At 40.0% G+C, this 144,179-nt stretch overlaps 1 protein-coding gene across 2 annotated transcripts; it reads right to left on the bottom strand.

The window, feature by feature from the left end:
• Nucleotides 1-2,309: 2,309 nt before the first annotated feature.
• Nucleotides 2,310-115,608, bottom strand: LOC129639184 (melanoma-associated antigen B16-like). Of its 2 annotated transcripts, XM_055564187.1 has the most exons (4): nt 115,307-115,608; nt 114,897-115,086; nt 12,642-12,870; nt 2,310-4,099 (listed from the first exon to the last, which is right to left on the bottom strand). In XM_055564187.1, exon 4 carries the CDS (start codon nt 4,066-4,068, stop codon nt 3,025-3,027), a length of 1,044 nt encoding a protein of 347 aa, XP_055420162.1. In that variant the 5' UTR covers nt 4,069-4,099; nt 12,642-12,870; nt 114,897-115,086; nt 115,307-115,608; the 3' UTR covers nt 2,310-3,024. The 2 variants fall into 2 exon arrangements, with proteins under 2 accessions (XP_055420162.1, XP_055420161.1); XM_055564186.1 differs by lacking the exon at nt 114,897-115,086 and having other exon boundaries at nt 115,307-115,607.
• Nucleotides 115,609-144,179: the final 28,571 nt, after the last annotated feature.

Raw genomic sequence — 144,179 nt, forward strand, 5'->3', positions numbered from 1 at the left:
TGTCTAGGTATAGGCTTTCTCAGAAAACATAAAGTGCTATGGGATATAGTATGTCAAATCAGACCAAATCAGACAGTGGGACTGTCTTCCCAGCTAGATGTAACTGAAATTTCCTAGAATTGTGTCAAGGATGAACCTCTTCCATCTCTCCCAGTCACCATTTGTAGGGCTTCATAATATATTAGTCCTTCTTCTCTGTGTGTTACTTACAGTAGATGACTGAAACCATATATATATATGTTTCTTCCCATTCATGCCCATACTAGAGTTCAACTCACAAACCAGCACAAACCCGCCAGCATCACTAATCTTATACTTTGGGCTACTAAATAAAATAAGGCTTATTTGAACACGAGCACTGTGAAACTTCAGTAGTCAATGTGATAACAGTCTAGGAGTCTACTAAGTGACTAAAAGGAGTAATATGCAGCACAAAGGGAATCCTGTCCCAGGAGGGATGGAGCAGGACAGAATGAGATTTAATCACAATACTCAGAACTGCAAGCAATTTAAATTTTGTGCATCATGTATTTCTGAAATTTTTAATTTATATTTTAATATTTAGGACCACAGTTGACTGTGGGTAAGTGAAATATTAAAAAGCACAACCAGAAGCCTTCCCTGGTGATCCAGTGGCTAAGACTCCGTGATCCCAGGGCATACAGAAGATCTGGGTCTGATCCCTGGTCAGGAAATTAAATTGTGCATGCTGCAGTTAAGAGTTCACATGTTGCAATTAAAGATCCCATATGCAACAATCAAAAGATCCCACATGCCACAACTAAGATCTGGCACAAATAAATAAAATTTAAAAAACCACCAGGATAAGGGGCATGACAATATCTCACCCTCAAAATTCCACTTTGGTATATTGGTTATTTTGAATTGAAGGTACTTGAGAAATAGTTGGCTCTTCTTTGTCCCCCTGAAAGCAGGAGATAAATCTCCAATATGAAATGTACTCTCCCTTACCAGGAGGAGAGAAGACATCTGTATCAGTAGAGACAGAGAACTGAGAGCCAAAAAGACAGTCTAAACAAACATTGTTACTACTTGGCCATTAACTACACTTAGTCCAAAGCCTTTGTCATGTCAATGCTTCACAAATTTGTCTAAAAGCTTCCTGCTCGAGTTACTTCTTTGAGTCTCATTTTTTGTGGTGCTCCCATATATACAAAATTAATTTGTTTTCCCCCTATTAATCTCTCCTTTTATTACAAGGAAGTTTCAGCCAAGAACTTAAAAGGGGACAGGGAAAATTATTTTTTTCTCCTCTATACCTCCCATGCAACCCTTCCCCCACTTTAACATTAATTTCAACCAGACCAAAACTTTAGCTCTCAAATCCCTTGCCAAATTACACTCAAGACAGCTTGATTAAATTACCCTTTGAATGGAGTGAGTGCTGGCTCTCCTAGGTGATGGCCAACTGTTAGCCCAGTGGCTTCTGTGTCTAATCTCAAGGGAGTATCTTCTATATTTCTCAGAAACTCCTTAGAGGCCACATATACAAAAGAAACAAACAAAAAAAAAAACTTAAGTTTGTGCATGAGTTCAGATGCACTGGGACAAGAATGAAGGTCACATTCCGTTCCTGCTCCAAGTGAGAATTTCTGTCTGGTTTACCTGAGATCAAAAAGTAACAGCTAAAAGCACTTTATCTCTTGACATTGTCGTTTTAACACTTGAAACACATCATCTGAGGGTTTTGTTCCTGCTCATGATGCCATCAGCCTCATCTGACCCACCATTCAGTTTCATGTAAAATTAATTACCACAGAAGGACTTAAAAGTTTTTTTTTTCCCCCGTCCTTCAATATTATTTTGTATATATTTTTTAGAATTATACTCTATTATTTTAAACTTTTTAGGAAGATTGTATTTCAATTGAAAAAATATTCTATACAATTTTAAAGGTTACTTTCCATTTTCAGTTATTACAAAGTATTGGCTGTATTCCCTATGTTGTACAATGCATCTTTGATCCTATCTTACAGCCAACACTTGGTGTCTCCTAATTCTCCACCCCTAATTGCTCCCCGCCCACACACAGGTAACTGGGCTTCCCCAGTGGCTCAGCAATATAAAAAATCCACCTTCCACACAGGAGAAGTAGGTTCAATCCTTGGGTCAGGAAGATTCCCTGGAGAAAGAAACTGCAACCCACTCCAGTATTCTTGCCTGGGAAATTCCATGGACAGAGTTAGCCTGGCGGGCTACTGTTCATAGGGTTGCAAAAGGGTCAGACACAAGTTAGCAACTAAATAAGAACATTTCATACATATTCTTGAAAGAATGAGGCAAATTCATTGTACTTATCATTTAACTTTATAAAATAAGCATTGAAAAGAGAACTAGGATTGCAGTAACATTTTTTCTTTGGAGTTCAACTATCTTAAAGTCGGTTTCTTTCACATTTGCAAGGAAATGTCTATAGCAGTGGGCTTCCCTGGTGGCTCAGCAGATGAAGAATCTTCCTGAAATACAGGAGATGCAGACTTGTGCTTGATCTCTGGTCTGGAAGATCCCCTGGAGGAGGGCACAGCAACCCATCCCAGTAATCTTATCTGGAGAATCCCATGGACAAAGGAGCCTAGTGGGCCACAGCCCATAGGGTCGCAAACAGTCAGACACAAATGAAGTGACTTAGCACATTTACATGCACACCTACAGCAGTATCATGTTATCTTGTTTCAGATGACAAAACAAAATGGATGGATTCACAATTTCTAAAACAAAAGAGCTCTTACAATTAAATCTTATCATAACATGAAATGCAACATCAATAATCACTCATAAAGTTTTGAAAGCAATTAAACCTATATGAAAAGAATCATTCGAATAATGTATATATGAAAAAGAATAAACTTTCATGTTACACATACAAAATAGGGACACACGGTCATATATACTGCTCTCCTTTCAGCCTCACCTCAAATCTAAATTCTATGAATACTAACTGCCTCTTTGAACAATGCACGAAGAAACTATCCCTAGTTGAGGAAGAAGCTGCTAGTCTCGACACTAGACCTTGGAGTGGCGGAGACCCTTGGCTGAAATGCTGGCCTGAGCTTTCTCTTTTTCCTCTTGCAAAGCCTCCTCATACTGAGATGGGAAAGAACTTGGGTCAGTCCCATGAACCTTGGCGATGAACTTCAAGACCTTCATCTTGGTGGTTTCGGCATGAGCTCTGGGGCCCCACAGGAACTCAGACTGCGCAGGATCAGCGCTGGCCACCTGTCGGAACTCTAGGTATCCTTCCCTCACGAAATGTTCGGTGATGAGCTGCTTGGGCTCCCCAAAGATGAAGTGCTTCTTCCCAGAATATAGCCCGGTCACATTCAGAACTTCCCAAACTTCTTCTTCGGTGGCACAGTTGCCCTTCATGAAGATCACACCCAGGATAAGTATCAGGATGCCGACCTTGGGCACGCCTGCTTCACCATGCATCATGCCATCATAGGTGAGACCTGATTTAATGAAAATGCCATAGCAGTGGTTGGTGGGATCCACTTCCTTCAGATCAAGGCCAAAGAGCATCTCTATGCGCTCAGAGGCTCTCAGGAGGATCTCAGGAAAATGGACTTCACAATCGTTATTGACAACCTGGAGCATATCTGCTTTTGTTACTGGCTCTTTCATTTGATACTTGAACAGCAGGAAATTCACCAACACAGCTATTTTACTATCTAGGGCATCCACAGGCACATTCATGAAATCTGGCACAGCCTCTGAAGTGCCTGGCACAGCCTCTGAGGTGCCTGGACTATTCTCCTCACCTTGATTCATGGAGACCTCACTTGATTTGCTGGATGCAGAGGCTGTGATGCCAATGGAAGATGCAGAGAAACTCTGAGGACCCTCAGGAGTACTGGGTTTATCACCACCAGGAGCCTCCTTCGAATTTCCAGGCATTTGAGGATGGGGGAGGAGATGGGTCTCCTCCAGAGCCCTGGAGAGCTGTGCCATCTCCAGGTTCTGGGACTGAGTGGAGGCTTGATGGGATTGATGCTGTGCACGTCGTGAACTCGTGTGACGCTTAGACAGTTTGATTCTTACGGGCGGCATTTGGCAGCAGTGGGCAGTGAGAAATCACCACCTAAGGGAAAGAAAGCAGATATGAGTGGCCTCAGCTGGTATACTCAACTGTGCTGGCTCAGATAAAAGTTGCCTTCAATGGACTTTTGCTAACAGTGCTTTAGGGTCTCACAGATCTCCTGGCTGCTGTGTCCCTCATGAAGGAGGAATCTTAATGTTCCTCAGGGACCAGGCAGTCAACCCAGGCTAAAAATTCTCAGGGATCACATAGGCAGGTGTATTGTGTCTCTGTAGCACCATTACCCTTCTGAAAAGGGTGGTTCCATTGGTTCTCACTCAGTTTCATTACCTTGGCCTGTGCCAGGATCTCTTCTCCCATGCTTAAATATGAGGCTTTTCTCCTAAGACCAACTAATGTCACATCCCCTAAAATGACTGAGGAGGATGTGCTGAGGTACCTTCTCCAGAATCTGTGATTTCCCAGGGATGACAACAAAGTTAAAATTGTAGATGCTATCTCTGTTGGTGTTGTGGTCCCCCTAGTTTCACTTGGTATGTTACTTTGAATCTACGTAAGTCTGGGGATCTCTGCTTGCTGCCATAACACTGCCACTCAGAACAAAGCCCTGACCTACTGAGATCTAATTGGGGTAATTAGAGGACACAGCCCCTTGACATCTTTGCCCATAGACTCTCAGCACTGACAACAGTGCAGGGCTGAACTCTTTGTTATCCCTCTTCTACTGGGGTCAGTGTTCCCTCAGTATTCAGTGTCTTTGTCCTGACTACTGGCAGGGCCTCAGACTTGATCACTCTGCAAACTGGTGCCAATCTGTCTGCATCCAAGAGTTCCCTATCTTTCAGAGTCAGCCCAGGATGAACTGAGGAAGTACACTTTCTAACTACCTCTACTAGGTCTTCCTTAGGCCAATAATAAGAACTAGACAATGTGGAGCTCCCTTTTTTCTTGGGTGGATTGACTCCTCAGACCTTATTCTTCATCCTTACTGTGACAGACCCTGGTCTCCTTCCTTTGCTGACCTCATATGATATAGGACATAGGCCAAGGACATCAGCTGTCTGTACCATCCAAGAAGGAAGAAAGCAGGGAAGTTGTCGTGAGATCTTTGACCAGGTTCCCTAAGCTGATAAAGTTCTGGGGCTCTTTGACAACCCTATGTTCTGGGCTGGATTCCATTGTGTCTTTCTCTATGTCTCCACACAGACTATTGTACTGCCTCCTGATTTGTGCCACCTCCTTCAGACCATGACTGCCACCTCCCTAGAAGTGAGCTGATGAGACTTCCGGCTAGCCTTGTCTAGGACATCCCAGGGAATGACTACAAAGTCACGACAGGTATATGAGAGTGTCCCATCTATGTTCAAGTAGGTAGTCAGCTCTTTGCTTAAAAAAATGTCTTTACTTTGAATTTTGACAGTGTATGAGAATCCTTCCCTCTGATGACCAGAAGTTGTTCCTCACACTAGAGAGTCATGACCCTGCAACCTCTGAGGAAGTATTAAGAGGATCTGACATGCAGAGTTCCCAAACATGAGACAAATACAGTTTTGTTGAGATCATAAGGTTCTAGAGTTGATATCCCCATAAGCCTCAATTAGGATACTTTCCTTGACTTATAACAAGTAGTGGGATCCCACATTATGTTCACAAACCAATCTTCATAACCCTGAATTCACTAAGCAGTAAATGTGGCGATGTTTCAGTCTGATAGCTTTGCATGGGGCCTCGCAAAGCTGACAGCAGATCTAAAATGACTTTGGCTCCTATCTTCTGGGACGGGAAATTCTCTCAGTCCTTTCTCGGGGGCTTTACTTTGGCAACTAGTAATGGCACCCCACTCCAGTACTCTTGCCTGGAAAATCCCATTGACGGAGGAGCCTGGAAAGCTGCAGTACACGGGGTCGCTGAGGGTTGGACACGACTGAGCAACTTCACTTCCACTTTTCACTTTTATGCATTGGAAAAGGAAATGGCAACCCACTCCAGTGTTCTTGCCTGGAGAATCCCAGGGATGGGGAAGCCTGGTGGGCTGCCGTCTATGGAGTCGCACAGAGTCGGACACGACTGAAGTGACTTAGCTTAGCAGCAGAGCCTTAGTCATCACCTTCTGATACCAAAGGCCATCCCTGCCCACCCCCTCAAAAAGCGAGATCTATTCACTGAGACAACTGAGAAATAAAGGATGGGGAATCCTACACAATCACCATAGCAGGCTTACCAGTGTTGACAGTATGGTTAAGATAATCTGGACCCCTCTGTTCTGGGGCTGGCAGGCCCCTCAAACCTCATTTAGGGACCTTACTTTGGTCTTAACAGGCCTTGGGACTCATCTTTTGCTCACTTCATGTGCTAAGCCCTGTATATCCCAACACTCTCCTCACTGAAAGCCCAAGAAGGAAGAGGAGCAGCATATCATCCTGTCTGCTTCCCTGGACTGATGGTTAAGAGTGTATCCTTGTTGCCACCCCCCTTCTACCCCGTCCTAGGGTAACTTAGGCTCTGGGTCCTAAATCTGTGTCTTAAGTTTCTGGAACTCCTTCTACTCTGTCCTTTGTAATCCCAAGGACCCCACTCAGATAAACACAAATCACTTCCCTGAGCCCTCAGAAGACTAAAGTAGAATGCAGGAATTCTGACCACTCTTTCCTCAGGCTTACAAGGGCTAAATGCAGAGGCAGAGTGAAGTTCATGGAGATCACACCTGCACTGGAATGGTGTGCCCCATTAGTCCTCATTCAATTCCTACATTGCTCTTGGCACTGTATAAGACTCCTCTTCTCTTCTGACCTGATGCCCATTCTTTCATGACTTCCAAAGAGGAAGCAAGGGAATATTTCCTCTGGATATCCCTGTCCACAACTTCCTAGGGTGACAATATCTGTGGACACTGTGGGATCACATGTATCTGGAAGTGAATGTTTCCTCACTGATAACTCTGGGCTCTTACTGTGTATACTTTAAGCACCTGGGAATCCTCCTTCTGATAACCAACTTCCTTTTTTAGACCAAGGCTCACAAATTCCTAAAACTAAAAATGATGAAATTATCTGATACATGGTCAACCTTTCTACCTCAACCTTTCTAGAGATCTCACATGCTTAGCCACAGGGGAATAGACGAGCTTGATGTTAATGGGCTGTTCTGGAATTGTTGCTGCTGTTCAGTCACTCAGTTGTGTCCAACTCTGTGACCCCATGAACTGCAGCATGCCAAGCTACCCTCTCCTTCACTATTTCCCGCAGTTTGCTCAAACTCGTGTCCCTTGAGTCAGTGATGCCATCCAACCATCTCATCCTCTGCATACCCCTTCTCCCCCTGCCCTCAATCTTTCCCAGTGTCACGGTCTTTCCCAAGGAGGTGGCTTTTCACATTAGGTGGTCAAAGTATTGCACTTCAGCTTCAGCATCAGTCCTTCCAACAGGGTTGATTTCCTTTAGGACTGGCTGGTTTGATCTCCTTGGGCAGTCCAAAGGACTCTCAAGAGTTTTCCCCAGCACCACAGTTCTAAAGCATCAATTCTTCAGCACTCAGCCTTCTTTATGGTACAACTCTCATATCTCTACATGACTACTGGGAAAACCATAGCTTTGATTATATGTGTGCTTCAAAATCACTGTGGACAGCGACTGCAGCCATGAAATTAAAAGATCTTGCTCCTTGGAAGGAAAGCTGTAACAAACCTAGATAGCATATTAAAAAGCAGAGACATCAGTTTGCTGACAAAGGTCCATATAGTAAAGAGTTATGCTTTTTCCAGTATTCATGTACAGACGTGAAAAATGGACCACAAAGAAGGCTGAGAGCTGAAGAATTGATGCTTTTGAAGTGCAGTGCTGGAGATGACTCTCGAGAGTCCCTTGGACTGCAAGGTGATCAAGCCAGTCAATCCTAAAAAAAAAGTCAACCCTGAATATTCATTGGAAGGACTGATGCTGAAGCTGAAGTGCAATACTTTGACCACCTGATGCAAAGAGCAGACTCCTTGGAAAAGACCCTGATGCTAGGAAAGATTGATGGAAGGTAGAGAATGGGGCTACAGGGGACAAAATGGTTGGACAGCATCACTGACTCAAGGGACATGAGTTTGAGCAAAGTGTAGGAGATAGTAAGAGGACCAGGAAGCCTAGCGTGCTGCAGTCCATGGTGTCACACAGAGTCAGACACAACTTAGAGACTGAACAGCAACATAAAATTTAGAATAAATCTTTACCTTCCTGAGACTCAGAGAAGGAAAGGAAGGATGGCCTCTGCCTGTTTCACTCCCTGGATCTCTCAGGGCTGTGGAGCCCCCTCTGCCATTACTTGGTTAGTCCCACAATCCTCCCATGCATTCCCCAAACTGAATCCAGGTAGGTAATGTGTCCAGTGCCATGTGCTGCCTAAGGTCCTGAAGTTCAAATAAGGCCCCATCTGTGTGAGACCCCAGAAATGCAAGTGAGAAAAACCTCATGACAGGACATGGAGAGCTGACAAGAAGGGTAGATGCTGTGTACACCCTCCCTCCTGGGGTCAGAGGATTCCTAAGAATTTATTTGGGGTCCTCATCGGGATTCCTGCAGGACATATTAGCTGCACAATGAGAGGTTTAATGGTATTGACCGGTGTTATGGACAAATATTATGAAGGGGAAATACATGTTATGGTAAATGTTGTGAAAATGGGAAATGTATACTTACAAAAAGGGGAATGTTTTGCACAATTATTACTTTTGCCATATGTTAAACCAATAAAGGCATCTGATAAAGTTCGGCAGGGAGGCTTTGGCAGTACCAACCTTACTGCTGCACTATCCACCTTATTAAAGGAACATCAGAAACCCATGCTTACTTTACGCATATGGGGAAAGAATTTCACAGGCATGTTAGATACCGGAGCTAACATTTCAATCATTAGAGCTGCAGAATGGCCCCTCGATTGGGGTAAGGTTATGGCTCCTTCTAGACTATTAGGAGTGGGTGAAACTGATGCCAAACAAACTTTTGTCAATGCATCCTATTTACAAGTGTATGGCCCTGATCAAATTGTAGCTTATCTTAAACCATATATTACTAATATCCCTATCAATTTATGGGGAAGAGATTTTCTTGAACAAACGAAAGCCACAATTTCTTTAAATGAACCCTTTTAATGGGGGCCACTGAGTTAACACTGCTGCCCCTTGATTGGGAATCTGATACCCCAGTATGGACACCTCAATGGCCCCTAACTAAAGAAAAATTGGCAACTCTTACGCAATTAGTTAATGAAGAATTACAAAAAGCTCATATAGAACCTTCATCTTCCCCATGGAATTCCCGTTTTTGTAATAAAAATGAAATCAGGAAAATGGCAAATGTTGATAGATTCAAGAAATGTTAATAATACCATGTTACCTATGGGGCCCTTACAACCCGGATTGCTCTCCCCCTCTATGGTACCAAAAGGATGGTCTAGAGTTATTATTGACTTACAAGACTGTTTTTTTTACTATACCTTTGCACCCTAAAGATAGAAAACATTTTGCCTTTGCAGTTCCTTCTATAAATCACATGGCTCCTGTTACAAGATTTCAATGGAAGGTGCTACCTCAGGGAATGATGAACTCCCCTACCATTTGCCAATATCTCATATCTGTTTTATTACAATCCATTATAGATAAACATCCTACTGCGTTTATAATTCATTACATGGATGATATACTTCTCTCTATGAAATCTGAACTCTGTTTACAACAGTTATATAATGAAGTTACTACTACTCTTCAAAATCATGGCCTGCTTGTAGCACCAGATAAAATTCAATGGAAAGCACCCTTTAATTATTTAGGACATATTCTGGAAGAATCTAAAATCAAACCTCAAAAAACTCAAACTTCTGTGCAATCTCTATGCACATTGAATGATTTTCAAAAATTGCTAGGAGATATTAATTGGCTATGGCCATCTGTTGGCATCCCCACCTATGCCTTACAAAATCTATTTAAAATTTTAGAGGGATCCTGTGACCCTAATAGCCCTAGGCTATTACACCCCTACACCCCTAGGGGTGGGGGTAGGGTGGTATTGGTGGGTGGGGTGTTGGGGGTCATGGTGGGCACGTGAGGGTGGGGTGGTACGAATGAGGTGTGCTGGTGGGGTGTTGGGGGTGGGGGGGAGGTGTCGGGGTGGGGGTGGGGTGTCGAGGTGGGGGTAGGGCGGGTGAGGTGTGGGGGTGGGGGTTGGGTGTCAGGATGGGGGTAGGGCGAGTAGGGTGTCGGGGTGGGGGTAGGGCAGGTGGGGTGTGGGATGTCGGGGTGGGGGTAGGGCGGGTGGGTTGTAGGGTGTGGCGGGGTGTCGGAGTGGGGGTAGGGCGGGAGGGGCATTGGGGTTGGGGGTGGGGTGTCAGGGTAGGGGTAGGCCGGGTGGGGTGTGGGGGTTGGGTGTCAGGGTGGGGGTAGGGCAGGTGGGGTGTGGGATGTCGGGGTGGGGATAGGGCGAGTGGGGTGTCGGGGTGGGGGAAGGGCAGATGGATTGTCGGGGTTGGGGATGGGGTGTTGAGGTGGAGGTAGGGCGGGTGGGGTGTTGGGTGTGGCAGGGTGTCGGGGTGGGGATAGGGCGGTGTGGGGTGTTGGGTGTGGCGGGGTGGGGGTAGGGCGGGTGGGTCATCGGGGGTGGGGGTGGGGTGTCGAGGTGGGGGCAGGGCGGGTGGGGTGTCAGGGGTGGCAGGGTGTCAGGGTGGGGGTAGGGCGGGTGGGGTGTGGGATGTCGGGGTGGGGGTAGGGCGAGTGGGGTGTCGGGGTAGGGGTAAGGCAGATGGGATGTTGGGGTTGGGGATGGGGTGTTGAGGTGGAGGTAGGGCGGGTAGGGTGTCGGGTGTGGCGGGGTGGGGGTAGGGCGGGTGGGTCATCGGGGTGGGGGTGGGGTATCGAGGTGGGGGTAGGGCGGGTGGGGTGTCAGGGGTGGCAGGGTGTCAGGGTGGGGGTAGGGCGGGTGGGGTGTCAGGGTGTGGCGTGGTGGGGGTAGGGCGGGTGGGTAGGGTTTTCGGGGGTGGGGGTGGGGTTCGAGGTGGGGTAGGGCGGGTGGGGTTCGAGGTGGGGTAGGGCGGGTGGGGTGGGGAGGTGTTGGGGTGGGGTCAGGGCAGGTGGGGCATTGGGGGTGGGGGTGGGGTGTCAAGGTGGGGGTAGGGCGGATGGAGTGTTGGGGGTGGTGGTGGGGTGTCGAGGTGGAGGTAGGGCGGGTGGGGTGTCAGGGTGTGGGTAAGGCGGCTGGGGCGTCAGGGGTGGGGGTGGGGTTCATGGTGGGGGTAGGGCAGGTGGGGTGTTTGGGGTGGCGGGGTGTCAGGGTGGGGGTGGGGGTAGTGCGGTTGAGGCATCGGGGGTGGGGGTGAGGGTGGGGGTAGGGCGGGTGGGGTGTGGGGGTGGGATGTCGGGTGGAGGTAGGGTGGGTGGGGTGTCAGGGTGGGGGTAGGGTGGGTGGGGCGTCAGGGTGGGGGTAGGGTGGGTGGGGCATCGGCAGTGGGGGTGGGGGTAGGGCGGGTGGGGTGTGGGGGTGGGGTGTCGGGTGGAGGTAGGGCGGGTGGGGTGTCAGGGTGGGGGTAGGGCGGCTGGGGGTGGGGTTCAGCAGGTGGGGTGTCAGGGTGTCAGGGTGGGGATGGGGGTAGTGCAGGTGGGGCGTCTGGGGTGGGGGTAGGGCGGGTGGGGTGTGGGGGTGGGGTGTCGGGTGGAGGTAGGGCAGGTTGGGTGTCAGGGTGGGGGTGGGGTTTGAGGTGGGCGTAGGGTGGATGGTGTTTTGGGGGTGGGGGTGGGGTTCGACGTGGGGTTGGGGGTCAGGGGTGGCGGGTGTGGTAGCGTGGCGGGGTGGGGGTGGGGTGGTGGGGTAGGGCAGGTGGGGGTGGGGGTATGGCAGATGGTGTGTGGGGGTGGGCTGCCGGGTGGAGGTAGGGTGGGTAGGGTTTCGGGGGTGGGCGTGGGGTTCGAGGTGGGGGTAGGGCAGGTGGGGTGTCGGGGGTGGCAGGGTGTGTGGGGGTAGGGCGGGTGGGGTGTCGGGTGTGGCGGGGTGGGGGTAGGGCGGGTGGGGCAACAGGGGTGGGGGTGGGGTGTCGGGTGGAGGTAGGGTGGGTAGGGTTTCGGGGGTGGGGGTGGGGTTCGAGGTGGGGGTAGGGCGGGTGGGGTGTCAGGGTGGGGGTAGGGCAGGTGTGGTGTCTGGGTGGGGATAGGGCAGGTGGGGTGTCGGGGTGGGGATAGGGCGGGTGGGGTGTCAGGGGTGGGGGTGGGGCGTTGGGGTGGGGGTAGGGCGGGTAAAGGGGTTAGAGGCTCCCTGGGCCGATTGCCCTGACGAGAATCATTGACTCACTGCTATTCTGTGGGGCCGGGTCACCTCTAAACTTAAACTTACTAAGGGGCGTTTGTTTTTGGACCTGTACGTCGGGGACTCTGAGCCCCGCACCTAAAAGACACCACCTCAGACGGCCAAACAGAAAGCACTGATAGGTCAGCCATGAACCTGCCTGCGCAGGAACCTTACCAGGGTTCTGTTGGTGTTCTCATTAGGTGGGCGCCCTCCGTTCTGGGACAGGGGGGTCCCCTTGGTACTCATTTAGAGGTTTACCTCATTTAGAGGCTTACCTGACAGTTAACGGCACCTGTGGCTCCACTGTGGGACTTCGCGCTTCTGATCCAAGCTCTCACAGCCTTGTGGTTCCAACGGAAAATCAGGGGGCATAACCTCCGCTGACGTCAGCCTATAGCTTCCGGGGTCACCCAGCAAGCTGGGTGGGCGTTGTGCGCATGCGCTCAGTTTCAGAGGACGTGGCTGCTGGTCTTGCTCGAAGTTTTTACAAAAGCTTTTGCCAGGCTGTGGGAACGTTGACATCTTTTAATATTGAGTAATCAAAAATGTCTATCATCATTTTATTCTTAAAGTGAACGTCACTCAGTGGTGTCGGACTGTTTGCGACCCCATGGAATATACAGTCCCTGAAATTCTCCAGACCAGAATACTAGAGTAGGTAGCCTTTTACTTCTCTAGGGGATCTTCCCAACCCAGGGATTGAACCCAGGTCTCCCACATTGCAGGCAGAGTCTTTACCAGCTGAGCCACAAGGGAAGCCCAAGAATACTAGAGTGGGTGAAGTGAAGTGAAGTCACTCAGTTGTGTCCGACTCTTTGCGACCCCATGGACTGTAGCCTACCAGGCTCCTCTGTCCATGGGATTTTTCAGGCAATAGTACTGGAGTGGATTGCCATTTCCTTCTCCAGGGGATCTTCCCGACCCAGGGATCGAACCTGGGTCTCCCGGATTGTAGACAGACGCTTAACTGTCTGAGCCACCAGCCTACTCTTTAACGAAGATTCTATATAGGAAAGTAATGTGAAACAGAGCTACCAAAGAGATAAGCATCAGAAAACAAAAACAATGCTAATATAATTAAACATCAATAGAGCATGTAGGAGGTAAATCTACTAATGAAAAACTGTTAAAGTAATAAAATGGTTTTAAACAAAATTTCTAGGTATAAGATAAATATATAAAAATGCACCTTTTTCTGTAGCAACAAACAGTATTAAGGTGAATTCAAATAAAAATAACTTTTAAACTATAATGATAAATACCTCATTCCTAAAAATAAGTATAAGAACTCCACAGAAAAATGATACAGATATTTCTTGAAATTGCTTACATCCTAACTAAATGGAGAAATATTATATGCATTTCTATGTAAGATTCAATATTATAAGCATGTTATTCAGTGTTAGTCACTCAGTTGTGTCCAACTCTTTGTGACCCCATGGACTGTAGCCCACCAGGCTCCTTTGTCCATGGAATTCTCTAGGCAAGAATACTAGAGTAGGTAGCCATTCCCTTCTCCAGGGGATTTTCCCAACCCAGGGATCAAACCCAGGTCTCCTGCGTTGCAGGCAGGTTCTTCACCATCTGAGCCACCAGGTAAGCATAAACATATTCATCTTCCCCAAATTTAATCTACTAGTAACTATAATGTCTCTTTCTCAATGAAGCCACATAATTTATGTGTGAATGTTTATGTATGTGTGTATGTGTGCAAACCTTGACAAAGTAATTCTAAAATTTAAATTGACTTGCAAAAGTCTATGAATAGCCAATATACTCTTAAAAAAAAGATATTATATTAAGAATTGTGAAAACATGACAGTAATGAGAGTTTGTGGTATAGATATGGGCATGTTCCAAAACAGACTCATTGTACATAACCTGGTTTATTGAAAGTTAGCTACTATTGAGAAGCGGGGGGAAAGAACAGTGTTTAATAAAAAATTACAACACAATAGTTTGATATCCACATTAAACACAAAATGTGATGTTTAGAAATAAAACTGTCCCTCACACAACACAGATTTCATTTGCAAATGGATTAACACAAATTCCAATTCCAAGTGGATTAGAAACTTAACTTTTTAACATTTTAGAGTTTATGGAATAAGCACTGCTGCTGCTAAGTCGTTTCAGTCGTGTCCGACTCTGTACGACCCCATAGATGGCAGCCCACCAGGCTCCCCCATCCCTGGGATTCTCCAGGCAAGAATACTGGAGTGGGTTGCCATTTCCTTCTCCAATGCATGAAAGTGAAAAGTGAAAGTGAGCACAGGCATAGGCAAATAGACCAAAGTAACCAAACAGAGTGTCTCCAAACAGACCACTTGTATATGTTGCTTGATTTAAAAAAAAAAAAAAGCCTTTGCAGAGAAGTGGGGAAAAAGCACTATTTTTATGAAGAAATGACAGCAGAACAGTTGGTTCTAGAAGAATTCAGATCACCTTTCTAGTCCCAGCTCTGTTATATTCTAGCCCTGTCAACATGGGCATATTACCAAACTCTATGAGCCTCAGGCTGTTCATCTGTTAAATGGGTTTGATAAGCCCTGTATTCTAGGACTGCTGGAATATAGGTAATATATATAAAGCATATATCATAGTGCCTGGAATATCTGAGATGATTAACAGTTTGTGAATGCATTTCTCAGAGCTCATGAAGGACATGGAATAGTAAATCAACCAAAATGCTGATTTGCAAGTAAAATGTCAACTTCCCCCATTTGAAGACATAATGTGGTAGGGAAGAACAAATCTGACTCCATATTAGATGTGTTCCTTTTACTTTACTTCACTTCACTTTTTACTTTAACCTTACTGTAACTTTTGTGCTCTGGTGCCTGTGCTTAGTCATGCTGGCTCTGCACCTTCTTTAAAAGAATATTGCCTATAGCTTGAAATATACAGGATAACCTGACCATGACCTGACAAGAAAACATTTGTGCTGTTGGAGTTTACAGGAAGATTGTGTGATCTGACAGACCATGACTTCTGGATTTTTAAGGCATGAGCCACCACACATTTCCTTGCAAGGCCCTGTAATAAGCCTTTCTCTGCTCCAGACTCCAGCCTTTTGGTGTTGTTTGGCCTCACTGTGTGTTGGGCACAAGGACTTTCATTTAGTAAAATATTATTTGAGTGGTGAAGAGTCTTCTCCATTTGGATACAATTCACAGCTCCTAAAATTTGTGTGAAGGGCCACCGTCTTCTACTCCTCCCAGCTGCCATTCCATCCAAACCACACCTATTTTCATTCATTCCACCACAAGCAGAAATCTAGCCATTTGTAGACTTACAAAAGATAACAATTCAAATGTCCTTTTTAATGCAGTAGGCTCTAGTTCTCAGTCCAAAGACAAAGACTGCAGGCCCAGCGTCTTTTTCACATCATACCTCAATCAAGTCACAGACTTTTTCCCACAGAAACTCTCTGTATCAGATCAGATCAGATCAGTCACTAAGTCATGTCCGACTCTTTGCAACCCCATGAATTGCAGCACGCCAGGCCACCCTGTCCATCACCAACTCCCGGAGTTCACTGAGACCCACGTCCATCAAGTCAGTGATGCCATCCAGCCATCTCATCCTCTGTCGTCCCCTTCTCCTCTTGCCCCCAATCCCTCCCACCATCAGAGTCTTTTCCAATGAGTCAACTCTTCGCATGAGGTGGCCAAAGTACTGGAGTTTCAGCTTCAGCATCAGTCCTTCCAAAGAACACCCAGGACTGATCTCCTTTAGGATGGACTGGCTGGATCTCCTTGCAGTCCAAGGGACTCTTAAGAGTCTTCTCCAACACCACAGTTCAAAAGCATCAATTCTTCGGCGCTCAGCCTTCTTCACAGTCCAACTCTCACATCCATACATGACCACAGGAAAAACCATAGCCTTGACTAGACGAACCTTTGTTGGCAAAGTAATGTCTCTGCTTTTCAATATGCTATCTAGGTTGGTCATAACTTTCCTTCCAAGGAGTAAGCGTCTTTTAATTTCATGGCTGCAGTCACCATCTGTAGTGATTTTGGAGCCCCCCAAAATAAAGTCTGACACTGTTTCCACTGTTTCCCCATCTATTTCCCATGAAGTGATGGGACCAGATGCCATGATCTTCATTTTCTGAATGTTGAGCTTTAAGCCAACTTTTTCACTCTCCACTTTCACTTTCATCAATAGGCTTTTCAGTTCCTCTTCACTTTCTGCCATAAGGGTGGTGTCATCTTCATATCTGAGATTATTGATATTTCTCCCGGCAATCTTGATTCCAGCTTGTGTTTCTTCCAGTCCAGCGTTTCTCATGATGTACTCTGCATACAAGTTAAATAAGCAGAGTGACAATATACAGCCTTGACGAACTCCTTTTCCTATTTGGAACCAGTCTGTTGTTCCATGTCCAGTTCTAACTGTCGCTTCCTGACCTGCATACAAATTTCTCAAGAGGCAGATCAGGTGGTCTGGTATTCCCATCTCTTTCAGAATTTTCCACAGTTTATTGTGATCCACACAGTCAAAGGCTTTGGCATAGTCAATAAAGCAGAAATAGATGCTTTTCTGGAACTCTCTTGCTTTTTCCATGATCCAGCAGATGTTGGCAATTTGATCGCTGGTTCCTCTGCCTTTTCTAAAACCAGCTTGAACATTTGGAAGTTCATGGTTCATGTATTGCTGAAGCCTGGCTTGGAGAATTTTGAGCATTACTTTACTAGCCTGTGAGATGAGTGCAACTGTGCGGTAGTTTGAACATTCTTTGGCATTGCCTTTCTTTGGGATTAGAATGAAAACTGACCTTTTCCAGTCCTGTGGTCACTGCTGAGTTTTCCAAATTTGCTGGCATTTTGAGTGCAGCACTTTCAAAGCATCATCCTTCAGGATTTAGAATAGCTCAACTGGAATTCCATCACCTCCACTAGCTTTGTTCGTAGTGATGCTTTCTAAGGCCCACTTGACTTCACATTCCAGGATGTCTGGCTCTAGGTCAGTGATCACACCATCATGATTATCTGGGTAGTGAAGATCTTTTTTTGTACAGTTCTTCTGTGTATTCTTGCCATCTCTTCTTAATATCTTCTGCTTCTGTTAGGTCCATACAATTTCTGTCCTTTATCAAGCCCATCTTTGCATGAAATGTTCCCTTGGTATCTCTGATTTTCTTGAAGAGATCCCTAGTCTTTCCCATTCTGTTGTTTTCCTCTATTTCTTTGCATTGATCGCTGAAGAAGGCGTTCTTATCTCTCCTTGCTATTCTTTGGAACTCTGCATTCAGATGCTTAAATCTTTCCTTTTCTCCTTTTTCACTTCTCTTCTTTTCACAGCTATTTGTAAGGCCTCCCCAGACAGCCATTTTGCTTTTTTGCATTTCTTTTCCATGGGGATGGTCTTGATCCCTGTCTCCTGAACAATGTCACGAACCTCATTCCATAGTTCATCAGGCACTCTATCTATCAGATCTAGGCCCTTAAATCTATTTCTCACTTTCACTGTATAATCATAAGGGATTTGATTTAGGTCATACCTGAATGGTCTAATGGTTTTTCCCTACTTTCTTCAATTTAAGTCTGAATTTTTGCAATAAGTAGTTCATGGTCTGAGCCACAGTCAGCTCCTGGTCTTGTTTTTGCTGACTGTATAGAGCTTCTTCATCTTTGGCTGCAAAGAATATAATCAATCTGATTTCCGTGTTGACCATCTGGTGATGTCCACGTGTAGAGTCTTCTCTTGTGTTGTTGGAAGAGGGTGTTTGTTATGACCAGTGCATTTTCTTGGCGAAACTCTATTAGTCTTTGCCCTGCTTCATTCTGTATTCCAAGGCCAAATTTGCCTGTTACTCCAGGTGTTTCTTGACTTCCTACTTTTGTATTCCAGTCCCCTATAATGAAAAGGACATCTTTTTTGGGTGCTAGTTCTAAAAGGTCTTGTAAGTCTTCATAGAACCGTTCAACTTCAGCTTATTCAGTGTTACTGGTTGGGGCATAGACTTGGATTACTGTGATATTGAATGGTTTGCCTTGGAAACGAACAGAGATCATTCTGTCGTTCTTGAGATTGCATCCAAGTACTGCATTTTGGACTCTTGTTGACCATGATGGCCACTCCATTTCTTCTGAGGGATTCCTGCCCGCAGTAGTAGATATAATGGTCATCTGAGTTAAATTGAAACCATACTGTAACCATACTCACAGAAAACTAGTCAATCTAATCACACTAGGACCACAGCCTTGTCTAACTCAATGAAACTAAGCCATGCCCGTGGGGCAACCCAAGATGGGAGGGTCATGGTGGAGAGATCTGACAGAATGTGGTCCACTGGAGAAGGGAATGGCAAACCACTTCAGTATTCTTTCCTTGAGAACCCCATGAACAGTATGAAAAGGCAAAATGATAGGATACTGAAAGAGTAACTCCCCAGGTCAGTAGGTGCCCAATATGCTACTGGAGATCAGTGGAGAAATAACTCCAGAAAGAATGAAGGGATGGAGCCAAAGCAAAAAGAATACCCAGCTGTGGATGTGACTGGTGATAGAAGCAAGGTCCGATGCTGTAGAGAGCAATATTGCATAGGAACCTGGAATGTCAGGTCCATGAATCAAGGCAAATTGGAAGTGGTCAAACAAGAGATGGCAAGAGTGAATGTCAACATTCTAGGAATCAGCGAACTGAAATGGACTGGAATGGGTGAATTTAACTCAGATGACCATTATATCTACTACTGCAGGCAGGAATCCCTCAGAAGAAATCGAGTGGCCATCATGCTCAACTCTCTCTATACAATATACATAAAACACCTAGCTTTTGTACTAGATTCAGCTGCACTGGGACAAAGTACAGGACACCTTCTGTTACTGTCACAGGTAGAAGTTCTCTCTGGCTTACCTAAAATATCAAAAGAACTGTTACGAACAGTTTTTCATTTCAGGCTTAGTCTCTCAACTCTAAGATACATATGAGTGTCTGGCTTCTGCTCACAACACTGACAGCCTCATCTAGCCCACTATCCAACTTAACTTAAAAAATACCTCCCACTGAAGAAACAGTCAGGTCCAAAACCTCAAACCTTCTTCCTTTCTGAGATTTATATTTGACTGTTCTCATCTACAGCTCATCCTGCTTAACTCCTTCCTTTTGTTCTATTTGATTTGTGCAGTGTTTCACCATCTTCATCATGTGAAAGCTGTTCCTAGACTCTAAAGTTCCATGGGCAAGGGTTGGACCATCTTTATTGTAGCATTCCTTGTACTAATAAGGAGGCTTCTAAAGAACAGATGCCTAATAATGTCTAAAGGATGAAAGGGCTTATGACCTAAAGGTTAATTAACTATGGTTTTATTTCTCCTATATTCTTGAATAAGCTAAGCACATCTGTGTCTTTACTTCTACTAAAAGAAATACTAAAATATAAAAAACCAATAATTAACTATTTTATTTCCCTTCTATTTTGTGATCCTAATTATTTCACTATGTGATTTTTTTTTATTATTTCCAAGAAAATACCAAGACTCTTAAGCCTGATAAACAGCAACAAACCTGTGATCCATGCCATTCATAAACTTAGATTCTGATGCTAAATAAACTTTCTGTAAAAACAAAGACAACATTAAAAAAAAAAAAGAAAGAAAGAAAGAAAAAAGGTAAATGACAAAGTTCTCCACACAGAACAGGAATGCAGAGACACCTACAGCCCCACTTTGGCCCTCCATTACTAAAAAGATTCATTCTTCATCCACAACATGAAGAATCTGCCTCAGACTTCACCAGAGGCAGGAAAAGCTACTGACATAGCCCTGGAATTTGAACTGGCCATGGCAGTAGTGCCAGTCCTGGCTGCAACTCTTGCTCAAGCTCTCTCTTTCTCTTCTCTCCTAGCCTCTTCATACCAGGACTGGAAGGCACTGGGACAGCAATGTTGACCTTGGCCAAAACTTCCAGGATTTTTATCTTGCAGGTTTCAACCAGGCTCTTGGACCCCAATGATCACAGCGTAAAGGATCACTGCTGGTCATCTGCCCCTACTCCAGGTATTTTCCCTGCATCAAATCTCTGGTGGGGAGTTTCTTGGGCTCCCCTCAAATTAAATGCCTCCTCCCAATATATTCCCCTACACTATTCAGGAATCCTAAGATCTCCTCCTCAGTGGCATAACTGCCATTCATGGAGACCGAACCCAGGAGAGGCATCAAGAGTCCAGTCTTTGCATTTCCCTGTCACTAGTCAAACTCCCTTTGTGGGTTATGTCCAACTTGCTGACAAAGGCATAGGAATGACTTCTGGGGGTGGTTTTTCTACATTCATGCCAAAAATCAGCTTGAAGTGCTCGTGAAGATTTCAGGGAAGTAGTGCTTGTGCTTTTTGTTGACAATCTTGAACACATCTGCTTTTGTAGTGGGTCTCTTATTTTATACTTGTGCAGCAGGAACTGTACTGTCAACTGTACTATGCTTCCTCATTAGAAGGTCTCTGGGTCAGCTCTTATATGAGAGGTGCTTATCCTTTTCTCATCTTGGCTCCTGGCACCTTCATCTGATCTCATGCTGAAGCACTTGCAGAAACAATGGTAGTGGGTGTGGCTCTCTGAAGTTCCTAAGAATGCCAGCAGCAGGGGGGCCCTGGAGAATATCCCCCCAAATAGGAGGGGAGGTGTCTGACTTTGGGATTTGTGGTGTTTCTCACCAAACTTCTTACTCCTCTGCTCCCAAGGTATGGTGACACTGGCCAGGGACATGAGGCAGAAGTGTGGGCAGGAGAACAGGTAATACCAGTCCACCAGGAAGAAGGTAGAGGGTGTGCTCATCTTCAACAGGGAGATACTTCCTTAGTTGTAATAAAGACAATCTTTGCAGGTTTCCTTGAGGGTGCTATTCTATGTACCCACAGGGCTGTTCTTCCTCCTGCCCCCTAAGGCCTCTGGTATAGTGGACTGAATTGTGTGTCCCCAAAAGATGTGTTCAAGTCTTATTCTCCACTAGCTGTGAATGTGACCATAACTGGAAACAGGATCCTTGCAAATGTGATCAAATTAAGGTGGGGTCATCCTGGAATAGGGTGAGCCTTAAATGCAATGACTGGTATCTTTGTAACAGAAAAGAGAAAAAGATTTGGATATAGAGACACAGAAGAGACACTAGAGACATAGAAGAGACACAGAGGGGAAAAAGGTCATCTGACATCAGAGGCAGGCAAAGATTTCTGGCAAACCACCAGAAGCCAGGAGAAAAGCATAGAGTAAGTTCTGCCTTAGAGCTTCCAGAAGGAACCAACACTGCTAACAACTTGATTTCAAACCTCTGGCCTCCAGAACTGTGATTGAATAAATTTATGGCTATTGTAGCCACCAAAGTTGTGGTACTTGTTATGGAAGTCCTAGAAGCTAATATACCTAGGGCAGAAGTCACAGGGAGTTTGGGGATGAGGCCTTTTATCCCTGCCTGAGGTATACTGGACTGACAGAAGAGGCTGGCATTCAGGCTCCCTGTTCCCTCGAGTGAGTCTTAGGACACATTCAAGATCATCATTTTAACTATTAACTAGGCTTTGGTCCCTTCCCTTGCTGTGAAGTTGCCACTTCAAACCAAGGCACTCGCTTCCCTGGAACACCAGGAAAAAAAAAAAGAAAGTGAAGGGGTGTGTCAGCCACAACCCCTACAATGGGATATCTAGTATTGACTAATCTGTTGGTCTGTCTTAGTCCTGGCATGCCTGGTTCCCAATTATTGAAGAAGTGTCCTCACCTTGGCTCCTCATAGGGCCTGCAGCTGCTCCCTTTAGTAACCAACGGCTACACCATCATCCCCTTAGACCTGATGTAAAGAAGTGACAGTCTGGTCCAGGGTATTCAAGGGCTTACCACAGAAATTATAAAGACACAACAATCCTAATATGCAGGCCCTCAAAGAAGAGTTTCAAAGACATAAAAACTCAGGGAACTGAACAGACTTGCAGACAAATTTACACGATAGTCAGGGTTTTAAACACCTTTCTCTAAGGAATCAACAGCAACCACAGAAAGGAACTCATCAAGGATTTAGAAGATATAAATCAGTATCCCCTTCATGGATCATAACCTTGTTGTGGCAAAGAGGCTTGCATAACTTAATGAAGCTATGAGCCATGACATGTAGAACCACCCAAGACAGATGGGTGATAGTGAAGAGTTTTGACAAAACGTGGTCCACTGGAGAAGGGAATGGCAAACCACTCCAGTATTCTTGACACAGGAACCCCATGAACAGTATGAAAGGCAGAAAAGTATGACACTGGAAGATGAGCCCTCCCAGGTCGGCAGGTGTCCAATATGCTAATGGGGAAGAGTTGATGGCAATTACTAATGGCTCCAGAAGGAATGAAGCTGATGGGCCAAAGCTGAAACAACACTCAGTTGTGGATGTGGCTAGTTGTGAAAGTAAGGCCCAAGCTGTAAAGAACATTATTGCTTAAGAACCTGGAATGTTAGGTCCATGAATCAAGGTAAACTGGACATGGTTAAGCAGGAGATGGCGAGAATGAACATCAACATCTTGAGCATTAGTGAACTAAAATGGATGGGAATGAGCGAATTTAATTCACATGACCAGTGTATCTACTACTGTGGGAAAGAAATCCTTTAGAGGAAATGGAGTAGCCCTCAGAGTCAACAAGAGTGTCTGAAATGCAGTACTTGGGTGCAATCTCAAAAACGAAGACTGATCTAGATTCGTTGCAGGGCAAACCATTCAAGATCACAGTAATTCAAGTCTATGCCCCAACCACTGATGCTGAAGAAGCTGAAGTTGACCAGTTCTATGAAGATCTACAAGACCTTCTAGAACTAACACCAAAAAAGATGTCCTTTTCATCATAGGGGATTGGAATGCAAATGTAGGAAGTCCAGAGATACCTGGAATAACTGGTAAGTTTGGCCTTGGAGCACAGAATGAAGCAGGGCAAAAGCTAACAGAGTTTTGTCAAGACAACAAATTGTTCAAAGCAAACACCCTTTTCCAACAACACAAAAGACAACTCTACACATGGACATCACCAGATGGTCAATATCGCAATCAGATTGATTATATTCTTTGCAGCCAAAGATGGAGAAGCTCTATAAGGTCAGCAATAACAAGACCTGGAGCTGACTGTAGCTCAGATCATGAACTCCTTATTGGAAAAATCAGGGTTAAATTGAAGAAAGTATGGAAAACCACTAGGCTATTCAGGTATGACTTAAATCAAATCCCTTATGATTATACAGTGAAGGTAATTAATAGATTCAAGGGATTAGATCTAGTAGACAGAGTGCCAGTAGAACTATGGATGGAGGTTCGTAACACTGCACAGGAGACAGTGACCGAAAAGATCCCAAAGAAAAAGAAATGCAAGAAGGCAAAGTGGTTATCTGAGGAGGCTTTACAAATAGCTGAGGAAAGAAAAGAAGTGGAAGGCAAAGGAGAAAGGGAAAGATATACCCGACTGAATGCAGAGTTCCAAAGAATAGCAAGGAGAGATAAGAAAGCCTTCTTAAATGAATAATGCAAAGAAACAGAGGAAAAGAATAGAATGGGAAAGACTAGAGATCTCTTCAAGAAAATTGGAGATACCAAGGTAACATTTCATGCAGGCATGGTACAATAAAGGACAGAAATGGTAAGGACCTAACAGAAACATTAGATATTAAGAAGAAGTGAGGTGGCAAGAATACACAGAATTATACAAGAAAAGTCTTAATGACCTGGGTAACCACGATGGTGTGATCACTCACCTAGAGCCAGACATCCTGGAGTGTGAAATCAAGCGGGCCTTAGGAAGCATTACTATAAAGAAAGCCGGTGGACATGATGGAATTCCAGCTGAGCTATTTCAAATCCTAAAAGATTATGCTGTTAAAGTGCTGCACTCAATATGCCAGCAAATTTGGAAACTCAGCAGTGGCCACAGGACTGGCAAAGGTCAGATATCATTCCAATCCCAAAGAAGGGCTATGCCAAAGAATGTTCAAACTACCATACACCTATTTCATATGCTAGTAGTTATGCTCTAAATCCTTCAAGCTATGCTTTAGCAGTATGTGAATTGAGAACTTCCATATGTATAAGCTGGGTTTAGAAAAGGCAGAGGAACCAGAGATCAAATTGCCAACATTCGCTGGATCATAGAGGAAAGCAAGGGAATTACAGAAAAATATCTACTTCTGCTTCATTGACTGCGCTAAAGCCTTTGACTGTGTGGATCAGAACACACTGTGGAAAATTCTTAAAGAGATGGGAATACCAGACTACCTAACCTGTCTCCCAAGAAACCTGTATGTGGGTCAAGAAGCAACAATTAGATGCAGACATGGAACAACTGACTGGGTCAAAATTGGGAAAGGAGTTACAAGGCTGTGTATTGTCACCCTGCTTTTTAAACTTATATGCAGAGTACATCACGTGAAATGCCAGGCTTGATGATTCACAAGCTGGAATCAAGATTGGCAAGAAAAATATCAATAACCTCAGATACATAGATGATACCACTGTAATGGTTTTGGGTTCCAAAATCACTGCAGATGGTGACTGCAGCCATGAAATTAAAAGATGCTTGCTCCTTGGAAGAAAAGCTATAACAAACCTAGACAGTATATTAAAAAGCAGAGACATCACTTTACCGACAAAGGTCTGTATAATCAAAGCTGTGGTTTTTCCAGTAGCCATGTACAGATGTGAGAGTTGGACCCTCGTGAAGGCTGAATGCCAAAGAATTGATGCTTTCGTACTGTGGTGCTGGAGAAGACTCTTGTGAGTCCCTCGTATAGCAAGGAGATCAAACCAGTCAGTCCTAAAGGAATTCAACCCTGAATATTCATTGGAAAGACTGATGCTGAAGCTGAAGCTCCAATTCTTTGGCCACCTATTGCAAAGAGTCAACTCAGTGGAAAAGACCCTGATGCTTAGAAAGATTGGAGGCAAAAGGAGAAGGGGTGAGGGGAGCACAGAAGATGAGAGGATTAGATAGCATCTCAGACTCAATGGACATGAATGAGTTTGCGCAAACTCCGGGAGATTGTGGAGGACAGAGGAGCCTGGCATGCTGCAGTCCATGGGGTTGCAAACAGTCAGACATGACTTAGTGACTGAACAATAACAACAAATATAGTATAAAGGATATAGAACTAAACAGCATTATAATCTAACGGGATCCAATTAATCTTTATAGAACATGATCCAACACAACAGAACACACCTTGCTTTCAAACACATAGAATATTGACAAGCTAAACCATACCCTGTGTAAAAAAAAAAAAAAAGGAAAGAAAAAAAAAGAAAGAAACATTAAAAAGGTAAAAGAATGAAATCACACAGAGTGTGTTCTCTGAATGTAATGGAATGAAACTATTATATAAATCAATAACAAACTCATCAGGAAAATCTTCAAATTATTGGAAATTAAACAACATACCCATAAAGAATATATGGGTCAAACAGGATTTCTTAAGGTTAATTTTTTAAGTATGTTCAAATGAATCAATGAAAACTAAAATGTAATGTATCAGAACCTATGGGATTCAGGTAAGGCAGTGATTAGAAGAATTTATAGCACTAATTGCTTATACTAGCATATTAGTTTGACTTTATTGCTTTAACAAATATCCACAAATGTAGCAGTTAAAACCAACGCAAGTGTATTATTTTATGATTCTGTAGTTCTAAAGTCTGACATACATCTTATGAGGCAAAAATCTATGTGTTGACAGGACCACATTACTTTCTGAAAGTTTTAGGGTCAATCTACCAATAAGCTACTACAATGCTCATTGTGGATTCACCAAAGTGCATAGCTAAAAAGTATGTGAAACAGAACCAACAGAATTGAAAACAAAAATAGATAAATCTATAATTATGTTTGGAGTTGTTAAAGGTTAGCTAAGCTACTCCATGGTATTATTGCCTCAGCATCCATTTTGTTCAGCCAAGCAGCCTGCAGAGACCTTAAACTGATTCTAGCCCCTCAGACAAGTGCATGTTCTAGACAGCATCCCACAGAGCCACAAGCAAATTAAGTTCGTGATATGACTTCTGCAATAGACTTTGTCATCAACAGTCTCCTCTGCCTCCCTGGGTCACCCGCTTCTATACGCCTTAGATGAGACTCCACATAACTTTTACTCTTTTGTTTTGAATTGACTAATCCAGCCTTAGCCTGAAAAACCCAAAGCATTCTACCCCCAGTCCCTAATAAAGGTATGTGCCCCAGGTTCTGACTCTGTCTGCACTCTGCCTTGATCTCCCCATGTGGTCTCTGAAGGCTTGGATGTTCTCTCCCCAGGACCTGTGAGTAATAAACTTCTCTGTTTCAATTTCTCTTGTGGTCTGCTGTTGCGCCACTGCTCACTATTTAGCACCTTTATCTTATGCTCCTTTTAATTAATTTAACAAAGACATACCAGGAGTATTGAACACTATTGTCTCTCAACAAATGATAGAACAACTAGATACAAAATCAGCAAGGATATAGAAGAGCCATCAACTAATATTAATAGAATCTAACTAACATTTATAGAACATTATACACAAAAACAAGAGAATGAATATTCTTTTCAGGACCTCATACGACATCAACCAAGATAGATCCTATTCTAGTTAATAAAGAAAATTAAAAAAAAAGAAAAAAAAGAAAACAAACCTTAACAAATTGAAAATAACTATAGTCATATACATTATACTCTCTAATGATCATGGAGTCAATACTGAAATCAATAACAAGGATAACAGAAAAACTCTAAATATTTGGAAACTAAAAACACACTTTTAAATCATTCATGGGTCAGAGAAGAAGTCTCAAAAGAAATTTAAAAATATGCTGAACCAAATAAAAATGAAAATGTAACACTTCAATATTTGTGGGGCACAGTTAAAGCAATGCAGAGACTAAAATATAGTACATAATAGTAAATTAAATAGACAGTAAAGTCTCAAATCAGTAATTTAAAGTCATACCACAAGAACCTAGATAAAGAAGACCAAAATAAACTCAAAGCAAAAAAAAAAGAAAAGAAAATGATGAAGATAAGAGCAGAACTTAATTAAATTATAAACAAAAAAACAAAAAATGCAGATAATTAATGAAACTAAAACCCACTGTTCTTTTTTGTTTTGTTTTGGTTTTTTTGGAAGTACCAAAAAAAAGTTGACACATCTCTAGTAAGAATGACAAAGAAAAACAGAGAACAGACAGAATTTACCAAAGTCTGAAATGAATAGTAGAATATCATACAGACAGAAAATAATGATGATGATAATTATTACTACTGACAAAATTCTGCACTTATTTATAATAGCACTCTTAAGATATAAAAAATTTTCTCAATTCTCTCAACTGGATAATGAGCATGTAAAAAATACTTAAATGTAACATTATATTTAATGGTGAAAAACTGAATGACTTTTCTGTAAGATCAGGAATAAGGCAAGAATGTTCACTCTCACCAGCACTAGGATGTCTAGCCAGCACAATAAGGTAATAAAAGAAATAAAAGTCATAAGGATCATATATGAATAGATAAAACTGTCTCTCTTAGAAGAAGTCATGACTGTGTATGTTAAAAAACCCAAGAAACCTACAAAACAACTCCTAGATCTAGCAAGTGACCACAGCAAGGTTGCAGACTTTGAGATCAATATGCAAAAATCAGTTGTATTTCTATATAGTAGTAATGAACACATGGAAACTATAAATGCAATATCACTGACACTCAGAAAAAAAAAAAAAAAAGCTATGCAATACCTAAGTATAAATCTAACAAAATATGCACAAGCATTGTATGCAGAAAAGTACTAAGCACTAATGAATAAAAGAATATCTAAATAAGTGGAGTGATATAAAATATGTTCATGGATTAAAAGACCTAATATAGTAATAATCTCAATTTTTGTTAAATTGACAAACTAGTTTAAGGTAATTCCTATAACTATTTCAGCAAGATTTTTTTCCATGTATAGTGAATTTGAACTAGAAGAGCTAAAACAATGTTTAAAAAGGGTAAAAATGGGAGGAATCTCTTTTATCAGATTTCAAGACATTAATTAGCTGTGGTAATCAAGACTCTGTGACATCGGTAGCTGGATGGACATATAGATAAAGAGATCAGAAAAGAGACCATAGAAATATACCCATATAAGTAGGGAAATTGATTTTCAATAAAGTTGCAAAAGCAATTAAATGCAGGAAGGATAGGTTTTTTAAAAGCTGGTGCTGGAACAATTGAATATCTACTAGGAAAAAAATGCATTTTGACCTAAACCTCAGACCTTATACAAAAATAAATTCAATGTTGTGTGTGAAATTTGCTCAGTCGTGTTGACTCTTTGCAAGCCCATGGACTGTAGCCCTCTAGGCTCCTCTGTTCATAGGATTACCCAGACAAAAGTACTGGAGTAGACTGCCATTCCCTTCTCCGGGGAATCTTCACCACCCAGGGATCTATCATGGGTCTTCTGCATTGCAGGCAGATTCTGGACTATCTGAGCCAATAGGGAATATAAAATGTAAAGCTATAAAACTTCTAGAAGAAAAAATAGGGGCAAGCTTTGGGGGTCTACCAAAGAATTTAGACATTATACCAAAAACACAATCCATAAAAGATTGATAAATTAGACTTCATCAAATTAAAAAAATATATATCCATACAAAATCTTCTCAAGAGAATGAAAATAGAAACCAAAGGAAATATTTGCCAAACCAAATATGTACAAAGGATTCATATAGAGAATATCTAAAGACATCTAAAACCATTTTTAAAAGGAAACAATTAGAAAATGGGCAAAAGGCATTATCAAGTAATATATATAAATACTGGCCTCTGCCCCCAGTTCCTGGCACAGAGTTCCTAAAACGGATATAATTTTCTAAGTGGTAAGTATATTAGGAACATTTCTTGTTATATTTGTCTTTGACTCCATCCCTAACACAGGACTGCTAAAACTCTTGTAAATTTCAAAGTAATAAGAAGAGTACTGGGAACATCCTTTGTTCTATTGGGGTGAGTCTAGGTGGGCTCCTGGATGGTGGCTGGTCACCAGAAAGACCAAACCATGATTAGAAGCTTGGAAGTTTCAGTCCCACCCCTTATCCTCCAGAGAGGGGAGGAGGGCTGTAAATAGAGTTAATAATCCTTATTCCATGAGTAAGAATTCATAAATTCCCAATAGTACAGTGTTCAGGGAACTTCCAGACTGGAGAGCACATCCACACTGGTCCCAACTCCATGGGAACAGAAGCACCTACACTCAGGACCCTTCCAGACCTTGCCCTATGTATCTTTTCATCTGGCTATTTATCTGCACCGTTTATATCCTTTAATACACCAGTAAGTGTAAATAAGTGGTTCCTTGAATTCTGTGAGCCCTTTTAGCAAATTAATCAAATGCAAGGAAGGGATCTTGGGAACCTCTGAACTACAGCCAGTTAGTCAGAAGCACGAGTGACAGCCTGGGCTTGCCACTGGCATCTGAAGTTGAGGGGCAGGCACTCTTGTGGGACTGAGACTTTAATCTGTGCGATATGATGCTCTATCCAGGTAGTGTCCTAGTTAAATTGTAGGACACCCAGCTGATGTCACAGAGAATTGTTTTTTGAGGGGGGTAAAAAAAAAAAAAAAACCCCTCCAAACATTTGGTGATCAAAGATGTCAGAAGTGTAAATGTTCTCTGTGATTAGTAAAGGACACAGTAAAGAAACACACAGTAGGGACAAACTGGGGTTTTCCTTACACAAGAATATGAAAAATTTTGAGTTTTTTCTTATATAGACCTAAAGAATGATTTCACTAAAAAATACATACAGATAGTAAATAAGCACATTAAAAGAAGTTCAACTCCACTAGGTTTCAGGTAAATGTGATTTAAGGATGATGATGAGATATCACTACATACTTATTAGAACAGCTATCAATAAAAAGAGAAGTAACAGTATCAAATGTTGGCAATAAGGCAGAGAAACTGGATCATTCAACACTGCTGGTGGGAATTGATGGAAGACATTTTCACATATTGAGGTATGGGGAACTTGTTCTAGTTTATACATGATTTTAACTTAAGCTAATTAGAATAGCCTGTTTTGAAGAATGCGTTTAAAAATCAAAATGGAGCAACTGTGGTTCAGGCACCCAAGATGGAGCTGAGTGGCCATTTGGAATGTGCTTTCAGACACATTCCTGCATCACTAAAAACTTGAATTTTCTGGATTGTATTAGACTCAAAGACACCACCAGCTAGTCTCAAAATACTGCCTGTTTGCAGCTGCTAGCTTCAACTTTATGGTCTCAAGGCTTCCTTGTGTAACTCTACAACCATGTTACCCTACAACCATTCCATACCCCAGACAATTCTTGCTTAACAAGCACTCTTACTGCTTGGCAGCTCCAACTATAACTCATGAGAAACTGTAATTTTGTGGGTTTTGCCTTTATAAACTCCCCCATTTTGTAGTCCACTGGAACACAATTTAAGTGCTTCTTGACTCTGTGTCTCCTGGGCTATTCAGGCTTCAGTTTGGCTCAGATAAAACTCTTTTTAATTCCATGATCGATTGGTTCATTGATTATTTCTGTCAACAGGTACAGTGACTTTGAAAAATAGTTGGAAAGTTTAAAGAAAATAACTAAACATACACTTACTATGTGACCCAGAAATAGCACAATTGGATATTTATCCTAGAAAGTGAAATCTTATGTTAACAAAGAAACCTGCACACAATGTTCACAGCAGCTTTGTTTGTAATAACTGAAAACGGGAAACAACCAAAATGTCCTGTAGCAGGTAAATGTTCTAAAATAAAAGTGTGTGTATGTGTGTGTGTGTGTGTGTGTGTGTGTGTGTGTGTGTGTGTATTAATTCATGTAATTCCCACCACATTCAAAATACAGAACTGGTCCACTGGTAAAAAAAAAACAAAGCTGCCTCATATTATCACTTTATAGTCGCACACTCCTTCCTACTTTACTAAAAATTTCCCTGGTATCCCACAGCTACTCATTTATAATGTGTTGGAGTAGAGATTCAGATTGGCACTGTTATTAGCCTGTTTGCCATATAATAGACATATAGCAACTATATAAATACACACATGTACAGATAGACACACAAAGAGATCAGAAAAACCTTGGCACTAATTAATTTAACAAATTGTTGATTTGACTATCTGTAGGAGGTCCTAAGGCTTTCCCTGGTGTCTCAGTGGTAAGGAATCTGCCTGCTAATGCAGGAGATGCGGGTTTGATCCTTAGGTCAGGAAGATCCCCTGAAGAAGGAAATGGTAACCCACTCCAGTATTCTTGCCTGGAAAATCTCATGGACAGAGGGAAGCTTGGTGGGCTACAGTCCTTGGGGGTCACAAAGAGTTGGACACGACTGAGTGAATAAACAACAAGGGAGTCCTAAAGGTCCATGGCCCCTGAGAAGTAATTTATGGAAACAAAACTTACATTCTTCGCAGAGCTGTTTTTTGAGAATAGATCACTTACATGAACCAAACAGGCTGACTCCCACCAAGTGTGTCATGGATGTAGAGGGAAAGGTATCCACAGCTGAGAATGAAGCCATGAGCTGGGGACATGCAACTGGGACTTGTAACAAAAGGAATCCATGAACATAACAAATGTTAGCCATGTCGAGTTATATGATAAATGTCATCCAAGTGGAAAATGTCTATATGAGCTTTTAAATTATACAGGGAATGGATTGCATTTTTCATTCATAATTGCAAAATAAATCATAAGCTATCTGCATCTTTTGGTTAACCTAATTGATTTTTCTTTGCATACTTCCAGTTTCCAAAGACTCTAAGTAATCCATCATATAATAAACATGACCAGTCAACTCAGGTACTTCATAAAAACATTTTTCTTTCTTAATGATCATTGGGATGGATTTGAGGACAGCATAATCATTGAAAACTACTCATTTAAACTCAATCTCAGTGTTTTAATAATCTTCAGGATATTGAGTGCTTGTCAACATTACTTATTACAGAATTAGCCAAGAAATTGAAAACTTGTTATTCCTGACCTTTGCTGTCATAACATCTGCATGCAACTGCATCACACAGTGTCTATTTGTTTTTTGTTTTTGTTTTTTATGTCTGACATCTATTTTTTTTGTTTTTAGTCAACAAAATTTATTTGCTCTTGCTTTACCTTTACTTCAGATTTCTTAAGGAAGCTACAATGTATGAGTACTTTATGAGATAATATGATTTGGTTAGAAAAATGTAACTAATAGAATGGTCACAGAAACAGAGACTTATTACAACAGATAAAATCAGTCATTTTTCTGGGACCTTCTTTTTAAACAACCAATTCTAAGTCTCTTCTATGGCTTTACTGACGTCTAACAGTTTTTCTTACATCCTGAAACCAAGCAGTCTAACAGTTTTTCTTACATCCTGAAACCAAGCAGGACACTGCACAGCTCTTTTGGGTAAGGAAACCTTTCTGTGTTTCTCCATTTGTTGTTTGTAGATATAGGCTTTAGTCTCCTAGACCTTCCCAGAGTTTCAAAGAGAAGATTCAAGCAGTTACTAATTAGGGGAAGTGAGGGAATGCAGACACAAAGGAAAAGCAATCCAGAAACAATAATTCAGAGATAAAACAGAATCCTAGTGCCTTCTCAAGGGATATACATAACAGATGGATGTGTATCTTTGGGTTTTGCAGGAACTAAGGCCCCCACCCAGGTGGAGAATGTTAACTACATGATGAGACCCTAGAACCAGAAGACTGATGATTGAGATTTCTGGACTATCACCCTGTTACCTCACCATCAACCAGTCAGAAAAAAGTCATATACCCTGTAGCAGCCACCCTGTAACTGAGCAGGACCCTATGGGGTCTTCCCTAAACAGACAGACTCTACCCACATCCTCTGCTGTAGCTCCTCACTGAAGTACCAAGATAGTATTTTATGCATATTTCCTGAGTTTTTCAGATGCTAAAAATCACCACCTATTTAACTACTTGATGATCATATGGACAAAGCTCCCCAGACCTTCTGGAGCCTAAGGACTAATAACTTTAACTCCTGTGACACCATCCTGTGAACTCACTATCAATTAATCAGAGAATTGTGCATGAGTTGATCACATACCTGGGGATGCCCCTCTCTCACATTGCATTTAAAAGCACTTTCCTGAAACCCTTGGGGGAGTTTGGGCTTGGGGGGGGGGGGGCATGAGTCACCCATTCTGCTTGCATGGCCCTGCAGTAAACGTTTATCTGCTCCAAACTCTTGACGTTTCAGTTTGTTTGGCTTCAACATGCATCAGGCACACAAAAACTTAAGTTTGGTGACAACTCCAAATACTGCCTTTAAAAACTCTTCCCTGAAAACCTTCAGGGAGTTTGGGCCTTTTGAGAACAAGCTGCCCATTCTACTTGCTTGGCCCCATGCAATAAACCTTTTGTTAGGTGAACCACTGACCAAAAGTGCCCATCCTAGCCAGATGTGATAATAATCACTTGCATGAATTATCTTACAACAGGAGGTCCTGGTAAGGAATGCAGAACAAACCAGCTACCACCAACCAGAAGAATTCAGGAAAGAGCAAAAACAGAGAGGTGACACCAGTCCATGTGTCCTACCAACCTCCCAGAATCCTTATGTCTGGAATCCATCTTGGCTGAGTGATACATGTGCCACCAGGAAGGACCCTGAGTCAGAATGATTGGTCAGAGACAACCCAGAAACTAATCCCATTACCATAAAACCCGCAACTGTGAGCCACATGGCAGAGTAGTTCTCCTGGGTTTTGTTACCCTCCTGCCCTCCTCCCAGAAGCCTCTTCCCAATAAAGTCTCTTACTTTGTTAGCATGTGTCTCCTCGAACAATTCATTTTCAAGTGTTAGACAAGAGCCTACTTCTGGGCCCTGGAAGGGATCTGTCTTCCTGCAACACTTCCTTTGCTCAAACCTCAGATGTTTATGTCTTTTTGGCCTTACAGTGTGTCAGGCACAGGGACCTGGATGCAAAAACAATCCTTGATTCACCATTGTCCTCCGATAGCCTCAAATCAGTCCACTGAACTTTACAGTAATTGGTCTATTAACTAATTTACATTAAGACCTAAGATACATTAGCCAGACTGAAACACTTTGAAACTGCAACCCAAATTCAAACTCTAACCCATGGTCTTTTAATTGAAAACACACATCTGGTCTCAGGACTTAATGAATCTCAGGTTCTTGATGTCTCAAAGAATTCAATGTATAAAGAATTCAGTTAGAGACAACGTGATAGGTAAGAAGTGGATTTATTTAGAGGGAAACATACTTCACAGAGTGTGGCCATCTCAGAAAGCAAGAGGCCACAGGGTTTGAGGGTTATCAGTTTGTATAGGGGTGAACAATTTCATAGGCTAATAAGTGAGGGAAGGGGTAGGGATTTCTAGGAATTGGGCCACTGCCCACTTTTTGATCTTTTATGTTCATCCATGAAACTGTAGTGTCACCTGTGGGTATGTTGATGTAAAACAATGAGGATATAATGAAACTCAAGGTCCATTAGATGTCGATTCTTCCACCATCTTGGATCTAAGTAAGTGTTAGTTACTCAGTTGTGCCCGACTCTTTGCGACCCCATGGACTGCAGCCCACCAGTCTCTTTTGTCCATGAGATTTCCCAGGCAAGGATACTAGAGTGGGTCACCATTCCCTTCTCCAGGGGATCTTCCCAATCCAGGGATTGAAGCCAGGTCTCCTGCACTTCAGGCGACTGAGCTGCAAGGGAAGCCCATCTTGGATCTAGTTGGTTCTAATCAGTTTTTGTTATGTCCTATGGCTATGTTATTCTTTTAACAGTTGTGCCCTGGCCCCTTCCCTCCTGTTTCAAAATCACCGAGATTTTAGTGGTTTCATTGCCCTCTTCCAATTAACCGATGGTTGCTTCCCCTGCCATTCTCTTGTCCTTAATTTGGAGCCAGACTTTATTCCAGTCCTCATAATCCTTGGACGATAATTAATAAGTTCTTTGCTGAATGAAGCATATGCTGAATCATTTTCTCCCTATCCTTCTGAATTCTTGGCTAAGACTCCCTGTAATAAAAAATGGATTAACAAGAGGAAAAAGTTTATTAATGTGTATACCTCTTGTATACCTAGAAGATATCAGGAAAACTGAGTTGCTACCTCAAATTGCCCAAGGTACCACCTTAAATCCCATTTTAAGCTAAAGACAAAGGAAAAATGTTGTTGGGGGTTGGGGATAGGCAATTCATGAAAAGGTAAAAGAAGAAAATGTGTGGTCAACAAAAGATGCCCAGCCCTGCAGGTAAGTCTCTCAGGTGAAAAAGTTATCTCTGATAAGAACTGTCTTTCCAGCAAGGCCTCCTTTTTAAAAATGCAAATTTTTTTTATAAATGTAGATTCCCATTACAGAGTAAATTCTACTCTGTTTTTAGGGTTTTTCCTGTGTCTGCAGTTTCTCAAAGCAATCAGCTCTAAACAATTCTTACTTCAAAGAGGTGTATTTTGCAGTGGCATATTCTGGTACCCTTCAGAAACTTAATTCAACTTTCAAATATTTCCAGTTTTGTTGCTGCCATGATAAAAATTTCAAATTCTGTTTACATTACTCGTTTAGAACAGTCCTTTGATTCCTATCATTCTTCTTTTTCCTCACAAGAGCATAATCTATTTTTTCAGTTGTGGATTAGCCCAGCCACTGAGTGACAAATTTTCTAACTGAGCAGAGAGTCAATTTATTTATTGGAATAGTTTACTGAATGACTGTGCAACTGGATGCCTTGTGATAGATGTATAATCAATGGACTAAGAAACTTCTTTTTGGGTTTGGAAGATCCCCTGGAGGAGGAAATGGCAACCCACTCCAGTATTCTTGCCTGGAGAATCCCATGGACAGATGAGCCCGGCGGGCTACAGTCCATAGGGTTTCAAAGAGTCAGACAAGACTAAGCATGCACTACACTACACTATACCAGTGAATGTGTATGTGTGTGCAGATGTATGCATCTGTCCATATTTGTGTGCACATGCACATATGATTGTTGTATGTGGGAAAGAAAAGAGAAAGTCAGTATACATATTGCAGAAACAGTGATGTAAACTTGTTTTATCAATTAATTTAAAAACTAAATTTATCTCACCAACTTCCTACCACTACTTTAACTCACTCCTCACAAAACTAAGATAAATATCTTATCTCTAATACAAGTGAAGGAGGAAACAGACAGAACCTAGGCTTAAGGCATATGAATCATGGGTTAACTTTGATTGTATCTTTCTTTTCCTTTGTTTAGACTGCTGCTGCTGCTGCTAAGTCGCTTCAGTCATGTCCTACTCTGTGCGACCCCATAGAGGGCAGCCCACCAGGCTCCCCCATCCCTGGGATTCTCCAGGCAAGAACACTGGAGTGGATTGCCATTTCCTTCTCCAATGCATGAAAGTAAAAAGTGAAAGTGAAGTCGCTCAGCCGTGTCCAACTCTTTGCAACCCCATGGACTGCAGCCTACCAGGCTCCTCTGTCCATGGGATTTTCCAGGCAAGAGTACTGGAGTGGAATGCCATTGCCTTCTCCTTGTTCAGACTAGTTTCAGGGAATTTGGGGAGGTGGATTTGGGCATGTACACTTAGGGTATATAAGGTTTTCAGAAAAACTGGTCAGGGTCCTTGGCTAAGAGGAGACTCTGCCTTGGGCCTGCCGGTGTAATAAACTGCACTCCACTATCTGCATTGTCCTTCTGAGTGACTTTGTTTCCCAGAATGCGTGGCTACAACACAAGGAGTTATCAGGGATATTAAACCTATACATTTGTTACATATAACTACACTGTTATTTCTTTAATATTCCTATATATGCTATTTCCTCCTTACAGAGTGCATTATCTATTTAACATTTAACATTCTTCAAAATTTTGTGCAAAATTCACTACACTGAAAAAAGTTTTTAAAACCCTTTATCAAACCAGTCATTCTATTCTCTGCATCCTAAGCACATACATCACATTTCCATGAGTATTAATTTGTATCTGTATACTGTGACAGGGAGTATTCTAAAGATGGTCCCCCAAGATTTCAGCCCCCTGGTTGTTCAATCAAACAGTAATTTATGTCCTCCTAGGGAAAGATTTTTACAGAAGTAATTGAAGTCACAAGTCAGTTTATCTTAAGATATGGAAACTGTCTATGTGGGCCTAACTCAATCAGGTGAGAAGCTAAACAGTAGAGTTTCTCTGGATGTGTGGCAGTCAGAAAAGAGGTACTCCTGCTAACCTGAAGGAAGAAGGTATAAAATGCCATCTTGTAAGATGGCTTGTGAGCAGGAGGCCTTTAACAACAGACAGCCACCCCTGCCTGACTGCCAACAAGAAAATAGGCCTAAGTTCCACAAACAAAATGTTATGTAGTTAGAATAGGAAACAGGAGTCCAGAATGGCAGTGGCTAAAAGACAAGGAAAGGAAAAGCCCACGAAAATAGAACAAAGAAAGGTCTGAGGACCAGAGTGAGGGCCTCAGGTGGGACAAACAGCACTCCTGGCTGGCCCAATTTATGTAGGGCAGCCCCAGGGGGAGGAAAAAACACATAAAAAGAGGAGCCAAAGGGCCAGGGGGTCTCTCTCTCTCCCCCACATGCACACACTCTCTCTCTCTCTTCTCTTTGTATCTTTTGGGTCAGCATGCCCTCACACCTCAAGGATGTATTTTCCTTTATTTTCGAAATAAAAATGATCTGTCCAAGAACTATAACATGGACTGTCCAAGAGCTGTGACGCACCAAGGGCTTTAATGTCCCTCGCTTCAAATCTTTGTTGTGATGAGACAGAACCAAGGAGATTACACTCCCCTGACAAAAAGAAAATAAATTCTAACAACAACCATTGTGTTTAGAAAAGGACCTACCCAAGCCTCAGATAAGCACTGTGCTGCTGCTGCTAAGTCACTTCAGTCATGTCTGACTCTGTGTGACCCCATAGACGGCAGCCCACCAGGCTCCCCCGTCCCTGGGATTCTCCAGGCAAGAACACTGGAGTGGGTTGCCATTTCCTTCTCCAATGCATGAAAGTGAAAAGTGAAAGTGAAGTCGCTCAGTCCTGTCCGACTCTTCGAGACTCCAGGGACTGCAGCCCACCAGGCTCCTCCGTCCATGGGAGTTTCCAGGCAAGAGTACTGGAGTGGGGTGCACTGTAGTTTTGGTTAATTCCTTGACTTCAGTTTGTGAGACCTGAGTAGAAAACCCAGTCATGCTATATTGGACTTCTGACATACATAACTGTGAGACAGTAAGTGGATATTTTAAGCCCTTGAGCTTATGCTTATTCGGTATGGCAGCAATAGAAAATAAATATGTGTGACTATTTTCTGTGTTGTTCTCCTTACAAATAAAGCTTAAAATTCCTTGACATCACAAATTAGTAGTATTGCTTACAGTATATTTATGCTAAACATAATATCCAAATATTCCACTACCTAAGCATCTGTTTTTAACCAATAATTATCTAGATCAAATAAAATATTTTATTTATGGTGTCATCACCAATGCTGTCACTGAATCAAAAAAAAAAATTTTTTTTTGTTCTAACAACTTCAGAAAGAAAAAAAGACCACTCTAGCAAATGTTATCAATATTCAGCCCAGATCACCTGTGAAATGCTCCTATCCTCCAGCTTCCACAATCTTACTTCCATGAAATAAAATTAATATTTTATGGCAAGACAAGAAAAATTTATTTATTTATGTTTTTTTTTAAGAAAAATTTAAACACAAAAAAAATTTCACTGCCCTCTGGCCCCTCTCTCCCCTCTACTGTGCATTGTGTTCTGCATTATGCATTGACCAAACCTCCCTCATTAGCAAAAATACCTGCTCAACCATAAAAAACAACATTCTCCTAGCATCAACAAGACAACTCCTCAAAAGAAAGCATTCCTTCTGAATCTTGAAAGGGGCCAGGATGATACATGATCCACTACTCCCTAGATTGTGTAAAAACTGTCAATAGTAAGTACTTTGATGTGCAGCTCCTGTCTCAAAAACTAATATTAAGAATGCTTTGACTTTTAACCAATGGAACAGTTCTTGGGGCTTTCTGAGAGGCTGTTCTTGGGTTATAATCCTCAATTTGGCTTGAATAAAATTCTCATTTCTTTCTCAGGTTGACTAGTTAATTTTTGTTGACAGTCCTAAGCTGATGCCTGTAAACTTCTTCAGAGAACCTCCCTTGTTCTCCTGTAGCTGTTCAAAGCCTGAAGTGCCTGGGAGTTTTTGTGCCCTTCAGTCAAAGCCGATGCTCATGTAGTATGGGAGTTTAAAAGTCCAGCTCCCTTGCCTCAGATAGTCTAAAAACTCAATTGTGCAATTTCAGTTCCTGAGAATCCACAGTATAATGGTGAGGCTTGAACTTTGAAATGTCACTTTTATTCAAGGTGACTGATTCTCTGTTTGTTTCCCCTACTCCGCTGTTTGTTGTTTTTTCCCTTAGGACAGTCGTGTCTGACTCTGTGACCCCATGGACTGCAGCCTGCTAGGCTTCTCTGTCCATGGGATTCTCGAGGCAAGAATACTGGAGTGGGTTGCTATTTCCTCCTCCAGGGGATCTTCCTGATCCAGGAATTGAACCCACAGCTCTTATATCTACTGTACTGGCAGGCAGGTTCTTTACCCTAGTGCCACCTGGGAAGCCCCCTTAATAAACCACATACCCAGAATCTGCCAACACTTAGGAACAATCCATAAGCAGCTACCCAAGACAACTACCAAATGAACGAATGGACGAAGCACTGCTGAATGGATGTAAAATGATAAAGGATTAAAGGAAAAAAAATGGAAATAAAAAATCAGTTTAAGATAGCATTTGATTTCAAATGTTCCTCAAAGTAGTAACAACTGATGCTGACTGAAAACTCAGCCTCTGTGAGCTAGTGCCAAATCAAATTTCAGAGACTGAATTTTGGGTGAAGCAGAAAACAATAGTTTTATTGCTTTGCCAGGCGAAGGAGGACACAACAGGCTCAGCCCTGAAAAAATGTGTCCCAATTGAGGGGGATTTGGTGAGGACTTTTATAGCAATGGTACAAGGATATGGTTGCTGATAAGGATCAGGGTGTGAGAAGGACCTGCACTCCTTTAATCTGGCCTCAGGGGGTCTCCTCCCTTGTCCCTGCATCACTTCCCTTCCCTGATTAGCTGTTATTCAAATCTGCCTTTTGAAACTCTGGGAAGGTCACAGGGGCTGGAGTCTGTTCCCTACAAACAAGGAATGGAGAACACAGAAAGGTTTCTGTGCCCAGGAGCCCCACACAGTCCTGCTTGGTTTCATAACCAACATAGACAAAACTGACTTGACACATTCTTCCACGAAGCACATGATACAGAAATCTAACAAGTTATATTGCATGGTCACATGGGCACTTTATACATGGTAAGTCAGTCAGTTCAGTCACTCAGTCGTGTCCAACTCTTTGCGACCCCATGAATCACAGCACACCAGGCCTCCCTGTCCATCTCCAACTCCCGGAGTTCACTCAGACTCACGTCCATCGAGTCAGTGATGCCATCCAGCCATCTCATCCTCTGTCGTCCCCTTCTCCTCCTGCCCCCAACCCCTCCCAGCATCAGAGTCTTTTCCAATGAGTCAACTCTTCGCATGAGGTGGCCAAAGTACTGGAGTTTCAGCTTTAGCATCAGTTCTTCCAAAGAAATCCCAGGGCTGATCTCCTTCAGAATGGACTGGTTGGATCTTCTTGCAGTCCAAGGGACTCTCAAGAGTCTTCTCCAACAACACAGTTCAAAAGCATAAATTCTTTGGTGCTCAGCTTTCTTCACAGTCCAACTCTCACATCTATACATGACCACTGGAAAAACCATAGCCTTGACTAGACGGACCTTTGTTGGCAAAGTAATGTCTCTGCTTTTGAATATGCTATCTAGGTTGGACATAACTTTTCTTCCAAGGAGCAAGCGTCTTTTAATTTCATGGCTGCAGTCACCATCATTGGTAAGATTATTATTAAAAAAATGTTATAAAAGAAAAGGGACATGCAGGTGGTAATACTAATACTCTTTGCCTTAATATTATATTTTAATTTTAAATGTGTTTTAGTTTATATTAAAACTAAAGACAAGGGAGAAAAGGAAAGATATACCCATCTGAATGCAGAGTTCCAAAGAATATCAAGGAGAGAAAAGAAAGTCTTCCTCAGTGATCAATGCAAAGAAATAGAAGAAAACAATAGAATGGAAAGACTAGATATCTTTTCAAGAAAATCAAAGATAATAAGGGAATGTTTCATGAAAATACGGGCACAATAAAGGTCATAAACAGTATGGATCTAATAAGCAGAAGATATTAAGAGGAGGTGGCAAGAATACACAGAACCAGACTGTCAGAAAGCATTTAACAGGAGGCTTCCTGTGTGCTGTTTTGGATCTCTCAGGAATCCTCTGTTCCTTATTCATTCCTGAATATTCAAGCCTCTCCTGGGGCTGAGGGATCCAGGCATTTCCTTCGTTAGTTTTTCTATACGGTGATAAGTACCCTCTTCCTTCTTGTGGACCATATGGTAAAAGTGATTATTTACAACTCTCTCTCTAATATGGATCGGCTATGTTTTTTAAGTCTGGAATTTTAATCTTTATCTTTGCTGAGAGTAACTATAGTATATATGCCCACACCATGTTGATTAAAACATCTTTGCTCCATCAGAGCTCTGGTCCCCCTGTCTTTCTTTCTCTTTCTCTCTCTGTCTCTCAGGCTATTTCTCAGAGGCCCTCTGAGTTCACTTTCCTGCCCAGGCTTCTAAGACCCTCTCGAGAAGGCACTCTGTGCCTTCACCCTATTGAGAGGGCACCTGAGGCCTCCGTGAACAGAGCAAGCCCCGTGCAAGGGCTTTATTGGCTTTCTGCATAAACCAAGGAATATCAGCCTCTTACTCTTTCCTTTACTTTCTTATTGGTTGACTCCAGACCACCAGGTTCCAGTCCATTAAAGGACCTCAACAAGTCGTGCCCGAACACAAGCCTGGTACACTTGGCAGATTGGACGTAGTGACCTCGAGGGCCTATTGAGGCTGGTAAGTACTAAGACATGGGTCAAACGGCTGGAAAGCCCCTTCACTTTTCTACTTTACTTCAGCATTTATTTAAAGTTCAGGGATTTTCAGTTTTGCCTCAGCAAATAGAGGCTTGCCTTCAGACAGTGATTGAATGCAACCCTTGGTTCCCTGAAGAAGGTAGTTTTGATTTAGAAATTTGGCGCTGGGCCACAGAGAATGTTGAACGTGCCGCCAGACAGGGAAAAAATATCCTCATAGATTTTTGGCCCCTGTGGGCTCGTATTGAAGCCATGATTTTGCAATTACAAGATAATTCTAGCCCTCCTAATACTCAGCAACAGGCAGAACACTTATTACATGAATATTAATTAGATGATGATACCTTATGAAAGGCCCAATTAGAACAACATAAAATATTTCAGAATTTTCCTACAAGCCCTGCCCTGGTTGCTCCAAGCACTCCTCCCCTGCCAGCGGACACAAATCCCAACATCTCTCCCATGCTAGAACCTAATGATTCTGGCAACTACTCTCCTAAGGCACCTTTTGATATTAAAACCAACAACACCTTTCTGAATAACAATAATTTACCTACTCAATATCCTTCACAACAGAGGCTCTCTGAATTGCTGGCTTTGAATCACAGGTCTCTGAAGCTGATGGTTTCTCTGCCTTTCCAATTTTAAGAAATCCTGATGCTCAAGGGCACATAATGCTTCAATATGAGGGTATTAACTTCTATCACATGCAACAAATTAAAAAAGCTATAACTATGTACGGGCCACATTCACCTTTTACGAAAGTACTTCTAAATTCTATAACATCCTCTACTGGAAATTTTATTCCCCATGATTGGCGAACTTTAATAAAAGCTCTCCTTAAATCAGGAGAATATCTTCAATGGATGATGTGGTTTCATGATATAGCCAGAGAACATGCTAACAGAAATGCTCGAGCTGGCGCTCCCCAAAATCAAATTACTTTTGAAATGCTAACTGGCACAGGACAATTTGACGCTATAGAAGCTCAAATACAGTGCCCTCCCTTGTTACATGAACAATTAAAAAAAGTGGCCCTTGAAGCTTGGGATCGAATTACTCCTCAAGGGGGGCCTACAGGTAGCTATACTAAAATATTACAGGGGCCCAATGAAACGTATGCTGATTTTTTAGGTAGATTACAAACTGCTATTTCCCATACTGTAATTGGAGAAGAAGCCAAAAGGCAACTAGAGAAATTACTTGCTTATGAAAATGCAAATCAGGAATGTCAAAAAGCCATAGCTCCAATTCGTGAGACAGGGACTATTATTGATTATTTGAAGGCTTGTGGCAATCTAGGATTAGAAACTCAAAAGATGCAAATGCTAGCTGAAACAATGGTTGCTGCCTTAAGAAAGGGAAATGAAGGATGCTTTACAAGTGGAAATAAGAACCTTTAAAAAGGGACTGCCCTAAGAAAGCTAAAAAAAATAAATAAATAAAGGAAAAAATAAAAATAAAAAACCTCCAAAAATCTGCCCTTGCTGCTGTAGAGGAATACATTGGGCCAAAGATTGTAAGTCTAAATTTGACATTGAAGGAAAACCTATTCCAGGAAACTCCAAGCAGGGGACCCCCCCAGGTCCCCTTCAACAAAAACCTGGGGCAAATTCCATCTTTTACCTGAAACACTCAACATCCGGCAGTGCTGCCATCGATATACCAGCTTTGTTTTTAGATAATATGAAGTTAATGAGCTCTATTTAAATCCAAATTCACGTGAACTAAAAAATATTTAATATTAAATATAATGTTTATTTAAATATAAATATAATTTAAATAAAATTGTTTGCTAATCTAATTAAGACATGTCTTAAGTCATCAACATTATATAATACTTTTATTATGCCTAGGTTTAAGGTAAACTAAATTTGTCAACAAAAAGGTAACTCTTTATGTAAGCTAAGCCATTTCAGTCGTGTCCGACTCTGTGCGACCCCATAGACGGCAGCCCACCAGGCTCCCCCGTCCCTGGGATTCTCCAGGCAAGAACACTGGAGTGGGTTGCCACTTCCTTCTCCAATGCATGAAAGTGAAAAGTGAAAGTGAAGTCCCTCAGTCGTGTCCGACTCTTAGCGACCCCATGGACTGCAGCCTACTAGGCTCCTCCATCCATGGGATTTTCCAGGCAAGAGTACTGGAGTGGGGTGCCACTGCCTTAGATAGAGTTTATCTAAAAGTTTTTATCTCATTTATATATTTACAAATATATAAATGAGATAAAAACTTTTAGATAAACTCTATCTAAAATAATCTCTTATGTTTGAGATAACTTAAATTTCTAGAGTCGTACTAAACTAAATAATAAAAGTTTATTAAATAGCTAGGTCATTTCCAAATAAAATAAGATTTTAAAACATTAATTACTAAACATTAATTTCCTCTTACAAAAGTTTTTCTTACAGAAAAACTAAAGAGATTTTAAACTATTAATAAATATATAATGTATAATATATTGATATATATAAATATATATATAATGAATATATATTATAATATAATATAATAAATATATTCACCAATCTATAAAATGCTAATATACAAGACACTTCATAGTTGCTAACAAAGATAAGATATATGCTTTTAATAAAAAGATATAAGATATGGCAAACTCAGATATACATTCCACATTTTTCCTAAGGGCCACTGCTCATTTAACAAACAATACAATTATTAAAATAACTTAAAAGAATGACGAGCCTATTTGGACAGAGCAGTGGCCCCTCACAAAAAAGAAATTACAGGTGGCTAAGAAACTTATAGATACACAACTAGAATTAAAGCATATTTAAGAATCTTGTTCTCCTTGGAACTCTATTTTTGTTATAAAAAAGAAATCTAACAAATGGCATCTCCTAACAGACCTTAGAAAAGTTAATGCATCTATGAAACCTATGGGTGTATTACAACCTGGAATCCCATCACCTACCACTATTCCTCAAAATTGGTATATCTGGAATATTTTGGAGAAATTTCATTTCATTATCCTTCTGGTAAGCTGTGGAATTTCTTCAAAAATACTGAATTTATTATTTCTTGCATTATCAGCTCACAGCCTATACCACAGGCCGAGGTTTTTTATATAGATGGGACTGAAAATGCCAAAGCTTCATTCTGGTCTCTTAAGGAATATAAAGACTTTTATACTAAATTTCATTCTGCTCAACAAAATGAATTACATGCTCTTATTTAAGTTATTTGCCTACATCCTTACCCCATTAATATATTCTCTGACTCTATATATTCTGTTTTTGTGTTAAAAAATATAGAAACCTCCACCATAAACTCCAATCAACCTGTTATTCAACAACTCTTTTTCGAACTACAATCTGTTGTTAGAAACCTCAATTCTCCCATTTATATTACACATATTAGAACAAGTTCTTGTCTTCCGGGCCCCATGACTTATGATAATGAACAAGCTGATAAACTGGTTTCCTTTGCTACTCCAGAGGAACAGCATGTTCTGTTGCATAACAATGCTGGCTCCCTACACCAGCTATGGAAAATCCCATACTGCCAGGCTAAAGAAATTATTAGTAATTGCTCTACTTGTAGACCCCTACATCTTTGACCCATTGCACAAGGTATTAATCCTCACAGTTTGCAACCTAATGAACCATGGCAAATGGATGTAACTCATTTCCCTGAACTCTCTCTATCTTCTTTCTTGCATGTCTGTATCGATACTAATTCTTCTTTTATTTGGGCCACACCTCTTCATGGTGAGGCTACACAACATGTTATAACTCACTTATTAGCTTGTTTTGTTGTAATGGGAACTCCTAGTTCTATAAAAACAGACAATGGCCCTGCCTATATTTCTAGACACTTTATACAATTTTTACCATCTTTTTCTATTAAACATATTACAGGTATTCCTTATAATCCACAGGCACAAGGCATAGTCGAACGAGCACATCACACGCTAAAGTTGCAAATAAAAAAAATTTTAAAAGGGGGAATACACAGGAACACTACTGTCTTCATTATCTAAAGCAGACTTTACTAGATTCCAACATATTTTCTAAACCTATAACTATTGTTAATACAGCTTTATTTGTTTTAAATTTTTTAAACTTACCACAGGGAGATATCTTAATGAGAGCAAAAAGGCATTTCGAGGAATTGAAGGACACTTCTCCTCTGCCCATTTGGTACCAAGACGGGTTAACGAAACAACAGAAATTTGGGAAACTAATCTTACAGGCAAAGGGGTATGCTTGTATTTCCCCAGATGGATCCAACGAACTCACAAGGCTTCCTCTTCAGAAGATTAGACCCAAGGGGGTCCCCGGCCTTCAAAATGGAGACGGGACAACAAGGACCCTGTTGTTGTCCCATCTCCATTCTTCCAAGGAGGAAGAAATTCCAATATGGGCCATGGCGGCTCTAAAGATCTCCAGGAAGCACCACCCTTGGCGGCATCACCCCTATGATCTCCCCACTTGGGGACAAATAAAAACCCTTACTAATTGAGCTGAAAATTTGGTCTCTCAACAGGGATTGTCTCAGAGTCCTGAATACATTCTCCTGGCAATGCTCAGTCTTTTGGCCTGTACCTCCCCCTGCTTGAGCTCAGACTAATACTCAACCCCCCTCTATTACAGGTGGTCGAATGGACAGAGAGAGGACCAATTGTTTCAACTAATGACTCTATACAAATGCCTTCTCCCTAGTACATTAAAGGGCCTTCACACCCTGGGAAGGAGGGAAAACTAATTAACATTTCTTTAGGATATGAAGTCCTTCCCTTGTGCAGGGGCCCAGGGAAACTACCCATAAACGTCAGCCAACAAACTTGGGTTTTCGTCCTGCCTCCAAAAGAAGACCTTCGGACTTCTTGGGTTATTTATAAATAACCCAAATAACTGCTTGGGTTATTTACTGTGAACCATGTTTACACTACTGAAACTTTAGGGAAAGAACAAAAAACATTATGTAAAAGGTTACTAATGAAACATTACCATGACAAAGGACTTCTTGGCTGGCTTCACAGTGGAATGGCAGCCCCTCCTCCTCCTCAAATCGTCCTCAATAAACAGAGTGGGCCTAAACAATGGGACATTTTGGCTATGAGCACGGAAAAACTTGGAACTTGGACTGGACATTTTACAGGGATCAGTCATGGTCATAGTAACTATGTCTATAATCAGTCATATTTTATACAGGCCTATGTCCCACTTCCTTTTGTTATAGCCATAGGAAATTTACAATAAGACTTTACATACTGTAACTTGTATTAATTTTAAACTATATACTTGTCTTAATTTCTCTATTTAAGAAATGATTCCCTTTTGATTCTTCAATCTCGATGTAATTTGTAGTTACCAGTAAATCTCCAACGACCCTGGGAAGAAGGTCCCATGGTTGGACTTGCTTCCAGATTACCTCAATTTTGTGTTACTCTTGATTCATTTTAATCATAGTGCCTACAACTGGATACAAATCAAATTTCATTTTACAAATATAAAATAGAGGAAATTGTCAGCAAGCATTTAACAGGAGGCTTCCTGTGTGCTGTTTTGGATCTGTCAGGAATCCTCTGTTCCTTATTAATTCCTGAATATTCAGAAATTAAGAGGAGAGGCAAGCCTCTCCCGGGGCTGAGGGATCCAGGCATTTCCTTCATTAGTTTTTCTATATGGTGATAAGTACCCTCTTCCTTCTTGTGGACCATATGGTAAAAGTGATTATTTACAACTCTCTCTCTCTTTAATATGGCTTGCCTATGCTTTGTAAGTCTGGAATTTTAATCTTTATCTTTGCTGAGAATAACTACAGTATATATGCCCACACCATGTTGATTAAAACACCTTTGCTGCATCAGAGCTCTGGTCCCCGTGTATTTCTTTCTCTTTCTCTCTCTCTCTCAGGCTATTTCTTTGGAGCACAGAGGCCCTCTGAGTTGACTTTCCTGCCCAGGCTTCTAAGACCCCCCTGAGAAGGTGCTCTGCACCTGCATCTCATCTAGAGGGCGTCTGAGGCCTCCGTGAACAGAGCAACCCCATGCCAAGGGCTTTATTGGCTTTCTGCGTAAACCAAGGAATATCAGCCTCTTACTCTTTCCTTTACATTCTTATCGGTCGGCTCCGGACCACCAGGTTCCGGTCCATTAAAGGACCTCAACGCTGGACAAAAAAAGATGTTCAGTTCAGTCACTCAGTCGTGTCTGACTCTTTGCAACCCCATGGACTGCAGCATGCCAAGATTCCCTATCCATCACCAACTCCCAGAACTTACTCAAACTCATGTCCATTGAGTCGGTGATGCCATCCAACCATCTTATCCTCTGTCGTCCCCTTCTCCTCCCACCTTCAAACTTTCCCAGCATCAGGGTCTTTTCCAATGAGTCAGCTCTTCACATCAGGTGGCCAAAGTATTGGAGTTTCAACTTCAGCATCAGTCCTTCAAATGAATATTCAGGACTGATTTCCTTTAGGATAGACTGGTTTGATCTCCTTGTAGTCCAAGGAACCCTCAAGAGTCTTCTCCAACACCACAGTTCAAAAGCATCAATTCCTCAGCGCACAGCTTTGGTGTGATCACTCACCTAGAGCCAGACATCCTGGAATGCCAAGTCAAGTGGGCCTTTGAAGCATCATTACAAACAAAGCTAGTGGAGGTGATGGAAATCTAGCTGACTATTTCAAATCCTAAAAGATGATGCTGTGAAAGTGCTACACTCAATATGCCAGCAAATTTGGGAAACTCAGCAGTGGCCACAGGACTGGAAAAGGTCAGTTTTCATTCCAACCGCAAAGAAAGTCAATACCAAAGAATGTTCAAAATTACCACACAATTGCACTCATCTCACATGCTAGCAAAGTAATGCTCAAAATTCGCCAAGCGAGGCTTCAACAGTCTGTGAACCAAAAACTTCCAGATGTTCAAGCTGGATTTAGAAAAGGTAGAAGAACCAAAGATCAAATTGCCAACATCATAGAAAAAGCAAGAGAGTTCCAGAAAAAAATCTATTTCTGCTTTATTCACTATGCTAAAGCCTTTGACTGCATGAATCATAACAGACTGGAAAATTCTTAAAGAGATGGGAATACCAGACCACATTACCTGCCTCCTGAGAAATCTGTATGAAGGTCAAGAAGCAACAGTTAGAACTGGACATGGAACAATGGACTGGTTCCAAATTGGGAAAGGAGTACATAAAGGCTGTATACTGTCACCCTTCTTATTGAACTTATATGCAGAGTACATCATGTGAAATGCCAGGCTAGACTAGATGGAGCACAAGCTGGAATCAAGACTGCAGGGAGAAATATCAAGAACCTCAGATATGCAGATGTCACCTTCCTTATGGCAGAAAGCAAAGAAGAATTAAAGAGCCTCTTGATGAAAGTGAAAGAATAGAGTGGAAAAAACTGGCTTAAAACTCAACACTCAAAAAACGAAGATCATGGCATCCAGTCCCATCACTTCATGGCAAATAGATGGGGAAACAATGGAAACAGTGACAGACTTTATTTTCTTGGGCTCCAAAATCACTGCAGATGGTGACTGCAGCCATGCAATTTTTAGACAATTGCCCCTTGGAAGAAAAGCTATCACAAACCTAGACAGCATATTAAAAAACAGAGACATTACTTTGCCAACAAAGGTCCATCTAGTCAAAACTCTGGTTTTTCCAGTAGTCATTTATGGATGTGAGAGTTGAACCATAAAGAAGGCTGAGCACGAAAAAATTGATGCTTTTGAACTGTCATGTTGGAGAAGACTCTTGAGTGTCCCTTGGACTGCAAGGAGATCCAACCAGTCCATCCTGAAGGAAATCAGTCCTGAACATTCATTGGAAGGACTGATGCTGAAGCTGAAACTCCAATACTTTGACCACCTGATGCGAATAACTGACTCATTGGAAAAGACCCTTATGCTGGGAAAGATTGAAGGCCAGAGGAGAAGGGGACAATAGAGGATGAGATGGTTGGATGGCATCACCATCTCAAGGACATAAGTTTGAGCAAGCCCTGGGAGTTGATGATGGACAGGGAAGCCTGGCATGCTGTAGTCCATGGGGTTGCCAAGAGTTAGACACGACTAAGTGACTGAACTGACTGAAAGAAAACTAAATTTATATTTTATTTATATTTACATATTATACCATAATAATGCCATCATTAAGTTATAATAAATATTATTAAATTAAAAACACTCTAAATTTAAGCAAAATATTTAAATAAAAATATTTTCTGCTATGTTGGACAATTTATGGTACCTCACCAGGAACAAATAGTACTATTTATGGATTCACTATGCCATGTAGAAGAAAAAACAATTAGTATGAAGAAATTTATTTAAAATTACTCAGTATTAGAGTGACAGTAAAACGAAAATGTACGTGACACCATGAATTTTAATGCCATTCTGGGATTTAAATAACACACTTCTAGCATGAATGATTTCGAATGTTTCCCCTGGGAATAAATCAGGAAAGACAATCCTGGTGACAATGAGGGGGCAAGCTGGTGTGGATGTAGTTAAAAGTGGTGATAATGGGCTTGTACTATTTGTGCCAGATATTGAGTACCTACTGTACATTATCTCATTTCTATCAATCCTTTTAACAGTCTTAGAGGGCAGATGTTAATATCTTCCATGGACTTTGTTTCTGATAATATGGCTTTGAAAAGGTCATTAACGGTTTAAAATTCCACAATTAGGAAAATAGTGGGGCCAGGTTTGAGCTGAACCTGCCTGAAACAAAGGTATGTTCTTAGTCACTGCAGGGGAATGGTTAGTTTTCAGACCTGTGGCTGCACAGATGTTTAAACTTAGGAAGTCTGAATAAAACCTTACAATGATGAATGTGAACATTTATAACCCTTTTTTGACTAATTTATTTTCTCAATTTTATCATTAACTAACATGCATTTTAGTTATTTGTTGATGTTTGGTCACTCAGTCATGTCTGACTCTTTGCAACCTCATGGACTGCAGCACGCCAGGCTTCCCTGTCTATCACCAACTCCCAGAGCTTGCTCAAACTCATGTCCATGGAGTCAGTGATGCCATCCAACCATCTCGTCCTCTGTCGTCCCCTTCTCCTCCTGCCCTCAATCTTCCCCGGCATGAGGATCTTTTCTAATGAGTCAGCTCTTTGAATCAGCTGGCCAAAGTATTGGAGCTTCAGCTTCAGCATCAGTCCTTCCAATGAATATTTGGGACCGATTTCCTTTAGGATGGACTGGTTGGATCTCCTTGCAGTCCAAGGGACTCTCAAGAGTCTTCTCCAACACCACAGTTCAAAAGCATCAATTCTTTGGTGCTCAGCCTGCTTTATGGTCCAACTCTCACATCCGTACATGACTACTGGAAAAATCAGAGCTTTGACTAGATGGACTTTTGTCGGCAAAGTAATGTCTCTGCTTTTTAATACGCTGTCTAGGTTTGTCTTAGCTTTTCTTCCAAGGGGCAATCACCTTTTAATTTCATGGGTGCAGTCTCCATCTGCAGTGATTTTGGAGCCCAAGCAAATAATTTCTAGCTATTCTAATACATGTGTGATTCTATATGTTCATAGTAAAAAGTAGTTTAAATAGCAGCCTTTTTGGAAGCTATAAATATTCCTTTGGTTCCCAGGAAGAAACACATTTTATTTAAATGTTCCCCAGAGGAAAGGAAAACTAATCCTTTCAAACCTGACTTGACCAAGTACTTCTACAGAGCACGTGATAAATTCTTACAAAGACAGAAAGTCTGAAGTTTTATATAGAAAAAAGGTACTCTTGAATCCTAACAAATGTTATACATAATATATGACAATAGAAAAGATACTCTGGCTAATTTATGTCTAATGCTGATTCACATATGATTCTCACATAAACTTGGTATTTCAGTCTAATAAATCAAATGACAAATATCAAAATACGTGGAAAGACATTTCTGTAATGTACTATATAGCTTTTATTGTTTTCATGTTCAGACCCATCCAATCTTATCAATGATTTCTTCTCCCTATCCCACCCCAACTTTGTACTTTAAAATATTCCATATTTGTGCAAGAGTTGAAGACTAGAACAGGAAACACATACACATCCTCCATTAGCTCACCAATTAACATGTTGGCATATCTGCTTTTCCCTTTCCTCTCTTTTGTCTTCTTTCATTTACAATTTATTTTATTAAGGTATTTGCCTGTGTGCATGTGCACATGCTCACATACATATAGGCATATACATCCCTAATTATTCAGCATGCATCTTGTAAGGAAAAAAAAAAGTCTTCTATATGATAGCAATTACAACATTTCAACCAACACATTTAACAATTACATAACAACATTATCTAAATTGCAGTTCATGTTCAAAAGTCCCAGTAATGTCAATGTTCCAGCTTGGACCATCCACTGATTTTAGGCTCCTTTAATCTAGGACAGTCCCCTAGCCTTGTTTGGTCCTTCATGACAATGACATTTTTAAAGAACTGATGCCAGTTGTCTGAAATCTCTGGTTGTCTCTTTATGATTCAGTTCAGTTCAGTTCAGTTGCTCAGTCGTGTCCGACTCTTTGCGACCCCATGAATCGCAGCACGCCAGGCCTCCCTGTCCATCACCAACTCCCGGAGTTCACTCAGACTCACGTCCATCAAGTCAGTGATGCCATCCAGCCATCTCATCCTCTGCTGTCCCCTTCTCCTCCTGCCCCCAATCCCTCCCAGCATCAGAGTCTTTTCCAATGAATCAACTCTTCGCATGAGGTGGCCAAAGTACTGGAGTTTCAGCTTTAGCATCATTCCTTCCAAAGAAATCCCAGGGCTGATCTCCTTCAGAATGGACTGGTTGGATCTCCTTGCAGTCCAAGGACTCTCAAGAGTCTTCTCCAACACCACAGTTCAAAAGCATCAATTCTTTGGCGCTCAGCCTTCTTCACAGTCCAACTCTCACATCCATACGTGACCACTGGAAAAACCATAGCCTTGACTAGACGAACCTTTGTAAATTTTTTTTCAAGAAAAGTGAATATGTACTATGGTATAGTTCTAGTGTGTACCAGCAGCACAGCAGATCAGAGTGCCAAATTATCTGTGATGCTAAATTTGGTCACCTGTTATGGTGGTGTCCACCAGATGTCTCCATGTTAAAGCTAGCTTTCTCCCTTGGTAGTTAATAACTAACCTGTAGATTAGACTTTGAGATTGTGTGAATACCCATTTCCTTATCAACCTTTCCCTTAATGGTCTGCATATGAAGTATACACTCTATGTTTGGGTTGCATAAAGCCCTTTGGAAGGGCTCCTCCAAACAGTTAGTTCAGTGGTTCTCAGGAGTAAAAACTATTGAACCATATCCTCAAAATGAAAAGTGCAGTGCAAGACAGTAGCATCAGAAGATGGAAAAGAACCCAGGTGCTTTTTATAGCAGTATGAGGAGTGGGTGTATAAATTTGCTACACATTCTATAAATATAAATTTATAGAACCAGTATATCTGATTTTAAGTAACACAGCCAGAAATTGCCTTTTTCTACATATTTCAGGTCATGTACATAATCCTCTGGTTGAGAACTACTGGAAATCAATTTCTCCAAGCGGCTTCCCAGGTGGCGCTAGTGGTTAAGAACCTGCTTGCCAATGCAGGAGACATAAGAGATGCAGGTACGATCCCTGGGTTGGGAAGATTCCCTGGAGGAGGGCATGGCAACCCATTCCAGTATTCTTGCCTAGAGAATTCCATGGACAGAGGAACCTGGTGGGCTAGTCCATAGGATTGCAAAGAGTTGGACACATCTGAAGTGACTTAGTACATACACACACAAGGGATTAAGAACAGCAGTCTTTCAGAGCCACATGAAACTGAGAATTATGAAGACACCTCATCTTTATTCAGTACAAATCAATTACTCTTATGTTAATATTTTTAATATGATGTATCCTTTTTGTATAACTTCATTTCTAAATAATTGTATTAATCTCTTGTTGGTTCTCATTTTATAGGAGTCAAGTTAGTTTATCCAACAAAATCATGAGGCTACTTCTGCTAAAGATTCTATGATAAAAATCATGTTTATAAATCAGTACACAATAGACGTCATTGATTTATAGTTGGAATGACAGTTCAAATATCATGATAGTAAAATATACACTTACAATGATTACGCTTTCACAGCATAGATGCTTTCAATCTCCTATTAAATACAGAAAACTAGGATTATGAGACACTGACTTTGTAATTCCCATGCCTTAGAGCAGCAGTTCCCAACCTTTTTAACACCAGGAACCAATTTCGTGGAGGATGATTTTTCCATGGACCAGGGGTAGGGGGGATGGTTTGGGGATGATTCATGTAAATTACATTCATTGTGCACTTTATTTCTAATCTAATGTCACTGCTGATCTGACAGGAGGTACTGGTCTGCAGCCTGGAGGTTAGTGACCCCTGCCTTAGAATGTTTTGTTGTTTTTTTATATAAATAATCAAGGAAGCAATTAAAGAATGATAATTCAGATCTGTTTCAGATCAGAACACTTTCATTAGAACAGTTTTTGAATGAAATTTAAGAGCTATAAAAATTAGTAAATATTTTAAAATGCTATTATGGAAATGATTACTTCAATTTTATTTGTAAAGACTTCAGTTATTATATTGTTCCAATGTCTGTATAATTTTTAAACAAAATATATAACGATATTAAAATTTTCTTTCAATGAGTTTATCAGTTTAATACCAAATAAGTAGTTTCTGATTGTTATAATATTTAAGCACATCTCAAACTCTTCATGATGGTATAACAATTCTTTTTAGTCAATAATAAAGTATCAGAGGTTTTGAAATATGTATTTCTTTTTATTGAACTAAAGCATACTCAAAAGTTTCCTGACAATAGTGTAACTCTCATTCACTTGTATTTTAATATCCTCATGATGTTATTTGGGGCTTCTATTTCCTCATATTAAAAAATGATACTTCTGGACTCTACAATTATGAAATATCCCTGAAGCTGTAGTGGCACTATTACATCAGTGCTAAGGTTGCTTGCATCAAATGAATGTTTAAATATTGGGTTGAAGCACATGAAATTGCCAATTACATAAATGGCAGTTTAATTTGATTCAACTAATACATTTGTTTTCCCATTATAATGCACACACACACAGACTTGCATGCATACATAAATATCACATCCCTCTCCCCAGGCCTAGGCACACATTACTCTCTTAATTCTACTTTCCATTTCTCCTCATTAACAAATTATAGGAAAGAAGGCCCTATCTTTTCTATGAAAACAAAGCAAACAAACAAAAACATCTTTTACAGGCGAAAAAAAAAAATCACACAAAAAAATTAAGTTCAAAGTAGAGAATAACCAATACAATGCAAATAATGATTTTAAGCATCATGATTTCAAAGCTGAATGATATGATGAGTATATGTAACACATTAGAGAAGGTATGTAAAGTCTCATCATTCATCATCTCAGTCATTAACTGGGAAATAACAACACTCAAATTTTACATCTGTAAGTCTTTCCCCATCATTAATGAAAAAAACCTACCTTTATCCTTGTCTTTCCAAATCATGTTCAGTAAAGTTCAGTCACTCAGTCGTGTCTGACTCTTTGCAACCCCTGAACTGCAGAATGCCAAGCTTCCCAGTTCATCACCAACTCCCAGAGCTCAAACTCATTGCCATCGAGTCAGTGATGCCATCCAATCATCTCATCCTTCGTCGTCCCCTTCTCCTCCCGCCTTCAATCTTTCCCAGCATCAGGGTCTTTTCACATGAGTCTGTTACTCGCATCAGGTGGCCAAAGTACTGGAGTTTCAGCTTCAGCATCAGTCCTTCCAATGAATATTCAGGACTGATTTCCCTCAGGATGGACTGGTTGGATCTCCTTGCAGTCCAAGGGACTCTCAAGAGTCTTCTCCAACACTATAGTTCAAAAGCATCAATTCTTTGACACTCAGCTTTCTTTATGGTCCAACTCTCACATCCATACATGACTACTAGAAAAGCTTTGACTAGATGGACATTTGTTGGCACAGTAATGTCTCTGCTTTTTAGTATGCTGTCTAGGTTGGTCATAGCTTTTCTTCCAAAGAGCAAGCGTCTTTTAATTTCATGGCTGCAGTCACCATCTGTAGTGATTTTGGAGCCCAAGAAAATAAAGTCTCTCACTTGTTTCCATTATTTATCCATCTATTTGCCATGAAGTGATGGGAACGAGATGCCATGATCTTAGTTTTCTGAATGTTGAGTTTTAGGCCAACTTTTTCACTCTCCTCTTTCACTTTCATCAAGAGACTCTTTAGTTTTTCTTTGCTTTCTGCCATAAGGGTGGTGTCATTTGCATATCTGAGGTTACTGATATTTCTCCCGGCAATCTTGATTCCAGCTTGTGCTTCATCCAGCCTGGCATTTCACATGATGTAACCTGCATATAAGTTAAAAGATGCAAGGTGACAATGTATAGCCTTGACGTACTCCTTTCCCGATTTGGAACCAGTCTGTTGTTCCATGTCCAGTTCTAACTGTTGCTTCTTGACCTGCATACAGATTTCTCAGGAGGCAGGTCGGCTGGTCTGGTATTCCCATCTCTTTCAGAATTTTCCACAGTTTATCGTGATCCACACAGTCAAAGGCTTTGGCATAGTCAATAAAGCAGAAATAGATGATTTTCTGGAACTCTTGTGCTTTTTTGATGATTCAACGGACATTGGCAATTTGATCTTTGGTTCCTCTGCCTTTTCTAAATCCAGCTTGAACATCTGAAAGTTCATGGTTCATGTACTGTTGAAGCCTGGCTTGGAGAATTTTGAGCATTACTTTACTAGCGTGTGAGATGAGTGCAATTATGTGTCAGTTTGAACATTCTTTGGCACTGCCTTTCTTGGGGATTGGAATGAAAACTGACCTTTTCCAGTCCTGGTGCCACTGCCCAGTTTTCCAAATTTGCTGGCATATTGAGTGAAGCACTTTCACAGCATCATCTTTTAGGATTTGAAATAGCTCAACTGGAATCCCATCACCTCCACTAGCTTTGTTCATAGTGACTTTGCATTCCAGCATGGTGACTGATCACACCATCGTGGTTATCTGGGACGTGAAGATCTTTTTTGTACAGGTCTTCTGTGTATTCTTTCCACCTCTTCTTAATATCTTCTGCTTCTGTTAGGTCCATACCATTTCTGTCATTTATTGTGCCCATCTTTGCATGAAATGTTCCCTTGGTATCTCTGATTTTCTTGAAGTGATCTGTAGTCTTTCCCATTCTATTGTTTTCCTATATTTCTTTGCACTGATCACTGAGGAAGTCTTTCTTATCTCTCCTTGGTATTCTTTGGAACTCTGCATTCAAATGGGCATATCTTTCGTTTTCTCCTTTGCCTTTAGCTTCTCTTCTTTTCTCAGCTATTTGAAAGGCCTCCTCAGACTACCATTTTGCATTTCGTTTTCTTGTGGATCTTGAACACTGCCTTCTGTGCTATGTCACAAACCTCTGTCCATAGTTCTCCAGGCACTCTGTCTATCAGATCTAATCCATTCAATCTTTTTGTCACTTCCACTGTATAATCATAAGGGATTTCATTTAGATCATATCTGAATGGTCTAGTGGTTTCCCCTACTTTCTTCAATTTCAGTCTGAATTTGGCAATAAGGAGTTCATGATCTGAGCCACAGTCAGCTCCTGGACTTGTTTTTGCTGACTGTATAGAGCTTCTCCATCTTTGGCTACAGAGAATATAATCAATCTGATTTTGGTATTGATCATCTGTGATGTCCATGTGTAGAGTCTTCTCTTGTGTTGTTGCAAGAGGGTGTTTGCTATGTTTGAAATTTTGAAGCTTTATAGTAAATATTTGTGTTAAAGTGTTTTGCAGTTACAGTATTTTATTGCTTTCTAATAGCATAGAAAGTCAGAGAAGGCAATGGCACCCCACTCCAGTACTCTTGCCTGGAAAATCCCATGGACGGAGGAGCCTGCTGGGCTGCAGTCCATGGGGTCGCTAAGAGTCGGATACGACTGAGCGACTTCACTTTCATTTTCACTTTTCACTTTCATGCATTGGAGAAGGAAATGGCAACCCACTCCAGTGTTCTTGCCCAGAGAACCCCAGGGACGGGGGAGCCTGGTGGGCTGCCATCTATGGGGTCGCACAGAGTCGGACACGACTGAAGCAACTTAGCAGCAGCAGCATAGAAAGTACTGTGATATCCTACCAAAAATATGTGTGTAAGATTGTGATATTCTTTGTATCTTTCTGCTCTTAACTAATGCTCTGTTCCCATATATATTAATGTGACAAAAAGGAGACATTCCCCATCCCTAAACATATTTATGTTTGTGTTCAAAATGAAATTCAACTGAACATGGCTTTAATTCATAGAAATATCATCAGAGTGAGAGGAAGGGGCAAGGCTCCAGGATGTGGTTTTGAGAAACATATCTCTAGTCTCAAAATGATTTTGTGTCTAAACTTTCTCTGCAATGCAAGTCAACCAAAATTACAGGGCCAAAATTCGGCAGTGGCAATGAATGGTTACCAGAACGTTCACTGCTAACACTGCTTCATTGATAGACAAATCATTTTATAGGGCTAAATAAAATATAAATAGGAAAAGGAAAAGAATATATGCTGGGTCAATCCTTTGAAAATGCTTTATATTATGAAATTTACTACCACCAGCATCACCATCCAAAACAAATGCTTATTACTATCTGTTTAGTACATAGGTAAAGAACATAAAATTAGTAGAATGATTTTGATTGACTGTTCATGTTTCAAAGAAAGTTATTACAGAAAACAAATTTCGTTCAGAAACCTTTTTTTTTTTTTTTGGCTGTCCTGGGTCTGCTGTGCGTAGGATTTCTCTAGTTGCAGTGAGCAAGAGCTACTCTTTTTTGCACTGCATGGGATTCTCATTGTGGTGGCTTCTGTTATTGTGGAGCAAGGTCTCAGTAGTTGTGGCACACAGGCTTAGTTGCCCCTCAGCATGTGGAATCTTCCTGGACGAGGGATGGAACCCATGTCCCCTGCATTGGCAGGTGGATTCTTATCCACTGCTCCACCAGGGAAGTTCCAGAAAGCTTTCTAAAGCAGATTGCACTATTCACATTTATGTAAAATATTTTTCAATTTAATAACTAGGGCTTCCCTGATAGCTCAGCTGGTAAAGAATCTTCCTGCAATGCGAGAGACCTTGGTTCAATCCCTGGGTTGAGAAGATCCCTGGAGAAGGGAAAGGCTACCCAGTCCAGTATTCTGGCCTGGAGAATTCCATGGACTGTACAGTCCATTGGGTCACAGAGAGTCGGACACAACTGAGCAACTTTCACTTCACAGCAAATACTCAATGCAAAATTACTTTCACACACAAGTGTTAATTAATCCTTATTTAAATGTATGTGTGTGTGTCACTCAGTCATGTCCATCTCTTTGTGACCCCCATGGACTGTAGCCCATTAGTCTCCTCTGTTCATGGGGATTTTCCAGGCAAGAGTACTGGAGGGGGTTGCTATGTCCTCCTCCAGGGAATCTTCCCAACCCAGGGATAGAATCCAGGTCTCTGCATTGCATGTGAATTATTTACCAACTGAGCCACCAGGGAAGCCAAAGAATACTGGAATGGGTAGCCTATCCCTTCTCCAGCGGATCTTCCCAACCCAGAAATTGAACCAGGGTCTCCTGTATTGCAGGTGGATTCTTTATCAGCTGAGGTACCAGGGAAGTCTGCTTATTTAAATACGTAATGCTTACTATAGATAGAATATTTAAGTTGGGATGAGTAAATTGTATTTCTGCTGCAATAATGTATATTTATAATGACATCCATCCACGGTGTTGTAAAACATAAGAATGTCTCAATCACAAGTCATGTTATTAATGAGGAATGAAGTTCCATAGTTTTAATTTCTTTCATTTATTTTCAATAATAAAAGCAAGCTCGAATATTCCTGATGAGAACGTGACTTTCACTTTATCTTTCAATATACCTACTTTGGTGGAGGGTAGCGGGGAAAGAGTATAGTTATTCTTCTAGGCACTGCAATAGCTCAGAATATATGTTATTAATATTTACAGGCCATAAAGTCACCATTATTTATGAAAAATACTACTTCTAGCTAACACATTAACTAACATAGTGCCCCAACACAGACTTTTTGGTTTACCCTAACATTTCCTAAATCCATGGAAGTATGTTGCATATGTGAAAGTCTTCCATTGATTTGTATCACAGCAGAATAAGGGTAAAGAATTATTTGTTTAGATCACGTAAGAGATCCATAGATATTCATCAAGTATAGAAATATATACCCATTTAGCAATAACTTAAATTTATATGCTATTTTTCACATGAATCAGGTAAGTTTCTGGTTACTCAATAATCTAGTAAAATAAACATAAACTGCAATTTTATAAAACATTTGAGAAACCTGGATATCTTAGAGCTTATTTTAAGTATTTAGAAACATTACCTTTGATTAATATCTACCACTACTTTTTTTTCAAGAGAGTGTTCCTGGAGAAAAATACTATATACATTATGTATTATATAATAGTATTATAAACACTATTATATATAGTGTAAGGTTCAAAATAGGGTTTCTAGGACAGAAATGTGACAAAAAGGAGAAATTGCCAATCTTTTGATCCCTGGGTCAAGAAGATCCCCTAGGAGGGCGTGACAATGCATTCCAGTATTCCTGCCTAGAGAATCCCACAGACGGAGGAGCCTGGCAAGCTACAGTCGACAGGGTTGGAAACAGTCAGACACAACTGAAGTGACACATGCACACAAACATGTTTAAGTTTGGCCAAAACCCCATATGCATGTGTATGTATTTTATGTAAGTTTATGTGTATACTTTAAATTTACAAACTTTTTTCTTTGTCTCTAAATAATTATCATTACAAAGAGATATAAAGGCAAAATTTAAACTTTAAGTATTCAGAAAGCTATACAGAGTACTTCAACACAGTACTAAATAGTATTGCCTTCATGCCCAAAGAATAGAAATGTGATATATGGTAGATTGCTCTGGTAACACGATCAGCCTTATGATACCTAATAAAGCTGTCTGAAAATTATTTGTAAATTATATGATCCAATAGCTTTTCTTCTGTTTGCATCCTTACATCTTTAATGGTTAATCCCAAAGAATTCTGAGCAGAGGTAAAAGCCATTAAATATATTATGTGAATCTATCAGTATCCTGCCGGTAACCAAAAGCTAAAACTCCCACTGTGATGACATAAACTCATGAACACAGTAAGCTCATTTTCATTATACCATTCCTTCATATATTTAAATGCATTTTATTTTAAGGCAGCTATGATCTAGCTAAAACACAGACTAGGTAATATTTATTGTGTGTGTGTGTGTGTGTGTGTGTGTGTTCAGTCATATCCAACTCTTTGTGACCCCATGGACGGTAGCCTGCCAGGCCTCCCTGTACACGGAATTTCCCAGGCAAGAATACTGGAGTGGGTTGCCGTTTCCTACTCCAGGGGATCTTCCCTACCCAGAGATCAAACCCATGTCTCTTGCATCTCCTACATTGGCAGGTGGATTCTTTACCACTATGACACCCGGGAAGCCCAATATTTATAGACTATCCCCATTATATCTGTTGGATTTTAGGACTTTTTTTAATGAACATAACAAAAGAAATCATAGTTACACTTAAAATACCTGGAATCAAGCTATTTTATTGAAGAAGCTTTTAGAAACAAATAGTGGCACAGGCTAAGGTCAGCACTGACCTTACAAGTTATTGTGTGTACTTAATCACTCGGTTGTGTCTGACTCTTTGTGACTCCATGAACTGTAGCCCACCAGGCTCCTCTGTCCATGGAGTTCTCCAGGCAAGAATACTGGAGTGGGTTGCTATGCCCTCTTCCAGGGGATCTTCCCAACCCAGGGATTGAACCCAGGTCTCCCACATTGCAGATGGATTCTTTACCATCTGAGCCACCAGGGAAGCCCACGAGTTATTAAAGGAGGTCACTGATCCTGTGTCATAATAGAGCTTCCACAGATAGAAACATTTATTGAAAATATATTTCCCATTCAGTCAAATGCCTCTGAAACGTGTGTTCTCATTGACTAGAGTGATGCTAAAGAAGATTTTTTATTATAAATTTGTAGCTTTGAAGTTAAATATTGATGTCTAACCAAGGAAAGGGTTATTAAAGATCAATTAAGTTGTAACAAATGACTCTAGCAGCTTGGGAAGCCAGGAGATGGTCTGGCATCAGTATCAGAGAGATTATGCTTGTAGATGGCATGATTACTCAGGGATTCCTGACCACATAGGAGTGACTTAGAAGGGACATTAAAAAAGAAATAAATAACAGGAACTATCATGTGCCAAGTAAAGAATAAGGCAAGCTTATCTCATTTAATTTTTTCAAGATAGATAATCTTTCCTAGACTATTCCCATTGGTTTTAAGTCCAATGATAGGAAAATAGACAAATTATGTTTGTATTGCACTGTTTTGTTGCTTTCCAATAAGAGGTCAGTGAAATGGATCCAAAATATCTCAGCTCAATATCAATTATAGACTTGCAGTGGCAAAATTATTAGCAGATTTCTAACATCTTTGAAAAGTTTCTGATCCCTGGGCTGCACAAACCTGAGTGGCAGCAGAATCACAGCAAACAGTTTTGCTTCTGTATTGCCTTATGTACAAACAGTCTGATAATTTGCCTAACACATGTTTTTAAATATGATCTTATACATGTGAATGTATACTTTCATAGTTATTAATAATCAAGTGGAATTTTTACTTTAAAGAGTTGCTGAATTTAGAGTAACTTGGGTTTTCCTTGTGGCTCAGCTGGTAAAGAATCCACCTGCACTGTGGGAGACCTGGGTTCCATCCCTGGGTTGGGAAGATCCCCTGGAGAAGGTAACAGCTACCCACTCCAGTATTCTGACCTGGAAAATTCCATGGACTATACAGTCCATGTCACAAGGAGTTGGACACAACTGAGTGACTTTCACTTGGGCATTATGTTTTTGCAAAAGAACCCGGTAAAATGCAAGCAATGTCACGTATGAAAGTGAAAGTGAAGTCACTCAGTCATGTCTGACTCTTTGTGACCGCATGGACTGTAGCCTACCAGGCTTCTCCATCCATGGGATTTTCCAGGCAAGAGTACTGGAGTGAGTTGCCATTCCCTTCTCCAGGGGATCTTCCTGACCCAGGGATCAAACCATGGTCTCTTGTATTGCAGGCAGACACTTGACCCTCTGAGCCACAAGGGAAGCCCATGTCATGTATAGAAAGTGAAAGTGAAAGTGAAGTCGCTCAGTCATGTCCAACTCTTTGCGACACCATGGACTGTAGCCTAGCAGGCTTCTCCCTCCATGGGATTCTCCAGGCAAGAGTACTGGAGTGGGTTGCCATTTCCTTTTCCAGGGGATCTTCCCGACCCAGGGATCGAACCCAGGTCTCCTGAATTCCAGGCAGACGCTTTAACCTCTGAGCCACCAGGGAAGCCCAATGGTTTGAGGTTAAAAGTGTCTGCAGTACTTGAAAAGCATGAAACCAGTGCTCTTTAGCTGGAATATAGTCTAGGATAGAACACACTAGGAACCCATTAGTTTATGCAAGACTGAGATAAGGATCATTTAAAGTGCATGGACGACAACTATACCTTCAAGCTCAAAATTGTAATTCTGAACTAACTTTTGCATTTCAGCAGGGGCAAAATGAATTTAATTCCTGTAATTGATGCCTTTTTTTTTTTTTATAAACTTTCGTGATGATTGCAAGATAGCACTAAGTCTAGTACTGAGACTGAAAAAGGTTGGATGTGAGTGTTTACAAACATCCAAGTGGTCAATGGCTACAAAATACAGTTGAAGACTGACTCTCACAGTTACAGGGAATAGGTTATTAAAACCATCGAGCTAAGATTTACTGCTGAACTTGAAAATTGGAAAATAATCCCTTAAATAAACACTGAGGTTAACAATTACCAAGAGAATAACAGAGCTATCAAAAAGAATATAAAGTCAAATCAATTTGTACACCTGTTTCAGTAAATTGAATGATAAGTTTTGAAGTTTTGCTAACCACTGCAAGGGTTTTAATTAGGAGTTTAGTTAGATTTATGGTATACTATTAACAAAAAATAAAAGAAATACTCCATTAATCACAACAAACCAACAAGAAAAAAATCCTGCCATTTTTGAAACCATGTACTGATTAGAAACAGAACATGATGCATTATCAAGACTTGAAGGTCTTTTTTTATGATTAAGTTTTTGAGATGTTTAGAGCCAGCTGCAGAGATTGGTCTATGAATGCCTAGGCACATGCATATATGATGCTTTTAGTTCTTTCCCTTCAAAGGATTTTAGATGTTCTACATTGCCATTAATCCTATTATTTATTCTATAAAACACACACACACACACACACACACACTCTTTTTTTCCCATCCATTCCATTTCTATTCATTTCACTTTTTAGATCTGTACCTCTTTATGGCCTCAATCTGATAGAGTTGTATTCTCTCCCTTCATAGTCACTTTGTTCATCAATATCATATTACTTTCATCTGGTTGGAAGTTCCTTAAAGGCAGAGAGCAGCACACAGCACATAAAAGTTACTTGGAAGTTTTGAATGCTACATGGAATTGGATGGAAGGATGCATGGAAGAATGGATGGCAGATGAGATCACGACACGCTTTTTTAAGGAAAATTTTAAACACCAGAAAAAACTGCATTGTAGTTATCAGCAAGGATACCCTCAAAGTGTACAATTCTGTGCTAATTGTCACAGGAGGCTGCATGAGTAGGATGTAACTTCAGGCCAGGCAGCTGAAATAGACTTTGTAGGAGGTGGAAAATAGAAGCAGTCAGTTGACAACATTCCACATAGTTGGACAACATACTCTACCTTGAAGAGGCACTAGGAGGTGCAGCTCATGACTTACAGACTAACTTCTTTTTAATTGTGGCCAAAGTATTAGAGCTTCAGCTTCTGCATCAGACCTCCCAATGAATAGTCAGGGTTGATTTCCTTTAGGATTGACTAGTTTGATCTCCTTGCAATCCAAGGGACTGTCAAGAGTCTTCTCCAACATCACAGTTCAAAAGCACTGATTCTTTGGTGCTCAGCCTTCTTTATGGTCCAGCTCTCACATCTGTACATGATTACTGGAAAAACCATACTTTGACTATATGGATCTTTGTTAGCAAAGTAATGTCTCTGCTTTATAATATGCTGTCTAGGTTTGTCATAGCATTCTTTCCAAGGAGCAAGTTTCTTTTAATTTCATGGCTGCAGTTACCATCCAGAGTGATTCTGGAGCCCAAGAAAATAAAATCTGTCATTGTTTCCACTTTTTCTCCATCTATTTGCCATAAAATAGATGGGACCAAATGCTATGATCTTGGTTTTCTGAATGTTGATTTGAAGCCATCCTTTTCACTCTCCTCTTTTACCCTCATCAAGAGGCTCTTTAGTTCCTCTTAGCTTTCTGCCATTAGAGTAGTATCATCTGCATATCTGAAGTTGTTGATATTTCTCCCGGCAATCTTGTTTCCAGCTTGTGATTTATCCAGCCCAGCATTGTGCATGATGTACTCTGCATATAAGTTAAATAAGCAGGGTGACAATATACAGCCTTGTAGGACTCCTTTCCCAATTTTGAACCAGTCCACTGTTCGATGTCCAGTTTTAACTGTTGCTTCTTGTCCTGCATACAGGTTTCTTAGGAGACAGGTATTTCTTAAGGTTAAATATAACCTTACCTTAGGAGACAGGTAAGGTGGTCTGGTATTCCCATCTTTTAAAGAATTTTCCACAGTTTGTTGTGACCCACACAAAGGCTTTAGTATAGTTAATGAAGCAGATTTGTCTTTTTTTTTTATTTCCTTGCTTTACCTACATTACAGTTACCCTGCTGTTGCAAACCTGCCATTCCAAGTAGATTAACTCTCGGTCAAATTCATTTTCTGCTGGTCTCCTCTATGTGATGCAGGCTCCTCCTCTTTCAAAAACTGTAAAATATCTAGAAGAGGAATGCTTAACACATTATTGACCAGACAATTTTTGCAGAAACTAATGCCTGTGGCCAGTGATTTATATGTAAGTGTATACTGAAACATTTCCAGTCAGTAACATTTGGGTAACAAAAGATGTATGAGTATGTCTCTGGTCAATAATGTGTTAAAATAATTTAATAAGTACTAGAATCCAACCCAATATGCCCAGATGCACCCATCACAAGTATCATAGTATGCATTGACAGTTTTTAAATAATATAATTACCATTTGAATGGCAAAGACTTAACATATTAATGAGACCAGCATAAGAAGGTTTATTATGCATCCAAAAGTTTTATGATTCTATAACAAGGTTGACAAAATGTGTCTGCCATATAAAAAAACACTAAATATAACTAACAGCTTTCCATTCTCAGATTTAACATCATAGTTACATATTTTAAAATACATTTCTCATCAATATAATATTCTACACTTTTATGATAAAGACTTTTAAGTACTTTAACTCTCAAGCCAGAATGGAATACTTAATTATCATATCAATAAATGAAGTCTAAATTACATTTTATTATTTAAGCTCCCTATTAAGTAACATATTAAAGTATATGTGCAAAATTCTATTTACATTTTTTTAAAATTTTGGTGACAGGATCACTTTATCTTTTACAGTTTTTTTTACTGTGGTAAAAGTCACATAATATAAAACATACTATTTTAACCATATTTAACTGTACAGTTCAGTTACACTAAGCAAATTTACATTGTTGTGCAACTCTTCTCAGCATTATCTATCTCCTGAATTTTTCACGTTCTTAAATTGAAACCTTCTCCCCATTAAACACTAACTCCCCATCCCCCCTAACCACCTTGAAACTCCCCAGCCCCTGGCATCTATCATTGTACTTTCTGACTCCATGAATTTGACTATTCTAGGTACCTCATATCGGAGAAGGCGATGGCACCCCACTCCAGTACTCTTGCCTGGGAAATCCCATGGATGGAGGAGCCTGGTGGGCTGCAGTCCATGGGGTCGCTAAGAGTTGGACACGACTGTGCGACTTCACTTTCACTTTTCACTTTCACGCACTGGAGAGGGTAATGGCAACCCACTCCAGTGTTATTGCCTGGAGAATCCCAGGGATGGGGGAGCCTGGTGGGCTGCTGTCTATGGGGTCGCACAGAGTCGGACACAACTGAAGTGACTTAGCAGCAGCAGATACCTCATATAGTTGGAATAAAACTGTATTTGTCTGCAGCTAATGTATATTGCAATGCATTTTTAAGGTTAACTTAATATATGTCCTACAAATAGACTATACCTTCCTTCCCCCAGCCCTGTGCTATATATAGCTTAATATCAAAAATACAAACAACCCAAACAAAAAAATGGGCAGAAGACCTAAACAGACTTTTCTCCTAAGAGAACACAGCTAAGAGTCATGAAAAGAAGCTCAACATCACTATTAGAGAAATGCAAATCAAACCTACAATGAGGTATCACCTCACACTGTCAGAATGGCCACCATTAAAAAAATATACAAACAATAAATGCTGGAGAGGGTGTGAGAAAAGGGAACCCTCTTATACTGTTGGTGGGGATGTAAATTGATACAATTACTATAGGGAACAGTATAGAGGTTTCTTACATGTGTTCTAAACAGAAAAAAAAAATTATATAATGTATTACGTTAACTTCAGAACTCCAAAATAAATAAGACTGAGTCAAATTATTTTTAAGAAAAATCCAATAATTCTGTTAAATCTCACTCGTTATTAGGAAAAGCAGTAATTGATATTAGTTTAGAGTGGGTAACCAAACCAGGCACAATGCAAGAGTTTGTGTGCCAATATATTCATAGAGGAGACATTAGAGTGACAGCTTTGCTGTGAATGACACTGAAGCTACTGCACACCAGCCATCTGCAAATGTGTAGGGCCACTCCTCCTTGGAGTATAACTTGGAATATAAGCATTAGAAATATAACTACTATGTCTTTGCAATCACGATCATGTTTTATATGGAAAAGGAGTGACAGTCAGTGTCAACTACAAATGGCACTTGTCATTTACCTCTACAAGAATTAAAACCTGTGCTGCTGCAGCTGCTGAATTTCAACACCCCCTGAAAGGAGTTCAGGGAGAAGAGCAGAAATGAGGCATTCTGTGCTTGGGGAAAAACTGGCAAGACAGGTCTTCAGACAGATACTTTCAGGAGCTGATTTTATGAGCCCAATTCTTATATCACCTTGTATCTAGAAAAGCACTAACATCCTTCACAGTGATGACTGTTTCTCATGACTAACAAAAGCTTTTCAAGACTAGTAGAAATCTTCAGGAAAAATATGTGCTCAATTGCATGTACTCCCCCTTCAGCAACTGAGCACATATTTTTCCTGAAGATTTCTACTAGTCTTGAGAAGCTTTTGCTAGTCATGAGGAACATGTACTCCCCCTTCAGCAGGAATTGCTTCCCTGGTGGCTCAGAGGTTAAAGCATCTGCCTGCAATGCAGGAGACCTGAGTTCGATCCCTGGGTTAGGAAGACCCCCTGGAGAAGGAAATGGCAACCCACTCCAGTATTCTTGCCTGGAGAATCCCATGGACAGAGGAGCCTGGTGGGCTACAGTCCATGGGGTCACAAAGAGCCGGACGCGACTGAGTGACTTCACTTTCACTTTCCCCCTTCAGCAAAATCTCATATATACTGACCTTACCCCCTGCCTCATTCGAGCAGTTTCTCAAAGCTATCTGAAGAGCTGTCTCCTGGGTTGCAGTCCTCATTTTGCCCCAAATGAAACAACTCACAACTCTCATATTGTGCAATCAAAATAGTTAGCTTTTAATGCTAATAAGTCCTACAAGGTAAAAGGGACACAGATAAATAGATAATAGCATAGGATCCTGAAGAATCCTGACTATGCCAGACATTAACCCTTCAGTTGCTAGGCCTTGAGTAGGTATGAAGTCTAGACGGAGTGGGTATGCAGCCCAGGTATCAGGTATGGGCACTGAGGACAGTGGTTAGTTACCACCTAACGAAGAAGTATGTCAAGATTTTAACCGGTGGCAAATATGTATTAATTTTGTGTCAGTTCAAAAGCATCCCTGAGTCTAGTTCACTTTAATCTACCAAACATTGCCTATATAATTCTTACTGTGTCTTTCTAATTGGTCCCTCATTTAGAACATAATCCATTAAAACCCCAAAGTCTTACTATGTAAGTAACAGATTTTCACAACTTAAAACAATTTTATACATTTCTTAGTAAACTGATCATGTAACAGCAGTAAAAACATTGGTTGATAAAGTTGGTTCTCATGGTGGTAGAGGTTACCAACATTGGAGATAACTATACATGTAAGCCAAATTTAACTATTAAATAGATAGAAAATGATAGATACAGGTCTCTTATTGTTGGATTGGGAGGCTACAGAAAAGCAATGGGGAAAAGTTAGAATAACTCATGTGGTACTAGGTTAGAATTGGAGATAGCAGAAAGAATTCATGTTTTAGCTTAAAATAGACATGTACAGATATAAATAGAAGTATTTATAAAGGTGTGTGTGTGGGGGGGGGTTAGTATATACACATATATTTCCTTGCTCTGTCAGCTGAGAGCGCCCAGAAGCACTGACACCCCAGTTGCAATAAGCCAACTTGGCACCCATTCTCTAATAAAGAAAAACATTCGCCTATAAAAGGAACCAGAATTCCCTGAAGAAATGGCTAACTCTAGGGTTGGGAAAAGAAATATACCTGATGACTGTGGACCATCTTGTAGTGACAGATATTATGGAAATTCTCAAAAATAAGCACAGATAAGGATGTGTCAAAGCAACAAAGGAGTTAAAAGAAAGAGCTGTCAATAAAGCTGGAACAATTTGAGCAACAAAATACAAAAGGTAGTATAAGATCATAATCCAATGTTTAAAATAAATATCCAAGAGTCTATAGTGATATAAATAAATAAAAGATCAGATAAATAAAAATAAGTAAACTGAAGAAAATAGACAAATCTCCTTTGCAGAACAATTTCAAATAATTTATGTGGATAGTCAGGCCCTTCAAAGAGGCAGCACATAAATCCTGTTCCTTAAGTGGAGGCAGAGTATTGAGAGTGCTAATAGCCTGAGTAGGGAGGCCAGAGGTCCCCAAGCAGCAGGAAGAAATAAAATGGCAAGTGACAGACTTTTTTTTCTTTTCTCTTCTAATCCTGTGTTGTCATGGTGACACCTGATTCTGCCCAAACTTAACTTTATCTCAAACCTTTAGCTAACCAATGCATTTTTCTCATGGAAATGTCTTCCTTAAGATATGCTAATGAACTCTGTATTTGCTTGGAAATCTGCCTTTCTTTGATTCTTGTCAATTGTTTTATGGCAGGGATGACTCACCTAGTGCCAATGTTATCTCAAAATGCATGTTGTGGGTGAGGGGCCTGGTGCAACTCTCTCAGTTTTGAGGTGCTTCCTTTCTCTAATTAGCAGCATGCAAATAGGTATATAATTCCTTGCTAAAAACTAACAAGGGGGCACTCTTTCTGTCTATGTCAGAAACTTTCTCTATCTCTTTTACACATTAATAAAACTTTATTACACAAAAAGCTCTGAGAGATCAAGCCTCGTCACTGGCCCTGGATCGAATTCCTCTCCTCCATAGGCCACAGATCCCAGCGTCATTCATAGGACATTCACAGGTAGCAGCAACCTTTCAGTATAATAACCTCATTCCAAAGAGCACAGCAACCTTTCAGTATAATAACCTCATTCCAAAGAGTACAGTCGGAGAAGGCAATGGCACCCCACTCCAGTACTCTTGGCCTGGAAAATCACATGGATGGAGGAGCCTGGTAGACTGCAGTCCATGGGGTCGCTAAGAGTTGGACACGACTGAGCAGCTTCCCTTTCACTTTTCACTTTCATGCATTGGAGAAGGAAATGGCAACCCACTCCAGTGTTCTTGCCTGGAGAATCCCAAGGACGGGGGAGCCTGGTGGGCTGCAGTCTATGGGATCGCACAGAGTCGGACACGACTGAAGCGACTTAGCAGCAGCAGAGTACAGTTCAGAAAGAGATGAGAGATTAACTTCAGTGGAGAAACCTGATAAACAATAACTCAGGTTAAGTGATATTAAGACCTACTGATAGCAAGTTCCCTTGATAGGACAGGATGATAATGGTATTTTATCTCAGTGGTCTTCTACCCCAAAATCTATAACTCAAGTCCAGTAATGAGAAACACAGTAGACAAAACCAAATTGAGGAACACCGTACAAAATACCTGACAAGTACTCCTCAATACTCTCAAAGTCAACTCAAATCTAAAATAAGTCAAGACTGAGAAACTGTCAAAATAAAGTGGAGTCAAAAGAGACATGATAACTAAAATATAATCTGGGATCCTAGTGAGGATCTTCAAGGAGTAAAACAACACTAGGGAAAATCTGAGGAAATCTGGAAAAAGTATAAAATTTAGTCAGCAATAATATATCCATATAGGTTCATTAGTTGTGACAAATGTGCCACACTAATGTCAGATAAGCTCCAGGAGATAGTGAAGGACAGGGAAGCCTGGAGTGCTACAGTCCATGGGGTCGTAAAGAGTCAGACATGACTGAGTGACTGAACAACAACAATAAAAATAGGAGAAACTGGATGTGAGTGGTATGGAAACTCTCCTTAACACTGTATTTCCAAAACTTTCCCATACATCTAAAGCTGTTATAAAATTTTATTAAGATAAAGTTAGAAAGATGCAAAATATTGGACTAGATAATAACACTTGATCTCAGATCTAGCTTCTTTCATCTAAGAGTTGGTTGAAAGAATAAAAGGTAAATAGCCTAATAATGTTTCTATTCTCTCTGTAATTTGCAGACTATATATTGCACAATGTGGAGTTATTTGAAGGGCAACGTTAACAATGCTTTTGTACTTATATATAAAGACAGAATCATGAGTAGGAGAAACAAAATCTACTCTAATGTCATAAACATATGTATTGAGTCTAAAGATTCCCACAGCAGCATCATTTCTAGTACTAATGTCATTTCCTGCTAAAATGTTTATTCGGATATCTCCTGATGGCATTGCTCCTTATTCGGTCTTTATAGGTCCCCATGCTTCACTAACTTTATTGAGAACCTGAATCATCCAGTGATATTTTTAAAATACAGATACTGTTGATTCCTTAGATCTAGAGTAGGACCTGAAATTCCATCTTGCAAACATGCTTAAAGTCTGTCCTCAAACTAGCAGCCTCAGCAGACAAATTTACAGGTCCCACCAAAGACTTGCTACACCAGGAACTCAGGACATGGGACTCAGAATCTGTTTTAACAAGCCCTGGCAACCCACTCCAGTATTCTTGCCTAGAGAATTCCATGGACAGAGGAGCCTGGTGGGCAATAGTCCATGGGGTCTCAAACACTGAGCGACTACACTTTCACTTTCTTTCTTTCCAGGTAAGTCATATGCATGATAAAGTTTGAGAACCAGTGTTCTAGAGCAAGGATTCTCAACTTTGGCTTGCCATTATAATCATTTGGGAAGCATTTAAAACTTCAGTGCTTTCGGTCACCCTTCAGATAATTAGTATCAGCATTTTGGGGTCACAAGAAGACATGTGTAGTTTTAAAATTCCCCAGGTGATTCCAATGCCCAGCCAAAGTTGAGACCCCCTTCTCTAGAATGGGAAAACAGTTATTCTCTGAAAAAAATCAGCCCATATATGTTTTATGTTATCTAGTCCAATAATTTAGAATTCTATCATTTAAATTTTATTTTCCAATAACCTGCTTTAGTTCTCTTAAAAACCAGCTTAATTTTTTCTTTTGGTCTAAATTTATTCACTTTAAACCTGAGTACTAAAATGTAGGGATTATATAATCTGCTTTCAATAGAATGACTATATCTTACAAGTTTGTGGGATGAAGAAAATAACTCGTGGTAAACCTTCAGGTTCTCTCCTCCCCTCTGCTGATTAATGAACAATCAATGAACCCTTGATTGTGTTGGTACTGGGTGGCCCACCCAGTATTTTAACAGAGATCATGTGCTTGTGCTCAGTCATGTCCGACTCTTTGCAACCCCACAGACTGTATAGCCCACCAGGCTCCTCTTACTGGAGTGGGTGCCATTTCTGACTCCAGGGGATCTTCCTGACCCAGGGATCAAACCTGTGTCTCTTTCATCTCCTGCATTGCAGGTGGATTCTTTACTGCTGAGCTTACCTGGGAAGCTCCACCATTTTTAACACAGAGGCACTCTGAAGTTAGGTTACTTTCATGGTACCAGAACCAAGCAGTTGAAATCAACTCTTGACTTTTCAAAAGTAAACACCCTAGGTTTGGGGTCAATTATCAGAAAAGATTAGGCTTCTTTGGCATTTTTAGAATTCTAGTAAAAATAATCACCCAGAGATATTACTTGAGTCCCTTGAGAGGTCTAGGCAAAGTGCCAGTCAGGCAGTAAACTTATCATAACATAGGAGGAGGCAGAAAGACTTCATTCTGATTACTATAAGCTCCTTCAGGATGTAATCTTTCCCTTCCTTGTCTACTGTGGAAACTACAGTGAGAAATTGGAGATTTCAACATTCTGGCATCTCTTAAGCCATGTGATCTCAGTGCATTCCCAAATCAGACACATTTTTCAATGTAAAAATAAACATTAAATGTAAAACACAATGTAAATTATTTAGAGGGTATCCAAGGCACTCCTCACTTCCCATGAATTGCATTTCTGCCTCTGCCCCTTCTTCCCTTCCTACCCAAACTCTGTCTCTATGATAGTATCTCTTATAACCCAGGGTAGACCCAACAAAACTATTCATAGTACAAGGGCCATATCTCTATAGTAGCCACTGACATCATTTTGGAAAGCTGAAATATTCAATTCTATTATTAATGACAGTATTAGAACTTTGACTCAGTTATTGTAACTAGCCAGGGACTGTTAATAGCACTTGGAATGAAATTCTCATTAAATTGCACAACAACCAACTGCTCAAATATATCTTCAGAATGCCTTATCTGCCCGCCACACAGAGCTATCCCTTACTCCTTGAACTCATTTAGTTTTCTTTTTAGATTGTGATATATTATTCATTTATTTGCTGTTTTCTGTGTTATCAGCACTGGAACAGAAGCTCTATGAGGGCAGGGGCTTCTTTATCTTGTTTATTACCCTGATTTCAGTGCCAACAAAAACAGCCACATCTATAGCAGTCAAGAATTAAAAATAGAAGATGAAAGAAGAGTATGAAACTAGACCAAGAGAAACTGAAACTGAATAGGGAGTTACAAGGCTGCACGGACTCTACATTGTTTACTTTGAGCCACAGAAATTCAAACCAAGAAAAAGAAATGTAAAAATAAGATGAATAAAGTGTTTATTTAAAAGATGGGTATCTAATTCAAATAGGCTCAATCAACAGCTTGAGAATACAGTAAACATTTTTGTCAAGAACATGAAGATCTACCCCTAGACATAAAGATCCAAGACTCAGTAACATCTTATGAGGCAATAAAAATTAGATTTTTCATAAGCAACTGGTTGAACCTTCAGACACTCAAATTCTTAAGCATCCTCCCTTCCCCCCAAAAAAACCCATAAAGATACTCATCAGCACTAAAAGATGACCCTGTGAGAATACTCAGAGATAAAAGCATGTGTGGCTTACAAAAGCAGAAGACTTTCTGAAAGCTTAATGACAAAGAGAGAAAGATGCAAGTGGCCATGTGAAAGACTGACTTCATGGAACAGGAAATCTCTGAATCCAAGATGCTCAGGAAAGAGATGGAAGCTCAGCTTGAGGATACTTTTGCCAAGGCTTCACAGAAGCACAGGTGTCATGAAAAGCAGACAGAACTTTTGAACCAAATAGAAAGTGAGGTTGAGGTCTCCGTAACAAAGACGGTTAAGTTCCAGGTTCCACTTTGGAATACCAGCAACAGACTTCTAAAATAAAATATGAACTTGAGAACAAAGTCTTGTCTTATGAAAAGGGATGCATTGGACATGAAACATCCCATGTTTTAGAAGCCACAAAAACAAAATTCAAAAAACAAGATGTGTGATTCAGAGAGCTATCAGCGTATCCTATAGGAAAAAACAAACAAGCTACAGTTAAAAGAGAAATAATGAAAGTCAGAAAACGAATTTTATTTCTGCCTCCTCCAATGAAATGGAGGAGGCAGAAGGCACGGTAAAAGGTGTATTTTTTTTTTTAAAGGTGTATTTTTGAAAAAGAAAGTGCAATGAGGTGCAAAGAAAATAAGAAATTAGTGAAAATTCAAGGCTTTGACCCATTGTGGATAACTTAACAGAGCTTCTCTGGTGGCTCAGTGGTAAAGAATCCACCTGCCAATGCAGGAGATGCAGGTTTGACACCTGGGTTGGGAAGATCCCCTGAGGAAGAAAATGGCAACGCACTCCAGTATTCTTGTCTGGAAAATCCCATGGACAGAGAAGCCTTCAGTCCATGAGGTAGCAAAGAGTCAGACATGACTGAGCACACATATGCATGGATAACCTAACAGCTCAAAATACACATTAAGTTGAGGTTAAGGATTTGGTAGCTAAGGGTAGGCTGCCTGCTGGAAAGCTTAGATTGCAGAAACCATGAATTGGATCAGCAATGAGAAAAATGTCCAGGAGTATTTTGAAGCTGTTATTTCTAAAATGACCAAAGAGTTTGAAACTGAAAAGGTCTCATTTGGGATCAAGAATGTTGAATCAACTTTGGAAAAGTCATCATAGTGAGAAGCTGAGCATACCTGCAGGGCTTTCAGTCTGCTTTGGAGGTGAGCAACCAGACCAGGCAACTTGTTCAAAACTGACTGACAGAAGTCAAAATACAAACTTCTTTTTTGGAAGTAAGCTAAAGGAGTCTGAAGCAATGAAGGGAGAATGGAAATTCTGAAAACAGTAATGGATACTCAGAATTCTAGGGTTTTGTGATTCTATTTGTAAGTATTTCAACTCGGCACCTCCTGCACATGATCTGAAACTTAGAACCAGCTGAGCTAGTAAGAAACACCAACTGCAAACCCAGAACTGTCCCCATCAACTTTCACACCCATAAGCCCAGAACAGTAAGATGTGTCTCAGCTGCAGCAAAGACCAGCCGCTGTGCCACTGTCACCACACAGACCCTCTTAGTGGCTGAAGCAAAGCCAAAAGTTCATTGATTTAGCATAAAGTTTTGTTTCCAGTCTTACTCGATGTAGCCATTGTACCCCACTTACAGTTGGACTAATTTAACAAACCTATGACCTGGAGGTGTGCTCATTCACATGCCATGTATCCTGCAAAGACAGTGTTCCCAAGGTCTGTACAACCTCTAGGCAGTCCCAGAGGCTTCTTGAAGTGGATAGGCAGAAAGGCCTAGGAACATCCTACAAAGTTTACTTTAGGGTGCAAAAATACACCAGTGTGGAGAAAGGATGACAGGTTTGAAAGAAGTGTTAGTTGCTCAGTCGTGTCCAACTCTTTGCGACCCCATGGATGGTAGCTTCCCAGGCTCCTCTTTCCATGGAATTATCCAAGCAAGAATACTGGAGTGGGTAGCCATTTCCTAATCCAGGGGATCTTCTCAATCCAGGGATTGAACCCAGGTCTCCTGCACTGCAGGCAGATTCTTTACCATCTGAGCCACCAGGGATGACTGTATATACCTGTATACTCTTTTTGTATGATTTGCCTGAAGGAAAATCTACCCAGCCTGGAGTTATTGTGAGTCAATCTTGTATCTTAGAGATGAGGATTTTTTGATGAGCTTTATCCTAGCTTTAGCTATTATATGTGATCTGAGCTGAGATATCCCTTGCAAATTCAGGGTGACAGCTTCTCGCTTAGATATAACTTGAAGACTAGTTCTTTACTAATTCCTACAGAAAATGAGAAAGAAATGAGGAAACTGAGTAGGTTTCTAGACGGACTCTAATCTATCCAATATAAAACCAGAGTGAATAATCAAGTTCTACGTATTCCACTAGAAGTTTACAATAGGATATTGCCTCTTATTAAAGCAGTTCTGACACCTGTTATGGAAGATCATCTAAGACTGCAGCTGGTTTAAAGGAAGATGTGTACATAATAGAGATTATGTGTGATATGATCATTCAAGCTACAGTTGGTAAGAAAGTATATAATACTGAACTTACTCTTCCCCAAAAGGGAATTGTAGCTCTTTTCTGTTACTGGAATAGCTGTGTTGCTGGGACCATGCGCTGCTGTATCCATACTCTTCCTTTGAGGCAGTGAATGGAAGGGAGATTTCACATCAAGCTTCCAGAAATAAAGGGCTGCCTGCTCGTCCTAAGTTCAACTCATAGGGAGAGTTCTTTGACCTATCTTGTTTGTAGCAGTGAAATGCCTGATCTTTTGCTATGAAATCCACAGAACTAAACCTTCTCACAGACAGTTCAATGAGACTGTGGCTCCAGGAAGCATGTGGTGCATGACAATGTTCAAAGAAAAGCTCTGTGTTGGCTACCCTTCTGGGTTCTCTCTGTTGACCATCCATAAAGATGAGCAATCTCTAAGCCTGGTAAATTCCAAAGGCCCTCAGTTAGTTACAGCCCCTCACTGTAATCTTTTGATGCTATTTGTTCTGTGGAGCTCTACGATGAGAAATACCAGCTTTGTTTCAGTCAGATAAGGTTGCACATAAGACTCACATCAAAGGTCATGCATGCAGGAGCTAATATATCCCTCAAATAACTGGCCTGAGAAGGATAAAACCACTAAACTTTTAACAGACTGTCAAACCTCCTCAAATGTGAGTGTCCATGCTTATTCTAAGAACAAGTCCTCTGGAGAAGTTCTAAGGGTGTCAGACACTTGCGAAGTTTCCAGAGTGAGAGATTACAATGTGGGTGAGCGATGCCTAGAGACCCAAAATGAGCTCCAAAACCATATCAACCTAACCAGGTTCAACTATGTGACTCACATGGGGCCTGGGTAAGGAATGCAAGTCCTCATGGCTCTCATTGCAAATGTTTTGCTTCCCTCACTAGAGGAAAGGCTAGTTCTTGCTCCAGCCAATTTTTCTCAGTAGGCTCAGTCCAGAAAAAGGTGTATAATTCAAGGCTCTCATTGAATGGATCAGAGACAAAGAGCCAGATTCCACTAGAAGATGTGGAGCAACTGTCCTGTGAAATCTGAAGCTGCTTGTTCTATGGCTCCTCATGGTCAGGTCAGTGCCAAAGTTGAGACTGAACCTTTACTGTTGTTTAAGGAAATGTAGAACTAATTAGCAAATATGAACAGGAAGAAAATATTTATTATTATAATGAATTTTAGGTCACATCATTCCATAGTGGAAGATAAGAGCCACTCTTCTGCACCGATATGAAGCAACACTGGCACGTTTGCCCTTGAAAGGCCGCCTTGCTGCATATCTTCTATTCAGAACAAATTGAGTGGCCTATTAGGGCTTGTGTTCAACTCTGCCTCTAGATGACTGCATGTCTCATTTGGAATGAGACATGTGGACATTCTATGCCTCAGACAATAGACTTTTTTCCTATTTTCTGAAGCTGTTTTCCTGAAGTCTTGGAATAAGAAGGTGTTTATTGTTCTCATCCACACTAGAATTTTGAAGACAGAACAAAATACAGATTAGTTTGTGGTCTTTTCATTCACTTAGCTATTGCATATTAAGCTCTAGAAGTCTTTCTAACAACTCTTTTGTTATGGGTAGAGGACCACCAACAGTAGGCTTCAGAGTCATCCCTACCTCCTAACCCACTATTCTGGGTCCCTTGCATGTTTCTGTCCATCCTTCATCACCATCAGGAAGTTTCACTACTACTTGGTATTGGAAAGTCTGGCTGTATTCTGTTTCTCAGTCACTCCCATAGCTTCTGATTTCTTTCATAAAAATTAGCCAATGAGTATCCCAGGGTTCCTAGAAGACTCCTGGGGCTAGGAGGCGGCCAGAGCCCAAGAGGGCCATAGAGCAGATGATGGGACATTTCACTGCCCACACGGCTGTGAGTGAAGATGCCATGATTGATAACCCAACACTGATCATGTAAAATTATCCAACATACTCGTCTATACTGCCCCACAGCCCTCCTTCAGCAGTGATATTTTCTGTACATACATTAATATCATCCCTCCATGTATTATATGTTTAGTAATCAGTTTTTGGCTTTTTTGTTTTTTTTTTTTTTTTTTTTTTACTATATCTCATTAAAAGCTGGTAATTTATTGTGGCCAGGAGACACAGCTTTTTATCTTTGGCCTCAGGAGGATCCTTGAGCAAGTATGAGGACAGTGGGGTCTAACTTTCTTAAATTTGGTTTTCTTAGGATTTTCCCTTCTCTCCAAATGGTTGACACATTTCTGGCAACACTGTAGAGAATGAGCACTTTAATACCTTGACTGGGCACTGACTGATGTGGGCACCAGCAATTCTGTGCCAGAGAGTGCTCCACATCTGGCACCTGCCTGTCCCATCCTGCTCTACTTGATCTTCAGTCAGTTTGGAATGTGTTTAGGATTACAGTGTTTATTTTTTAAATGTTAATTGTGTTTCTTCAATCATTATATCATGAAATAAGTTTTAAACAACTTAATCACGTATATTTTGTTGTATAGTTGCTAGGTTGTGCCCAACTCTTTTGCGACCCCATGGACTGTAGCCCTCCAGGCTCCTCTGTCTATGGGATTTCCCAGGCAAGAATACTAGAGCGGGCTGCCATTTCCTACTCTAGGGGATCTTCCTGACCCAGGGACTGAACCCACATCTCCTGCATTGTCAGGGCTGGTTCTTTACCACTGAGCCACCAGGGAAGCCCATATAGATAGACAGATAGATAGATAGAGCCCATCCGGGCTGGATAAGTTACAAGCTGGAATCAAGATAGGCAGAAGAAACATCAACAACCTCAGATATGCAGATGAGACCACTCTTATGGCAAAAAGCGAAGAGGAACTAAAGAGCCTCTTGATGAGGGTGAAGGAGGAAAGTGAAAGAGCCAGCTTAAAATTAAATATTAAAAAAACTAAGATCATGGCATCCGGCCCCATTACTTCATGGCAAATAGAGGATGAAAGGTGAAAGTAGTGACAGTTTCTCTTCTTGGGCTCTAAAATCACTGCAGATGGTGACTGCAGTCATGAAATTAGAAGACCCAATGCTTGGTTATTTTTCTCACCATTTCGCTTACTTTCCTCCCTCTTTGTTCACTCCACTGATGCCACACTGGCCTCCTTATAACATTCTCTTTGATAATCTCACAACTGTTCCCTCTTTCTAGAAGATTCTATCAACAGATATCTAACTCCCTCCTTTTTTTCATATACCTCATTCTCATCTTCTTAAAGGATTACTCCTTACCAGTCTACATCATATTGCCAACTATACTCACTCCCTGACACTCCCCATTACCTTACCCTGCTCCTTTTTTTTTTTCCACCTGGCCTCTATCACTTACCACATACAAGAAAATTTACCTTTTATTATGCATACTGTTTATTGTCTGTATCCCCCTTAGTAAAGACTCTAAGCTCTACAGGGCACAGATTTTTGTTTTGATCTCTGATGTAATCTGAGTGCTAATAACACAGTCTGGCACACAGTAGAGAATATTTGCTGAATGAATGAATCACTCAAATATTCACAACTTCTGTAACCAAGTTCACTGTCAGATCAAGAGCTCATCTCTCTATGGTCTTTATCAGATAACTATTCTTTAAGATAAATCTGCAAATTTTAGTACCAGAATTGAGCACTTAAATTCAGTATATAATTTAGGTTAATGTGATGTCATGTGTTGCTTTTTTATAATGTAAAGTATCATTCAATAACTGGCATTCAGGTAGTAGAACCCCTCCTCAATTATATTACAAACCCCTTGTTTAAAAGATAATCTGTTTTCTTTGAAGTTTACCTCCTTGATATTTAGTCAATGTGGCTTGAATTTCCAAAATATGAGGGATGTAGATTTTCTGGAGATACTGATATATCCTAGAAGGCTCACCTCTATCACATATAAAATAAACTTAGGCTTCCTCAACTTTGAGATATTCAAAAGAATTTTTGTTGTTCAGTCACTAAGTCATGTCTGACTCTTTGCAACCCAAAGGACTACAGCATACTAGGCCTCCTTGTCCTTCACCATCTCCTGAAATTTGCTCAAACTTATGTCCACTGAGTCAGTGATGCCATCCAACCATCTCATCCTCTGTCACCCTCTTCTCCTCCTGCCCTCATCTTTCCCAGCACCAGGCTCTTTTCCAATGGGTCAGCTCATTGAAAATAAAGAGATAAAGGACCACAAATAAATAGAGTAAAATCAGAATGGAATTATCTTAATTATCTTCTACTTCCCTCACAAAAAGCATTATATATTCAGGCCTTAATATTTAGGGAAGAGATCCACCAAGAGACTGAATCGATTCATTTCTTAAGCCAACATTTTATTTAATTACTGGAAAGTAACACAAACACATTTCACAGAACTAATGGAGTCACTCTTACCAAGAGGTGTGGAATGTTCCTTGCTCTAATGTTTTCAGTGTGGAGGAATCCAATGACTTGGAAGGAAACTGTTTTACTGATGAATGGCATTGATAAAGTGCTTTCTTTCCTGAGTTTAAACTTGTGCTCCTTAACATCTACCCAACAGATATATTCTTATTAGCAGTATAGAGTGAGACTCCTCTTTCACTAATAGCAATTTTATAAATATATAAAAGCAACTAATTCCCACCCTTTCACAGCTCTCCAAAATTCTTCATATCTAGATCAGACATTTTTACTTCCATTCACCATTACTCACATAATGCCCCCATGCATAATACTTCATTAGACATAATCTATTTCAACAAAGTTCTGTCTAAAATGGGACACTGTAGATAAATTCAGCCCAAAGAGTGTGAGTCAACTAGGTTAAAAAAGTCATTTTTTATTCAGGCATATGTTCAATTCAGTTAAAAAATGACAGAGCAGATATCATGCACAAAACATTGTGAGAGAGACAAAATGTACATAAAAAAAACCTCTTTAGATTTCTAGGAATTCATAACCTGGTGGGAAGTACAGGTAAGTGTAAAAGTAAATCAATATAAAACATAATTTGATCAATGCAATAACAAAGTAATTAATACAGTAAGTATACTTCTCTCATAGCTCAGTTGATAAAGAATCTGTCTGGAATACAGGAGACCCTGGGTTGATTCCTGGGTCGAGAAGATCTGCTGGAGAAGGGATAGGCTACCCACTCCAGTATTCTTGGGCTTCCCTTATGACTCAGCTAGTAAAGAATCCACCTGCAATGTGGGAGACCTGGGTTCGATCCCTGGGTTGGGAAGATCCCCTGGAGAAGAGAAAGGCTACCCACTCCAGTGTTCTGGCCTGGAGAATTCCATGGACTGTATAGTCCATGGAGTTGCAAAGAGTTGGACATGACTGAGCGACTTTCACTTCACATCACTTCACTGCATATTGGGTTCCAGGGAGAGGGTCAAAGAGAGAGGGAGAAAATTCACAGTGTAAGTACATTCATCATAGAAAGTTGGTCCTTGTACAAAATCATCTCCTTCAACCATTTTCTAGTTCAATAAAATCTCTTGAAAAGAGATAAGAATGAAGAAAATGAATTTAAAAGGAGAGTGAGAGAGCACTCTTAAGATAGGCTTAAAGTTTTAAATGGCCACTCATTGAACATTTTTACTGCAAAAGTTCACCAAAAGTTGAACATAAACCTTCCCAAATGCACTGTTCTATGACAGAAGTAGTCTTTTAGATATGAGCTGAAGAGAGCCATCGGCTTCTCAGTAGCACAGAATGGATGAATCAATTAAGTGGGCGTCAGAACCCGAGGCCTTGATGTTTTGGGACATTCTTAAAAAGCCATCATTAATGGCTGAGAAGCTTTTATTCTCTCCTGTATTTATTCTAGAATTCTCACAAATGCAAAAGAAACTATCCCCACAATGCCAAGGGTTTTGTTGTAACTTATCTAAATTAAAGCTAACATTAAATTAGCAGGATTTTTAGAATTACTACTTATTTTATCTGTAAACAAAGATTTATTGTCTATCTTTGGCACAGTGTACATTTTTCTCAGTGCTGGTAATATGAGAGTTGACTAAACACATTATCTTCTCACCAATTCCCTTGCTGCAGATAAAGAGTAAATATATAAATATACTACTCTCAGATGGTAAATGCTAACTTATAGAGAAAACTGAGAGAAGTTTAGGGTTTGGAGGGTGGCTGGTAGAAGCAGGGTTGTTTTAAAAAAAAATGTAAGTTGGTGCTGAAATTGAAACTGGGATTTAAAAACTTCCAACAAACAAATTTCAGGACCAGATGGCTTCACAGGCAAATTCTATCAGACCCATAGAGAAGACTTAACACCTATTCTTCTGAAACTATTCCAAAAAATTTCAGAGGAAAGAACATTCCTGAATTCATTCTATGAGGCCACCATCACCATGATATCAAAACTAGACAAAGATACCACAAAAAAAAAGAAAATTACAGGCTAGTATCACTGATGAACATAGACACAAAATTCCTCAACAAAATACTAGCAAGCCAAATCCAATAATACTTCAAAAGGATCATACACCATGATAAAGTGGGATTTATCCCAGGGATGCAAGGATTATTCAATTGCCACAAGTCAATCAACGTGATATATCACATTAACAAACTGAAGAATAAAAACCATATGATAATCTCAACAGGTGCAGAAAAAGCTTTTGACAAAATCCAACTCCTATTTATGATAACAACTCTTCAAACTCTCCAGAAAGTGGGCATAGAGGGCATCTACCTCAACAAAATAAAATCTGCATATGGCAAACCTGCAGCCAACATCGTACTCAACAGTGAAAAACTGAAAGCATTTCCCCTAAGATCAGGAATAAGACAAGAATTTCCACTCTTATCACTTTTATTCAATATAGTTTTGGAAGTCCTAGCTATAGCAATCAGAAAATAAAAAGAAATAAAAGGAACCCAAATTATAAAAGAAGAACTAAAATGGTCACTGTTCACAGACAACATGATACTATACATAGAAAATCTCTAAAAATGCTATCAGAAAAGTGCTGCTGCTGCTGCTAAGTCACTTCAGTCGTGTCCGACTCTGTGCGACCCCATAGACAGCAGCCCATCAGGCTCCCCCGTCCCTGGGATTCTCCAGGCAAGAACACTGGAGTGGGTTGCCATTTCTTTCTCCAATGCATGAAAGTGAAAAGTGAAAGTGAAGTCGCTCATTCGTGTCTGACTCTTAGTGACCCCATGGACTGCAGCCTACTAGGCTCCTACATCCATGGGATTTTCCAGGCAAGAGTACTGGAGTGGGGTGTCATTGCCTTCTCCAGAAAAGTGCTAGAGTTCATCAACGAATTCAGTAAAGTTGCAAGATACAAAATTAATACACAGAACTCTCTTGCATTTCTAGACACTAACAATGAAATATCAGAAAGAAAGATTAAAGAAACAATCCCATTTATCATTGTATCAAAAAGAATAAAATACCTAGGAATAAACCCACCTAAGGAGGCAAAAGACCTGTACTCCAAAAACTGCAAGACACTGATGAAACAAAGTGAAGACAATACAAACAGATGGAAAGATAGACAACATTCTTGGATTAGAAGAATCAGTATTGTTAAAATGATCACACTGCCCAAGGAAATCTACAGATTCAATGCAATTCCTGCTAAATTACCAATGGCATTTTTCACAGAACTGGAACAAAAAAATTTTAAATTTGTATGGAGACACAAAAGAGCAAAAGCAATACTGAGAAAGAAAAACAGAGCTAGAGGAATCAGGTTCCCTGACTTCAGACTATACTACAAAGCTACAGTCATCAAAACAGCATGGTGCTGGCACAAAACCAGAAATATAGATCAATGGAACAGGTTAGAAAGTCCAGAAACAAACCCACACACTATCATCAGTTAATCTATGATAAACATAGGCAGAACACTAAGACATAAATTGCAGCAATATCTTTTTGGGTCCACCTCCTCAAGTAATGAAAATAAAAGCAAAAATAAACAAATGGGACCTAGTTAAACTTAAAAGCTTTTACACACCAAAGGAAACCATAAGCAAAATGAAAAGACAACCCACAGGATGGGAGAAAATATTTGCAAATGATGTGACAGACAAGGGCTTAATCTTCAAAATATACTAACAGCTCATGTAGCTCAATTCCAAAACCCCTGGTGGTCCAGTGGTTAAAAATATGCCTGACAATGCAGGGGACACAGGTTTAATCTTTGGTCCAGGAAGGTTCCACATGCTTCGGGGAAACTAAGCCCATGTACCACAACTACTGAGCCCATGCACCACAATTACTGAAGCTCATACACCCTAGAGTCCATGCTCTGCAACAAGAGAAACCATAGTAATAAGAAGCCCACACACAACTAGAGTAGTCCTTGCTCACTGCAACTAAAGAAAGTCCATGTGCAGTGATGAAGACCCAGCACAGCCAAAGATAAATAAATTAATTAACTTTAAAAAAATGAGAGAAGATCTAAATAGACATTTCTCCCAAAAAGACATACAGATGACCAAGAGGCACATGAAAAGATGCCCAACATCAATAGTTATTAAAGAAATGCAAATCAAAACTCCATGAGGTATCACCTCACATCTGTCATAGTGGTTATCACCAAAAAGTCTACAAACAATAAATGCTAGAGAGGATGTGGAGAAAAGGGAACCCTCTTACACTGTTGGTGGGAATGTAAATTGGTAAAACCACTATGGAGAACAGTATGGAAGTTCCTTGAAAAACTAAAAAATAGGACTACCATCATTCAGAAATTCCACTCCTAGGCAGGCATATATCCAGAGAAAACGATAATTCAAAAAAATACACAGACCCCAGTGTTCATTGAAGCACTATTTAAAATAGCTGAGACATGGAAGCAACCTAAAGGTCCATTGACAGAGGAATGGATAAAGAAGATGTGCCATGTATACACAATGGAGTATTACTCAAACATAAAAAAGAATTAAATAATGTCATCTGCAGCAACATAGATGGACTAGGAGATTATCATACTAAGTCAGAAAGACATAAACCATATGATATCACTTATATGCAGAATCTAAAAAGATGATACAAATGAATTTATTTAGAAAACAGAGACAGACTCACAGAATTTGAAAATAAACTTATGGTTACCAAAGGGGAAAAGTGGGGAAGGGGGGATAAATTAGGAGATTGGAATTGACAAATACACACTACTATACATAAAACAGATAACTAACAAAGACCTATGGTATAGCACAGGGAACTCTACTCAATACTCTGTAATAACCTATGCAGGAAAAAAATCTGAAATAGAATGGATACTTGTACAACTGAAACTAATACAACATTGTAAATCAATTATACTCCAATACGTCAGTAAAGCAGAACCTCAGGGTAGCATTCCAGGAGACCTTAAGTAACTGAGGGACACAGCCTCTCATATCCAGGGAAAAGGAGCAAAGGACAGACACACACAGACCACAGGGAGCAGGCCTTCCTTGGGCACATGAAGAACAGCAGGGAGGCCTGTGCACAGGGAGGGATGGGAGTAAATGCGCTCCAGTGGAGATGCTAAGGTCAGGGAAGGGGATGAGATTGACCAGGAGGGTCATAAAGACTATCTAAGGATGCTGGTTTTCATTCTGACACAAGTTGGAAAATTCAGGGAAGAAAAGAAGCAAAGTGCAGAGGTTTACATTTCAGAAGAATTGCTTTGGTGGCTCTATGGAGATTCAACTGTACCTTATTTCAGTTATGAGACAGAGATCAAGCTATAATAATAGAGTCTACAATAACAGTAATAACAACAAAGTCATACATCTAGAGAGTACTTAATACATGCCAGGTACTATGCTAAACATTTTACATAATTATCTCACTTAGTTTTCATTAATGATCATTAATTCCTTATTATAAATATAAAAATCAAGGTTGGAGGAGTTTTAAGTTATCAGCTCATAGTCACACAGCTGAACAGTGTTAGAGTCTGGATTCTCAGCCTGGTAATCTGACCCCAAAATTGATCCTCTCTGGATAACAGAATATCCTAGGCAACTTTTAGAACATGTCCCCACTCACCCCTTTCCAGAGATTATACTGAATTTTTCTGGTAACTGAACTGGTATTAGTTCTCTAGGGCACCCTAATACACAGCCAGAATTGAGAACTATTGTGAAATAAGAACCATACTCTATCATACCATAATGTCTAATTCCCAGCTGGCTCAGAAGGTAAAGAATCTGCCTGCAAGGCAGGAGACCTGGGTTCGATCCCTAGGTTGGGAAGATGCCCTGGAGAAGGGCATGGCAACCCACTCCAGTATTCTTGCCTGGAGAATCCCCTGGACAGAGGAGACTGATGGGCTACAGTCCATGAGATCACAAACAGTCAAATACGACTGAGCGACCTAGTAAAACAATTTGTTTCAACCATACTAATTAGTGAGGTTAAAAAAAAAGAGCTTTCTGGAGAAAAAAGCCTTCAGTGTAAACTCAAAATTTTCTATCAAAAATATTGGTATTGATGAAGTGGTAACAGCTGTGTATACATTTTTGATGAGTGAGTAATTTAAGTGCATCATTCATTCTTCAGCCCATCAGGACCTGGGTCAACCTCAGAAGGGCAATGACCACTTGGATACTGTCACTCTCCACAGTGCCTATCATTAACCTTTGCTCATACTTCATATCTGACATCTGTTGCTGTGCTGCAAAAGCCAAAACCTTTCCCTTGGCTTTATTAGTCAGCAGCAATTTGAGCTCCACATCCAAGATTTGAAGGAATTCACATCCCAAATACAGCAACAGGTCTTCCTTATTAAATGTTGCTGCTGCTGCTGCTACTGCTAAGTTGCTTCAGTAGTGTCCAACTCTGTGGGACCCCATAGACGGCAGCCCACCAGGCTCCGCCATCCCTGGGACTCTCCAGGCAAGAACACTGGAGTGGGTTGCCATATCCTTCTCCAATGCATGAAAGTAAAAAGTGAAAGTGAAGTCCCTTCAGTCGTGTCCGACTCTTTGCAACCCCATGGACTGCAGCCTACCAGGCTCCTCCATCCGTAGGATTTTCCAGGCTAAAGGACTGGAGTGGGGTGCCATTGCCTTCTCCGTATTAAACACTAGGGGAAGCAAAAACATTGGTGACTGCAGTGAACATTTATATCCTCGTTATTATTATCCAGGATGGACTTGGGAGATATAAAACATAAAAGTACAGTCATGAACTTCACTAACAGGGATAAATGGATAACCCTTTTCCAGTAGTTCTAATTTAGTGATTCAAGAAGAATTAGGGAAGAGGCATTTTATTGACAATATCAAATATGCATTCTAGTCAAACGGTTCTCTCAAAGAAACATCAATGTACTCAAAATTTAGTGACTATTATGCTTTTATTAGGCATTTAGAAGGCAGGGAGAGTAGAAATAAATGTATGGAAATATAACAAGTTGTAGATGCTAATAATTGTCAAATAAAAATAAATCTGGGCTTCCCTGCTGGCTCAGACAGTAAAGCGTCTGCCTACAATGCAGGAGACCTGGGTTCGATCCCTGGGTCAGGAAGATCCTCTGGAGAAGCAAATGGCAACCCGCTCCAGTACTCTTGCCTGGAAAATCCCATGGATAGAGGAGAGTGGTAAGCTACAGTCCGTCCATGGGGTCGCAGAGTTGGACACAACTGAGCAACTTTACTTTCACTTTCTTTTCTTTCTTTACTCAAAAACAGTTTTGCAATAGGGAGAATGCTCCAATTTAGGATCTGAACATGACTCAAAATCAAATTTAAAAATGCTTTTCTCTTAACAAGAGGAGGGTAAGCAGGGCTAGCTGGAACTTTTGAAGGGAGAATGGGGGAATAAGTGGGAGTTACCAGGGCTGTCTTTTTCAATGTGCTCAGTTAGTTCTCACAATGAGATGTTAAGGGGAAATGTTTTGCATTTTAATGATTAATTAAATTTGAGGGCAAGCCAAAGTTCAGGGGCTTTTAGGGTGGAGAAAACTTTGACTAAATGTTAATTAAGGTAAGGTAGAGGGTATGAAATGGGCAATATTATACATCTGGTCACAACTTTACCATTTAATACTTCTTTATTGGTTAATAATTAAGCAAATAAAACACAGAATAGAATTCAAATCTTGGAACACATAAATTTTGAGAATATAGTGGTTTCCTAATCATTTGAGAAATGGAAAAGTTTTGCTGATTAAATAATTTATATACCAAATTTTGATGTCAATCTTAAGAACAAAAATTAAAGTTTTACAAGAGCACTGTAATTAATACTTTTTAAAACTGGTGAAATGTTGTTCTATTACATACATGCTGGTATAATAAAGTCAAAAGGATGCCTTCCAAAAAAACCAATCACATACTGGAAACATTTGCTATGAAGCTGGTTTGGTGACTATATGAAGACTACTCCCTTCCCTCAGCATTATAAATGAAATATAATGTATATGTACTCTAACTTACTCTGCTACAGTGATGTAGTTAAGTAGACTAAAACATTTATTGGAAGGAAGGTAGAAGGCAAGGGGATCATACTTGTTCCTTGCACAATATATATGAATTCTGCAATATATAACACAACTAGATGATCTTTTTTTAAAGATCAGAAAAATTATGGTAAGTCATAAAACTATGTTTCCATATTAAAGGCAGAACTAAGTAGTTGCTGAGAATGACTCAGCCTATGACAGTAACATATACATTATGTATATACCCTAAATAGGTGGAGAAAAGGTAAGACATAAATATAGCCATAGTGTGGAGGAAACTCTGCATGCAACCAGAACATGGGAATGGATTTAAAAGGTCCCAGGATGGCACCAACAATAACTGAATCTTTACCGATACATATAATCTTTGAAAGAATGCAAGCTTAAAACTAATGAACAATCAAGAAAGCAAGTAAAACACACACACATATACACGTACACAACCCCTTTCCCTCATTCGGTAACATTTGGTTGGAGGGTACTGACATCATTCCAGGGTATGTCTGATTTCCCAGGAAACTAGACTTTAAACTCCTGGTTCCCTAAATGGACATGTGGAGATATGAAAAATCCACACAAAAATCTGTGGATGAACAAAAGAAAGAACAAAACTTAAGAAAAAGGCAAGAAGTCAGAGAGCTAAATGAGAGTGAAATACAACTGGGGACAATGTAAGGGCAGTAACATGATGTAGAGAAGATTTAATGGCAGTGGACAGGCTCGAATTCAATTCTGGCATTGCCATTTACCAGCTACTTAATCTCAGGCAATGTACTTCATTTCTGAGTTCTAGATTTGTCCTTTGTAAATTGGAATAAAAAATACCTTCATTTGCAGTAACCTAGAGATCAAATGGGCTTTAAGGAGTTTTTAGATTCCACACACCCAATTCTAATGTGTGGAGCAGGTGTCCTCCCCAACATCACCAAGCAAATACTGGGGCACCAGTTGGGTATCCTAAAATTTAACTCAATTCTGACACTATCTTCTGGGAGACAGTGTCAGATTCCACAGGCTAAGGGTCCCACAAGATTCTCCCCAACACACACATACTGCAGATGCTAGTCAAAAGCCCAAGTTGTCAGCTATGCTTCTGTCACCTGGGACTATAGATCAAAGGTTCCACCAACTCCCTCCTAGGGTTGGATTAATTTGCGAGAGTGACTCACAGAACTCTGAGAAACATTTTACTTGCTAGATTACCAGTTTATTATAAAAAGATACAACTCAGGAACAGCCAATGAAAGAGATGTCTAGAGGACAGAGTATGGGAAAATTGCTTGGATCTTCCAAGCTCTCTCCAGGAACTTCCCTTGCCTCAAATCACCACGTGTTCACCAACCCAGAAGCTCATCAACCTCTGTCCTTTGGAGGTTTTGTGGAGGCTTCATTACACTGGCATGACTAATTAAGTTACTAACCACTGGCAACAAATTCAACCTCCAGCCTCTCTCCGCACTCAGGAGTTAGGACTGAAAGTTTCATCCCTCTATTCATGACTGATTCTCCTGGGAACCAGCCCCCAACGTTAGGTGCTTTTCAAAAGTCACCTCATTAACATTAACCTGGCTGTGGTGAAGGGGTGTGTTATTGATAGAGCTCACATCAGGCCATCCCCAAATATGCCAATTTGGTATATTGATTATTTTGAATTAAAGTTACTCAAGAAACACCCAGTGTAAGAAGGGCACTCTGACCCTCCTTAGTCCCACCCACTGAAAGCAGGAAATATAGACAGTGCCCCATAAAAGGACATGACTGAGCACAAGTGCACACGTAGACACACAAATGAAAGATACTTTCTCTGCACCTAGAGGTAAAAGGCATCCTTATCCAGAGATAGGGAATTAAAGGCCCTTGAAGACTATACAAACACTTTTTTCATTAATTTGCTAAGGAAAGCCCAAATCCCTTTGCCAGTTCTTCACACACATACAAAAAAACAAAAACAAAAAAAAAAAAACACAAAAACCAAAAACTGTTTCTTTGTTTAAAAGGTATAAAAGCCACTTGCTTTAGTCACTATTTTAGCTCATATTTCTATGAGCTCCTGTACATACCGAATTAAACTTTGTTTTTCCTGTTACTCTGTCTTATGTCAATTTAATTATTAGATCAGCCAAAGAACCCAGAAGGGGAAAAGGGAAAAAGTTTTCCTTCCCTATATTACAAACAACAAGATGTCCACTTCACCTTTATGACTCTGAAGCATTTTGAGAAATTGAGAACGAAACTAAATATTTTAACAAAAGATGTCCCCTTCTGTCTTATCTTTCAGGAAATTATAAGGGTTTGGGGAGCTTTTAGCCAGGAACTGTCGATGAGAAATAGATTTTGATCATCTGAACGACCAAATGTATATTGCAGACAGAGACAGTCAAAAGACAAAACATACAATCACTATGTATGAACTTTATTTAGATGCTAATTGAAACAGTTACTTAAAAATAAATGGCAACAATAACACAAACATAATTATGAGACAATTATGAAAATATGAACAATGCCTGGATGTTTGAGAATACTAAGGAATAACTTAAATATTTTTTAGTAGTAATGGCATAATGGTGGCATCAAAACTAGTGTTTTAGAAACAGCACTATTTAAGGATAAAATGATGTGATGACTAGGAAGTGCTTCAACATAATCATAAAAAATGCTTGGCCATGCACTGGAATCTGGGTAAAGGCTATGAGAGGTTTGTTGCTATTTTATCTCTGCAACAATTATATATATATATATATATTTAAATTTTTTTTTTAAATCCTTACATCTTTAGAAGTGGAATGATAGAAAGGATATGGTGAGGACTACCTGAAGCAACACATATTAGAAACCTAACCGTTTTCCAGGCATGCACTAAGTACTTAAGGGATCCATTTAAATAGAATGGAACCATTTATTGAGAGCAGTGCTTCATAAACTTTCATGAGCATACACATCACCAGGGGATCTTGTGCAATACAGATTCTGACACAAAAGGTCTAGACGGACCAAGACTAGAAAGGATCAATGAAAACAAAGGCTAGAAAAATTTAGGTTTGGGCCTACAGTGAAGAATCTTGCAACTACATGGGCTTGTGACAGGCATACAAATAACTACTAGAGAATCAACAGAGTATCAAATCCAGCTCTGAAGAGGGCTTGAAACTCACCTGAAGTACATCATAGTCTTCCATGGATATCTTTATGCAATCTATTTTTAAATATCCCAAAATAGTGTATCTTAGATAAGAAGTGAAACAGTGGAAATTGAAAATCAGGTAGGAAGAAAATGTAGAGATAAATAATTTTTAAGTTCACATTCCTAGCTTCCTTAGGCTCTTCCCAAATTGGTATCTGTTTATAATTCATTTAGTGGTCTACATCCATAGGATAATTTCATTAAGTTCAGTTACTTCAAGAAATCTATAGTATAGTTTATAAAATCTGTATATAGAATATTTCCTAAGCAGCCATGTATTTTGCAGGGAACAAAAAAACATTTTTTTTTAAAGTATAAATACAGCTGAGTAATCAATGCTAATGATGGAAGACTTTCAACAGTAATTACAATAGAGGACAAAATCATCAGCTCAAAAAAGCAGAGGCTTGAGAAAACAAGAAACTGTTCTATTAGTTTTATTTGAATTGTCATAGCATCCTTATTTTAATTTAAAATTCATTTTTTTTCCAAAATATAGTATTATTAAGCAATTAGACTCAGTGATTAAAATATTATCATAATTTTCAGCGGTTTTGTGTATGGCTGAATAAAACCTGAGCTGAAATTTCTCAACCTCATGCAAATGAGTATCAGACCATGACTGTCTATATAAAGGGAGCAAATTGGTATTTCCACAATTTCTCTAATACAACTGTTTCCCAGTCATTGATTAGTCAATTTTTATTAAGATATCAATAAACTAGTCTGCATTCAATTCCATTTCTTACACAGATGGTGTGTTACCATTTCTCTAAAAATTATTTTATCTAACTTGTTCATTTTCAATATGCTCTCTTATTTTATAAAAACAACACAAATACAAATAATTCTTGTTCTGCTTATGTCACAGAAGAGAAGTTATTCAGGTAACTATAACCTGTAGCATGATATAATTATTTTTCTCCACTTTTCTGAAAGAGAATGCAGATGTAATAAAAGTATTATAAGTCATAAGATTAATAAGTTCTGAAGATGTAATTACAATATGGTGACTATAGTTAAAAATACTGTGCTATATTAAAAAATGGTCAGAAGACCTAAATAACGTTTCTCTTAAGAAGACATACAGATGCCCATAAAGAAGAATAAAATAATGCCATTTAAAGCAACATAGACAGACCTAGGGCTTCCAAGGTGTGCCAATACAGGAGACATAAGAGATGCGAGTTCAATCTCTCATTCAGGAAGATCCCCTGGAGGAGGGCATGGCAACCCGCTTCAGAATTCTTGCCTGGAGAACCCCACGGACAAGAGGAGCCTGGCTAGCTACAGTCCATAGGGTCGCAAAGAGTCAGACACGACTGAAATGACTTAACACAGCAGCTAGTCCTAGAGATTATCATACTAGGTAAAATAAGTCATACAGAGGAAGACAAACACATGATATCATTTACATATGGAATCTAAAAATATATATACAAATTGATTTATTTACAAAACATAAACAGATTCACACAGAAAACAAACTTATGGTTACCAATGGGGGAAGAGGAAGGGGAGGTATAAATTAGGAGTTTGGGATCAACAGATATGCATTATTGTATATAAAATAGATAAACAAGGATTTACTGTATAGCACAGAGAACTACATTCAATAGTTTGTAATAACTTACAATAGAAAATAATCTGAAGCTGTACACCTGAAACTAACACAATATTGTAAATCAACTATAGTTCAATATCTTAAAAGCTTTCAACACACACACACAATTATAACTATGTGAGGTGACAGATGTGTAAACTAATCTTACTGTAATAATCATTTTGAAATATTTAAATTTATCAAATCACCACACCATACACCTTAAATGAACTCAATGTTATATGTCAATTATATCTCAATAATGCTGAGGAAAAAAGTTTCTTAAATTCTAAGTCTAGAGGTCATGGCCAGAGAAATGAAATTCTCTAAAATATAACAGACACTTGTCATGTGAGCTATTTTTAGAGTCATCTGTGCAAGTTCCTTCCTGCTCTTAATTTCATATTCTTATTGTACATGATTATTTTAATTATATTATCCTGGGAAAAACTAAGAAACACTCAGGAAACATTTTGTTCATTCTATGTATCTAGGTAATTCTCAGATAGCACAGCTGCATGTAATTTTGCAAGACGACCAACTATTAATGACCCAGAAAGGAAGGACACAAAACAGAATGGGCAGGAAAGGTCTAATCCCAGGTCTATAACTAATTATCTGGGTAACCTTGGACATGTCATGGATGTCCTCTAGACACAAATAACTTCAATCCTATAAAAAGATACTGTCCTAGACAGATACCCATATTGTCTTACAGATCTGAAATTCTACTTATTCTTTTACTTTGAGCCTAGATCATGCCAGGTTTTGTAATTTGTTTGAATTATGTAGGCAAATTATATGAGTTTGAAAGCTAGATAGGCAAATGAGAGCACTAAACTGAAATTATAAAATGGTAAACTGCATACCCTAGAAAGAAGACATTACTCATTCAAGATGACTATTTGACTTTAAAAAATTATACAATAACATGACCAGGGCAGAATAATTGCTGTTATTTTGAAAAGAATAATTTAAATTGAATAATTAATAATAATTAACTCAGAGGAATGTGTCAGAAAACTCAGTGAGGGTAAAAAAATTTCTAAGAGTGCAGTGAGAAATTCAGCCATTTGAACATAACACAATCTTAACTGCATGTCTCAGAGATCATTCCACAGACATTTCGTGAAGGTAATATATACTTAAATGAAAAAACATACAGATGGATTTCTTAATAAAAATGTAGTGTGCTATATGACATTATCTCAACAAATATCAGGAAACTGTGCTTAGACTCCAGAAGTCACTGTGGAGATAAAATTAGTACTTCTGCTCCTCACTATTGCCACATTTCTTGGGGAAAAAAAAATTTTTTTTCTACTTTTAAAATGCCAACAATTTGCTCTGCAAGTAAATTAAAATTTTCTTTCCTTTAAGTGTGAATATCAACCAAATCATCATTAGAATTCATCTTTATATCCAGATTCATCTTTACAGTTGTTCCTGTTTCTCTGTCCTTCCTATTCCTATTGTCACTTCTTTTTTCACTGTTGCTTCTCACATCCTTGTTTCTGCTGCTAGTAATCAAATTATGGCCCTTGCCAGAATCGCAGAAGGAAAACCAAAGGGCAACAGAGATAGATTGCCAGAGCTTCTTAGCCAGTATGCCTGACTGTGATTTCTGTCTCCAAACTTTTAATGTACTTTCACCACTGGCTCCAGAGACCCTTTCCAAAACACAGATGTAATCAGAATTTCCCTGTGATCAATATCTTTCACTGAGTTCCTACTTTAAGTAAAACAAAACTTATTTGCCTTATAATTTACTGGTCTCTGCACCTCATGCGAAGAGTTGACTCATTGGAAAAGACCCTGATGCTGGGAGGGATTGGGGGCAGGAGGAGAAGGGGACAACAGTGGATGAGATGGCTGGATGGCATCACTGACTCGATGGACGTGAGTCTGAGTGAACTCCGGGAGTTGGTGATGGACAGGGAGGCCTGGCGTGCTGCGATTCATGGGGTCGCAAAGAGTGGGACATGACTGAGCGACTGATCTGATCTGATCTCAATTTCATTTTGTCTTATCTATGCAGACAATTTATTGACACTGCTTACAGATGACTCTTGGAATTATCCACTCAAGTGTCCATGAGATTTCAGGCTTAGCTGCTCTTTTTACAATCTTCTTCCAAGCACATCTGTCCCTTACCATCACATTATTTTATTGGCAAATTTCTATTCATCTTCCTTGATCAAATTCCTTTATTCATCAATTATCCCTATTTCTACCATTATATATAAATGAATTTTTATCTCTATTCCAGAAACTGTCAGTCTGGCTGACTGTATTACAGAAATTAGTAACCATGTTCTGGGATACCATGTACACTAGCAAAGATCATACCTGAGAAGGGGCATCTTGTGGACGGCAAAGTTGTCCCAGCACAAGGCTCCATCCACCGAAACAAGAGAGGCATTTTTCTTATTCTTGTGAATGTGATACATGCTCAGCAAGCTTTTCTCATCCATGTGGAAGGGGCATCTACCCCATGGGGAATCACTAGACAAGCTTGCTTTCTTCACTTGATTGTGACAACCTTCAGAGTAGGGTTCATGCTCTTTCTCTTTCACTTATTTTCCCAATTTAATTTATTAAATTGTGTTGGGAGTAGTGAACACAATAATAAATTAAACTTACTGAGAATTCGATTTGAAATGGCAAAATTTAAAAATTGCAACAGTCTTTCCCCATATTCTATAGTTTCATTCAAGAGTACATGGGTCTATAAAACTAGTATTTGGGGAAAATATGAACTACTGTTCTTTCATCAAGTATAAGGTATTATGGAAAGCAGGAAAAGGAAATGGCAACCTACTCCAGTGTTCTTGCCTGGAGAATCCCATGGACAGGGGAGCCTGCTGGGCTGCTGTCCATAGGGTCTCACAGAGTTGGACAGAACAGAAGCAACTTAGCAGCAGCAGCAGCATTATGAAAAGCAGTTTGGAGGTTTCTCAAAAAAAATTGAAAATAGAACTTCCACTGATTCTACAATCCCACTTCTAGGTGGGATATATCTAAAAGAATTGAAACCAAGATCTCAAAGAGGTATTTACACTCCGATGTTTACTGGAATATTCACGATAGCCAAGAAGTGAAAACAAGCTTAATGTCCACTGATGGATAAATGGATAATGAACATGGTGTATATTCACACAATGAAATATTGTTCCTTAAATAAGAACAAAACCATAAAAGTAAATATTAAACCTTAAAAAGTAAGGAAATGCTGGGATATAAGACAACATGGATAAACCTTGAGGACATTATGATAAGTGAAAGAAGCCAGTCACAAAGAGATAAATCTTATATAGTTCCACTAATATGAAGTATTTAAAAGAGTCAAATTCACAGAAGCAAAGAACATAATGGAGTTGTTCCTGATCAACATATGTAGACAGAAAAGATTTGGTAGAGAAATCTATGGGGGAAAGAGGAATCTAGTTTTACCTCAAACAGGCCCAAAGATTGGTGGGAAAGAGCTGGTTAGGCCACAGCAAACAGCTCAAACAGGAACCCTCTCTTAACCTAGACAAAGCTCAAGAATCCCTTGCCTCTCCTGCAAGGGATTATTATTAGAGATAATAACTGATGCCCATACTTGAAGATAGATACCTTTCCCATAGAGATAAGCCCAGCAAGGCTGGCTGATTTCCTACTTTAGAACTCAGGACTACACAGATGTTCACACCGGCACCACAAGTGAGGACAGAATACCAGTGTTTTGTCAATACATGGCTTTGTGCTGTGCAGTGTTTTTATGCTTTGTGTGGGGGGCATGTGTCAATCCCTCCTCCCAGAGAATACAGTTTCTCAGGGACTGGGTCATGGTTCTGCTCCAGGTTCCTTCATTCAATCTGTCCCTGGGATTAAAGCATGAGCGGAAATTTCTTTGAATTTCTAGCATTTGAGAGCATGGATTTTCAGGGCTTTTGTATGTTTTCCCCTAATTTTAGAGTTTCTATGAATCTCAGTCAGAGTTTTGTAGAACAATTTCTATTTTCAAAGAGCTTTTAAATAAATTATTTGATTATTACTTGAAAGTTCAAAGAGCTAAAATGAACCCAATGGCCTTTCCTTGTTAAGTAGAAATGTTTCTGCTGTACATATGTAAAACCATCAAATAGAAGCCTAATTACTTTACAGGTTTCAATATGTAGTTCTTATGAGCAAAGAAGTTACTGCACATTTAATTAGAATAAGAACTGACTAAGCAGGCTTAGACATTGATTTGATTATATATTTAAGTGCATTATTGCTTTTTAAAATATGCTTACCAATATAATTCAGTACATAAATTAGTACATATATTTCCTACAACAGTTCAGTTCAGTTCAGTCACTCAGTTGTGTCCAACTCTTTGTGACCCCATGAATCGCAGCACGCCAGGCCTCCCTGTCCATCACCAACTCCTGGAGTTCAGTCAGACTCACGTCCATCGAGTCAGTGATGCCATCCAGCCATCTCATCCTCTGTTGTCCCCTTCTCCACCTGCCCCCAATCCCTCCCAGCATCAGAGTCTTTTCCAATGAATCAACTCTTCGCATGAGGTGGCCAAAGTACTGGAGTTTCAGCTTTAGTATCATTCCTTCCAGAGAAATCCCAGGGCTGATCTCCTTCAGAATGGACTGGTTGGACCTCCTTGCAGTCCAAGGGACTCTCAAGAGTCTTCTCCAACACCACAGTTCAAAAGCATCAATTCTTCGGTGCTCAGCCTTCTTCACAGTCCAACTCTCACATCCATACATGACCACAGGAAAAACCATAGCCTTGACTAGACGGACCTTTGTTGGCAAAGTAATGTCTCTGTTTTTGAATATGTTATATAGGTTGGTCATAACTTTCCTTCCAAGGAGTAAGCGTCTTTTCATTTCATGGCTGCAGTCACCATCTGCAGTGATTTTGGAGCCCAAAAAAATAAAGTCTGCCACTGCTTCCCCATCTATTTCCCATGAAGTGGTGGGACCGGATGCCATGATCTTCGTTTTCTGAATGTTGTGCTTTAAGCCAACTTTTTCACTCTCCACTTTCACTTTCATCAAGAGGCTTTTTAGTTCCTCTTCACTTTCTGCCATAAGGGTGGATATTTCCTACATAAGTATTTATAATTCAATATAATCCGTTAGATTGACAGCAGTATTTCTTGACATTAATATAATTTTATAATTCTCACTTTTTCCTAATTTTTCTACCAAAACAAAGTATATGTGATCAAGATATGTTTAAATACATTTAGATGTCAAAATAAGTGTAATTGTATTTTGACTGATGCAAAATTAGGGAGTAAAATATTAATATTCCAATTGTCTAGTTCAAAGAATAAAACTGACTTCATTACTATGCTACTATAAATTAACATTAGTATTTTTCTAAGGCTATATTATGAATTAACACAAGAGGATTCAGAACCATCTGATTAAACCACTGATCACACTGCAGTTTGGATAAAGATCAGTTGTCTCACGCATGAACTGCAACCAAGAATGGAAAAACACATAATTTAAGAAACTGTCTCCAACCTGGATGGAAGGACCTTTCTACCAGGTACTCTTAACTAGCTCATGCCCAGTGAAATTGAAGGGATATTGACTCTTGGATTAACTCCCACTTCCAAAGTCCCCTAAGCTGGATTGGTCTATAAAGAGGCCTGCCGACCTCAAACTCACCTTAAAACAATGCTCAAACAGAGGAAACCACTACATTAGGACAAGACGATGACATCAGAAGTAGACAGCTTGTCCAAGATGCTGATCTGACTTGTATGATCATTTATAATGTTTTCTTGATTCCTTGGACCTATGCCAATCAAGCAAATATTTTCTATCATAGACACAACTCTATGCTAGTTTAAAACTCAATCCAATTGTTGGGTTGTGGCCAATTATCTGTGTCTAGTAGTTTTGGGTTACCTCGGTGGATTTCTGTTCTCCAGGGCTCTGATTGGATACCCCATAGGCAATTTATTTTAGATGAGAGTTCAGTCTTATTCTATCTATTCAGATATTAATAGATGGGATCCTCTCACCTGGCCAATTAATAATAGCTGCTCTTATGCTGGCCATAAATTTTCTCTTAGGGTCATTCAAACTCATTCAGAGTGACAAGCTAAATTTCAATAAAAAATACTAAATTTTCATCCATTAAAAGGAAAACTCCCACAATTATGGGATGGATCTATATGGCTGGACTTCCCTTGTGGCTCAGTTGTTAAAGAATCCATCTGCAATGCATCTGGGTTTGATCTCTGGGTTGGGAAGATCCCCTGGAGAAGGGAAAGGGTACCCATTCCAGTATTCTGGCCTGGAGAATTCCATGCACTGTATAGTCCATGGGGTTGCAAAGAGCTGGACACGACTGAGCAACTTTCACTTTCACACTGCAGTTTATTTTTTTCACAAAGTTCTATACAGGAAAATTCAGTTAAGTCAAATGTTACTAAAGACAAGATAAACAAGATTTACTAATACTGCTGCTGCTGCTAAGTTGCTTCAGTCGTGTCTGACTCCGTGTGACCCTATGGATAGCAGCCCACCAGGCTCTTCCATCCACTGGATTCTCCAGGCAAGAAGACTGGAGTGGGTTGCCATTTCCTAATACTATACAATATATGTGCAACTGTATGTGTAAAATTAAACTTTATTTTACATATTTAATATTCTATATTATTTTTCAGGTTTAAATGATCCTCTATATATTAGGTAAATTTGGCTGATGCTTTGACTGAAAATGTGTGAGACTGTAAGCAGATGACTCTTAATCCAAGAAGGAAACTGTAAGATAATAAAGGGTATTGCTAAATCTCTGTTAATCTGTTACATACCTATAAATAACATAGATAAAATCAAAGCTCAGGAATGCTGCCACTCTGCTCCCACAGGACTTTGCATGTAGTCAGTCATTTAGAATTTACACACAACTAGTATTAACTCTTCCGGAGAAGGCGATGGCACCCCACTCCAGTACTCTTGCCTGGAAAATCCCATGGACAGAGGAGCCTGGTAGGCTGCAGTCCATAGGGTCGCTAAGAGTTGGACACGACTGAGCAACTTCACTTTCACTTTTCACTTTCATGCATTGGAGAAGGAAGTGGCAACCCACTCCAGTGTTCTTGCCTGGAGAATCCCAGGGATGGGGGAGCCTGATGGGCTGCTGTCTATGGGGTCACACAGAGTTGGACACGACTGAAGCGACTTAGCAGCAGCAGCAGTATAACTCTTTGCTTATCTGCCTTCCTTATTAGTCTATTGGCAACCTGATGACAGAGATTGTTACCTATAATTCTAGAGCCTCAAAGAGTGCCTGATACATAGTAGACACTCAAAGAATATTTGTTTTCAGATAAACTAGGATTCATAATGAGGCCATCATGACAGTGAAGTGATGCAAAAGTGCTTGGAAAAACTGTTTACAAAAAGGATAGGATTTGGTTCTTATAAGAATGGTTAAACCACTATATGCTATCTTTGAATTTTTAGCTCCTCAGGCCAAAAAAAAAAAATCATTAATACACTATATATGACTTCAAAGCAATAAGAATAATCATATAAACCACAAATGAAAATTAGCTTCATTGATCTATAGCCAAGTTTTCAACTCATACAACTGAATAACAAAAAACCCAAATAATCCAACTGAAAAATGGGCAGAAGATCTAAATAGACAATTCTCCAAAGAGGACATATAAATGCCCAACAGGTTCATGTAAAGATGCTCATCATCACTAATTATTAGAGAAATGCAAATCAAAACTACAATAAGGTACCACCTCACACTAGTCAGAATGTCCATCATTAAAATGTCTACAAATGATAAATGCTGGAGAGGGTGTAGAGAAAATGGAACCCTCCTACACTGTTGGTGGGAATATGAATTGGTGCAGCCACTATGGAAAACAGTATGGATGTTTCTTAGAAAACTAAAAATAGAGTTTCCATATGATCCAGGAATCCCACTCCTGGGTGTGGATGTATGTGTATGTATGTAGGTGTGTGTGTATAAAATTCAAAGGATGCTCACATCCCTATGTTTACAGCAGCACTATTCACAATCGTCAAGACATGGAAACAACCTAAATGTCCACTGACAGATGAATGGATAAAAAAAGATATGGTACATATATACAATGGAATACTACTTAGCCATAAAAAATGGAATGCCATTTGCAGCAATATGGATGGACCTAGAGATTATCACACTAAATGGAGTAAGTCAGAAAGAGAAAGATATACCATATGATATCACTTATTGTAGAATCTAAAATAGGACACAAATCAACTTTTCTCTGAAACAGAAGGTCTCACAGACACAATAGAATAGACCAAGGGTGGTGGGGGGTGGGAAGAACTGGGAGTTTGAGATTAGCAGAGGAAAACTGTTATATATACAATGGATAAATTATAAGATCCTACTGTATAGCACAGGGGACTATATTCAATATTCTGTGGTAAGCCATAATAAAAGCCACATAAAAAATGTGTGTATATATATATAACTGAATCACTTTGCCATATAGCAGAAATTAACACATTGTAAATCAATTACACTTGGATAAAATAAATTAGAAAAATTAAAAAGTTAGAACAAAAAAAGATCAATGAAACTAAGAGGTGATTATTGGAAAAGATATAAATTTCACTTTTTTTTTCACTTTCAGAAAAAACAGACCAACTCCTAGAAATGCACAGTCTCCCAAGACTGAACCAGAAAGAAACAGTAAATACAAACAGACCTATTACCAGTAATGAAAAGTAATCAGTAATTTAAAAAAACCCAACAAAAAAAGTGCAGGCCCAGATGGCTTCACAGGTGAATTCTACCCAACTCTTAGAGAATTAATACCCATTCTTCTCAAACTGTGCTATGGATGCTTTAATTTATTCTTGCATTTTGCATTTAATGTAAATGGCCTAAGTGTTAACCTTCAAATACCTTGAACTACAAAGAAAGCTAATGAAGTGGCAACTTGCTTCTGTTACTAAAAGATGGAATATTGTGTTTCCCAGACCCTCATTTGGTAAATATAGGCAGAGATAGAATAGTCCTAAACAGTATCTGCCCAATTGCTTGATCATTGTGTGGGGAGCAGAATTTATCCCAAAATATGCCTCTTTGGTGCAAGGATTATTTTAAGTTGATTATTTTTTTAAAAAAAAGCAGAAATGGGACAGGCTCTGAAAACCAAACAGAAGTTACTCTTTAGTAAGAGACATTCATAAAGGAAATCTCCTTCCCCAGTGGCCATGAAGCAGAGTTTCCCTTGCCTCTCTCATTGTCCAGAATTGTGTACTACATCTGTGGAAAAACCAGTCTTTGACAAAGGAAATGATACACGCACAAGAAGTGGGATTAGTGAAGCAGAAAGGAGGAATGGCCATTAAGGCAATCAACAGAGTCCTCTCTAGAATTACAGCATATCAATGGGTACTGCTAGTTACAGTTCAAATAGAGTGTGAAAGCTGGTGATATCATTATGAAATCACAGCATATTAAATCCACCACGAAGCTCATGATCATCCTTCTCTTCTAGTTATCAATGAGGAAACTGAAGCCTAGGAAATCCAATTCAAGGTCATGGTACTGTGTAGTAATAGAACTTACATCTAGTTTATCAGATTTTTGACTCCAGGATCTTTTCTATTATGAGGTTCCCCCCTCCCCCATCATGTGTTGTTGTAATTCTGTCTTTCATGAGGCCAATAGCAAAACACTATCTTTAGGAGAAAAAAAATAAAGATCTAAACAACTACATTTTTTCTGGATAAAGAGAGACTGGGAATTTTATGTTCTGAAAGATATTTCACATGTGAATAATGTTTAGGAGAAACTTGATCTAACATTTTTTAAATGTGGGAGTGACAAAAATGTCAATTTTTTTGCTTTTGTCATTGAAAAAAGAAAATTTATGAACGTTCTTTCACTTAAAGAGTTTAACAAGGTTACTCACTTTATTGTCTTAATTATCAAGTATATTTTCTCTTTGAGATAAACTTTTTTCATTTATCAAATAACTGCATATTCATATATTTTTAAAGATTGGTTTTTGAAATAATTTTTATATTGTTATCTATTTTAAGTCATGTATACTAAGACAGGTTTCAAAAGAATTTTATTAGCCCCAGGCTTGAGCCCAGAGTGTTTTGCTACTAGTTTTCCCATTTCCCCAATAAACACATTTCCTATCATCCCAAACAGCACTCTTTAGATCAGACCTATAGGCTGGTCCATCACAAAGGGCTAAGCAGGGACATAGATTTTAATTTTGAAATTAACATTCTTAGGCTACAAAAGTGTAGCCTAAAGAATCAAATTCTTTTATTCTGTTCATCTCTGAAATCTTTTACCTATCTATGTCTGTTGCCTAACAGTGTCTCTAATGAAAACTATGGAATCACAGAATACTAATGAGAAACTGTGGGGTCCTGGTATATTTCTTAGTTTTCCTTAAACTATAATCATAAGCAGCTTTCTACTCTGTTGAAGCAGGTGAGCTACCTTATTCATTTATTTTTGACCAACAATCCCTTCTCCAGGCACTTAAAAATGCCTTGGTAAACCTTACTGCTTATTGACCACTGCCCCCCCAAAAAAATAAATAAAAGAAAAGAACAAGCCCTTCTCTTCTTTACAAGGAGAGGAGCTTATAAGGATGTGTGAAATACTGGATTATCAGAGGGAATAGTGTTATTCTCCAATAACTACTACCAAACATCATCATCAAGTGCATTCCTTCCACAAGACCCTTTAGGTCTCCTCTAACATTTTACTATTTGCATTCCCAGGCCAGATCCAGATCATTTTCAGTTGCTAATTTGAATGTCTGTTTTTGTTCAGTTACTAAGTCATGTCTGACTCTTTGTGACTCCATGAACGGCAGCATGCCCGGCTTCCTTGTCCTTCACTATCTCCTGGAGTTTGCTCAAATTTATGTCCATTGAGTCAGTGATGCTATCCAACCATCTTATCCTCTGTTGCCCCCTTCTTCTGCCTTCAATCTTTCTCAGCATCAGGTCTTTTCCAATGAGTGAGCTCTTCGCATCAGGTGGCCAAAGTATTGGAGATTTCCTTTACGATCGACTGGTGTGATCTCCTTGCAGTCCAAGGGACTCTTAAGAGTCTTCTCCAACACCACAGTTCAAAAGCATCAATTCTTGGCACTCAGCCTTCTTTATGGTCCAACTCTCACATCCATACATGACTACTGTAAAAACCATAGCTTTGACTATATGTGTGCTTTTAATTTATAGAAAATCTTCATTTCGTGGAAGTGCAGAGAGATGATGGTTCATTCAGTGTCTATGTGTGTCTTAATCCTTACTTCACAGCAACCTCAATATTTTTTTTTTTTTTTGCTCTGAATAAGCCTCCCCCAGTCCCTCTACCCTTTTCCAGGAGATTTTAGTCACTACATAGACTGATAGAAAGAACCTTTCCTTTTCCTGACCCTCATTATATTTTTGGCTCCAACTTACATGTGGCTATATTTATGTGTGGTCCTACTGTTTGGTATTCCTATACACTTTTGGATTTTTTTCTCAAATTTATTCCTACTCAAATTTGTTTTTAACATAATTATCATGTCTACCTTGTTACAGTGTGTCTTTTCTGGGAAAGTACTTTCTTTCCCCAGTGGCTTCCTTTGATCTGCCTGAACTGTTACTCATGTTGTTATTCTTGTTCACATATCAAGTCCTTTCCTCTGCCATCCAGCCCTCCATAATAAGGTCCTGCTACACTTTTGTGTACACTTTTTCCATGAAATTAAAAGATGCTTACTCCTTGGAAGGAAAGTTATGACCAATCTAAACAGCATATTAAAAAGCAAAGACTTTACCTTGCCAACAAAGGTCTGTCTAGTCAAGGCTATGGTTTTTCCAGTGGTCATATTTGGATGTGAGAGTTGGACTATAAAGAAAGCTGAGCGCCGAAGAATTGGAGTTTTTGAACTGTGGTGTTAGAGAAGACTCTTGAGAGTCCCTCAGACTGCAAGGAGATCCAACCAGTCCATTCTAAAGGAGATCAGTCCTGGGTGTTCATTGGAGAGACTGATGCTGAAGCTGAAACTCCAATACTTTGGCCACCTGATGTGAAGAACTGACTCAATGGAAAAGACCCTGATGCTGGGAAAGACTGAGGGCAGGAGGAGAAGGGGACGACAGAGGATGAGATGGTTAGATGGCATCATCAACTCGATGGACATGGGTTTGGGTGAACTCCAGGAGTTGGTGATGGACAGGGAGGCCTGGCGTGCTGTGGTTCATGGGGTCACAAAGAGTCAGACACGACTGAGCGACTGAACTGCTGACATTTTGTTTTTTCACCCATGACTTGTCCCCTCTTATCTTATGCATGATTCAAATTATACTTTTTCTTTCCTAAACAAACATCATGCTTACCTATTTCCCTGTCTTAAAGTGCTTTATACAGCTTACACAATCTTTACATCTTTATGTATTATATTACACAGCCTTTCCTTTCTGTTAGAATTCACAATTTTCCTTGCTCCAAACTTAACCTATTCAATATCCGAGCATTCTTCAAGGCACATCTCAAACACAGCCTCCTCAGAGGGGCTTTTCCTTGAAAATCTCTTGCCATCCTTTCTTCACTGCACAACAGTTTATCTACTTGCCATTCGTACTTTATTGCATTATATGATTCTATAAGGCAGGGATACTGTCTTTGTCACTTTAGCTGTTTCTGGAGTCTATAATAGTATTCTGCCTTCTGACTAGCTATAGAGTCCTTGAGGCTGTCAGATCAGTGTTCTCCTTAGAATACAAATAATTTATCTTTTAGTGATTCTAATCTTTCAATATATACTGCAACATCTTCTGATTTACTTCAATTTGCAGTTTGCTGTTTCTATAGGCCAGCACTATTGACCATAACTGACTTAAAAATAGTGCAATATTTGGTATACTATTTTTTAAATATAAATTTATTTATTTTAATTGGAGGCTAATTACTTTACAATATTGTATTGGTTTTGCCATACATCAACATGAATCCACCACGGGTGTACACATGTTCCCCATCCTGAACACCCCTCCCACCTCCCTCCCCTTACCATCCCTCTGGGTCGTCTCAGTGCACCAGCCCTGAGCATCCAGTATCATGCATCAAACCTGGACTGGCGATTCGTTTCATATAAGATATTATACAAGTTTCAGTGCCATGTTTTAACTCATTTTTATACATTTAACTAATTTGTATACCCTCTAAATTTATATTTTTCTTTTATAAAAGTGGGGCACTGACATTTGTGACCTGAATCCAATCCCAATGCTCATGCTTTCTGCCTACATGTGTGAACTGTTACTAATATTGGGTTGGCCAAAAAGTTTGTTTGGATTTTTTGTAAGATGCTAAGGAAAACCCGAATGAACTTTTTGCCCTACCCAATACATCTGCCAAAGAAGGTGACATTCTTTAACTGTACTCTACACAACAGTGTGATGGGACAGGCATGGGTACCTTTGGGAACAAAATACATGTTACTTAAGCATATAAGTTGTGTTTTAGATATTTCCTTCATATGACCAAAGTAACAACAATTATTAATACAAAACAGTTTTATTCAAGTTGAATGACTTAGCAAATATGCTTCTTCTACACACAGGATTTATAAGAGTAAAAGAAACATTTACACTTAAATTCAATAACCACTAACAATGAATCATGGTCCATTGTTATTCATAAAATTAAAGGAGTCTGGTGACATAGGAAATGACAGTTTAGTACTTTTGAAGGTCCAATCCCTCCGGGCTTGTTGAGATCTATTTCATGTTTGAAAGGACTGACACTTAAAGGGGAATCTAGTGATCTGAGTGTGTTCAGCTTTTCTTTAGACATTCACACACTAGAAGAAATTGTTTTTCAAATGAAGATTTTAAAAAGGGATGTATCCTGACCAGGGCCACCTAATTTCTAAAGGTTTTTGTATACATTGGAACTACTAAAAGGGTAGTATACATTTGTCAACTTGCAGAAGAAATTGAAAATGAAATTTCTGAGTCTGGTGTACTGGTAACATTTCTAAATAACTATGTTAATGCTTCCAAGTGTCATCCATGATGGGACAATATCTTGTACATTGAACTCATTTTTTCCCAAATTATTTGTTCCATATTAGGACTTAAGAAATATTTTCTAGCACACGGTTTTAAATTGCTTATATTTATCTAACACTTTCCCACTACTAGTTTTTATAATATCTTCAACCATATTTTTTTTCCTCAGCATATTATGGGAAAATATAATCTTATTTTGTATTATAAATATTTTACCATTTTGATCGATTCATGTTCATTACTTCAGGCTGTTCTGTGTATTCTTATTCATATTTTTATTAGGATAACATAATTTTATTCTCATGTTGAAGACTTGTTCATACTGGCCTTTGGAAGTATGTTCTGGTGAACTTTAAGTTGTAACTGTAATGTCCTTGAGAAAAATAAAAAATGTGTACGCTGCAAGAGGGTGCGAGCAATGCCTGAAAAGGATTCAGTTATAAATTGGAAAAAAAAAAAAAAAAATTCTTGTCTCAAAAAGTAAAGGGCTCAGATTAGAGAGGAAAAGCATCTCCCTCCCCATTTTCTGCTAAGAAATATTAAAATGTGTTCTCTTGTACTTGATTTTAGTTTTCTGTTTTTGTCAGAAGAAGACATATAAAGCTTATAAGAAAATTTCTTTAGCACTATTTACTAATACCCTAACTGCAATCACATTCAAGGTCTGAGGATGCTAATAGCCTTAGTGCTGTAATTACATTCCAGTGACTTTTGACTTCAAGATAAGTTTCATAAGCACAAGAGTTTACGCTAGTTAACATTTAAACACAAATTTTAATTATGATATAAAAATCAAATGAAAGTGTATTTGACTAGATTAATAATTTATTTAGCCTTTTACTAGAAATAATGTTTAGACCTAAAGAATATAGATGTATTATAGAGACAATAATCTTTATGAAGACATAAATGTAAGGTAAGATTCTTTAAAGGAAGAAAATTAGAAATGAATGAAAATGGCAAACATGAATTATTTTGTTACTACATTTGTTATTAAATTTCACTTAAGAAAATCACTAATTTGAAATTGCAGAGATTCTTTGGCACAATTTACCCTTGTGAACCAATACCATGAGGTGGTAGTGTCTAAGTTGCAGAATGTCATTCTTACCAACACTTTCAAACTCCTTACACAGATTAAAAAGAACTATCAAGAAATTGCTATTATAATTGACAGAACAGTTTGAAATCAGATGAGCACAACATCTTTGTGTCACAGACACAATGAGACAGTGGCTTCCCTAAGGTTTTAGGAGTGGTTATGGACTATCAAACAGTAGTAGTGAACTGCTGTTGGGTCTAGTATGGTTATCATAACTTCCTGAAAATAGAAATAGCAGCCTAAATAATGCTGCAAATAAATGTCTGAGGTTTAAAATACCTGCTCTCTTAATGAACACCAGAGAAAAATAACTAGCTAATTAATTGAAAGAAAAAAAAAAACCTGCTGGGGTAGCCTTGTCCTCTTTTAAACTGATGTGTACAAGTAAGTGAGCAGAAAAAAATGCCCAAATACTCAAGAAAAAGAAGGTAGGAATTTTAGTAACACATTTTTTTTTTCAGAAGTTGCCAGAGTTCCTGTGAAACTGTCAAAGTAGTTAATTTCCTTTTTCTACACATGCTGATCCCATTGTCTATGTTTCACAATCGGCATATAATCAGTGTTTTTTGAGTGAAGGAATCTATCAATCAATTAAAGTACTAAAGCTCAAATTCCCTAATTCAAAATGTAGAGACTCACCTCTGCCTCCACTGAAGAAACACGAAGTACTACAGATGAGGCAGGAGGGAAAGGGACAGGACACAAACGCTGGATAAGTGAGGAAGGGACACAGCTATTGGGATGCAATAAAAACCTGGAACCAGCTGAAACGAAGGTGGCTTTGAGAGGAGTCCAGTCATTGACTTTTATCTCATTATACCTTCATTACAATACTAAAAGATCACTCCTCCTTATGCCATGACAATTCCAAGATGAACCATAAAAGGCAAAAAAAGTGGGCAGTGACCCAATTCCTGGGAAATCCTTGCCCTTCCCTGAAATAGCAAGAATATTCCTTCTACTCATTAGCATATAAAATTATTCAGCCCATAAAAACCAGTGACCCCATGCCCTAGGGCCCCTCTCATTTTCTGAGATGACCCCCATGCCCTGGGGTTGCTCTCACCTTCCAAGGTCTGTATTCTGCCTATGAAATGTGTATCCCTCTATTTTATCAAGTAAACTCTTTTTTGCCTTTCTTTGGCTCCCTCTTGAATTCTTTCCTGTGCAAAGCCACTTGGCAGTCTGTCCTAAGGACTCCTGCGGGTCCCAGGATGTGACATTTCCCTCTCCTGCAACAAAGCTGCTCATCTAACTTGAAAATTCCTATGTGAAACTACCACCCTGAATGTCATAATGAACATCTCATTCTCAGGCCCTAAGCTCTTCATTTTAGAGGTGAGAGTGTGTACAACAGGACAATGTATTATGCTTTTTACGTTGCACTACACACATCCTTATTATCCCAGTCAATTTAAGAACATGTGCCATCTTCATGGGTTCAGCATCCAATCTGCAAACAGTTATACCTTGAGCCAACTTCCTACTCCAGGACAGAACACCTACTCTCTAGTGTGCCAAAGGCTCAGAAACCACGGAAAGAAGTCTGAGTTGAAGACACCATCTGGATTGATTCAGAAGACACATCATCCACACTCACCCTCACATCTGTTGAATTACTGAGGTACTTAGCATCCATGTATCCCTCTAATTTCCAAGTGGAAAAAACAAGACATAATTGAAGCTGCACACCTACATTCACTACCCGTGGGACTCCTGGCCTGTCTTCCCTGTTGCTTATCAATATCAATTATTACATAGACCTAGCGTCAAGGAAGAAGGGCCACTGTTCACAGAGAAAGAAATACTCATCTCTAGCAAGCAATAAGACAACACCCAGCAACAACAGAAACATCCATGGGTGGATGAATGAAGAGAGACTATGTCACCAGTAATGCCCACTGGGTCCCTGGAAAAATAAGATGGAATCTAGGTGATAAGATAAAGTTTAACTTCTTTTGTAGTTAGTCTAGTTTCACTTGCCTACAGGAAGCCCTGTGCAGAGGCCTTGATCCTAATCTATCACATTAGAGCTGCTAGTCCAGAACCTCTGTGCCTGATACCCCAATTGGCATGCTTTGCGCAGAAGTACCTCATAGGACACCTCAATTCAAGACGGCAATGGCATACCATGTGCAGAGATGCAGCACCCAGCACTTCAGTTTGAAATGTCCTGAGGAAAATAGCTGTGCCTGACCCTCAAGGACTCGGCCTTTCCTCCGCAGGTGAGAACCCTATGGAGCAGCCCTTTTCAGGAGAGCATTCACTTTGGAGCAAGAGCTCACATCTCCATTCTTTAATCAAAGAATAAAGCTTTCTTTTGCTTCTGAACCAAACTTGGTCTCCTTCTGTTGGAGCAAGTAACACAGGGCAGGAGGATTCTTATTGAAACCTAACTTGAAAGGTTAACAAATTTTGGTGACCCAGGTGTGATGGACCATGGCCTTTTTGCCTGCAGCTATCCGCTAGGCTCTGGGCTCACCCAGGTTCCAGAAGGAGGATGGCAGAGGTTTTGGGAGGTTTGAGTGAGGATGACTGACTGTGACCTCTGACTACACTCTGATGGGGTAAAATGGTGGCAGAATTCAGAGCAACTCTGCTCAACAACTCAACAGTCAGGTGTGGTGTGCATGCAGCATAGCTCCCAGAATAATCTGGACTGTAACCCCTTGAGGGAATCATACTGTGTCATTACTGGGGATTAGAGATGGAAACTCATGTGTATCTTCCCAGTCCACTGCCCCTGACTGGCCTTCCCACAGTGCCAGACAACCAGGAAAAGTGAGGATCTGTGGACTAAAGGGAATTGTGGCCATTTTGCCCACTGTCTCACCAGTAGTATTGCCCTCTTAATCCAAGTACAAAAGGCAGTGGCAACCAAACCAAGGCTTTTTGCTCTCCTTGCCAACCTCCAGGGGTCAACAGTAGCATTCTCCATAGTCACTTTTGGTTTGGTAAAGGAAAGTGGCTAGCCCTGTGAGCTAAGAGGTGAGACCAGGACAAGGACCAGGTAATAAGGACCACATGACAAAATGGAATGAAAATGCTCCATTTGAGTTTAGGAAAAAAGCATTGGGGACACCAGAGTGTGAAAGGTTCCCAAGGAAGGTGACCAGTGACTTGACCTCTTCTGGTCAGTGCTAGTTTCTCTGAAGTGGGCTGGGGAGCCCTGCGAGCTGCTGCCAAAACCAGGAACCCCGTTACTGGGAAGCCCAGTAAGCTGCTGGCAAGAACAGGAAACACCCACTGCCCAACCTCTCCTCCCCCTGCCCTTAGCTTGTGAGACAAGGTGATTCTTTATTGACCCCTAAGGTTCCATAGGCTATCCTCAAAATATCTGCACAAAATACCAGCTGCTCCAGTGATCTGGTGAGTGTCCCATGGGAATCCTTCATGCTTTTAGTGGTCCTTCTCACTGAGTGAGAAGTCTGAAAATTCGTTCTCTTCGGCCAAAAGGAGGAAAGAGAAGAGCCCTGTCTCAGACAGCTGTGCCACTCCCTAAAAGACCAAGGTGGTCTGAAACGAACATCACTAAGCTACTCTGGCCTGGAAGCAGTCACGTCTATCCTCCTGTGGGACATTCTGACTGAGGAAGAACAGACTATTTCAAGCACAGGCCACCATGAATTCAAAGAGGACCCCCAACTCTATCACATTTCATGTCTATTTCAGTCTCTTGAGGAATCCATTAATAGTTTGCTTGCTGGTTCCAAATTTCCTGAATTCGAAATCTTATCTGGGTTAAATCTCATGGCATTTGTGTGCCAACAAATCACTCCAGCTGCCCCCTTGGTAACTGGTAACGAATTCAAAACAGAACATCTAAGGTATGGGGAACCAAACGTCCATCATACCTAAGCACATCCAATTAAGGTGCATCCTACAGAACTGGAAGTTTTTCATGTATGAAAATGTTTAATTTTCCTATGTAATACAGCCTGCCTACAATGCTTGCTAGGAGATGTGAGAAGTTGGCCTGTCACTGGGTCTTCTAATTACCAGCCAGGGCCCAACAACCCACAAGGAAAAGGACTTCTTTTGAGGCAGTTTCCTGATGGAGAAGGACTCATCCAGGTATACACATCCATTTACCACTTCTGATCTCTATAACCACACAAGTCATAGTAAGGGTGGAGGTAAGATCCAGAAGGGTTTCTGAATTTGATTAGGGGAATCTTTCGGATCCATGACCCCACCTGGCCTCCTCAATGTACTCCTAACAGGAAAGAAAAGGCCATGGTCTTTTTAAAAGTCCCAGAGGAAGAGACAAAGGGAATAGAAACAATGTAGTTTGTGTCATTTTCAGACCTTGGAATTAAGTGCCCCCAGATAATGAACTCAACTGGGACCACCAATGAAAAAGAGGGTGGAAGAAAGATGGACTCATTTTAAAAACATGATCCTAAAGGGAATCTAGGCAACAGGAAAGAAACCTGTCAACTGGAATAGATAAAAGAAATCAGCAACTAACAGAAAACCCTTTGGCATTGCTAGAGCCTTAGGGAATGCCTCCAAATCCACGTAACAGCTGACTCGGAGTCTTTGGAAGGGGACACAATCCTGAGGTCATATTTCATTTCTCAAAGTGTCCCTGACATCAGGCATAAACTTCAGAAACTGGAAATAGAACCAGATATCTCTACCTCTTGCCCAGTTAAGGTTGCCCACAGAGTGTTTAATAACTGAGACACAGAGGAGGAAAAGTCAGCATAAAATGGCCTGGGCACAAGCCCATCTACTGGCTGTTGCCCTCCAATGTCAACTGGTCAGCCAGGGAATCTGGACAAACCACACATGGAGACTCTGTCCTACATAAAACTCCTTTCCCAAAAAACAGCGAATGATAAGTAACCTTATATGCTGCACCCAGCAGTAGAGATTTTAGGATGTTAGCTGCCAAGGGAGGGGTCTGTGCACTGACCAATACGCCATGTTGCTTTTACTTCAATGTGAGTGGCCTGACTGAAGAAAGTGTGCAGGAGCCACTGGTAACAGCAACTTGGCAAACAGAAGGCAGCTAGCCTTACCTGAAGGGTCAAAGAGCTCCTCCCCAGCCTTGCTGGTTTCTGCCTTTTTCCTGGGCCCCTTAATAACCATCCTTCTCTTGCTGACATTTGCGCGTGTATCTTAAGCTGTCGAGTGTCCTTTGTCTCCAAAAGGTTAGAATCTATAAAACTTCCAAGGGTGGTCGCTCAGAGACGCAAACAGGGCTAAGACCTAAGGAAAATCGAACATAACTAAAGGCAGCTGGGGAGAAGCTCCGCTCCTCTCCCCGGGCTATGAATCAGTATAAAGCAGTTAAAGAAGGCAAACCACCGCCCCTCAGCGCCGCTTGACAATAAGGAGCCCACCAAAGGCCAGAGGAGGGATGTGTTACCAGCAAAGCTTATTTACAATTCCTGGGAAACACAATCTAGACAATACAATGGGGTCTAACCTTTTTTTTTTCCCGTCTGTGTTTTGTCTTCTTTCTCTTGCTCATAGGGTGCCATGTGAAGAGCCCATGCAGCCCGCACTTGGCTCTTCAGACCAGGGTTCTCTAGTGCAAGGTGGCTGCATCCGACCCCTGTTCCGGGGTTGTGAGCAGAAACGCTGTGCTGCCCGCTAGGACCTGGAGCATAAGCAACACCGCTATCCTGCAAGAACTCCTCAAGAGACCTCCATCTCGCGAGATCTCCAGCACTAGAGCACTCCGCCACGTGAGAACTCTGACCCTTCCTCGCTGATCCCATTAAAGCAGCCCCGCCCATGGCCTGGCCTCTCAGGGAGAGCATGCTCAAGAGCAGGGGCTCATACCTCTCCACCTTTTAATTAAAGAATACAGCTTTCCATTGCTTCTGAACTGAATGTCACCTCCTTCTATTGGCTTGAAGGACATTAGACAGGAGAACCCTTGTGGGGGCCCAACTCTAAACGGTCAGTAATGTATATGGTATATACATACAGTAGAATAATATTCAGCCTTAAAAACAGAAGAAAATCCTGTCAAAGGCAACAATATGGATGAGCATTATGGATATTATGCTGCTGCTGCTGCTAAGTCGCTTCAGTCGTGTCTGACTCTGTGCGACCCCATAGACGGCAGCCCACCAGGCTCCCCCGTCCCTGGGATTCTCCAGGCAAGAACACTGGAGTGGGTTGCCATTGCCTTCTCCAATGCATGAAAGTGAAAAGTGAAAGTGAAGTTGCTCAGTTGTGGTTCGACTCTTAGCGACCCCATGGACTGCAGCCACCAGGCTCCTCCGTCCATGGGATTTTCCAGGCAAGAGTACTGGAGTGAGGTGCCATTGCCTTCTCTGGGATATTATGCTAAATGAAATAAACCAGTTACAGAAATGTTGCATGAATCCATTTGCATGAGGCATTTAAAATAGTCAAATTCACAGAATTAAAGAGTGGAATGATGGTTGCCAGGGGCTGGGGAGAAGAGTAAATGAGGAGTTACTGATCAACAAAGTTTCAGTTAAGCAAGATAAGATCTAGGACCTACTGTACAACATGGTACGTATAGTAAAAAAATAATGTACATGCACACACACAAACAGCCCCCAGCTCTGGAATACTGACACTTGCCTCCCGGTATGGAGAGGGTATTCTAAGGTGAGGTGGCTGTCATTCTGTCTCTATTCCTTTTGTCCAGTGGACTCTCTGCACTGAGATGTCCCTACTGCTCAGCTGGCAATGGTGATCAGAGATCTCTCAAACTTATTCATGTAATTTGTCCTGGACCCTCCCTTCTTGCCTGCCATCCCCAGATTCCCCATCTTCTCTACTTCCAGTGCTTTCTCTACATAATGCTGAACTCTGGATTCAGAATCCTGACACCTATCTTACCCTGGGGTCCCTGGACTTGCTTTGCATGTGATTTCTCTCATAGACTCTGGATAATGCTGTCCTTTTGGATCCTCACTAATTAAGATTTTCCTGTCTGGCCCTCTTCCTTGACACCTGGTCAGTCTGATCGAATCCTTGTTTCTCAAATGAAGGAGAAATACCATGTTGACATATCAGAATTTTAAAGCATACCAAGAAATATTCTGTTATTCAGCAAATCACTGTATAAATTCAGTTTAGTATAAGTGAGGTTGTAATATAATTTTCTGCTAAACCTAATTAGAAAAAAAGGGCAATATAAAATAATAGTGAGACATTATTTTCTCACTCTTAAGTTTGACTACAATTTAAAGGATGGGTAAAATACATTAATTAGTGAGACTAAGAACTAGAAGAAAAATTTTGGAAATAAATTTGGGCAATATTTATAAAAATATACAATCTTAACCCAATTTGCATTTTGCAATATATTTCCTTTGAGGAAGCATGCACATGTACCCTGTAATGCATTTCCAAAATGTTGATTTCAGTTCTATAAACCATATTAAATGGGAAACAACTTAGTTTCTAATTAGTAGAATGGCTAATTCATTATGACACACACTTGCTTTGGGTAGTTACATAAGTGAGGCTATGTATATGTGTTGTCATGGAAAGATCCTGCATTCATTTTATTAAGTGGCAAAGGCAAATAGAAAACAACACATTATTTTTATCCATTAAATTAAAAACATATTTATAGTAATTTCTATATTGGAAATCCTAGAGTCATCTTTTAAATAATACATACTAGACTCTGACTTGTGGTTAACTCTCAGTGAATAAATTTTAGAGAAACAGTGTAAAGCAGAGAACTTTGATTTATGTATATTGTTAAAACTCTTTTGCCACAAAAATATATGCACCAGTAGTTTTCTTATTAAGATATTAAAAATAAATGAAATAAAGTAGCCAATAAGATAGAATGTGTTAATAACGTAGAGTGATTGCTGCATGATATAACATACACAACCTGAATTTTGAATGGCTTAACACAGAGATATTTATTTTTTGTGAACATGAAATCTAATGTAGCTTGTCCTGGCCACAAGGTTATCATGTGACCCATGGACCCAGGCCGTTCAGCCTTCTAGTTCCACCATCACAACACAAACTCTCTGGGGTTGTTGCTAAATGAAAGAGAAAGCACAGAGGTGGCGTATTGACTCATATTCTTTCACTTGAAAGAGGCAGACTGCTTTTTCTGATATGTCAGCAGCAAGGGACACATGATGGGGACAAAAACAACATATACCATTAAATTATACTTTATTCTTATGTTCATCTTCCTAAGCCTGCATAAAGTATTCTGGTGACAGAGTCCTTCTTTTTATCATCTGGGAGACATCAGGGAATAATGAGAAGAGAAATGAATTATATAAAGGACAGGGACAGAAGGCTTACCTCTGGCTGGGAGGAGTGGAATAGTGTGGGCTCTAGACCAGTTCAGATCATGGGTTTAGTCCTGGCACAGTCACAAACCATTCTATTAATTCAGGCACATCCCAAGCTCTATGAACCACAGTTTCTTCATCTGTGCAGTGGGGTCTAACAAACACTATGTCAAAAGTCTATTGGAATGCATGTAATGTATATAAAATGCCTGGCACAGTGCTTGGTATATCTTAAATCCCTATGAATGGGCATTATTACTCTGATTGTTTTGATCACAAATGTAATCACCCTTATCTATTTTTTTAATTAAAAATTAATCAAGAATGTATCAGAGGACACAAATTGCTATAGGATATGAAATATAAAATCAGGTAAAAATTTACTTGGCAAGTAAAAAATCAAATACAAATTTTCCCTCAAATAGTCTATTACATAATTTAGGTGTGGAGGTGTCACCCCAACTGGATGAAACTCAAAGATCCAAGAATTTGTGGGACTCCCCTGGCAGTCCAGTGGTTAAGACTCCATGCTTCCAGTGTAGAGGGCACGAGTTTGATCCCTGGTCAGGGAACTAAGATCCCACATGCCACATGGCGTGGCTGGAAAAAAAAAATCCTAGAACTTGTGTCAAGGACTAACTCCTTCCCTGCATGTCATGCAAACCACCACTGTTTTCATTCATCTTACCAAAAACTAAGCCCCTGATTAGATTTGCCAGCATACATTCAAGATAACCTAATTAAAATGCTCTATGAATGTAGTGGACTCTGGACCTCTAAGTCCTACATATACAGTGCCAGCCCAATGTCTTTTGCATATATCATCTCAGTCAGTCAGTTCAGTCGCTCAGTCGTGTCCAACTCTTTTCGACCCCATAAATCGCAGCACGCCAGGCCTCCCTGTCCATCACCAACTCCCGGAATTCACTCGGACTCACGTCCATCGAGTCAGTGATGCCATCCAGCCATCTCATCCTCTGTCATCCCCTTCTCCTCCTGCCCCCAATCCCTCCCAGCATCAGAGTCTTTTCCAATGAGTCAACTCTTCGCATGAGGTGGCCAAAGTACTGGAGTTTCAGTTTTAGCATCATTCCTTCCAAAGAAATCCCAGGGCTGATCTCCTTCAGAATGGACTGGTTGGATCTCCTTGCAGTCCAAGGGACTTTCAAGAATCTTCTCCAACACCACAGTTCAAAAGTATCAATTCTTTGGTGCTCAGCTTTCTTCACAGTCCAACTCTGGCATCCATACATGACCATTGGAAAAACCATAGCCTGCCATTTTCCTTCTCCAGGGGATCTTTCCAACCCAGGGATCAAACCTGGGTCTCCTGCATTCCAGGCAGACACTTTAACCTCTGAGCCACCAGGGACTCCTAGACATCTCAAGGGAGTATCAAATTTATTTTTCAAAGACTCCTTGGAGATACTGTGCATAAAACACTTAGGTTGTAATGTGTTCAACTGTGCACAGGACACCTTCCATTCCTGCCTTTATTTATGATCTCAAAGTAACTGCTAGAAATTCCCACTCCAAGCTTTTATCTATCAATGCTGAGTTACACCATCTGAGAATATGGCTCCTTCTCACCTCTCCCATAATTGTATCTTCTCCATCACTCACCTGAACTACACATTACCTCAATAGCAAACAAACACTTCAATTAAAAAATGAGCAGAGGACCTGAATAGGCCTGAACACATACACATGCCAACATGCATAAAAAGATATTGAATATCACTAATTATCAGGGAAATACAAATCAAAATTGCAATCAGTTATCACCTCATACCTGTTAAAATGGCTAACATCAAAAAGACAAGGCATACAGACTTCCTTGGCAGTCCAGTGGCTAAGACTCCATGCCCCCAGTGCAGAGGGCCTGGGTTCAATTCTTGGTCAGAGAGCTGGATCCTACATGCTGCAACTAAAGATCCTGCATACCGCAGCTAAGACCAGCACAGCCAAAAAAAAAAAAAAAAAAAAAAAATATATATATATATATATATATATACACACATACACATACATATATTTAAAAAAAAAGGCATAACAAGTGTTGGCAAAGATGTGGAGAAAAAGGAATGAAAGTGAACATGTTAGTCACTCAGTTGTGTCTCACTTTTTGTGACTTCATGGACTATAGCCATCAGGCTCCTCTGTCCATGGAATTCTCGAGGGAAAAATACTGGAGTGGGCTGCCATAACCTTCTCCAGGGGATTTTCCTGACCCAGGGATCAAACCTTGGTCTCCTGTGTGCAGGCAGATTCTTTACTGTCTGAACCACCAGGGAAGCTAAATACTTGTGTACTACTGATAGAAATACATTTTGGTGCAGATACTATGGAAAACAGTATGAAGATTCTTGAGAAAGAGATGGGAATACCAGACCACCTGACCTGCCTCCTGAGAAACTTGTATGCAGGTCAAGAAGCAACAGTGAGAACTGGACATGGAACAACAGACTGGCTCCAAATCGGGAAAGGAGTACGCCAAGGCTATATATTGTCACCCTGCTTATTTAACTTCTATGCAGAGTACATCATGCAAAATGCTGGGCTGGAAGAAGCACAAGCTGGAAACAAGATTTCCAGGAGAAATATCAAGAACCTCAGATATGCAAATGACACCACCTTTATGGCAGAAAGTGAAGAAGAACTAAAGAGCCTCTTGATGAAAGTGAAAGAGGAGAGTGAAAAAGTTGGCTTAAAACTCAACATTCAGAAAATTAAGATCATGGCATCTGGTCCCATCACTTCATGGGAAATAGATGGGGAAACAATGGAACAGTGACAGACTTTATTGTTTTTTGGCTCCAAAATCACTGCAGATGGTGACTGCAGCCATGAAATTAAAAGATGCTTCCTCCTTGGAAGAAAACTTATGGCCAACCTAGACAGCATATTTAAAAGCAGAGACATTGCTTTGCTGACAAACATCCTTGTAGTCAAAGCTATGGTTTTTCCAGTAGTCATGTATGGGTGTGGGAGTTGGACTATAAAGAAAGCTGAGCGCCAAAGAATTGATGCTTTTGAACTGTGGTGTTGCGGAAGACTCTTGAGAGTCCCTTGGACTGGAAGGAGATCCAACCAGTCCATCATAAAGGAAATCAGTCCTGAATATTGGTTGGAAGGACTGATGCTGAAGCTGAAACTCCAATACTTTGGCTATCTTATGTGAAGAACTGAATCTTTGGAAAAGACCCTGATGCTGGGAAAGATTGAAGGCAGGAGGAGAAGGGGACAAGAGAGGATAAGACATTTGGATGGCATCACCGACTTGATGGACATGACTTTGAGTAAGCTCTGGGAGTTGGTAATGGACAGGGAAGCCTGGCGTGCTGCAGTCCATGGGGTCGCAGAGTCAGACATGACTGAGTGATTGAACTGAACTGAACTGAACCATGTTATCCAGCAATTCAGCTTCTGGGTACATATGTAAAGACATGGAATCACTATCTTGAACCGATGTCTGCATTTCCTCATTCATAGCATCATTATTCACAACAGCCAAATATGGAAATGACCTAAGTGTCTGTCTACAGATGAATGTATAAATAAGTTGTGGGGTGTGTGTGTGTCTGTGTGTGTGTGTGTGTGTGTGTGTGTATAGACATACATACGAGAAAATACTTACATCTGTACTATTCTGGATTTTTGTGACTCTGATATCTGTGGACATATGTCTCCGATTTTATAAAAGAAGCTGAAAGAACCTGCATTGAGTGTTATTTTAGGATTATATTTGTGCTTTTTCATGAAGAAGTCATTCATTCACTATATACATAGCAATTTATATTTCCTTTTGTCATGGAGCCTTGTGATTTAAGTTAAAGCAGTCCCTGAGTCTTTGTTCTTATTTGGATTATGGGTTGGAGGTTTATGCAGAAAAGAGGACAGCTATCTTCTTTGACAGGAACATTAATCAATTCATCTTGTGTCTCCTGTGGAGCAAATCCATTATAAAGATAACGCTAACACTGGCATTTAATAAGAGGTGATGATGTTCTAAACAGAATTCTAAGTGTTTATAGCTCAAAGAGGGGTAGATTTTTAAATTCTAAGAAAATTATTGTGACATTATCATGATTTAATTTTGTAGACATTATCTTGCCTAAATATTATTTTCTGCCACAGACGTGTGTGATTTAAAAAAAGGAAATTCATAATGTTGCTGAATTCTCATATGGATTTATAAAGAATTTTAGGTGGGCTGAAGCAAGAATGGGAAACAGAGAGGATGACATCAGGAGGGTTGAGTAGTGGCCAAATGTGTACGGAAAGGGTCAAAATGCTCATGTGAGCAGACTATCTGATTAGATAATGACAGCCAGAACCAGAAGTGGATATTTGATTGTTATTGAGGTATGTGTTGTGATCTTCTGATTTCCTCCTGAAAAATGAAAAATATTTCTCAACTTTCTCAAAGAAATTCTCTGAAACATGACATTGCTTTGAAATGTGCCTAAGAGACAGCACTGATTTTAGCCTGTCATCCACATGATTCTAGGCAGAAAAGCTGACACCTGAAGATGATGTGGTCTGTTTACTTCCTCATGTACTCACTCATGGTCTTAAGTCACCAGGAGGCAAACTGGATAATAATGGAGAAATAAGTAAGGAAAGGACATGACCAGTCTGAAAATACAGAATTTCTGAAAGGTTCCACTCCATGGAAGTCATTTGGGAATCGAAGTTTTAGTTTTATATATATGCTTTTATTACAGTGCAAATATACCAACATAGCCACAGCATTATAAACAGAGTCATGTCACACTCATGAAAGTGAAAGTCTCTCAGTTTTGTCAGACTCTTTGCAACCCCATGGACTGTAGCCCACCAGGCTCCTCTGTCTAGGGGGATTCTCCAGGCATCAATACTGGAGTGGGTTGCCACGCCCTTCTCCAGGGATCTTCCCGACCCAGGAATTGAACTGGGGTCTCCTTCATTGCAGGTGGATTCTTTACCAGCTGACCTACCAGGGAAGCCCAACCTAGACTTTAGTAGCATGCTATTTTCAGGAAAACAGGAATTACAATGGAGAAGGCAATGGCACCCCACTCCAGAATTCATGCCTGGAAAATCCCATGGATGGAGGAGCCTGGTAGGCTGCAGTCCATGGGGTCGAAAAGAGTCAAACACGACTGAGAGACTTCACTTTCACTTTTCACTTTCATGCATTGGAGAAGGAAATGGCAACCCACTCCAGTGTTCTTGCCTGGAGAATCCCAGGGACGGGGGAGCCTGGTGGGCTGCCATCTATGGGGTCACACAGGGTCGGACACAACTGAAGTGACTTAGCAGCAGCAGCATGAATTACATAATTTAATATCATTGTAATATTTACAATGATATTTTTTTAAGTTTAAAGTTTATAATTTAAGATACTCCTTTTTATTATTATCAATTCAGATATTTTGATTTATTTCTTTGTTATTTGGGAAGTTATAAAATGCAAAAACACCACAATGGAAAGAAATCACTGTGAATGTCAAAACCCCTTCCAAACTGAGGAGGACTTAACTAAGTTGTCTTGGTATAAATTCACTGTGATTAGCATTCTTCCCTTCTAAGAGAAATATATAATTTTCTTTATCTCTTGAACATGAATTGTTTTGAAAAGAAATTATATGTATTTACAGCTCTATAACTTATAAGCATCAACAGATAAAAATGAATAAATAATCATGGCAAATCAATTTTCCTTGAAGTGTTTTTTGATCTGTACAAAGCAAAGATTACTTCAAATTTATTAATCTTGTCTTTTGGCTTACTGAGATCCAGCATTCTGTCAATATATTAAATTTTATAACTAATAGACTTTTTTATAATTTTACTTCATCTGTTAAATATTAATACTGAAAAATTGATTTAAACGAAAATGAATGTTTCTCAAGGTATCATGATTAATTAGTACAGAACATTAGTACAGCAATGTACATGTACCTATGTTGAGATTAACAACAACAACAAAAATAGATTTGAGATAAAAAACAATAAAATGCTTGAATATTATTTATGGACACAATGGAAAAAAAGTTCTCTGTTCTTAATGACTTGTCAAAATTCCTACAATTTTACATATTGAGGGAAAAGATGGATTGTAAGTAAAAATATCAAATGTTTATGCTATGAATTCTGCTTCATATGAACTCAGCTTCAGAACCTCAGGTCAATACCTGTGTTGATATCTGGATGTTACACATATATCTAAACTTGGTATTTGATATTTTCTAGTTCTTTAAATCACTGAAGATCTAGACTTTGATCAGATCAGATCAGATCAGATCAGTCGCTCAGTCGTGTCCGACTCTTTGCGACCCCATGAATCGCAGCACGCCAGGCCTCCCTGTCCATCACCAACTCCCGGAGTTCACCCAGACTCACGTCCATCGAGTCAGTGATGCCATCCAGCCATCTCATCCTCTGTCGTCCCCTTTTCCTCCTGCCTCCAATCCCTCCCAGCATCAGAGTCTTTTCCAATGAGTCAACTCTTTGCATGAGGTGGCCAAAGTTTCAGCTTTAGCATCATTCCTTCCAAAGAACACCCAGGACTGATCTCCTTTAGAATGGACTGGTTGGATCTCCTTGCAGTCCATGGGACTCTCAAGAGTCTTCTCCAACATCACAGTTCAAAAGCATCAATTCTTCGGCGCTCAGCTTTCTTCACAGTCCAACTCTCACATCCATACATGACTACTGGAAAAACTATAGCCTTGACTAGACGGACCTTTGTTGGCAAAGTAATGTCTCTGCTTCATCAAATTTCAAATATTACTGTCATAAATGAGGAAACCCAGGCCAGATTTAACAGAGCCAGAATGAATCTACTGGTTTGCTGACTCCCAAGCCTCTCTAAGCAAATGTGTCCAGATTGACTGTTCTCAAATTCTTTTCCAGAAAGTCAATGTTCCCTGAGTTGTTGGAATGCTCTCTTGCTAACAGAAGCCAATAGCTGTCTTCCATGACTGTGGAGACAAAGTCTGAATGTTATTTTATCTTTTCCTCCCATACATATTTTTCTAAAAATGTGATTTTTTTTCTGGAAATTGTATGGTTACAAGTTTAGCATTTTCATCCTACCTTCCACAAGCTGTAGCATTCTTTCATATGTTCTTCTTCCTTGGCTGTTACTTTTTGGGAGAGTTCCCTAATGTGGTTGTACTCCTCAGGTTCCTAGTTATTTCAGCCTGTGAACTCATGTGAGGCAGATAAGGGGAATCAGCCATCCTGTCTGGTCTGGTGTACTGTAGAAGGGCTGAAGGCCCAGCTTGGTCTGTGTCAGTCCCAGGGAATTTAAGTATTAAAATCAAAACCAAATGGAGACCAACCTTGAAAATCCTCTGAGCAGACAAAACCAGTTTAGTCATGTCAATACAAACAAAGCTTGAAAGTGAAAGTCACTCAATCCTGTCCAACTCAGGAATTGTCCAGGCCAAAATACTGGATTGGGTAGCCTTTCTCTTCTCCAGGGGATCTTCCCAACCCAGGGATCAGACCCAGCTCTCTTGCATTGCAGGTGGATTCTTTACCAGCTGAGGCACCAGGGAAGCCCAAGAATACTGGAGTGAGTAGCCTATACTTTCTCCAGCAGATCTAGTCAACCCAGGAATCGAACTGAGGTCTCCTGCATTGCAGGTAGATTCTTTACCAACTATCAGGGAAGCCCAGCTGTTCTCTTCTCCAGGGGATCTTCCCAACCCAGGGATTGAACCCAGGTCTCCCACATTGCAGGCAGATTCTTTACCAGCTGAGGGACGAAGGAAGCTTAATTTAGCTAATTTTGCAGGACTTGACCTGGGTTATTTCTCATTTATGCCTCTTGGAAATTGTAAGTAAAACTTAAAGTCTTTTCCAAGGTTGATATGCGGTAACCATTAACTAATTCCTATCATTTAAGAAAATGCTAATATTATAACCAATCACCTTGAAGAATAAACAGTCACAGCTTCCTCACTATGTGCTTTTGTGCTTAGTCACTCAGCCGTGTCTGACTCTTTGTGACCCCATGGACTGCAGCCTGCCAGGCTCCTCTGTCCATGGGGATTCTTCAAGCAAGAATACTGGAGTGGGTGGCCACGTCCTCCTCCCTCTTCACTATATAAACTGTTTTATATTGTTAGGTAGTTAGACTAGGAAAAAGGAGTCCAAAATGGTGGTGGCTAAAAGACAAAGAAGGGAAAAGCCCATGAAAATAGAACAAAGGAAGGTCTGAGGACAAACAGGCCTCCTGGCTAGCCCAATTTACATAGGGCAAGGTCAGGGGGGAGGAGACAAATGTGTAAAAGGAGGAAGCCTAGAAGGATTGAGGCCTCTCTTCGTTTTTTTGGGTCGGCCCACCCTCACTCCTCAAGGGTGTACTATCCTTTGTTTTTCCTAATAAAACAGAGCTGTAACACTGATTCATTTGTCGCTTCAAATTTTTGCTGTGGCGAGAGAGAACTGAGGAAATTACAAACTCCCCCGACAATATCAACACACTCCTGAGCCTCATTCCGTGTTTTGCTTGGAGTGCTCCTGGTTCACAAACTGTCTTTTTGGTGTGTGCAGCAGTAAACTTTTACCAGTTTTGACTTTGATTATTCATTGGTTTTAACTTCTCTGTTATTTCTGAACTTTTGACAAAAGAAAGGAAAGAGGTCACATACCAGGGAGCAAAGCCCCAGACGTGGCATGAATTGCTTCTGGTCAGCCTATTTTGCTGCCCACTTACCAGGAAACTCCTTTGTTCAGAGCTTTTCTTCAAATCCTTAGGAATTAGGTGCAGGGTGAGGACCTAAAGTTACAATCCATCAGCTCTGCGGACCTGGAAGTAGTGGAGGAGGAGTGATTGAGGATTCATCTGCTCCTTTCTGTATCATCTGAACACCCCAATTTGTAGATGCAGGCATCCAAAGAGCTAGCCTGTTGATGCTTTTTTTTGTAATGGAGGGAGGCTGGTGGTCATGTTACAGCAGGCATGTAACTAGATATGAGCAGAGAAAGGGGGGGGCACAGGCCCGGTGGCAGGAAACCATACACGTTGTAAACAGAGGGAGGTCCATGGGTAGACAAAGAAAAGCAGGAGCCTCCAGACTGACAGGAAACCACAAATTTTGGGGTGATAAGTGTCTTGGAGGCAGACAAAGAAAGGTGGGGAAAGGCATGAATCTCCTGCAACTGAATGTAACTTTTGCTCATTATGTCCTCATCACAACAAAATTAGCCTTGCAGATAAGAAGTACCAATACTGCACCAATGCCATGATCAAAGCTAAATAAGGATAAAAATCCCTCCTCCCCTGGGAAGCTGGGATGAAACTCAGGGAATGGGATCCCCAAACTTCTCCTTCCTCCATGAATGTTCTGCCCCTTCATTTGTATGCCCCACATAACCAGCCTGCCAAAGAAATCGAGGGCAGCTACTCACCTGTGTGCCGCTCTCCCTCTGAGAACATATTCCTGCATAAATAAATCCTCACTTGACTTTCTTGACCTCCCTGTCTTATTTCTGAATTCTTTTTGTGAAAGAACTGTATATTCACCAGTAACAGTCATGCCTAGACAACTCAGGGGAGAGACAGAGAACAGAACTTCACATGATTCTTCAGCCTCTCCTCTCATGGCCTCCCCCTGTCCACATGCAGCTTCTCACTTGAACCTCCATCCCCAAACAGTCCCCCAAAACCTGCCCTCTCTCTGAGTTTACTGTGATGGTTAAGTTCCTAAAATACATGTTTCCCCCCTTTACAGTTTTTCTAGGATTGATACTGACTAAGAAAGTCAAGCAGAACAATATGCTTACAAAATATCACTATTCCACAAAACTTATATTTATTAATATTTGCTAAAAGTCCTTGGCATTGCATAAAATTACATACTTGGTTAAACTTAGTATCTATATTTCATGGACTTCCAGAGGAACCATGGATTTTACATGTTCAGCCAACTGAGCATGTTTGAAAGCCTTATGTCTACTTGGTGCAACTTAAGGAATTAAACAGTAAACCTAAGAGTTTCTTCTCTATCCTACACATAATACTCAGCATTAAGTCTGTTTGTTGTTTAAATCAAGTAACTGACATTGAGTTCTAGCAACTGTTGAATCTATTAGTTAACATAAGGTAAAAACAAAATTAATAAAGCTGGGGAAAAGGCACTTGAGAAAATAAGTCTGCAAACCAAACTTTTATGACTTCATAATCATCTATCTGCCCTGTTTTGCTGGGTAAATTCTCCACTAGTAGTGTGAAAAGGAAAGATACCCACCTGGAGCAGCATTTGTCTAATGGTTGTCAACTACACATTGGCACTTACCATGGGCACTTACCATCTCCCTCTACAGGGATTAAATCCTGTGCTGATGCAGCTGCTGATTTTCAACATCCTCTGAAAAGAGATCAGGGTGGAGAGCAGAAATGAGGCACTGTGCACTCAGGGTAAAACTGACAAGACAGGTCTTCAGATAGATATTTTCAGGAGAAGATTTTATGAGCCCAATTCTTGTATATCTGCATATCTAGACAAGCACTAAAATCCTTCATGGTGACAACTGTTCATCATGAATAGAAAAAGCTTCATGAAACTAGTAGAAACCTTTTGAGAAAATATGTGCTTAATTGTATGTACTTCCCCTTCACCAAAATCTCATACATACTGACCTTCTCCACTGCCTCTTTGGAGGAGTTTCTCAGAGCTATCTGAGGTGCTGTCTCTTGGGCTGCAGTCCTCATTTTGCCCCAAACAAAACTTAACTCGCAACTCTCAGGTTGTGCATTTTTTTAAAGTCAACATGGTATAAAATTGAACATTGTGCTTCATCAAAAATGCTTTAACCAGCTGAATCTTAAAAAAAAAAAAAAAAGCATTATCTTTGAATGACTCTTACCAGACCTAACTGAAGGGGGTTTTCTGTCCAACAAATATCAGGATTTGTTTTTACCCCAAAACACATACAAATGTATGGATAATTCAAGTCCTCTATAAACTGCTAGTTTTCAATCCTTAATTACATAATCACTAAGTAACCCCCTTTCCAGCTGAAAACCTCCAAACCACCTCCACCATCAGCACAAGTACTTTATTAATTTCAGTTCAGTTGAGTTCAGTTCAGTCACTCAGTCGTGTCCAACTCTTTCTGACCCCATGAACCATAGCACGCCAGACCTCCCTGTCCATCACCAACATACTGGTAAGTATTATAATTTTGTTGTAACTCATATCTCTGAGAGTCTTGGTTTACATTTAATGAAGCTTTAGTTTTAATACCTTGCTTCTCAATGTGTGGTGGTCCGTGGACCATAAGCATTGATTTCACCTCAGTTCAGTTCAGTCGCTCAGTCCTGTCCTACTCTTTGTGATCCCATGAATTGCAGCACGCAAGCCCTCCCTGTCCATCACCAACTCCTGGAGTTCACTCAGACTCATGTCCATTGAGTTGGTGATGCCATCCAGCCATCTCATCCTCTGTTGTCCCCTTCTCCTCCTGCCCCCAATCCCTCCCAGCATCAGTCTTTTCCAATGAGTCAACTCTTCGCATGAGGTGGCCAAAGTACTGGATATGCTAATATGCTCCCCAGACCCCCCATCCCAATTCTATTGAATTAGAACATGCCAGGGGCTTCTTATGCAGAATATAGTTTAGAACTGGGCAGGTCTAGGACAGGATTCATCAGGAGTGAATCCATGGACGCGTAACATCAAGAGCATCTGGAGAACTTCTTTTACATGCAGGGTCCTGGGACCCATATCAGATTTATCGGACTAGAATCTCGGCAGGTAAAACTTTGGTAATTTAATTTTTAAATATGTACCCTAGGCGATTATTCAGTTCAGTTCAGTTCAGTTTAGCGACCCCATGGACTGTAGCATGCTGAGCCTCCCTGTCCATCACCAACTCCCAGAGTTTATTCAAACTCATGTCCATTGAGTCAGTGATGCCATCCAACCATCTTATCCTCTGTGGTCCCCTTTTCCTCCTGCCCTCAATCTTTCCCAGCGTCGGGGTCTTTTCCAATGAGTCAGCTCTTTGCATCAGGTGGCCAAAGTATTGGAGTTTCAGCTTCAACATCAGTTTATCCAGTGAATATTCAGGATTGATTTCCTTTAGGATGGACTGGTTTGATCTCTGTGCAGTCCAAGGGACTCTCAGGAGTCTTCTCCAACACCACAGTTCAAAAGCATCAATTCTTCGGCACTCAGCTTTCTTTAAAATAAGTTCAACTCACATCTATACATGACCACTGGAAAAACCATAGCCTTGACTAGATGGACCTTTGTTGGCAAAGTAACATCTCTGCTTTTTAATATGCTTTTCTAGGTTGGTCATAACTTTCCTTCCAAGGAGTAAACATCTTTTAATTTCATGGCTGCAGTCACCATCTGCAGTGATTTTGGAGCCCCCCAAAATAAAGTCTGCCACTGTTTCCACTATTGCTCCATCTATTTGCCATGAAGTGATGGGATCAGATGCCATGATCTTTGTTTTCTGAATGTTGAGCTTTAAGCCAACTTGTTCACTCTCCACTTTCACCTTCATCAAGAGGCTTTTTAGTTCTTCTTCACTTTCTGCCATAAGGGTGGTGTCATCTGCATATCTGAGGTTACTGATATTTCTCCCGGCAATCTTGATTTCAGCTTCTGCTTCATCCAGGCAAGCATTTCTCATGATGTACTCTACATATAAGTTAAATAAACAGGGTGACAATATACAGCCTTGACATACTCCTGTCCTGATTTGGAACCAGTCTGTTGTTCCATGTCCAGTTATAACTGTTGCTTCTTGACCTGCATACAAGTTTCTCAGGAGGCAGGTCAGGTGGTCTGGTATTCCTATCACTTTAAGAATTTTCCACATGTGTTGTGATCCACACAGTCAAAGGCTTTGGCATAGTAAATAAAGCAGAAATAGATGTTTTTCTGGAAATCTCTTGCTTTTTTCGATGATCCAACAGATGTTGGCAATTTGATCTCTGGTTCCTCTGCCTTTTCTAAATCCAGCTTGAATATCTGAAAGTTCACGGTTCATGTATTGTTGAAGTCTGGCTTGGAGAATTTTGACCATTACTTTGCTAGCGTGTGAGATGAGTGCAATTGTGTGGTAGTTTGAGCATTCTTTGGCATTGCCTTTCTTGGGGATTGGAATGAAAACTGACCTTTTCCAGTCCTGTGGTCACTGCTGAGTTTTCCAAATCTGCTGGCATATTGAGTGCAGCACTTTCACAGCATCATCTTTTAGGATTTGAAATAGCTCAACTGGAATTCCATTACCTCCACTAGCTTGGTTCGTAGTGATGCTTCCTAAGGCCCAATTGACTTCACATTCTAGGATGTCTGGCTTTAGCTGAGTGATCACACCATTGTGATTATCTGGGTCATGAAGATCTTTTTGTATAGTTCTTCTGTATTCTTGCCACCTCTTCTTAATATCTTCTGCTTATGTTAGGTCCATACCATTTCTGTTCTTTATTGAGCCCATCTTTGCATGAAATGTTCCCTTGGTATCTCTAATTTTCTTGAAGATCTCTAGTCTTTCCCATTCTATTGTTTTCCCCTATTTCTTTGCACTGATCATTGAGGAAGGCTCTCCTTGCTATTATTTGGAACTCTGCATTCAAATGTCCAGATTGTAAAAGTGAGATACAAACTGCCTGATATTTAAAAAAAAAAAAGAGCAGGTTTTTTTTTTTAATCAGGCAGTTTGTATCTCAGTTTTACAATTAATTTATCCATCTATTTTAAGGAAAATGTATTTATTATAGTTAAGCAGGGATTCAGCAAACAGAATCAACAGGAATGCTATTTTATCTCAAAGTAGTACATGTACAGTACATAAAAGATGAAATATTTATATTTATTACATTGGCTTAATCTTTTGACCTGTGTGTCAAAATGTCTTACCCTTGTGGCTATGTAATAGCCATAATAGATTATCACCAAAATAAATTGCCCCAACGATTCACCTTAGATTCACAGAAATACGGAAAAGCATTGTAGACTCTTTTATCTTTTGCCTCATAATTGCATGAAATTTAAATGAGAATTCAGTGCCTGGTTTTAAATTTAAATTACTCTCCAGAGAGGAACACTTGCTTGTATATTTGCCTAACTGTAACTTTACAGGAATATAGGTACATCTGAAAGTCTGTCATGTGTCTTGCATAATTCATAGATCATCTTTTAGTATTATTAATTTTATATATTGAACATTTTCTGTGACATGCTTATTGGTACATCTTACAAGTCAAATAGTAAAGCATTAGACATATTAAGTTATAACAAAAGAAAATAATCTGATGTTGGTTTTCAAGTGTCAGGATATATAAAAATATTGCAGTTGTACTAAGGTGGCTAAGAAGTGCAAAAAAAAAAAACTTTAATCTTATTACTGACTTGGGTTTTGATTTATGCGATTTTTGTACATTCTGAAGTCATCATATTACTTATTCTAAATGTTTACTAGTATAGTTATTAAAGAAGACTACTCAGTATAAACTGTGATATGAGTAATTCAATATTTAAATGTTTTGGCATAAAGATGATCAAAGAGAAGATGTGTAGCACAGCATCATGTGTATCAAATGTTATTGCTTCTCCCTCCGTTTCTTTTTCTGGAATATTGGTTTGAGAAATAGTGAAATGACTATGAAAACTCAGCTGGAGAAAGAAACTTTGGGCACTTACCCTTAGATCTTTCTTCCAGCAGGAGTGGACAAGGTGAGGCGTGATCATCGGAAGCACAGAGGTGGCTTTTGGCATCCTAAGCACAAGGACAGCTTGCTTTTTGTAATCCTACGTCAGACAGATTATAGGTTTTCCCCAAACCACCTGTTTGGGCTAACTCATTTTTTTCTCAACTTTCTCTGGCTATGACTATTTTATGATATTTATTCTTTTAAAAAAGATCATGGCCCCATTTTACACCAACTGAATCAGACTTGCCAGGAAAGAGGCCTGGGAATCCATGCTTTCTTGTCTTCTGACATTAAGTTTTGAGTGGTAGAATGGGAAGACTTATACTTAAACTGAAATTTATTCTGACTGTAATTATTTTTCATGAATGGTGGGAAAAAATGAAGAATGTTTCTGTGGTTGTGTGGATTTCTATGAAGGAGAATTCTAAATGATTCTTGTTTCATCTATTTCAGGGTCATTTTGGTGGAGTCCTCAATATTTGTATCTTAACTATAACAATTAACTAATCCTGGCCAATTAGTTAACCACACGAACTACTGGTAAATATTTGTATTTCATGAATTCTTAATTATCAGAGGGAAATAATTATAATTTGCACTGAATGAATTTACTAAAAATTTGCATATTGCTTTTAATTTATTCAAAATTATTGTATTATTCATATTTTTATTCAAATATATCTCTTTCTGTGTTACAAGGTTCATGTGAATGGTAATTGAATAAATATGCACTTGACAACATTAATATTTAAATTTCTTCCATCAGTGTTTATAAAGAGTCTTTGAATTCAGGATATAGAAGCAGAGTTTTTAAAACTTAGATTGCTTTGTAATCTAGTATCTTTTAAGCTGCAGAAAACTATTGCTAGTAAAGAGATAAAAAGTAGTGTTATAGCAGTTAAGAGATATCAGGACAAAAGAAAATAATGCAGATTTCTATGAATAAAATGGATTCATATATTGACCTTTACTGCTGTACTGACAGTTTACATCACATTTTTGTTTATTTCTATCTGTGTAATCCTTTTAGGAGTAAAAGAGGCTCATCAGGTAATAATTGGGGAAGTTTCGGTAAAATGGGTTGTTAAAGTCATCTAAAATCATTACAAACCTTGCACCAATCTTGCTAAGATTAAAATAAATGTATTTTAATTTCCAAAAGTGAATTGTACTCAAGCTGGTATTTTTTGCTAAGTCACTTCAGTCGTGTCCAACTCTGTGTGACCCCATAGACAGTAGCCTACTAGGCTCCCCCGTCCCTGGGATTCTCCAGGCAAGAACACTGGAGTGGGTTGCCATTTCCTTCTCCAATGCATGAAAGTCAAAAATGAAAGTGAAGTCACTCAGTCATGTCCGACTCTTAGCGACCCCATGGACTGCAGCCTACCAGACTCCTCCATCCATGGGATTTCCCAGGCAAGAGTACTGGAGTGGGGTGCCATTAAAGTATAAAAAGTATGTTATGTTTGCTTTCCCTATTGGTTGTTCTATGAGAAAAGTTGTTAAAGAAGATGCCATTTGGTCTCACTGAACTTGTTTTATTAACAAGTTGTTGGGCATTCAAATCCTTGCTTTCTCACTCACCTTTAGTAATTGGTATGACATGAATTGATGAGCTAAGCTTTAATACTATGCCACACTGTCAGGGAGGAGGAAATTTCCCCCTCTACTTCCTCCTGAGTCCTTGTGATTGGATTAACTAATAATAAAATTAACACAAGAGAGATTGCATGTGTGCTAAGTTGCTTCAGTTGTGTCCCACGTGGCATAAGAGAGGTTAACAGGAGAAAAAAAGAAACAAATTTTAATTTTGCACATTGAGGTATCATAGAAACAGGACCTAAGAAGTGGCCAAAGTAGGCAACTTGTATACTTTTTAGAAAAAGCAACAATAAATTTGTGAAGAATTTAGGGGACAAAGAAACCCACAGGACAAAGAAAACTAAAGGCTTTGGGTGCTCAATTAGTGAAGAATCTAAGCAGGGTCTGGGCTTGGGATAGTCAATTACGGAAGTAACAAGGCTTGTGGATACTGGCTTCCCTGCCCTAATTCCCTGTCTCTGGACATAAGGGTGTCCTTCTGCCTTCAGATGCAGGGAAAACACCTTTCACATGAGAGATTCATCTCTGCTTTCAGAGACAAAGAGTAGGGTCAAAGTGTCCCTCATGCATTGACTGTTTCTTAAGTAACTTTATTTTTAAGTAACTTTAATTAAAAATGATTAACACACCACCCAGGTGACATGGGAGAAGGCAATGGCAACTCACTCCAGTACTCTTGCCTGGAAAATCCCATGGGTGGAGGAGCCTGGTAGGCTGCAGTCCATGGGGTCACAAAGAGTCGGACACGACTGAGCGACTTCACTTTCACTTTTCACTTTCATGCATTGGAGAAGGAAATGGCAACCTACTCCAGGGTTCTTGCCTGGAGAATCCCAGAGAAGGGGGAGCCTGGTGGGCTGCAGTCCATGAGGTCGCTAAGAGTCGGACACGACTGAGCGACTTCCCTTTCACTTTTCACTTTCATGCATTGGAGAAGGAAATGGTAACCCACTCCAGTGTTCTTGCCTGGAGAATCCCAGGGACGGGGGAGCCTGGTGGGCTGCCGTCTATGGGCTCGCACAGAGTCAGACACAACAGAAGCGACTTAGCAGCAGCAGCAGCAGGTGACATGGGGGGAAGCCTGCCTTAGGCCCCAATAATACCACACTATACCTTACCATCAGAGAAGGTAATGGCACCCCACTCCAGTACTCTTGCCTGGAAAATCCTATGGATGGAGGAGCCTGGTGGGCTGCAGTCCATGGGGTCGCTAAGAATTGGACACGATTGAGTGACTTCCCTTTCACTTTTCGCTTTCATACATTGGAGAAGGAAATGGCAACCCACTCCAGTGTTCTTGCCTGGAGAATCCCAGGGACGGGGGAGCCTGGTGGGCTGCCATCTATGGGCTCGCACAGAGTCGAACACAACTGAAGCAACTTAGCAGCAGCAGCATACCTTACCATACCACACCAGGAGATTTTAGGTGTCTTATGTTAACTTATTTGTAGACATCAAATATTATTGCCAAACACTAGTTCTTCCAGAAATCTAACTTTTTAGTTCCTTGTATCTTCTTGATTAAACAGTTACTGTCATGTACTAATAGATTTCACCTGAGTTGTCTCAAAAGCCCTTCTTTACTTTTCATTTTGAATAATCTATGATATCACTTATTTAACTTGAGTCAAACTTCAAAGCAATTCTATAGACATCTGTGAGCACAAGTAACAAAAAAATTTTGACTTAGTTTAATGAATAGAAAATTTGACTTTACTTTCAAAATTTGGAATGCAATATAAGAATTCTGCCTCACAGATTTTAACATTTTTTTTCTTTATATCATGTCCTGGAATGTGTTTAACTAGATCCAAAGTCAAAAGTTATTGAAACCATAAACATTAAAGTTACAGGCAGAGGTATGTTTCTTTTTATGACATATGTGCCAAGTCAAAACAAAAATGGAATTCACAAGTATAAAAACAAAATGTAATTTTGGCAGGAAAAGAAAATTTGGAAGTATTTATCTAAAATAATTACCAACTCATTTTAAAGGACAGCTTAAGAAGAGTGTCACCTCTTGTGTCTCTCAAGATTTATTGGTTATTCTTTCTCATACAGTTTCTTCCATCTACAGTAATACCACTGAATGCCTCAGTTCTTCTCTCAACCCTCCTTGTGATAAAAGAAACATAAAGTTGCTGAAACACTGAATGAGGGAGTCATGACCTAACCAAAGTTAGGACGAACATGATCCAACATAGAGGAGTCAGTATTCTGCAAACTAACCCTCAAAGAATAACTCAGAGCCATTAGTTTAAAGGACTGAGGTTTTACTCCATATATCACTGCGAAGACTGTCTCCCAGATCAAGAGCAGGGGTGGGACTTACAAAGGCAAAAGCCACAAGATTTCTCAAGGAAAAGGCACTGGCCCATTTATACAAGTCCTTGATTTGATAGAAGCAAGGTCCACTGCTGTAAAGAGCAATATTGCATAGGAACCTGGAAGGTTAGGTCCATGAATCAAGGCAAATTGGAAGTGGTCAAACAAGAGATGGCAAGAGTGAATGTCGACATTCTAGGAATCAGCGAACTGAAATGGACTGGAATGGGTGAATTTAACTCAGATGACCATTATATCTACTACTGCGGGCAGGAATCCCTCAGAAGAAATGGAGTAGTCATCATGGTCAACAAGAGAGTCCAAAATGCAGTACATGGATGCAATCTCAAAAACGACAGAATGATCTCTGTTCGTTTCCAAGGCAAACCATTCAATATCACAGTAATCCAAGTCTATGCCCCAACCAGTAATGCTGAAGAAGCTGAAGTTGAACGGTTCTATGAAGACCTACAAGACCTTTTAGAACTAACACCCAAAAAAGATGTCCTTTTCATTATAGGGGACTGGAATGCAAAAGTAGGAAGTCAAGAAACACCTGGAGTAACAGGCAAATTTGGCCTTGGAATACAGAATGAAGCAGGGCAAAGATTAATAGAGTTTTGCCAAGAAAATGCACTGGTCATAACAAACACCCTCTTCCAACAACACAAGAGAAGACTCTATACATGGACATCACCAGATGGTCAACACTGAAATCAGATTGATTATATTCTTTGCAGCCAAAGATGGAGAAGCTCTATATAGTCAACAAAAACAAGACCAGGAGCTGACTGTGGCTCAGATCATGAACTCTTTATTACCAAATTCAGACTTAAATTGAAGACAGTAGGGGAAACCACTAGATCATTCAGGTAGGACCTAAATCAAATCCCATATGATAATACAGTTGAAGTGAGAAATAGATTTAAGGGCCTAGACCTGATAGATAGAGCGCCTGATGAGCTATGGAATGAGGTTTGTGACATTGTACAGGAGACAGGGATCAAGACCATCCCCATGGAAAAGAAATGTAAAAAAGCAAAATGGCTGTCTGAGGAGGCCTTACAAATAGCTGTGAAAAGAAGAGAAGCGAAAAGCAAAGGAGAAAAGGAAAGATATATGCATCAGAATGCAGAGTTCCAAAGAATAGCAAGAAGAGATAAGAAAGCCTTCCTCAGTGATAAATTCAAAGAACTAGAGGAAAACAACAGAATGGGAAAGACTAGAGATCTCTTGAAGAAACTTAGACATACCAAGGGAACATTGCATACAAAGATGGGCTCGATAAAGGACAGAAATGGTATGGACCTAACAGAAGCAGAAAATATTAAGAAGAGGTGGCAAGAATACACAGAAGAAGTGTACAAAAAAGATCTTCACGACACAGATAATCACAATGATGTGATCACTCACATAGAGCCAGACATCCTGGAATGTGAAGTCAAGTGGGCCTTAGGAAGCATCACTACGAACAAAGCTAGTGGAGGTGATGGGATTCCAGTTGAGCTCTTTCAAATCCTGAAAGATGATGCTGTGAAAGTGCTTCACTCAATCTGCCAGCAAATTTGGAAAACTCAGCAGTGGCCACAGGACTGGAAAAGGTCAGTTTTCATTCCAATCCCAAAGAAAGGCAATGCCAAAGAATGCTCAAACTACCACACAATTGCACTCATCTCACACGCTAGTAAAGTAATGCTCAAAATTCTCCAAGTCAGGCTTCAGCAATACGTGAACCGTGAACTTCCTGATGTTCAAGCTGGTTTAAGAAAAGGCAGAGGAACCAGAGATCAAATTGCCAACATCCGCTGGATCATGGAAAAAGCAAGAGAGTTCCAGAAAAATATCTATTTTTGCTTTATTGACTATGCCAAATCCTTTGACTGTGTGGATCACAATAAACTGTGGACAATTCTGAAAGAGATGGGAATACCAGACCACCTGACCTGCCCCTTGAGAAACCTGTATGCAGGTCAGGAAGCAACAGTTAGAACTGGACATGGAAAAACAGACTGGTTCCAAATAGGAAAAGGAGTTCGTCAAGGCTGTATATTGTCACCCTGTTTATTTAACTTATATGCAGAGTACATCATGAGAAACGCTGGACTGGAAGAAACACAAGCTGGAATCAAGATTGCCGGGAGAAATACAAATAACCTCAGATATGCAGATGACACCACACTTATGGCAGAAAGTGAAGAGGAACTAAAAAGCCTCTTGATGAAGGTGAAAGTGGAGAGTGAAAAAGTTGCCTTAAAGCTCAACATTCAGAAAACAAAGATCATGGCATCCGGTCCCATCACTTCATGGGAAATAGATGGGGAAACAGTGGAAACAGTGTCAGACTTTATATTTTGGGGGCTCCAAAATCACTGCAGATGGTGACTGCAGCCATGAAATTAAAAGATGCTTACTCCTTGGAAGGAAAGTTATGTCCAATCTAGATAGCATATTCAAAAGCAGAGACATTACTTTGCCAACAAAGGTCCGTCTAGTCAAGGCTATGGTTTTTCCTGTGGTCATGTATGGATGTGAGAGTTGGACTGTGAAGAAGGCTGAGCACCAAAGAATTGATGTTTTTGAACTGTGGTGTTGGAGAAGACTCTTGAGAGTCCCTTGGACTGCAGGGAGATCCAACCAGTCCATTCTGAAGGAGATCAGCCCTGGGATTTCTTTGGAGGGAATGATGCTGAAGCTGAAACTCCAGTACTTTGGCCACCTCATGCGAAGAGTTGAGTCATTGGAAAAGACTCTGATGCTGGGAGGGATTGGGGGCAGGAGGAAAAGGGGACGACAGAGGATGAGATGGCTGGGTGGCATCACTGACTCGATGGACGTGAGTCTGAGTGAACTCCGGGAGTTGGTGATGGACAGGGAGGCCTGGCGTGCTACGATTCATGGGGTCGCAAAGAGTTGGACATGACAGAGCGACTGAACTGAACTGAACTTGATTTGTAATGTGGGAACTGGCATAGACTGCTTGAGCCACAACTCATATGATGAATTAAGTAGAGTAGTCACAAGTTCACTGAAAAGCCTGATTTTATGAAATGCTAAATAGTTTCTTATATTTTCTGGGGTCCTGACAGCAGGACCCCAGGCTTTATGGCACCTCCAGGCTCTGGGTCATGTTACCAAAAACATCTTTGCATTTGCTAAAGGCTCAGTGAAAATTTCCAGAACTGCAACCATAATACCCACCTTCTGGACAGCAGAAAAACAGGAAGGGCAGTGAAAAAGTGCCTTCTCTTTATACAATACAGCACTTCTACTTGTAGCCCATGGTCTAAATCTTAATCAGATGACCAGATCTATGCTCACATGCCTAAATAAAACCAAAGATAAAATGGTTAGTGGGGTAACAGGAAAAGAACTTTTATCCCTAACAACACAGTTATCTAATATTTCATCAACCTGGTTATGTAGGCATACTGAGACCTTTTGATATGTAAATATTTCTTAATAAAATTAACACTTAGTAATGTTACAAATTAACAGTAATGTTCACTCTTGGCATCTGCTGTTTGACCACTTCCAATCTGCCTTGATTCATGGACCTAACATTCCAGGTTCCTATGCAATATTGCTCTTTATAGCATCAGACTTCACTTCCATCACCAGTCACATCCAGTACTGGGCGTTGTTTTTGTTTTGGCTCCGTCTCTTCAATATTTCTGGAGTTATTTCTCCACTCATCTCCAGTAGCATATAGGGCACCTATTGACGTGAGGAGTTCATTTTTCAGTGTCCTATCTTTTTGCCTTTTCATACTGTTCATGGGGTTCTCAAGGCAAGAATACTGAAGTGGTTTGCCATTCCCTTCTCCAGTGGACCACATTTTGTCAGAACTGTCCACCATGACCCGTCCGTCTTAGGTGGCCCTACAAGGCATGGCTCATAGTTTCATTGAGTTAGACAAGGGTGTGATCCATGTGATCAGGTTGGTTAGTTTTCTGTGATTGTGGTTTTCAGTCTGTCTGCCCTCTGATGGAGAAGGATAAGAGGTTTATGGAAGCTTCCTGATGGGAGTGACTGACTGGGGGTGGGGGGAAACTGGGTCTTGTTCTGATGGGCAGGGCCATGCTCAGTAAATCTATAAGCCAATTTTATCTGTTTCCTTCCTGTTATTTGACCTGAGTCCAAACTATCCTGGAGGTATGAACATAATGGTCACAGCAAACACCCTTTTCCAACAATACAAGAGAAGACTCTACACATGGACATCACCAGATGGTCAATACTAAAATCAGAATAATTATATGCTTTGCAATCAAAGATGGAGAAGCTCTATACAGTCAGCAAAAAGAAGACCAGGAGCTGACTGTGGCTCAGATCATGAACTCCTTATTGCCAAATTCAGACTTAAATTGAAGAAAGTAGGGAAAACCACTAGACCATTCAGGTATGACCTAAATCAAATCCCTTATGATTATACAGTGGAAGTGACAAATAAATTCAAGGGATTAGATCTGATAGAGTGCCTGAAGAACTATGGACATAGGTTCATGACATTGTACAGGAGGCAGTGAACAAGACCATTCTCAAGAAAAAGAAATGCAAAAAGGCAAAATGGTTGTCTGAGGAAGCCAAATAGCTGTGAAAAGAAGAGAAGTGCAAAGCAAAGGAGAAAAGGAAAGATATACCCACTTGAATGCAGAGTTCCAAAGAACAGCAAGGAGAGAGAAGAAAGTCTTCCTCAGTGATCAATGTAAAGAAATAAAGGAAAATAATAGAATGGGAAAGATGATAGATCTTTTCAAGAGAATTAGAGATATCAATGTAACATTTCATGCAAAGATGGGCACAATAAAGGACAGAAATGGTAGGGATCTAACAGAAGCAGAAGATATTGAGAAGAGGTGGCAAGAAAACACAGAAGAACTGTACAAAAAGATCTTCATGATCCAGATAACCACGATGGTGTGATCACTCACATAGAGCCAAACATCCTGGAATGTGATGTCAAGTGGGACTTAGGAAGCATCACTATGAACCAAGCTAGTGGAGGTGGTGGAATTCTAGTTGAGCTCTTTCAAATCCTAAAAGATGATGCTCTGAAAGTGCTTCACTCAATATGCCAGCAAATGTGGAAAACTCAGCAGTGGCCACAGGACTGGAAAAGGTCAGTTTTCATTCCAATCCCAAAGAAAGGAAATGCCAAAGAATGTTCAAACTACCGCACAATTGCACTCATCTCACACGCTAGCAAAGTAATGCTCAAAATTCTCCAAGCTAGGCTTCAACAGTATGTGAACTGTGAACTTCCAGATGTTCAAGATGGATTTAGAAAAGGGAGAGGAACCAGAGATCAAATTGCCAACATCCATTGGATCATCAAAAAGCAGGAGAGTTCCAGAAAAACATCTATTTCTGCTTTATTGACTATGCCAAAGCCTTTGACTTCTTGGATCATAACATGTGGAAAATCCATAAAGTGGTGAGAATACCAGACCACCTGACCTGCCTCCTGAGAAATCTGTATACAGGTCAAGAAGCAACAGTTAGAACTGGACATGGAACAATAGACTGGTTCCAAATTGGGAAAGGAGTACATTAAGGCTGTATATTGTCATCTTGCTTATTTAACTTATATGCAGACTATATCATGAGAAATGCTTGCCTGGATGAAGCAGAAGCTGGAATCAAGATTGCTGGGAAAAAATATCAATAACCTCAGACATGTAGTGGAGAAGGCAATGGCACTCCACTCCAGTACTCTTGCCTGGAAAATCCCATGGATGGAGGAGCCTGGTAGGCTGCACTCCATGGGGTCGCTAAGAGTCGGACACGCCTGAGCAACTTCACTTTCACTTTTCACTTTCATGCATTGGAGAAGGAAATGGCAACCCACTCCAGTGTTCTTGCCTGGAGAATCCCAGGGGCAGGAGAGCCTGGTGGGCTGAAGTCTATGGGGTCACACAGAGTCAGACGTGACTGAAGTGACTTAGCAGTAGCAGCAGCAGACATGTAGATGACACCACCCTTATGGCAGAAAGTGAAGAACTAAAGAGCCTCTTGATGAAAGTGAAAGAGGAGAGTGAAAAAGTTGGCTTAAAACTCAACATTCAGAAAACTAAGGTTATGGCATCCGGTCCCATCACTTCACGGCAAATAGGTGGGGAAATAGTGAAAACAGTAATAGGCTTTATTTTTCTGGGCTCCAAAATCACCCCAGATGGTGACTGAAGCCATGAAACTAAAAGAAGCTTCCTCCTTGGAAGGAAAGTTTTAATCAATCTAGACAGCATATTAAAAAGCAAAGACATAACTTTGCCAACAAAGGTTCATCTAATGAAAGCTATGGTTTTTCCAGTAGTCATGTATGGTTGTGACAGTTGGACTATAAAGAAAGCTGAACACCAAAGAATTGATGCTTTTGAACTGTGGTGTTGGAGAAGACTCTTGAGATTCCCATGGACAGCAGCGAGATCCAACCAGTCCATCCTGAAGGAAATCAGTCCTGAATATTCATTGGAAGGACTGATGCTGAAGCTGAAACACCAATACTTTGGCCACCTAATGCGAAGAACTGACTCATTTGAAACGACCCTGATACTGGGAAAGTTTGAAGATGGGAGGAGAAGGGGACGACAGAGGATGAGATGCCATCACCGACTCAATGGACATGAGTCTGAGTAAACTCAGGGAGTTGGTTATGGACAGGGAGGCTTGGCGTGCTGCAATCCATGGGGTCGCAGAGAGTCAGAAATGTCTGAGCGACTAAACTGAACTGAATGTTACAAGATCACATTTTTTTTTTCAGAGCTCTCATTATTATGTTTTTGAAGAGAATTCCAGGCACAACTAAAATATAAGAATGCATATTTAAAATCACATTTTGAATGGAAGTTCTACATGGTAACTCTATGGTTAACCTTCTTATGTAATCAAAAATGTAATAGCCCGACACTGTCTCAATAAAAAACCCCAGGTCTGGCCTCTAGATTGAACCAGCAAGGTAACACTAAGAAATAAGAAAAGCTTAAAAAAAATTGCCCATAAACTGACTGGATTGCTTTTACTGCTTTTAAAAAATATTCATGTTCTTCTCTTTTTATGTACATGGTAATAGTTCACTTCCTAACTGATACTTATGTGTGAACATAATATTTATTTGGCCAAAAACATATGAGAAGTGCTATACAGTATTTTGCAAGTTTAAGTACCACTGGGTAATTTTTTCAGATTCCTTTCCTCAGCTGTAGTGATTTTTGAAGTAAATGCAGAAATTGAGTCACCCTCAGCATCGGTCTCTGACTGTACCTTCTCCATGTATAATAGACATGTCATAGGAGCAAGAAATCAACTACTATGCAAATCCACTGATTTTGGAGATTGGTTGTTACTGCACCATAATGTATCTCAAAAGAATATATTTTCTCTTCTCAAATGAGCCTTATATTACTAAAAGTATCTTTCAGGTGTTGCTAAACATATAAGCCCTTATT

Source organism: Bubalus kerabau, chromosome X, assembly GCF_029407905.1.
Source record: "Bubalus kerabau isolate K-KA32 ecotype Philippines breed swamp buffalo chromosome X, PCC_UOA_SB_1v2, whole genome shotgun sequence".
Taxonomy (NCBI): Eukaryota; Metazoa; Chordata; class Mammalia; order Artiodactyla; family Bovidae; genus Bubalus; species Bubalus kerabau.

Coding starts and splice junctions, on each gene's coding strand:
- LOC129639184 (XM_055564187.1), bottom strand. CDS start 4,068: ATGCCGCCCGTAAGAATCAAACTGTCTAAGCGTCACACGAGTTCACGA.